General features: G+C 40.9%; 1 protein-coding gene across 1 annotated transcript; it reads left to right on the plus strand.

Annotated features, from left to right (window-relative positions):
• Positions 1-9,130: 9,130 nt before the first annotated feature.
• Positions 9,131-71,133, plus strand: vegfc (vascular endothelial growth factor c). Its single transcript, XM_053419460.1, has 7 exons — positions 9,131-9,516; positions 33,184-33,430; positions 48,090-48,280; positions 60,508-60,647; positions 65,847-65,989; positions 67,501-67,825; positions 70,499-71,133. Exons 1-7 carry the CDS (start codon positions 9,403-9,405, stop codon positions 70,605-70,607), a joined length of 1,269 nt encoding a protein of 422 aa, XP_053275435.1. The 5' UTR covers positions 9,131-9,402; the 3' UTR covers positions 70,608-71,133.
• Positions 71,134-144,179: the final 73,046 nt, after the last annotated feature.

The following is a 144,179-nucleotide window of genomic DNA, read 5'->3' on the forward strand; positions in this document are numbered from 1 at the left end:
TAATCTGGGCTTAATAATTATACATGCTAAGCAAGACTGTTTACTCAATTCTGTGTGTTTACAAGTTTGATATATGCTGTGATGTTGTAGGTATAAGGTAAATGAAGGTTAATGCTAGTTAGGCTCGCCACAGGCTTTGTCCCTGACTCTATCATTATCTGATTAACATCCACACAGACACGCATAGCATCTCACCTAGTTAAACCTTCCCCCTCAGCCGTAAAGCAACGGCCGTAAAGCAACCTCGGGGGGGGGGGGGGCTCTTATCTTAGGGACCATATTTTTTAAAGCATGCTAATTTACATTCACACACCTCCTTGTTAGTTAGTTTGATTGTTTAGTAATTTGTGTTTTTATACTTTATTATGTTAATAATAAATGTTCTTCTTTCACAAATGTTCTGTCATTAATATTGCATAAGTGAATTTTGCCAACCGTTACACTGTTAAGAACTCCATAACCTTCATTGTTCATTATATAATCTTTAATGGTAAAATATTGAGATTTCTAATTGAACTAGATCTAAATGAGACTGATCTTAATCAATAAATTGGCTCTCTTTTCCCTTCTATGAAGGGTGGTGCCCCGCGAGAACTTTAACCAATTAAAGTTATGATTTAATATTAATATTTTAAATATTAATGTTTTATATTTTATTTTGATAACCAGATTTGTTTAGTGCCTAAAGGCACACCATTATATGGTAACACTTTTTAAGCACTATTGCACAACAATGCACTGCTCCTATTCTCTGCTCCTATTCTCAACTTCTACCTCACATAAGTGAGGTAGAAGTTGATCTTACTTAAAGTTGATCTTACTTAAACAACTCTAGTGCTGTAACAAGATTGACACTTGAGATTTCCTTCATTCCCACCGCAGTGTATGAGGAGGTCATCCAGCACTGCTCTTCCTTGTAGGGAATGATTGAACGAGGGGAATAGCCCATACCAACTGAGACCGCCCCAGCTGAGTGGGTGGAGATAACAGCCACACCAAGGTTGTTTCCCATGGTCTCCAAAGCTCTCTGGGCCCCCAAGATGGACAGAGCTGTCACCAATGATCCAGACCTCAGTCGGATGGGAAAAAAACATAGTATTAGTAAGAAATGTATCATACTGAATCCTATAAAGAAACTATTTCGTTGGCAGTCATCAGAAAGACCATTGAAGTAATCTTAAAAAATACACACACATAAATTGAATTGTAAACTAGTTCACACACACACACACACACACACACACACACACCAGGAGAATGCATTTTACATAAATACAAGTTTGATAGAAATAATAACACGAAGTAGAACTTGTAGTGAGGAGGAGAAGGTGAGTGCATCTGGGGTAGGTTTGTTGGTGTATTTAATTTGGCAATGTGGGAACACATTAGTGGCGGATGTTGCGTGATTCCACATTTCTAAAAGATATTGGTATGCATTTTTCTTGGATATATATATAGTACACATAAGGGGATACACTGTTACACACTTATGAACCTTAACTACATTTAAAGGAGCATTTCAGCAGTTTATTTATATTTATTTATATTGCATTTCCATAACGAGAGGAGACTCCCAAGAGACAAGTTAACAAATGGTCAAATTACAAGCAACAATCACTTATTTTCCTCGAAATATAAGTGAAACAAGAAAAAAACATCAGGGCTATTATTACACCCACCAGCCTCCTGAATTTTCTCTTAACTCCAGTTCAATGTAAACACACAAGAGATTTACTATCAAAAATCTCACCTACTACTTCCACTATGCCTCATGATGAGTAAACTCTAGTTTGTGTATCTCAAATATGAAGAGTGCCCTTTCATGGATTACTGCATGATTTTAAAATGATTCCCAGTGAAAGCAGTCTAATTAGTGTAGATAAAGAGCACACACACACACAAATTGAATTGTAAACTACTTTATTTGTTTGATTTGGATGTAATGTTATCATAGTTTAATGTCCATCTGCTGATCTGCTGGCTATTAAGAGAATAGTAAGTTGAGACACCTGAATAAGCATGCACAACAAGACTGTACCTTATAATATGATACTGCTATGACCGTAACATCATGGCAGAGAGTGATATCTAACTGGGCATGCTCAGCATTTTGTAAGTAGATATTTACTAAATTAAATCTCAACCCTATTATGGGTGTTGCTAACCATACACATAGCTTCAATCATGGTAGTAACAGCAACTACACATATAATGATGAAAAAAACTGAAATTCTTCTGTCCCAATCAACATCTATAATGCCTTAAAAGACAACTGAATTCATGTGTACAACATTTTCTAAGAGAATGCTGGGAGGCTCCAATGATCTACTCCAACACACTCTCAACGCTGGATGGTTCTTATTGCTTTACTGCACATGTGGACTGCTGAACTCTAATTCACTCCAGGTCCAATTAAACCAAATCAACACACTTATATACCCCTTGTAGGCATACATGAGTTGAAACAACTCGATAGTGAGAAATGAGTAACGAATGTAATGTAAATAAGATTAGGTATAATCCACATACCCACAATGAAGTTTAGCATCAAATGATGTCTCAAGATTCAAAATAAATAATCGTTCCTAATGAAGGCTTCATTTCATTTGTGTGCTCAATGTGCAATGTTATTTACTTCAGTAATATAACTTTTTCTTTAGTAATATTTTGTTTTCAGCACATTTTTTCTTGTGCCATTGTCAGAAACATACATACTTCAGCATTAATCTCAGTCAACTCACTGGCAGTCTGAAATATAAATGACAATTTAATGTGAATAATTATAAGTTAGTAAAATCATGATGATGGTGGAGTTGGTTTAATTGGTTTCAGTGACATTTATTTCATTGCATTTTTACACACACACACACACACACACACACACAAACACACAACACACACACACACACACACACACACACACACACACACACACACACACACACACACACACACACACACACACACACACACACACACACACACACAACTAGACTGTTTCCCTGGGCCCTGTGTAATTAATAGTGTCTAGGAGTCAACTAGCTAACAAAGGAGCCTTATCTCCCCACTAACATGCTTTCCCTCCAGTCTCTGTATGTGTGTGTGTGTGTATGTGACAGTGAGCCAGAGTTTTTTTAGTTTTTCAATTAACTTTTTTCTATCTAGTATGAAGTGAAGCACCTTGGTTTACATGCAACTTTACTGTATCTGCTGAATCATGCTATATCTTTAGTACTTAATATAAGTAACACTGAGTCTTTCCATATTCAAACAACTGAGCTGTCTTACTCCCACAAACCTTTGAACCTGCTCTCCTCACCCCAACTCTATTCTTTTATCCGTATGCTCACTGGTGAAACATGTCCATGCCACAGGAAATAAGAGGAAATGAGGGAGACGAAACAGTGGCAGAGGGCTGTTTACAAATGTGCTGGGTCTGTTGGTCACTCACTGGTGCAAAGTGAGAGAGAGATGAGGCTGTGTAACCAGGGGCAGGTATTAATAGTGGCTTGTTTGGAATTGGGTCCAGGTAAGATGGAATTTTATTTCCCTTAAAATAAAAAAAAGGAGGTCTAGGTCATTTAGGTTTACAAGATGCAGATGTGTATTTCTTGCAGGCAAAGAGTCTATCTCTCTCTCTCACACACACATAAAAGACTCTATTGCCGTCCTCCTCATTGTTGTTAAGTTCCGGTGGACTAAAAATTCCCACAGTCGGAATGGGTGGCTGTGCTCCCTCAATCTCTCTCTCTCAAACACACACACACACACACACACACACACACACACACACACACACACACACACACACACACACACACACACACACACACACACACACACACACACACACACACACACACACACACGATGGACAATATTAATCACTGTACCATGTCATTAGATTGGAACAGTGGTCTCAGTCAGTTGTGGTGTTACTGGGATATCACTATTGTAGTTTTCTGTCTATGAAGGTGAAAAAGGTAAAAATAGCTTTAAGGGCCATCTCTGTTTTGTGTGTTCTGACCTGTTATGTGATGGAGACCATCTCATGTATCCATTTGGTGCCAAAGTCTTAAATTGAGGGATGGAATTTGGAGAGATGCATTACAGTTTTTTTCCATCGCTAATGAGCGCTTACCTATACTTAAAATACTTTTTCTAAACTCTTAACACAGACTTACACCTACAAAACACAATTGGCCAAATAGATCATTTTCTTCTCAAAAGCACATTTTGTTAACTATATACTAACTCTTCATTTCAAAATAGAAGACATCTTTCTCTGCACACACTAACTTTACCAAAACACTGGACATCTGACTCAAAATGAAATTATTCTTTCAAAGAATAACTCTTGTTTTCACTTCACAAGGAACATGCAGCCAATCAAAGTACACCAGGTTTCAAAATACTGGCTATTGTGGACATTACAAAAACTGCATAGACTTTTATGTTTCAGTTTTACAGGTATTTGCATGCAAAACATGCAATCCACTGTTTTTTACGCCCAATTTTTTGGTTGGGAACTGTACTGTATATCCACATGTAATGTTCACATTCAAAAGCATTCCAGTAAAAAGCGAATCAGTTTTTTTTTCTTTACTGTTTACTACAGGAGGTATAGTAGAAATACTGTTTACAGTATGATACAACAGAAAACGTTTTACAGTATTGTTTACTGTAAAGTTAACAAAATATCCATGAACAAAAAAGCAACAGCAAAAAGCCCAGTAAAAAGGGAGAACTAAAAAAAAGCACAAAATTCCTTTATCTAATCCCTGCGATCTTCAGGGTTAGGCCACAAGTTTTCATCCACATTGCATCTGATGTTATCCAAGGCGATACACCTTGGATAAAACCGCTTGGAATGCCTGATCCACCCTTGACAATCATCAACTGTGATGTCCCTGCAGCCAGCATCCATGGCTTCAAGGAGGGACAACTGGTAATGTGGCTGATGGTCATAGACTTTCCACCTCCATGTAGAAAAGAACTCCTCTATGGGGTTGAGGAAAGGTGAATAGGGTGGAAGAAATAGACGAATCAGTCTTGGGTGGACCTCAAACCATGCTGTAACTGCTTGTGAGTGATGGAAGGCCACGTTGTCCCAGGTGATAACGAAGGTCCTCCTGTTTTCACCCTCCTGATCCTGCTCTGGAACCAGGCGCTGGTGGAGATCATCGAGAAAAGCAAGGAGGCGCTCGGTGTTGTAAGGTCCAACCTGACATTTGTGGAGGAGTGATCCTGCATTTGAAATTGCCGCACACATAGTGATATTTGCCCCTCTCTGTCCAGGAACATCAACTGTGGCCCTTTTTCCAATGACATTTCTTCCACGTCGACGCCTTTTGGCCAGATTAAATCCTGCCTCATCCACATTTACGAATTCATGAGGGGCCTGGTTGGCCTCCAATTCCATAACTCTCTGAAACAAAATTTATGTAAATCATGCCATTATAGTACTATATACCATACAGTACTGTAACCTATTACTGAGTAGGTTACCTACTTGAAATGTGCAAAGCTTATAGAACTGTACATTGAATTGAATATACACACTATATCTGGACATATTGTTGTCGTAGCACCTTGACTCGCTCACTGTTCCTCTCAAAGGGAACAGTGTAGAGCTGTTTCATCCGCACTCTGTGTTTGGACAATGTCCGCGTAATGGTTGCGAGGCTGATGCTATTGATATTGTGAAATATCTCTTGGTCCTCCAAAATTCTGCTTTGAATCTCATGCAGTTTAATTGCGTTATTTGCAACAACCATATCTACTATGGCAAGCTCTTGTTGATGATTAAGGAGCTTGCCTCTTCCCCCAGAGGGAGGAAGACGTTGCATTCTTTTGAGGGACAAAAAAAATCAACATATGCATTACTGTATGGCCTCATTGACATGTCAAGTGAGAATAGAAACAATCCATGTTAAATGCAAACTTACCTGTTGGTTTGTTGAAAGATGCGTATAATTGACGCAACCGTTGACCGCCCCAAATTGGGCTGTACTCTTTCACCAGCCTCCCTTAGTGAAAGACCGTGGTTTATCAGGTGGTCAATGATAGTGGCACGAATTCCATCACTCACCACTGCCCTTATAGCCCTTAGAATGCCACCACCACGCATTCTTATACCTCTACCTTGCCCTCTCCTTAGGCCTGCTCTTCTCCCTGGACCTGCTCCTCTCACTACTCCTGCTCCTCTCACTACTCCTGCTCTTCTCACTACTCCTGCTCTTCTCACTACTCCTGCTCCTCTCACTACTCCTGCTCCTCTCACTACTCCTGCTCCTCTCACTTCTCCTGCTCCTCTCACTACTCCTGCTCCTCTCACTACTCCTGCTCCTCTCACTACTACACCTCTCACTGCTCCTCTCACTGGGCCTGCTCTTCTCCCTGGGCCCCTTGCTCTAACTCTTCCTCGTCCAGACATCTTTTTCGGTTTCTGTTTCCAAAAACATCACTCCTCAAAGTCCTCCTTTTAGTAATGCCATTGATTCTAAGCCAGAGTGGAATCAGCTGTGGTTGACCCAATATACCCAACATACATCAGCTGTGTGTCAATTATTCAATTGTTTGTTTATTATCAGCTGAGATATATTGTTTTAGAACTGATATTACTGTATTACAGAAGCAGAGGTTTTTATACTGTATCTAAGGTTTGGAATATTGTGTTTGCAATTGTGGGATGTTGTGTGTTAACATTTGTAAATAATACAAAAACAATCCATAATTTTGTTTGGAGGTATAGCTTGTCTGTTAAGAAAATGTAAGCATTATATAAATGTGTTCACTGACTGCATATTGTGTGAAAACAACATGAAATGTGTGAATGGTATGGCCACAAAGGACCGATGTTGTGCTAATCGTGTTTAGAGTTTTGAAAATGTGACTACTGTTTAGAAAAACGCTTGTTAGCGACTGAAAAAAACTGTATTAGTGGGGGTCAGAGGGTCCTCTCAAATACATTTCCTGCATTCTGACTTAGGTTTGGTTAATTAACAGCCACTTGTAATACATGTTATATACTGATATCAACAGTATATGAATGAAACATGGCAGGAATTAAATTAGATATGATATGAACAATTAAACCTGAGGCACAAGGTATCTTCAAAGTAACAATTTCAGCGAACAGATTGGATGAATGAAATGGTTTCACAGCAACTGTGTAATTCCAGTGTCACCTTACACATAAGTTCACCAATTCACGCCAAAGATATGAAATGGTGGTTCGATAGGACTGAGCTTTGGTCCCCATGAGGTCTACTAGTCCTGACAAGGTCAGTGTTTGTACTAAAAACATCCTAAAGAAGTAACACAAATGTTTGTGCGCTCGCAAACACACACACACACACACACACACCTATTATGTTAGGCAGCTATACAGTACAAATAAACAAGTATCCAATTGTTCTGTATCATTCTAATTATCTTACAATATAAATTCAGTTTATCTTAATGACCTCTGCTCACTGTTGTTTCTGTTCATTCCCTCAGGGCAATCTGAACTGAATATGCCTCAAGGAAAAGATCATTTAGGCTTTTGCTTTCAGTGTGTGTGTCTTGTAATACTTTGGAATGCCGGCCTTGCTGTTGGATTTCATATCCCCTAAATAGCTGCAGACTGGCCCCTCACACATACGCACTCATTGCTCAGTTTAACAGAATCTTGGCCAAACTGCCTACTACAAACTTTCCCTGTGTGTATGTGTGTGCTTGTACTGGTGTGAATTGTCTTCCATGTGGCACAAATAAAGTACTGGTAATGCTTTAGGTTAGGGTCAGGATGAAGTAGGTAGGGAGTCCAGTAAAATTCTGATTAGGTCCAGTTTATGCGAAAGCTGCTGTTATATTTGAAGTGACTTTTCTCATACAGTGAAAAGAAACAGAGGTATTTATGGTTAAAAATGGGCTTGAAAGTTATATGCAAAACAATAAAAATGGCACCGAATAAAAATGATAACTGATAACTACATACACATATACAAGTTATAAGTGTTGTCTGTAACAGCTGCACCAGGAGTGTAAACCTGTAGAACCTCTCATATAAAAGCTTACAGAGATGTAGGCTGCTGAGGTTTTGCTCCCAGCTGTACCAGCACTGAGGCATAACTCACATTACACTGACTCATAATTACATCCCTATAAGCACATGTCAGATCCTTATGGTGTATATATTTTGATGTAAAATACCCAAATAAACTAGAAAACCCAGAACATATTTTGTTCAGAAGTAATTAAGGAGTTAATTCATTAAAATACGCTGATTTCTACAAATAGGCTACTGATGAAAACATATTTGTGACTGTGTCAATTTGGAAGAAATGAAAGTATGGCTACTCTACTTAGCAAGATGGTGTTTGTTATGAGCACTGAGTTAGTTTAAGTCTTGGAGACCTTTGTTTGATGTCCAGACGTGACAGTCCACCAGTGTCAATGACCTGCTGGGCAGCTACACGTAACTGTCCCTTCAGGCCCCGACCTGCCTTAAAACCAAATTAAAAATACTTCTCTGATGGTAAATTTCAAACTTGTTGTCCTGAAACAATGACTGAAGGACCAATGGCATTAGGCCACTGGACCTTTGATGGAAAATGAGACATGTTCAGTAGAGACTGGGTTCACTGCTGCTCCTTTTCTCAACTTTATTCCCAGACTCACATGTCAAGTAGCATGGGAAGAGTCTAAAGCTACAATAGACAAATACCATTTGACTTCCTTCAAACTTTTCACAATAAAAACATGTTAAATATTTCAAAACATAACAACCAGGCTATAGTAAATCAGTGAGTTATAAACCTCATTAAGTATGGGTGCTTTGCTTTCTATTCTGCAGGAGATTTTACCATGGTTTTCTCTAAAAGATAATAACAAAGATGTGAAACGATGAGATCTACAAAATACACTTGTGATATTTCATTAATGGACAAACAAATATAAACAGCCCAAGGATACCCAATTGCAACATAGGTCTATGTATGTGAGTGAGCTATAGCCCTCATTCATTGCACCTTTAATAGTTGTCCCCTCACTGGCCAGTTATGCTTTTATTTTGAAATTATAAAATGACCGGATTTGTCTGCTTCCATATGACCGGGATTACTTTCACAGCGGTGTTCACACTGGAATACTGGACCTTGACAGAGAGACAAAGACACACACACACACACACACACACACACACACACAGACAGACATAGCCCCCCTCCACATACACGCACTCACACACACAAACACTCTCTCACACACACACACACACACACACACAGAGAGAGAGGTTCAATGAAACAGTGTTATCAGCAGCAGAAGCAAAGGGGAGCGCAGACCCTGGGGAGGCTTTTTAAAAAATCCATTTCTATGCTTCTTGGCTCATAAACACTTGATGACTTTATAAACATGCACCTACTGGGAATATCTCTTTTACTGGCTTATCTACTTTACACCAACCTCGCCAGCGACTTCTCTCACAGCGATCAGGATGACTACATGCAGGAGCAGGAGGACGAGCCGGTGAGTCTGATCAGAAGTTTTGTGAAGTCAAACTGGATGTCTTCGTGTGTGTGTGTGTGTGTGTGTGTGTGTGTGCTCACAGCACGAGCCCACATGTGCTATATTGTTTCACCTGATCCTGTCAGTGAGGGGTTCCAGGGACCATTACGTGCTTTGATACAGGGATATAAATGGAGACCATTTAAAGAGCTGCTCTTTATCTACACCAATTAGACTGCTTTCACTGGGAATCATTTTACAATTATGCAGTAATCCATGATAGGGCACTCTTCATATTTGAGATACACAAACTCGAGTTTACTCATCATGAGGCATAGTGGAAGTAGTAGGTGAGATTTTTGATAGTAAATCTCTTGTGTGTTTACATTGAACTGGAGTTAAGAGAAAATTCAGGAGGCTGGTGGGTGTAATAATAGCCCTGATGTTTTTTTCTTGCTTCTCTTATATTTGGAGGAAAATAAGTGATTGTTGCTTTGATTTTGACCATTTGTTAACTTGTATCTTGGGAGTCTCCTCTCGTTATGGAAATGCATTATAAATAAAAATAAATAAACTGCTGAAATGCTCCTTTAAATCTAGTTAAAGGTTCATAAGTGTGTCACTGTGTATCCCCTTATGTGTACTATATATATATCCAAGAAAAATGCATACCAATATCTTTTAGAAATGTGGAATAATGCAACATCTGCCACTAATGTGTTCCCACATGGCCAAATTAAATACACCAACAAACAATACCCCAGATGCACTCACCTTCTCCTCCTCACTACAAGTTCTACTTCGTGTTATTATTTCTATCAAACTTGTACTTATGTAAAATGCATTCTCCTGGTGTGTGTGTGTGTGTGTGTGTGTGTTTGTGTCTGCCTATGTGTGACTTTGGACAAGTGAAAGCAAGAGGTGCGTTCTTAACAGTCACTGCTCAGAATGAGAGGCCAGATATTTTCACAGTATATTTTCTGAGGTGATTGTGATAATCTTTTCTGTTGCTCAAGGCATCATTAAAGGTTTAGTAAAAGCTTTTTCTGCAGGGTCTCTCGATCAAATAGGTCAAACTTGGTTCCTGGTCACATTTTAACCTAGGTATTCATTGTTTCACACAATATTTTGTGATGATTATTAAATGGTCCTTGTCCACCTCTCAAGTGCTGCAATAATAGCACGATTTGTCTTGATACACAATTGAAACATACTTCTCTTTAGTGTAATGCCAGCACAGTAGATTTGAATTGAACTAAATTATCAGAGAATCTGAATGAGAGAGGAAAGGAAACTGGGAGAGCACACTGAGCATTTTCCAAGGGGGAGGATTAACCAGAGAAAAGAGCCAATGAAGGCAAGTGTCACACAGGTCAAATGTTTGTGTGTGTGTGGTGTGTGTTGCACAGATGTAGGGCTAGAGTAAGGGGGGATAAGTGTTTAGTAGTATCATGCAGCCATTTGATCATTGTAGCTGGGAGGATGAGCTGCTTTCAGCTGCTGTTTACAGCCCATTACACCCTCAGTTTAATTTAAATAACTACTGCTAATCTCTGCTGTCAGATGTATAAGGATTTAAAAAATACACCTTGGAATAAATACAATTGCAATTTGTTCCATGAGTCATTATTCCCATGGTAAAAATATGTTTTGGTTTATTAAAAATCCAAAGCTGAAATCTGAAAAGTTTTCAGACCCTTATTCCAGTCTTCTGTAGAAGCCTGTATGGCAGCAATTACAGCTTCACTTTGTCCTTGTTTTAGTCTCTTACAGTTGCACTCATGGATCATGGAAGTTTATCCCATTCCTCCTGGCAGATCCTCTCATGCTCCATCAGATTGGATTGGAGGCATGTGCACGACCTGTCTCTGCACAAATGAACTAAGGGGATTTAAGTCTAGGCTTCAGTTAGGTCACTCAGGGGCAGTGTTGTTCTGGAGCTATAGAGGTGTCTTGGCTGACTGCTCCCAGTCATTATCATGCTGAAAGGTGAACTGTAACACCAGTATTAGATTGTGCTCACTCTGGAATAGGTTTACTTCAATGACCTATCTGTATTTGGCCATATTCATCCTGGTCCAATCTCACTGTCCCTGCCATTAAAAAGCACCCCTGGGACACAATGCTACCACAGGGATTGTATTAGGCAGATGAAGAGCAGTCCCTAATGTTCACCGCATGGTGCATAGAGCTCTGCCAAAGGGTTACATTTTTGTCCCATTAGCCAAGTGGTGTTTTCACTCCTGCCTCCAGAATCTTTTATATGCCATTGATAAACATGCTTTTTATTTCAGGGAACTACTGGACTACTTTATGTGTTGCCATCACCATGACAACCATAATAAAAATATCAATATTTTACTTACTGGTTGTGCCAAGGCTAAGCCAAAACTATAGTTTGTAGTGTGACCCTTTACTACCAGGGAAAAATTTTGTACAGATTTTGGATGAGCAAAACACATGAATTTCTGAACAAAGGGCATGGTTTGTAATCCGTCTTAGCCTTTGAGTCACAATGGACCTTTTTAATATACTTCATCTTTGCTGTCGTTTCTGGCTGTGGATAATGAAAGCAAATAAAAAATGTTGGCAAAAAGTTATGTGTAGATAAATAAAACAAACATTTATGTTTCTAATATAAGTATTTTGGATTGTTTTATGTTATCCCGCGATAAATGTCCATAATTTACTCATGTGTCATGTTTCAGCATGTTCATGGATTTAGTTTTTTTCCTGCTTTATGGTATAAACACCGTCTGTAAACTTAAGCGGCTTTCAGACTTGCACTGAACTCCAGTTCAGTTACACACGGCGTCTATTGCCCTCTGTCCGTCCTGGGAGAGGGATCCCTCGCATGTGGTTTCTACGTTTTTCCCCCCTGTTAAAAGTTTTTCTGGGGGAGTTTTTCCTTACTCTTGTTGAGGGTTATGGGCAGAGGATGTCACATCTTGTTAAGCCTTGTGAGACAAATTGTGATATGTGAATATGGGCTATACAAATAAAATTTGATTGATTGATTGACAGATATCCTACGCAGTATGTGTGATCGCAAATGTGAGAGCCTCATGAGATTCTGCAGACTTTGTCCGTTTGGCCCCCTACTATTAAGTCCGCAAGAGTTGATGTGAGAACACAGCAGGAGACCCCCACTGGATTCACGATGTTTGCAACAGACGCAAAAATTCTACAAACATCTCAGGATGAAAAAAGCAATGAAGACACGGACAAAGAAGTCAAGATAGTTTGTCGTGATAAGAGCTGACGTTGTTGTTGATGTGCTGTAAACAAAATCTGGTGAACTCTGCCTGAACCACCCCTCACCTGAATCCTTGATTTGTTGCTGTTGTGAATGCGTCTGAGCAGAGAACCCCCGCTATGTTGTGCATGTGTGAACCGCAGAGAAAGTTGGGGCCCAATTGTCTGGCATTAATTGTCCCTAATGGAACAAAACTCAAACTTAACAGTCTCTAGAATAATGCGAGCCATACTCGTCAAACAAATTTTCAGACCCATGCCATTTATCTTGCAAATGGGTCACATATAATCTCCAAAAAATTGCAGATGACAACAAATATGACCAAATTAACATTAAAGCATTTTGTTATGTTTTTCTAGATCTATTGGCACTCATGGTATTGCCCTGGGTGGTCTTTCATCTGGTACTCCAAGCAGGGATTTCTGAAAAAAACTATTTTTTGCTATCTAACACTGTTATTTTGAAATACTAGGAATGATAGGTTAATTGGGCTCAAGCTCAAAAAAGCCCCTAAGCAATGAAGCCAAACATTTTCAGATCTCACAGGTCAAATGGAATACTAGACATAGAAAGCCAATGAAAACATGTAGGAGAGATAATAAAACAAAGAAGAACTGCTGGAAAGGTTGTTAAGACAAATGGCAGACAATCGGGTTCACTGGAAAGACTGACTGGGGATTTTTTCCTCCTCAACAAGCCAAATGTGTTAGGTCAAATGTGTCTTGGAGGATATAGGCTAAGCCATGTATAAGCTTTGTCGTGGATTCAATTTGTATCTAGATGTGTTACATAAAACACTGGAAATTCTTGTCAGCACTCAAATGTGGCCAGATCAGAAGCCATACTGATATTTCTACAACGAACTGTGAATACAATATTAACAACTTTTTATTGTTGTTTTACTTCAGTGACGGCGGAAAATCCAGGTGTGAGGCCAGTAGCATCCTGAAATTACACTGCCTTTTATATATTTACTATCCTTCACCTTTAAAGACCATATTGCTTATGATTACTTAACACAAGCCAAAATATCCCAAATCAATCAATCAAATTAGATTTTTGAAGCACATATGCACAATTTGTCTCATAGGGCAATAGTCCCTGCCATCTTGCACTTATTGTTTTATTTGGAGCCAGAGTTTAAGCATTAGTGATCTTTGGATGGAATTAAGGTCCTGCCAATACATACACTCGAACAATCACAATTCTGACTCATTTTAAATCTTAACATTTCACCCCTGTTTTTACAGCATCAAATAACTTACTTATAATTCAAAACAAACTTACTGAAAAAAGAAACAAGACTTGGACAACCATATGTCAAAAATATATATTTGATACACTTTTGATACCACATGCTTAAAATGGTACTATTATTTATTTTCCCTGTTGATAGTAGAGAATCCGATCTGTAATCAGATTTCCTTGCCTTCAACCCAAGGCTGCATTAAAGACCCAACCTGTTGCTATAATGACATTCCCCCAGAAGTGAACTCATCATATGACTGGAGGCTGAAGAACAAGGAGGCAGCAGCATGTCAACCTGTTATTGTAGTGAAGTAAAACAGAAATGACCACCAGGCCAAGGCCCAAAAAAGTACCAAACATTGTAGGAATGGAAAAGGGTCAGAGTGCTGTTTGGCTAGGTTTTTTCTATCAGACAGATAAGGAAAGTCTATGTTTTGAACAGAGGAGGAAATGCAACAAATTTGGTTTAACATTTTAAGAACGGGCACCCTGGCCTTTTCAAAGATTTGACAGGTTTTAGATTATTATAATGTAACAAGTGTCATTAAAGAGAGTCAAGTGTCCTATGATGCTGTGATGTGTAGCCGATGAGTTTAGAAAGTATCCCCCGAGCAAACAACTGTAACATTAGCATATATATTTTTCATTAACTATCATAAGCGTGACCTTTTCACCCCAGAGCACGACAAACGTTGGCTCAATCTAATCTCAGGGTTTCCGCTGATAACACTTATCCTTGGTCAGTGGCCTTTGCTGTTGTAAAAATTGCAGGATTCACTAGTAACATTACACAAACCTGTACATTTCAAATTCTCTTCTGTGACGGCAAACACAAAACACGTTACACAGCCTTGCAGTTATTATGCGAATGTAGTCACACATTAAGGCTGAGTAAAGTAGAGTAACTTATACCTTATACTATGAACATTTCTGTGACTGCAGCAACGTGATGGTATTTCCTGCAACATGAAACTAGTTTGGTGGGAGGGAGTCAGTAAAAGTACTTATACCACACCGCAAGAATACTGTTAAAATGCAACACTGGAAGTATAGTTGTTTGTAAAAGTACTGCATTCTGCAGTTAAATGCTCCCTTACAGTTACTTTACACTGTAATAAACTATTTTATCATAAAGTTATTATTAGTAATTTATTAAAAACCTTGTTGTGGTTAAGCTAATTTCTTTTACGATTTTGTATAGGACAGCAACATATGATTATTGTCATTATGAATTTTTCATGAGTTTCATCTTCTGATTAACAGTACACAGGACATCATTGTGTTCTCCTTTTAACTGACTGTTCAAGCCACTCTTGTTTGTGTATATCCATTCCTTGTATTAATTAATTGATGGAAAAAATATGTTCTGCTTTAAAGAAAAGAAGAAAAATATTGCTTAGCAAAAGGGGACAATTTTTTCTTGTATTGCTATAGTAGCTTTTGGGTCAAAGAAAAGTTAAGAGGTCATTCTGAAGAGCAAAAAAACCTTTTCAGGTATGTCCTAACTACAGAGACAACGACAGTCGCTGAGATGTGCAGTAAACATACACACTTGATCTCCAAAGCTGAATTATGTTATGTCCAGTCTCTGTCTGCTGCACCAACCCTCACTTGAATCCTGCGGAGGATTTGTTGCTGTTGAGAACGCGTCTGAGCAGAGAATCTCTTGCTGCGATCTGCATGTGTGAAAGGCAAACGGCGGAAAAAGTCTGGACCCAATTCTCTGGTGTTCCTCCACAGGTCATGTCGGAAAACAGCTTTACTGAAAACAGTTACTTGGAGTTGATACTGATTGAGCTCAGGATTGAAAAATACAGTCCTATGATAACTTTGAGGTAGATGTCGCAAGCAACACCTTATACATTACAGTCAGTCATTTATTCTATTGGTCAAATGAAAACAGAGAGATACATATATACATAATGTTCAGGTATGACCTTTCACTTCAGGTTTTCCCTCCAGGGATACTCGAAGAAAACAGCGACCAAACTGGGGTCAAAAAGCTTTATCCAAAACAAATGCTGCTGGTTCAATGATGGTTTAAAGTTATGGTGGTCTCTACCTGGGCACTGCAGCTTGCCACAGAGTTACAGTCTTCATTTAATCAGTAGGTGAACATAGGGGTATAACGGTACATGCATCGGAACTGAAAATTCCGGTACGGGCCTTTCGATTCCGTACGCACGTACACCATTCGACTCACTGCAACGAATGCAGTGACTCCATGTGCAAAACTTTTATTTTTGTACGTACGGGTCTCAAATTCTGAGGGACAACTTTTTCGAAGGACCGGATGTGCTGTAGCTTCCATAGCGACCGTGGGCAAACAGGAGTGTGAAGACCCTCCCTCATCATTAAAGTCCGCTGTGTGGGAACACTTCACTGTCACAGTCACTATAATGACGACAGACAAAGACAAGTGAATCGTACAAAATTGACATTGCGCAGCTGCTATCAAATATGTAGCTGGAAGCACATCGAAAATGCTGACTCGTTTGAAACGTCATCACCAGAGTGATGTGCACTAACATTGAAAATAACACTAACATTAGAAACACGAGTTCCGTGCAAACCCAGCTCACAGCGGCATTAAAGCTGCCCCTTGCAGATAATTCAGGCTGTGACAAAGCAATAACATAGGTGTTTTTATAGCAGCGGATATGCAACTTTTCTCTGTTACTGAGAATGGTTGCATATCCAGCCATAGTTAGCCAGGGTTGAATACAAATAAATCAGTTTAATATTCGATATTCCTTGTTTCAACTGTACCAAAAATGTACCGAAACATGATTTTGCGTACACTACACTGCTCTGTGACCTCTTAGCTCTGCATGGATTATATCAAACTGATTATATCAGACTGTATATAAAAAGCTCCAGCATGAAAACGATAAAAAAGTGACAGTATGTTGATATATATCAACAGCAGGATGTTCACAAAAACGGGTGTGTTCATGACAAGGGAACTAATCTTAGGGCTCTGCATTCTGAGTCCAGCAGCAGGTCTTGAATTGATGCAGATTTATTACTTCAGGTAACGTTTACAGTTTCACAGAGAAAGCTGCAACCAGCATGGTCAGGCAAACAACCCATTACAAATAGGCAGGTTTAGAAGGGTCACTTCACTAGTGATAATAATAATACCAATAGTTGAGAAATGTCAGATCTGGTTCCTTCAACCTTTGAGCCAGTGGTACCTACAAAGGTACCTCATCCAGCCCCCGTCTCTTTCTCCTTTGTCTGTCTGCATCTCTTGCCCCTATTTCATAACCCCCTGGAGTCTGCAGAAGAATGCATTGAGTACAAGCAATCACATCATAGGAATTTTCCATGATTTCTCAGTGCCGATTCCAGCTCAGTCTGATTGCACAGCCTGCATGCTGATATTTGTGTGTGTGTGTACGGGGGGGGGGGGGGGGGGGGGGACCAACCTCAGCCCAGAGCATGTTGACCAGCTCTTGCTTTTGCACAAGAATCTACACATATCCAAGCACTAGCTTTGCATAGCCTACTTGCAAACAACAGTGAAGCATAGCCTACTTTTTGTTTATTTCAAAGTTTATATTTTAAGTAAACTTTAATTCATTTTAGCTTTTATTTATTGTTTAAAAGTAGCCTAAGTGGCACATTTTTATTTATTTTCTCTATTGGCTGCCCGGCAGTCATTAAGTTAATGTTAATATTTGAAATAAAACTTGTAAAGCTCTAAGTGAATTTGACTGTGTTGTATTAAAAAGGTATGATTCAACTGTTTTCCATGGTCCAGTATCATGATGGTATCATATCAAGATACAAGATACATTTATTTATCCCAAACACATGCACAGAGATACTCATGCAAGTGAGGGAAATTTGTCCTCTGCTTTTAACCCATCTGGTGCAGGACACACAGAGCAGTGGGCAGCCATGTACGGCACCCGGGGAGCAGATGTTGGGGGAGTAAGGTCCTTTGCTCAGGGGCACTAGACAGTGGGGTAGGGAGAATCCTCTTGGATTTTGGACAGATTCAAGTGTTGACACTTTTTGTTGTTACTCCGTCCAGGTACATTTTTTTGTTGTTACTCCGTGGAGTTGAACCCGAGACCTTCCAGTCTGATGTCCTCCCAATTTTCTGCCCATAGTCCAAGTTTTTCTGCCACTACTCCACCGCCTCTCCGTTATCGGGAGGTCCCTGCCGATTCCCGTCCCTAGTGTGTGTGTGTATGTTTATGGGTCTCATGAACTCTGAAACAAACACAAAGTAAACTTCAGTACTGCTCACGATTTATTACTGTAACTTGTGAAAAGTATTGTTGTTGATAGTTAAAGTATGAAGTAAGCACAGGTCAGTAGGAGTGCGGAGGGAGGAGACTCAGAGACACAGGACAAACCAACCGCTCTTTCACGTTAACAAGTTTTCCTCCATCATCTCTACTTTACTTTCTGTTTCTTCTTGTGTGAGGGAGTGTGGGCAGGGCTGGTCCGTGGACTGTGTGAGTCTGCCTCGCTCCCAGAAGAGATGAGATGAGAGAGACAGGTTAAATATTAGTAAGTTCCTGCATTAGCTTTGCCTCCATCTTGGCATGTTAGGATTTGACGCTCGTAAACATTGGACTCCTCTGGAAGTCAGATCAGATGCAATCAGTTTGTTATGCCTCCACGCCGGCGAAAGCCAGTTGCATGAGTCAGAATTGTTTTTCGTCCGTCCGCATATTCTTCAAATTTGTGACAAACATTCACTTGGTCTTAAGATTTGATTTTTGTAGCCATAGGTCAAAAACACGGTGGCCTCACAATGCCTTTTTTTTTTATGTGATTGATTATGATCAGCTTGAGGGAATGTCTTTAAATTTGGTAAAAACATTTGGTTGGACTCAAAGATGAACTGATTAGATATTGCTGGTCGAAGGTCATAGCACGGCTCCAGAGTGCAACCAAAATGGTCTCACATGGTCTCACCAAAAAGCTTTTAAGTGCCACAACAAAATTTCCTTTGTCGCACCGCTGCACCTAACAATTAGCTAGTCTGTTTGTGTAACCTTGTGTTTTTTTCCCCACCAGGTGAGAGCGCAGAGGAATACCAGGGTCTGAGGCAATCTGAGGCAGAGTAGGCCTCTGATTGGCCTTTGTCTCTGATTTTCTCTGACCCTGCTATTCTTGTGTTGTTGGTGCGAAAGAGATAGATTGTTTTTGTAAATAAAGATGCTGTGCCCGTAAAAAACCTGTCCCTGTCCCTGAAACATCATCATCTACGGAGTTATCGCTTGAACACCTGTCTCCCCTCTCGCAGGTAAGATGCCGAGTCCCGTCCGAGTATCCAAGGTGTAGATGGCCCCCTTTACTCTGAGTCACAGTCACGTCCAAATTATGTGTTTCGGAAGGAATTGCTTGTCCAATTTCCGTGGCTCAGATATGCTTGAACAGCCAACATTATGCATCGCATTTATTGCAGTGCAGCCAAAGTATGCCTGGGAAAAGTGCTTTTGTGGACAGAGCATCGACGTTCTGAATCGAGACTTAACCTGTGCCGTGACAGATGCATGGCCCCCGAACAACCCCCATCCTAGAGTCTCAAGAAAAGATATACTGTAATAGTCAATTTAGATTCTGAAATGACTCCATCCCCACAAGTATCTCTGTATCCGTACAGTGCAAAATGTAGCCCCTTTTCAGACTTTACGAGTTAAGACATGTTAAACATCACCATAATCATAAGATTTTTTTGATGTAAAACAAATAATTGAAGATTTTGCATCCAAAATTGCCTAGGTTTCTTTCACTGTAAAATATATCCTGAGATTATTCAAAAGAAAGGACATTTTCAGTCACAGGACTGAAACACTGGGCAAACTTCATCCAAGCTAATGTATTCCTGTACCTTTTAATATAATAATACATTAGTGTATGGAGGTCAAAAGAGTGTCAATGAGGATAGAATGCAAAATGAAGTGAGGTTGTCACAGCTGAGATCCCATCCATTTGTTAAAAACCTGCATTTTAGCAGTTTGTTCAACTTAAAACAACACAACCCAGGATAATTTGTATCTTACATGTTTATATTAATCTTTCTTATACTTATCCAGGGTTATATCACAGGATGCAATATAATTTCACATCAATAGGCGTATTTCCTTGCCATACCCACTGCTGGCAATGGGGTCCATCCCTTAGATGCATTAATAATTGTATGTTAGGACACGTTGATCAAATTGGAATCCTTTTTTCACTCTATATACAGTGGGTACCGAAAGTATTCAGACCCTTTGCTCAGTATTGAGTAGAAGCACCCTTTTGAGCTAGTACAGCCATGAGTCTTCTTTGGAATGATGCAACAAGTTTTTTACAACTGGATTTGGGGATCCTCTGCCATTCTTCCTTGCAGATCCTCTCCAGTTCCGTCAGGTTGGATGGTAACCGTTGGTGGACAGCCATTTTCAGGTCTCTCCAGAGATAATCAATTGGGTTTAGGTCAGGGCTCTGGCTGGGCTAGTCAAGAATGGTCACAGAGTTGTTCCGAAGCCACTCCTTTGTTATTTTAGCTGTGTGTTTAGGGTCATTGTCTTGTTGGAAGGTGAACCTTCGGCCCAGTCTGAGGTCCAGAGCACTCTGGAAGAGGTTTTCTTCCAGGATATATCTGTACTTGGCTACATTCATATTTCCTTCAATTGCAACCAGTCATCCTGTCCCTGCAGCTGAAAAACACCCCCATAGCATGATGCTGCCACCACCATGTTTCACTGTTGGGATTGTATTGCGCAGGTGATGAGCAGTGCCTGGTTTTCTCCACACATACCGCTTAGAATTAACGCCAAAAAGTTAAACCTTGGTCTCATCATAACGAAGAATCTTATTTCTCATAGTCTGAGAGTCCTTCATGTGTTTTTTGGCAAACTCTATGCAGGCTTTCATATGTCTTGCACTGAGGAGAGGCTTCCGTCGGGCCACTCTGCCATAAAGCCCCGACTGGTGGAGGGCTGCAGTGATAGTTGACTTTGTGGAACTTTTTCCCATCTCCCTACTGCATCTCTGGAGCTCAGCCACAGTGATCTTTGGGTTCTTCTTTACCTCTCTCACCATGGCTCTTCTCCCAAGATTGCTCAGTTTGGCTGGACGGCCAGGTCTAGGAAGAGTTCTGGTTGTCCCAAACTTCTTCCCTTTAAGGATTATGGAGGCCACTGTGCTCTTAGGAACCTTGAGTGCTGCAGAAATTCTTTTGTAACCTTGGCCAGATCTGTGCCTTGCCACAATTCTGTCTCTGAGCTCCTTGGGCAGTTCCTTCGACCTCATGATTCTCATTTGGTCTGACATGTACTGTGAGCTGTAAGGTCTTATATAGACAGGTGTGTGCCTTTCCTAATCAAGTCCAATCAGTTTAATTAAACACAGCTGGACTCCAATGGAGGAGTAGAACCATCTCAAGGAGGATCAGAAGAAATGGACAGCATGTGAGTTCAATATGAGTGTCACAGCAAAAGGTCTGAATACTTATGACCATGTGATATTTCAGTTTTTCTTTTTTAATAAATTTGCAAAAATTTCTACATTTCAGTTTTTTCCCTGTCAATATGGGGTTCTGAGTGTACATTAATGAGAAATAAAATGAACTTTTTAGATTTTAGCAAATGGCTTCAATGAAACAAAGAGTGAAAAATGTAAAGGGGTCTGAATACTTTCCGTACCCACTGTATACAAGCTGGTTTTTATATAAAACTCCATACAAGCACAGATATTGACATCAGTTTTGTTCATTATGCTTTGTCATTGACAGAATATGGAGACAAAATTCTCCCCCACCACCTCCTTATGATAATAAGACCAACAGTCCTCAGTATTTAGCATCTTATAGAAGTTATGTTATGTGTATTTTACGATGAAGTTCAGGATTTTAGCGACTTGAATAAGTGTCTGCGTTAATTTCGAGAGTTAAGCTGCAGCGAGCCTGTAACTATCATGAATGAGATCGTATCCCATTTCTTTGTTTGTTTGTTTTTAGAATTTTTGTATTTAGTATTTTTTATCTATTAATAAATAAAATTACGCTATTTCACAGTAAGATTGGGTTGAACTCTATAGGTCCATGTACTCTAGTAAAATATTTCACATTATATCGTTTTCTTGTTATTCATCTTACATCCAGTTGCCAGGTTGCCAGTTTAATACAACATCTTGTCATTTCAGTGATGTTGAGGTTTTGGCCTGATGCTTTATTTGCAATGAGAGGTTCCTGTATTTAGCTCAACCTCCTTTATATAAAAGGTAAGGACAATAATGATAAAAAACTATTTTCATTGAACACAAAAAAAAATTAAAATGCAGCACAAACCACAACCTGACCAGATATATAGTCAAGGTTATATAGTCAATCATCACCTCTCTCAACTTCAATAGGACTAGTGGCAGAAAAGGTCTCTAAACCTAGATTGATCTGTCCAAAAATCCAAGTGGATTCTCCCTACCCTGTCTAGTGCCCCTGAGCAAGGCACCTTACTCCCCCAACATCTGCTCCTCGTGCGCCGTACATGGCTGCTCACTGCTCTGTGTGTCCTTCACCAGATGGGTTAAAAGCAGAGGTTAAATTTCCCTACCTGCATGAGTGTGCCTGTGCATGTTTTTGGGACAAATAAATCTTAATCTTAAAAATCTTAATAAAAGGCATTATAAACTCATCATGGATTTAATACAGGAGCGTTGGATTAAATGCATTAGTTTAAGATGGGTGTACATAAACTGGTACCTCAGTTTATCTACCACTGGTTTAGAATCAGTTATTATAAATTCATGTCTTATTTGTCTTAAGAGTATTGGAATTTACAGAATACAGATCACAGATTACGTCATACGACCGTTGTGCCTTGGTGGAGGCATACGCTTCACACTGTCATTCTAGTCGCCATTGCTCTTCAATATTAATCCCCTTGTTTATAACTAACACAACCCTTTGATTCAATTTACACCTGGTATTAATATGTCACAATAAATTGTGATCTGATCCAGCTAATGTTGGCTCCAAAAAGCAAAAAATTACAACAAAAAACAGAACTAGGTAGCCATCTGAGAAACTGCAATATCGAGTTTCCTTGCTTTTAGTCTTATCTCCATCCATTAGTGTCTTGTATAATGTGAGGACTGTTGTTTGTGGATTGACAATGCAACTGCAATTAAAGGTATGTCTAACGTGGCCGCAATGTGTTTCTGACCATTTCTTGAGGTCGTTTTTCAATTAGATCAAAATCCGTCCTTAATGTATCTTGGCTGCATTTACACAAGCGGTGTCCAATTTAACCGCCATTGTATTGGATGAGCATTATAGGAGCATTAGCAAGTAAAAGGTACCTCCCTATCTAAAAACCATTAGACCTAGTAGTGATATGCTATCAACTGAACCTTGAATGTGTAGGGACAAGAACAACTAGAGCCAACCAGTAGTCTCTGTCAATCCTATTAACTGCTACATTTAGCAGCTACACTGTTGTGGCTCTTTGCAGCACTTTAAGATACTTTGTTAAATGTTTTGTGCTATTGTTGTTCTTGAGGACCATTGCACAGTAATTACACATCAGAACAAATATAGCCTGGAAATGTCCAATTTATTCCTCCCAGAGTTGTGTCCTGCTTGGTCAACATTTATTTTGAATGGCAATATGCAATCAGAGGTAACCAGAGCCTCTTGATTTGTGCTTCACCAACCAAATTACATATTATCTTCCATGAAAATGTAGTTAGTGACCAGAGCACTTCTCTAAATTTCAGCCGTTGTAATACTCTTCTGCTTTCAAGTTCAGGACATCTAATTATTTTTTCCAAAAACCTTGTTTAATTTATGGTTGTTGGGCCTAAAGGCAAGGTAGGAGAATAAAGTAAAGGGGTTTAATAGAAATTTAATTAGTAATGTAGTAACTAAAATGCACCCCCCTACTAAAACTTATTATATACAACTGTATATGTCAGTTGACATGAGCAATCCGAATGAGCCAGCATTGGTGTCCTTGATGTTTGGAGTTCATCGACTACTCATGTTAGGATTTAAAGGTTTATGGACACTGAGAGGGTGAGATCTACAATGTGGAAAGTCTAGGATATGCTTTAAGCCATGAGAATATGTTACTGTCGTAGTTGCGCAAGCTATCAGGCAAGTAAAATGACCCTGGAAATACAAAGGCATAATTACAGTGGTAAGAGATGAGAATGTTGGAATATCAAAAATGTTGTGTTGTAAAATTACAAAGGAAAATTCTGTTTAGCTTAAATAACAATAAAGTAACTTCAGCCAATGAAACCAAAATTCATTACATACATAGCTGCTTTCGAAAATGTCTGAGGTATGAAGCTGTAAATACCACAAGGGGTGCTGGGGGGTTGTATGAACTCTTAGTGTGTTCATGGTAAACACAATCCGATTTGAAGGCTGCATGATGAGGCTGACCCCATACACACTGCATAGAAACAAGTTGTTACTGGTGAAGCAGGTCATTTGTTACAAGGGGTGATAAGGGCTTGAACCACAGCTGTGCAAAGCCAATATCACTCCCTTGTTCATTCATTCACTACAGCCTAAAGGAAACACACTGTCAGCCGCATATAAATATTTCAGACTCTAATAATAAATTGTTCTGCCAGTGTTGCACATGTTTTATGCAAATTCGTTTAGACGAAGTAGCAGTAGAAAATGTTTTCTCCATTTGCGGAATATTTTAGCATTTCAACTGATAATGGTGAAGGATACATTTGACTGCAGTTTTGTATGCTGTGAGGCACACACCATATCAGGATGATTGCAATTACAGCAGTAATTAGTAGATACAGCATGAAGTTCACCCAAAAAACCTTTCAAATCATTGTTTTGTCTGTAGATCTACATTGCACTGTCACACCTTGTTAAGTGCTTTTACTTTAAACCGGTTTGGGAAGTGTTGTAAATACGTTTGTGACATAGACAGATAAACATTGTGGTTCACTGCAGAATAAACAGAGAAAATGGTCTTTCGCCTGAGTTTTAATGTTCATCTGTTGAATGTATGTCACAAACATAAATGGTTGCAACACTTTTTGAATGCGTTTCAAAATAAAAGCACTCCAGCATTTCTGTTGACCGAAGTCATATTTATGGCCATATTCTAGGCAAAGCCTATAAGTAAATACATTGTGCTGCAGTAGGAACTCCTCTGCAGAATATATTGTTAAGCTGAGAAGCTAAATATTGTGGATTAAAAAGATAAAGTTGCAGTTTTTTCATAGTTAATGATGAAATGAAATGACTGCCGGAATAGCAACACTGATCACCACATAATAATCAATAATTGTAGTACTAGTAAAATCTAGCTTCATAGCTGCGCGCATTCATTCATTCATTCAGCCCGAACTGACTCCACTTGCTCTCTTCGTCGCTCTCTCGTACTGACACGCACACACTGACACACACATCACACACATCACACACATGTGTAAACCCAGACTGAATTATTTATTGAATTATTGAAAAAGCATTTGTATCAAATCTAAACAATAGTGTCTGGGTGTTTTCTTTGGCGTTGTCCAGGCAAACCAGATGTTTGAGGTACTGAGAATTTATTTCTATAGGCTTTTTCAACATTATTATGGACAAAGCCAGTTCAGATGATTTGAGAAACAATTTAAGATAAGGAAAAGGACGAACAAAGCAAGAGTTGGAAGGTCTTCGACGCTGCTGTGACACCTGAGAAGACATTATGAATTTGTGCAAGAAGTCAACACTGTGAGATTGTGGATGTTTTGGAGGAGAGATGGGGTTTCCCTCAGAGTGGGGTAGCAATAGATGGCTCTCGTACCCCCATCGCTGCCTTCTTCACATATGCAAAGGATTACTTCAATTGCAAAGGAAGCCATTTCATTATCATCTCACCTGTTTCGGTGAGTAACATACACACATAAACAGAAATGTCTGAAATTGCATGTGTATCTGTTATGTAGGACAGACAGTAGACTTCTTGCTGCAAAATTCTGCAATGTTTGATCCAGCTGTCTCTCAAAGATGAGTCATGGTATTGCACTACAGTTGGTCTGCTTAACTGCTTGTAAAAGTGCCAAGAAGTTTAATCCTTGTTTTGTGAAAGGATTTTTTTTTCTTTTTCTATTTAAGGTATATGTGAAATTGAAAGTTTGCCGGTGGCCATCTTGCTGTTGAAAATCCTGTGTATCCTTCCTTGAGTTGGCTAATGAAGGGATACCCCAACAGTTAACATCTTACAGGGAGAGAAGAAATATTTCAACTGCAAACTTAGTTGTACACATATGATTGGAATGTGCCTCTGGACAGCTCAAGCGGAGATGTTTCTACTGAAGAAGATGGATGTCAGCATCTCAAGGGTCCACACCATTGTCAGCAGCTGCTCCTTCCTACACAATCGAGTCACAAGGGGATGGGCTTTGAAGGACTGGAGGGAGTAAGTGGATGAGCCAGTGGAACTGAGGGAGCCAGATATTCCAGAGCCTCTAGAGAGAGCAACAGAGGCACAGAATGTTGGACACTTACTCATTGAATATTCAATTTCAACACATGTACATGAAAAAGTGTTAATTGTTATAAAAGTGCAACTTTTTACTTGCTGCCATTGCTAATAATACGATTGTGATGTAATTTTAAAACAAGTGATAATAGCAAGGAGATTTGCTGTTAATTGTTGGTATGTATATAATGTGTTTGTCTTATGCTGGTGAGAATCTCCAGAAAGTTGTAGAAATGGATGGTTTTTTATAAACTAGTGCAATGTCCATTCAAAACATGCCTTTTATGCCCCTTTTTTTCTTTGCTCATGCAAAAAATTCACAATTGACATTGCAAAAGCCTGCCGAGAAATGGTTGCATCTTTGAGCAATGTTAGTCTCTTTATTAAGGTTCAAAAGCTCACACAATCATTTTAGGACATCAGTGGTCTTGGATTTTAGCTCAATAGTGTGACTTGAGATGATGATTTTCTTTGCATATTCAGTGACACTGCATCTTGGTGTCTAATTGGGACCTGAGGCCACTTACGGTCAAAAACACTTGTGAAACACACTGTGGTTCATGGGAAAATGCACATCCAAGTTTCCAGCTACTTGCAGTCAGAAACACTGGTTAAAGGCACTAAGAGAAAAAGGCTAATTTTGTCATTAGGCAAGTTAGGAAAGATTTTGTAGACCAACCAAAGCCCAAAAAAGCGTATAAGTAGATTTCTTTGAAACAACACCCATGGTTACAGCATTGAAGTGGAGGCTGGTGGTATTAAGTTATTTTGGCAAACTTTAACAATTAGATTTTCTATTTTAGAATTACATTGTAACTTATCCAATTATGTGTTACTCATTGCAGGGAGGGAAAACATCATTTTTTTAAGTTATCTTAGGTGGTAGAAAAGTTTAGTGTGACGATGAATAGCTCTTGAGATATGCGAGCCACATACAGTCTTATTAAAGGATAGATCTGTCATTTCGGAAGCTGTACTCATTTGTGTGTCCCTAACATTACTTGACCAGTCAACTATCCCCATTGTTTATCATATTAAAAAAATACCTGCATTACTGCAAAGGACATTATCCTATTTTTCTTCTACCTCTTTTGTTGGTTTATTGGCGGAAGCAAACAACTTCAAGGTGCATTAGCGCCATCTTCTGATGTACTTCCTCTTCTTTGTTCCGCCCACTGGTGGGTGACAACCAACATGTATCAGGCCTTGATTCCCACCTGGGAGGGTTATAAGTTGGTGAGCTGGAATGTGAGAGGTCTAGGCCATATAATGTTTTTTCCCACTTGAAAGCAGGTACTGTTCCTGCAAGAAACACATGTAAAACATAAATTCAAAGATAAATTAAAGGTAAGCTGTAGAGAACAGATACACCAGTCAGACTTCAGTGCCAAAAATATCCCCTTTTTTCATTCATCTACAATTTTCGACCCTGAAGGTTGTTATGTGATTGCCCCTTTAAACAATAAACCAATTACAATTATGAATGTCTATGGCCCTAACTTTGACAACCCACTTTTCTTTCTAAAAGTCTTTCATTCAATCCCAAATCTTTCTAGCAATATTGTTATTGGCGGAGATTTCATTTGTATAATCGACTCTCTCCTGGATAAAAAAGGTCCTAGATTCAACAATCAAATTCTAGCTTCGCCTGAAAACTGTCTATATGGAGGCTTTTACCTTTGACAGATGTCGATTATTCCTTTTTCTCTCCAGTCCACAAATGTTATTCCTGTATAGAATGCTTTATACTAGATTCCAAACTGATATCAGTAGCCGAGAAAATAGTGTAGCACCGCATCCAAATATCAGACCATACCGTACTATCGATAATGCTAAACTTAGGCTAACGGACATTTAAGAATAAGGAATTCAATATAGTTAAATGACTAATATTGAGCCTCATTCAATAATGTGTGCGCAGAAATGTTCTTATTCTCCACACAAAATAAGTGGGCGCCAGATCATGACACATGCACACCAGCCAATTCTGCTCTCACCACCTTGCGTATGTTTGTAAATCATAATCATTTTGAATTGACAGGCATGTGTCTGCTATCTGCAATTCGCAAGTCATGCCAGTATTTCTCCATATAAGGACATCCGTATCACACTGTATCATAAAGTGAGTGGTATGCTGTTCAGAGAAGAACAGCAGAAATTGAAATAATAGTTTCTGAGGTTGAAGCCACAATGCCAAACTTTTCCGTACCGTGTCCTCCAGAATGACCATGTCTAAAAAGATTATGCCTTGGCTGCAATTACTGAGGCAGTGAATGCTGTGTCCCCTGAGGTTCGGACGGTGGCACAAGTAAAAAACTGGTGTGACTGTCAGCAAGGACAGATTGAAAAAACTTTACCCACGGTTTTGTACTGCAGTAAAGTCAGCCGTCATGTGTGATAGCATGGTGAAGCTAGCCACTCCCTGGGATTTTCGTTGCAGGTCTATTTCGGCTTTTAGCGGTACAATTAGTTGGAGCAGCAAAAAATTACGAAAAAGGCAATTTTATTTTAGTTGTAGTCTCTCATTTGACATATGTTTCTCTTCATGATGTCTCTGACTATACCCACATCAAATTCCCTGTCTCTTTACTGCACAGAGAAAATGAAATTAATATAATATAATATATTCATGATGGCATATATATAGATACATAGACTTTCCCTAATTCATTTTTTAACAGCTTACAAATCCGTGGGCACAGATTCATAATCCGAGGGCACAGTTTACTTTTTTTTTTTTCCAATGTGCTGTGCTCACATTCTGCATCAGCTACAGGGACTGACCGAGATGCCAGACAGGAATTACATTTGCTGGGAAAATTTGCTGATATGATGATATGCTATTTAAGGAGACATAACTCCAGTTGCTGGCCCAATGTAAGCCCTGAATGGGATTAATATTGATACAATTAGTTAGTAGTGCCCCCACCCCCTTAAAGTGATAGTTCACCTAAAAACTGTCAGTCACTATCTACCCACCACTAGATTGGTGAAGAAACAGCTATTAGTGCTAATTTTGGCTATATAGCATTAGCAAAATCGCCTTCCAAGAAGGAGGGAAATGAGATGGAAGAGTTTCCATAATACCCTTTGACTGATGGCTTAGTTCCTGTGAGTCCCTAACTGTTTACTGTTGTGAGATATTAAAAAAATGGAACTGTTTTGGATTGTAAACATGCAGCATGCTGCGGTAACATCTGACAGTATAAACTGTGTGTATTTGGGTGTCAGGGCAGACACTCAATCAAACACTTGACTCTTACACAAACACACAGATTTGATGAATTTTTCACTCACACACAGGGAGAGAGAGGTAGGGAGAGGCTGAACACAAACCACTTACTCTTGGTGAGACCACCAAACTTGTGGTTTGTATGACAAAGAAAAGCTGTGGTTACTGACTAAATACACACAACGCATGTTGAGTATTCATGTGTATCAAGCCTGTGTCCACAGGGCTTTGGATTATTCACAATCAACATGATCTGTTTCTACAATACTCATTCTCAAAATTATTATTTTTGGAGATGAAAATAAACACATGTAAACACATTTTAGACTGGATAAATGAGAAGTTGAGGGAACAATACTGTATGCTTTTTAGCTACAAAGCACTTGATACAGCTGGCTTGTCTTATTAACTCTTGTTCTATGTCCTACAACACAAGGCCCCAACACACTTGAGAATCTAGATGTTGGCATCTGGTAAAATTAGAAAAGTGAATCTCTCTCAATCTTTTTAAAGCAATATTTTAGCAATCTCTATATGCTTTTATTGACTTGATGTCTTATATGATCTGTCTTACTGTTTTTTTTCCGTGTAAAAGGAGGTTTTAAAAGAATGAATGAAAATGTTTGAACATTTAACAGATATTTTAGAATAGGGACGTACGATTCTGTACCTTTTCCCACAGATTTGCAGATAAACTATGCAGTTTAAAATGTTTATTGTCTCAGGCTCTTATGTAATTCATTCGGGGAGTCAAAGGAAAGTAGACTACACACAGGACTCTGTTATTGTAGATATTTTAGGATATTTTTATGCCTCTGCACCTTCAACAGTCAAGGTTAAAGCCAATATGTTAGTCTCATTCTTGTTATGTGTTATCTCATGAATATCATGAGGGACTTTATTCAAATCTGACACAAATATTTACTTGGACTCAGACTCATACATAGTCTTGACTTGACCTTGGACTGTAAGTGTACTTAAATTAATTACAGGAGTATCTAATATATAGGCATGTTTGCCAGTTGTGTTTTGTTACATCAAACAGACATCAGACATCACATTTGTATTTTATTGATTTTTCTTTGCGGTGATCTATTAAGATCCACTGATCTTGTGTTTTCATTGTGGTCCTGATCCCCCATTTGTGATACTTGTTTAATAATGGGTATCTGCTGATACTGAATGTGATTCGCCTCTTTCACAGTATTTACCTAAATGCTGACTCATTGAAATATCATCTACAGCCTCACTTATTTTGGCTCATCTAACTTTCACAAACTGATTTGTTGATGTCAGACTCTGTAACTGTATTTGATCAACATCAGTGTAAAAGCTTAGATGTGTCTAAACGTTTTTGCATACACACTCAATTTTCCCTTAGATATGCAGTGCAATGCTATATTTTATATCCCAGCTCTTATAAAGGAGTGAAGTGATAAGTAGTCGTCTCCAATACTGACTAAGTTTCAGTTTGGACATACACACATGCTTTAGAAAAGTAGTGTATAGCCCCTGCACGGCATGAACACATAAAACTACCTGAAGACTTAAGTTTGGCAACCATATTAAGATCTTTTGGTTTCTCTGCCAGTTTCACCAGTATTGACATTGAAAAATTTGAAAGAAAGGGCAAAATGGTGAATATGGTCACTCCAGTGATGAAGTGATGATCTCATGTGAGTCCATTGAGTCCACGGTCAGGTTTGTATTGCCTGGTTTGGTCATTAAAGCAGGAAGCTGTACTTCCTCTGTCAGGTGACAGTAGAGTCTTATTTAGACCTGTTGTTTGATTCAGCTTCTTTGAACTGATGTGATGGCAGAGGAAAGGCCCTTTCTCACATGAAGGGAAAGAGTGTGCATACGTGTGTATGTGTGTGTGTTTATGTGTGTGAAAACTAGCACACAAACTGTTAAAACAATAAATCAGAGACAAACATATTTTGGGTTATTTTGGAGTGATGTGTTTTGTGTTGTGTTTGTTCTCTATAGTGACTCTAAACAGTGACGGATTCCCATAAAACAAAATGAACTGCTTCAATCTGTCTGTTTGGCTCTAATACAAAGCTCTGTCAGTGTGTGTGTGTGTGTGTGTGTGTGTGTGTGTTTTGTGTGTGAGTGTGTGTGTGAGAAAGAGAGAGAAACGGCCTTGCTTGCACCTAACAGTCATTGTTTCAGTCAGACTGTGTGGACATTATTATAAATAGTACAATGTATATCTAATTGTATTGAAGGACAGGAAGTGAGATAACATTCACATACACTGACTATACATTTGTAAAAGCAGAAGAATGAGGTGAACTCTATGCTGATTAAAAACCTGAACAATAAAGCAGCTGTCCTCCTTCTGCAGAGGTAGTTATGACCACACTCATTTACTGAGTGAGAATGTACATTTTGGCCATCCTTGTTGCATGAAAAATGGAGGGGGGTCTACACTTATAGCAGCATAACTACAGAATGGTTCAGGACTCATCTGATCCACCCCTAACTGTAGACTTTATAAAAAAACTAAAATATTCGGGATCGCAATTGTCTCACAGCCCCACTCAGCCTGTACCAGTCCGGCCTCCCAGTGGAGTAAAGTCTACGTTACTCCATATTGATACTCCATATTGATACTCCGTATTGATGTGAAACTCTGTACTGTAACTCAGGACGTTACTCCTACATTGGTCGACTGTTCTGCTAAAACTTGAACAAACATGAGGATGGTGTAACTTACCGTTCAGCCAATCAGAGGAGGGGCTCAAGAGGCAGGTGAAAACAGCATGTTCTGTTTGCAGCTCCAGAGAGAGGCAGGACAGACGACATGGAAATACACATTGCATCAGTTTTTTTGACTTGTAACCACTGATATATCATCTTAGGGGGAACAATACCTCAAATTACATCCCAGAAAGGTTTAAAATATGGGCCCTTTAAGTTCATCCTTAAATGTAGAGATGATGTCTGCCTCCTGTCCCCAGAGTGGGAGCTGGTTTCACAGGAGAGGAGCCTGGTAGCTGAAGACTCTACCTACCATTCTACTCTTACAGACTTACTAATTGTAAGTCGCTTTGGACAAAAGCGTCAGCCAAATTATATGTAATGTAATGCTCTGTTATGCTGCTTTTCGAGCAGTGCTGGTTAATAATAAAATAATATAGGATGGTTTTTAAACGAAACAGGAAATTACCAGTGGGATCATGTAGCACAGGGCTTTCCCAGACAGTTCACTTGGTACACAGCTCCTTTTGACACTTCAGACTACAGAGCTTGTGTGAAAAAGAGAGGTAGGTCAGCTGAAAAATAATTGGCAGGCTATCTGATTCTTGGGATTCTTGAATCAATATAATACAGATATGTTATCCACTTGTTAAGAGGTAGGCAATGTCTGTGTGAATAGGTGAATGGAAACATTTCCTTGCCCAGTCAGAGTCTATTATTCAGATTGTATCGTAATTTGTATTAACAGCACTATTTTTAATGAGGTTGTGGCTTGTCTCTTCTAGGACTTTCCACCGAAGCCAGACATGGAGGAGATGCTGCGTTCAGCCTCCAATGTCGATGAGCTGATGAGTCTCATCTACCCTTCATACTGGGCGGCTCTGAAGTGCAGATCCAAGCTCTCTGCTGCTGCTGCTGCCTCTTCCACCTCCAAACTCTCTCAGCGGCCGCAGCCTCGCCAACTGAGGCCACCGGCTGATACAGAAGAGCCAACATTTGCTGCTGTCTACCTCAACTTGGATGTCTTGAAAAGTAGGTTTAAACTTTGTTTCATATTGTTTTTGAAATAATATGAAGAAAGACTTGATAGATATGGCAGACTTTGTGACTAATGAAGTGTTTTTTGAGATAGTACTGTTGGCTTTGTTGTCATAAAATGTCTGCACCAGTTACAGCCCTATAGAAACAAAAGCATTATATTTTCTTGTAAATTCACAGAGAAAATGGATGTTGTTATCAAAGATAAATCCTGTTGTTGTATTGCCTCTTAAAGGGTTAGTTCACCAAAAAAATTTAATTCACTCATCATCTACTCACCACTAGACCAATGGAGGGGTGGGGGAAGTGTTTAAGTCAACAAAACACTTCTGGAGTCTCATAAGTAAACTTTGTTGCAGCAAAATCCAATACAGTTTGTGAATCACAACCGCTTCTTCAGATGTAATAAAACAGAAAACACAGAAAATACCTCTGTAGTGCTCCATGGTGTCATCCAAGTGTCCCCAAGCCCTGACATTCATATTCGACTCGAAACATGGTAATTTAAACAGTGTTTTAAGCCTAGGAGTCTGGAAATGGCGATGCTAGTGGACTAAGAAATCCGATGGTGTGACAGAGGGTCTGTGAATGCACCTGGTAGGAAGATATCAGAGGACATTTAGGCTAAAAACACAGTGTAAATTACCTCTTTTCAAGTAGAATATGACACTTGGATGACACGACACAAGCAGTATGGAGGCATGTTAAGTTTTTCTGTACATCCACCTCTGAAGAGGACACCATTGAATTCAATTGTATTGGATTCTGCTGCTATACGGCGTGTCGTGCTCTAACACCGTAGTGCAGGTAGGCATATCTCCAAACAGACAGGGGAACTCGGAGATAAGGCAGAGTAGGTCAGCTTCCTGCTCCCTGCTTAAATGATGCATTAAGGATGGAAGTTTCACCAACATCTATGAATTGGACAACCGAGGGGTCTGTTACTGGCCATTGCACAAACTCAGGCCATCCTCATTACTCACTGCATTAGGGCTCACAGCTACTGACACCGCAGCCGCAACGGGGGCTACAAGAGGCGCACTGCGTGTCTCCGACTGGACGTCACCTCTAATGTAATAGTTTTTCAACATATTTATATGACACACTCTGGTTTTCCGTCTTCTATCAGGAGTCCGGACCACATAGTCAGTGGCACTCAACATCCTGTCAATAGTGTAAGGTCCTGAAAATCGAGCACTCATTGAATTACCTAGAATGGGCAGTAACACTAAAACCAAGTCACCTGGCTGTAGAGAACGTGGAAGTGCTTTTTTTATCAAACTGCCACATCATACCCTGTTGTGCAACAGAGAGACTCTTCCTAGCGATAGGGCACGCCTTGTGCAGTCGTTCTCGGAAGCAACTCACGTAGGTCAGCACGTTTTGATGGTTGGACGAACTCTCGCCAGTTAGCTGATCCTTTAACACTCTCAAAGGGCCTCTCACTGTGTGACCAAATACCAGCTCTGCTGGACTGAAACCTAGTGACTCTTGCACTATTTCCCTAACTTCAAATAGAGCCAAAGGAACACCTTCATCCCATTCCCTACCGCTCTCCATGATATATTTGCGCAACACTGACTTAAACGTCTGATGCCATCTTTCGAGTGCCCCCTGTGACTCCGGGTGATAAGCACTCGAGATCCTGTGTGATATCAACAGGGATGTTAGCACCTGTTTGAAAATACCCCAAAGGAAGTTGGTACCTTGATCGGTTTGCACGATCTAAGGGAGGCCGAAAGTAGAAAAGAACTTGATCAGGGCCCTTACTAGTGACTGAGCTGTTATACTCCTAAGAGGGATAGCTTCAGGTTACCGGGTAGCTACACACATAAATGTTAACAGGAACTGGTTATCGGATTTCGTTTTTGGCAGAAGGCCAACACAATCAACCAATACGTGCTCAAACGGTTCCTCTCTAGCCGGGACCGGTGAGGAGGCGCAGGCTTAATAACCTGATTAGGCTTCCCCGTGATCTGACATACATGGCAAGTACGGCAAAACAAAGACACATCTCTCTTCAAACCTGGCCAGAAGAACTGTCGCAACACTCGGTCATAGGTTTTCGTAATACCTAGATGACCAGACCAGAGATGTTCATGAGCCAGAGATAAAACGGACTGTCGGTACGGTGTAGGCACAACAATTTGAAAGACATTACTCCACTCATTATCAAAATCTGCGCGAGATTTCCATCTCCGCATCAGATCATTTTCCATAAAATAATCCATTTCTTTATTTTTAGCGCTCTCTGGAGCAAGAGCCGCAGCAAAACACTTTGATAAAGTAACGTCCTCCTTCTGAGCTGCAATAAGACTACTTTAAATCATAGGCCACCTATTTGTCTCTGTAGTGGGAGTATCGCCCTGAACCTTAAGATGGACACTCGGCTCAGCAGTAGACTGAATAATCACAGGTGGGGAAACAGTGTATGAAACAGGGTATCCGACAAATCAACTGCTTCACCCAAACTACGTGCTTGAGCACGGGTGACCACACACACAGGGAACACTTCAGGGAAGTCCTGAGCCAACCCATCAGGCTGCAAAATCTCAGTTCTTTCTAGGACTTCTAAAACTGGTGTAACTTTGCCACCAGCAATGTCATTCCCTAGCAGAAATGTGACGCCTCTAACGGGCAAAGACGGGCGCACGCGCACTTTAAACACTCCATTGGCTAGGTCACAGGATAAGTGTATCTGATGAAGAGGCACAAACACAAACCCCATTTCAATGCCTTTCACAAGCATACTGGAGCCACTTAAAGTGTCATTTCAAAATGGTAACACGTCTTACAATATAAAAGACTGTGCTGCGCCAGTATCTCTTAGAATGCGCACTGGACACTGATTCAAATCAAATCCAAATCAAATCAAAGTTTATTGTCACATGCACCAATGACAGCGTCAGCGGAGCAGTGAAATTCCTGTGACATGGCAGGCAACATCTATGCAGTATATGACTTTACAAAATAGAAAAATATCATACTATACAAAATGTAACATATAACAGCGTAACATATAACAGTCAAATGAAGCAGTTATTTAAAGGGGAAGGTTTGATTGGAGATCTGGACCAGGTGTGATGATTTTTTTATTGGAACCAGGTGAGATGAGCGGCCATGATGCTTCTTCCTCTGTTGCCACTTCACTGACGCGTCTTTCCCGAGAGCTCCCCCTTCCGGTCCCTGCAGGCATCACCAGTCAACCAGGAGAAGGAGACAAAAAAACATCAGAGGGGCGCTAGTGAACACCAGAAGGAGTAGACGTGTTTTTCTTGAGATCCTCTCCATGCTATAAAATAATTCTGTATTTAATTTAAAATTCACCAGCTTACCCGACCTGTTTTTGATTCAATCAACTACTAAAAGCGGGGAGATGCGAAAAGCGAAGACTGAACGTGGAAAACCTCATGATAAAAGCCCAATCAAGACTAAAACTCAGCCCTCGCCTGAGCTGGGGGTAGCACTAGCACCTGTCATGACGGACCATGAGGCTAGCAAGGACACTGATGATGGGTCGAGCAGCATTCTTCTGGCAATAGCATGAACAAAACAATGACTGATCGATTTGACACATTAGAAGCAACCCTGGCATCCACTCAAGCGTCTTTGGTGAGTCTTGGAAACCGTATGAATGAAATCGAGGAAGCTAATTCCAGCTACGACCTCCGCCTCTCACAAGTTGAACAAGCCTGTATTAAAATGCAAACGGAAAACCATGCACTCCACTCAAAAGTGATTGACCTGGAAGCTCACTCTAGGAGTCAGAATATTAAAATTGTTTGCCTACCTGAAAAGATCGAGAAAAATCGCTCTGTTGAGTTTCTGGAGAAGTTTATCCCTGAACTGCTGGGTGCTAGCAATTTTCCCGGCCGGGTTGTTGTGGATCGAGCACACCGTCTAGGGAAGCCGTCTGCGGTAGAGGATGCGAGACCGCGCGCAATGATAGCCAGGATTCACCACTTCCAAATCAAGGAGAAGATACTACAGCTTTCTCGCTGTATGGAAAGTTTTCTCACTTTATTTGGGAATGTGGGGCGGGGGGAGGGGGGGCAAGTTCTTAAGTGTGTTTTTTGTGTTGTTCTCTTTTATGCGGTTATCAGTGTGTTTCAAGGGCGTCATATGTTCACATCACTGTACTTAGATATGCATCCTAGTCTTTCTTTAAGAGGTGGTGGCATTACTTTAACTAATTGGAATGTCCGTGGATTAGGGCATGCAATTAAAAGGGCAAAAGTATTCTCTCATTTGAAGTCCTTAGCTGCAGACATTATATTCCTACAGGAAACTCATATTAAGCCCACTAGAGCAAAGTTGCTTAGATGCATCTGGGTCAATCAAATATTCCAGTCTACATTCTCCAGTATTTCGATTAGTAAAACTATCCCATTTAGACATGTTTCCACCACGTGTGACCCAAATGGCAGATATATTGTAGTGACGGGCCACATTTATTCACACCATGTCACAATTTTAAATGTGTATCATTATTTAGCAATGCAGTTAATTAAGACTATACATTCATTCATGTGATGCTTGATGTTATAAGTGAACATATTGTACAGGGAAGAAAAAACATGAACGAGGTATATGTTGAGTCAAAGGTTTATTTACATACAGCACACATATTGTACAAACACAACTAGCCTAGCCAGTGAAAAACTCAGGTGAAGCTTGAAATGTCTCTTTGCAGCCTCTGGGTCATATGTTCTTTGTGGGACTCTGTCCGAATCTGCCCCAGTGTGTAGACATCTGTGATGTGTAGACGTCTGTGGTGTGTAGCTGTGAGATCCAGTGTAGCCTCTAGTCTTATTTGAAGTGTGGCACACAGGTCGGTGAGCTCCTGGCTGAGGAAGGATGGATCCATGTCGTATGTCCCGCTTCAATCAGCTGTAAACACAATCAATGACAACATACACCTACACCTGTATCTGAAAAATGATTAAATGAATCTAACCTTACCCTCTTTCTTCTCTGCCGAATCGTGAACTCCTCAATGCTGATGCAAGGTCCGTATGGATGAACTGGAAGCTCCTTCATACTGGATCATAGTGGGTCTTAGTAAGTCATAGTACAGGCAGCTGGAAAACAACATGAGTAACATGAGTTTATTATTAATAAACGTAAATAGCCTCGCTGCATCATCGTTGGAAGATCCACAGCAAAATTTCTAAAAAAATCCTAAACAGATACTTTCGTACAATGGCGTCGTTTTCCCACACTGCAAATGCGGACTTTCAGCGAGTCTCGGCGTAATGTGCAGTGACTGTGTCATTGTGTGCCGGAATCAGGCTGTGAAAACACAACGATGAAAAAGATCAGATAAAGTAAAGCTGGAGGATGTATTTTAAACAGCACAGCTCTTCTTTAATCATACCCTCGCTCCGCCGGCCGTTTTCATCAGAGCTGTGAAGAGACAGAGAGCTTCCTACAAACATTAAACATTTAACATGTCAACACAACATTTAAGAAGTTTTGGGAGGACATGTCAAGACATGAACCACATGACGGCTAAAATAAAAAAGTTTAAATGCCGCTGTCCCACTGTATATTTAAACTTTTGATTAAACTTTGGTCCACCTTTAGAGCACTAGTCTACAAACTTTTGTTGAGTTTGAGCAGCAGTGAACAGCATCCAGCACAGCTGAAGAGTCGCTCGCAGGCGGCCGAGGCATGTAGGCCAGTAGGCTATTGAGTTTCAGGCAGTGTTGTGCATGAACGAACACGTTCATTTTTATGAGAACGTTGAACGCCAGGAGTGAAGCTTGCATAGAGCGCCCAATGTGCTAGGGCCGGCCCTGTGAAGCGCAGTGATTCTCAAACTGTGTGGTGCTTCTCACCGATGTGGCGCAGAGGCATAAAAGGTGGGGCGCGCGACCGGGAGGGGAAGATGCAAGGCGGAACTAATATTATAGCCTAACTAATGTGTTGACATCTCTTTAACGGTGGGGCAGTTAACAAATCGCTCTTTCGCCGTAGCCAGGGGTCGGCAACCCGTGGCTGGCTCTTCAGCCGCGGGTAGATCTTCAGCAGAGGTGTAAAGTAACGAATTACATTTACTCACGTTACTGTAATTGAGTAGTTTTTTTGTGTACTTTGTAATTTTTTGAGTAGTTCTTGAAATGGGTAATTTTACTTTTACTTAAGTAGATTTTGACAGAAGTATTGTACTTCGCTACATTGGAAATTACATCCGTTACTGAGTAAAAAAAAAACATAGTTCAAGGCGCAAGGCAATTCTCACTGCAGTGGTAGATGCTGCATAGAGTGGATGACGTTCCCTCACGTGCACGTTCAACATATGAAAACTGATCGTAAAGTTCACTGTTCGCGAAAAATAAGCGCGACATGCACAACACTGCACAGGGAGACATAACACTGTAACTCTTACAGTGGTTGAGTTTTAGTATTGTGTTTTGGATAATAATAAAATGCTGAAATAATTTGCATTTTCTCAATTTTGTTTTCATAGCATTGATTTTGCTCGTGGTAAACAATGTAATTAATTATAGCACACTTACTTACTTAAGATCAATTTACAATTTCAGGTTTTATATTTATTTTAAGCCTGGTGTACTTACTCCAGACAGTTTAGAAAAAGGTGTTATATGCTCCGAGGGAAACTATCCTGATTTGCATTTGTAAAGCGCAGAGCATTGGCATTTGCATGTGAAAGCCTCCCCTAGGCTTAGGAGAAGGGGGGTCACCTCCCAACATTCTCAGACTTGTAAAATGGCAAGACACTGGTAACAGAAATTTCTCCAAGAATTTCCTATGACATTTACTGGCACAAATTCTTCTTTTCATGCAGTGTTAGATACCTTCAGGTTATAAACTATGTCCGCCAAAGCCTGACTAAATTTCTCCCTGACGAAAGTAGGATTTATAGTTTCTGGCTTGGCCCGCCAGATTCAAAATGCTTGATTTCAAACTTTGTCAGGGTATTCTCTGAACAAGTGAACTATGCCACCCACTCTTTGAAAAAGGCTTTTGAGGAGGAACTGGGTCTCCAGATTGATGACATTGTTTGGCAGGAGGGTCTCAGCAGAATCCAATATTGTTCTATTAATGCCAGACATCACTTAATCCAGTTTAAGGTTATGCATAGACTCCATTATTCGAAAACCAAACTACAGAATATACCCTACTATCTCTCCTTTGTGTGATCGATGTAAATCTGCTGACGGATCCTTAACCCACCTTTTCTAGACGGGTTCAAAGCAGTACGACTTCTGGTGTAGAATATCTAAGTGGTTTTCTGAAATGTACAACTGTGTGTTCAAGCCTGAGTCAGAGGTGTCACTGTTTGGCTTCTCCCTGTCTGTTTTGCCTCGAAGTATCCCAGTACAGCACACCATCATGTATGGAATGTTAATTGCAAAGTGACTGATTCTAAGACTGTGGAAGTCAGAAACAGTGCCACTCTTCAAGACGTGGCTGTCAGATCTTACTTCTCTATTACATATGGAAAAAATCCGATACAGTTTGACAAACAATCTTAAACAATTCTACAAGATCTGGCAGCCATTCTTAGACCATCTGCTCAATTTGATGGAGATTTAGAGCAGCTATGAGACTCACAATACGTTTTACGCCCTGTTTGTTAGTTTTGTTTGTTTGTTTTTTGTTCTGTATTTATGCCTTTATTTTATTTCAATTGACTCTTTTTTCTTTCTCTTATCCTTTCATTTTGGCATAATTTCTTACTTACTCCTAGTATTTGTCTATTTGTACTTAACTACCTGAACAAAAACCTAATAAACATATTGAAAAAAAACAACAACCACACAAGACATACAGAACACTGTACGTAACACTGTGGCTCAGCAGGAGCAAATTAAAATTAAAACGTATTACTCATGAATACAAATTTGGGAGAAAAGGAAACATTCATGTTTGTAAATGACCTGTACAAGATTATCCACTTTTCTTTCATTGGTCAGAATTTCTTTTTCACTGTTACTTTTACCACTGATTTCCTCAGTTCCACTTTTAACACAAGGCTGTCTTGTGGCTGGGTGCTATAGAGATGCATCCTCATTGGTCAGTGGCTTTTTCAAGGACAATCAATGGACAGTAGACAATGTTACTTTCTTCATCCTCTGTCTGCTTTCTGTATCAATGCAATACCAGAAGATGTTTTCACACCCATTCAGCCCTAAAAATGAACTCGAAGTGATTAGTCAGCATTTTTTGCTCACCATAACTGCTGGTGGACAAGAAATAGTTTGTAAACATGTCATTGAAGGGGAAAGTGTGTATAACAATACATCTCTCTCTCTTTTTACTTATCAACAAGTACAATTGATCTTTCCAAAGGTTATTAGATAGATAGATAGATAGATAGATTACTTTATTCATCCCCGAAGGGAAATTAAGTCGTAATATCAGCAGGTATATTTGAATACAATAAAATACAATACAATAGAATAAAAAATATTGAGGTAGAAAGAATAAAAAAAATCAAAAAAAAAAAAATCAAAGATTATCTAAAAATACTGAATAAGTAAGAGTCAGCAGGCAATAAGGGTTGACTAATAATAATACCTAACAGTTATCTCATCCCACCCCTCTCTCATTCTCTCTCTCTCTCACACACACGCGCACACACAACCTTAATCCTAACCGAAACCTAATTTTAACTCACTTAATCCCGAAACCAGGTCCTAACCTCCAAACAGCCGTTTGTGAGGACCACACATGTACTAACACACACACACACATACTTTGTCATAAGGGTAGATATAAGTGATAATCCTATAATCAGCAATGATATTTGAAGCACTTCAAACACTTCAGATACTCCAGGTGAAGTCAGGAGTGTCAGGAAGTAGTAGCGTAATGTATCATCACCTGAAACAATTGGGAAACCAAGAAAGACAAACATATTTGCAGAGATGAAGCAGTTCACCCTGTATTGCTTCATTTCTGCAAGCTCAGGTGTAGGATGACCATGCTAAGCTGCATATGATCACCACCCTAACCATCTGTGTCAAGCTGCTCCTATTTGTCTAAAGTGAAAGCTCATTTGAGCAATAGAGACAAAACAGTATAAGCTCTACTCTTCTTTTGGTTTACTGGTGACTGGTGGGCATTTATGTAATAATTAATTAAACAGTAGATTTTATTCTTTTATAAATAATTAATTAAGAACTAATTTTTTTGCAACCTGTTGGCTGATGAGCAGAGATCAGTTCACTTTTTTATCAGGTAAAAATGTCACCTCTGTCAGACAAGTCTAAAATATTCTTACATCATAGCAGCTGTATTTTCCACATCTCATTAAATAATAATGAGGGACAGAGATACACAATTAAAGCTTTTCCTTAATTATCTTGAGTATAATGTTACAATATTAGATGTTCATATTAAATATTAATCATAATATATACAGAAATGGGGTAACCATAATTAAAGGCCTTCTGCAGACTTCTGAGTGTTCCGCCAGTTAGAAAAGGGTGGATCTGTTACAATGAGCTAAAAATGCATGTTTTGGTTAGTCTAAACTAAGGGTTGTATAACAAGGTAATTAAGATGAACAATTTTCTTTGGGAGCCAAACCCACAAATGGAAGTGAAGATATGGAACTGTAAATTAGCAACATCAATGCCCTTTAATGAAAAAAAAATTAAACAAATGCTGAGTAACTTCCATTTCTGAACGTATATTTTTTCTTTCCCTCTCTTTATTATAGAGCATGGTGATTCAGTTTGAGAGCAGGACTTAATGATTTCACATTCAGATTTCACTCAAAACCTGCGATCACATTCAAATAGCTGCTGGCTGTGCTCTATCTGTCCACTTGCACCTCGATATTTTGTTGTTTGGTCAGAATTAACTTGCTCCAGTTTTACCTCTTCTCCTTACGTTCATGCTGCTTCTGTGAGCAAGTCAGCTCTCAGATTTTTTCCTCTGCTCTTGGACGTTTTCTTCTCTCCGATTTGTCTGTGCAACTAGTCTGTGAGAAAAGTCCCCAACCTATAGAGGACCAGATGTAGTGTTTACAAATTAACTTGACTCTAACAATTAATATTTAGCTTTTAGCAATATTTTGCACATTTCATATTCATCGTACACAGTATTAAAATAATGTTTTTGGGTTGCCTGTCTGTTGATTCATCCACCAGTTTCCCCGTCCGTTCGTCTATCCCACATCTTGGAATCGTATTTCTCAAAAATGCCTTGAGGGAATTTTTCATCACATTAACATGGACTTAGAGAAATGTTGGTAGTCAAAGACCAATCGTCAAGGTCACTGTGACCTCAGAGAATATGTTTTGCCTTGTGAAGGAAATAGGTGATTGGAACGCCTTTAAGGAATCCTTTCAAATTTGGCACAAACATTTGATTGGACTCAAGGATTAACTCACTGTTGCCTCACAAATTATGTTTGACTTATAGCGTGAGGGAATGTCTTCATATTTGGAGCAAACATTCACTTGTATGCAAAAATCAACTAATCATGGTCAAAAGGTCAAGGTCACATGACCTCACAGTTTTGTTATTACGATATATCAGGAATGCCAGAAGAGGAACTTATTACATCTTGCCTAAACATTTACTTGGACTTAAGGAATACCTTAACAGAGTTTGGTGGTCAAAGGTGAATGCCACTTTGACCTCACAAACACATTTTGGTCTGAAGAGAATTCCTTTTTATGGCAGCAACATTAACTTGGACAAAAGGATTAACTATTACAAATTTGGTTAACAAGTGTCAAATGTAATTTTTAATGTAATATGTCAAGAATGCCTTGAATGAATTTTTTCTAATTAGATAACAGTGGTGAAAGCTAAAAGTCACAGTTAACTTATATGAACCCGGGGGAAATTATGAGAAGGGAACTACACTGGGTTTTGGAGGCATTCAACTGAAGTACAGTATTTATAGTTTATAATATAGACTAGTTACTTTTTTACTACAAGTCAGACCAGAGTTGTTTTTTAGCTTCAGAGCTGTTTCTTTTTTCCCCCTTTGACCCACCTCCCTCATCCCAGACAGAAAATCTGAGTTTCTGACAGGATGCAACACCTCTAGCAAATGTGGTGAGGAGACCAGAACCTAATTACCACTACTTGAACTATACGTTCCTATAATGTTTCTTTGTAAATGCAGGTCTGTAAAGCAGCAGAAGTTTGGATAGAATGTAAATAACATTCACAATGTTGATAAAATTTACATTTACTCACACTACTGGTGATTACTGGTGTAATCTCAATCTTTATTGACTCACTCTGTTCTGAAGGTTGGATGGATCCAGTGGCTCAAAGACCACACCCTGCTTAGCCGTTATCCTACTAGTGATGCCCTTTGATGACTAAACCTATACAAAATGGAACATTATAAACATACAACAAACAGTTCATGTGGCCCCTGAAAATGTTGTAAAATACATGTATTTTATTTTCATCATCAATATTCTACACCTAGTGGATGTCCAAGCATCTGTCAGGTAAAGCAGCGGGTTGCCTGGCAACTGGCATCTCATAGGTGTCTTTGGTGTCGTGGGAATGTCAACAACTCAGCGATGTTCTGCACTTTACTGTAGAGGGAAAAAGGAACCACCACGTAAACATTTTAGTTTGAGAAGAAAAGAAAGTTTCAAGAGAAATGGAACAACTCTTATGTCGTTAGAGTATGGGATGGATAAATTGATCTGCCTCAAGTGCAAATAGGTGAATTCAGTGTTAAATCAATAAACCTACGACAAGTTCATGGTTAAAGAACAACTAAAACCTAGGGTGTATTGAACAAAAAGTTTAAAGACTTGAGTTGGTCAAAGGACACTGCATATTGAGGATTCGAACAACAAACTTGAAGTGGAACATGTAATGACATTGTTGTAAATACTATTTTATTAAGGCAAGAGGTCTGAATCACTACCAGAAGAAAACATTTCTGAGCAATCCGCGGTTGAATTTGGTGACATCTTATATTTCACTGACAGGCTGAGCCAACATGCAACACAGCATTTTCTCTTAACCTGACGAAAGAAATTGCAGCGTTCGTTCAGTGAAATGGAAATGATCTGCAGCAGTTAAGTGACATCAAATGGTTCTGTGACCTAACCCCAATTGTTGACCTGACCTGACACTTCTCTCTTTGAGCTCAACTTAAAACTACAGCGCCAAGCAAAGCTCAGTACCACATTGTTTGACAGCTTCAAGGCTTTCCAAAGAAACCTGACACTGCTGCAGGGTGACTGAGTTGAAACATCCCCATTTAACCAGCTACAAGGCTCTCTTACACGAACATGAAGTTTTACATCACCTACCCTCAGACAAAAATCACAAAATGTTGGAGAATTTACAAGATGAGTTTTACTACAGATTGACATACCATAAGGAGTCTTTCTAACTCTTTCAAGATCCTTCCAATTATGTACCTGAATAACAAGCTACAGAAGTGCAGTTTGAGCTCATTAACCTGCATGACTTTCTACAAGAACTTTCTCCATGAGTTTAACGTGGACTAAGGCAACATGCTTGGCCTCTTTGTTTGAACACCTTCTCTGCCATGGCCATCAACAAATCCAAACTTATATCCAGGCTGGCAGATGCCCATTTGCAATCAGTCCTTCAAATAATGCTGTGTGAGCATGAGCAGGAATGAACACACTAGCGATAACCTAAGAGGTTAATAGTGTTCCACTTCCAACCTAATATGGTGAAGTGAATGAATGTCTTTTGATATATTTTGATAGATACTGAGTTCTTTTGAATATAATCTACCAAAAGAGACAATAAGAAAGTCAGGCTGGGAACGCATAGGTTGATGCATATTTCTACATCTTAACAGTAGCTAAGATGTTAACTTAAAAACCAGTGACAGATAATGTCTATTCAACAAACATGTATATTCTCTCGCTGACACTTTGTTGCTGACCAATGAGGATGAAGTCTTGTGACATCCAGACATCCTCATGAGAGCTTTATGTATGAGTTTCATCTGAAACTGCAGGGGAAAGTAAAGTACAGCAAAAAAGAAGAGGTGACCCTTGGCCTGAATTCTGATAGCTTCATTTTACTCTGCACAAGTGTGATTATATGTTCTGCACACAGTGTGTTGAGAAAATATGAGTTTACAATTTCCGTGCTTCCAAGAATAAATTGATATTACATTGAAATGTTTACATGTGGAAGATTCCATTATCCTAGTGCTGTCATAAATTGTAGTCTCTACATGATTGGGGTTAAACCTATACTTGGGCTGATGTCTAATGCACCCAGACTTCTATGCCTGTTGGAGGCAGGACTTCCTTCAACCAAAGCTTTATTGAGAGAAAAGCAAGCCAGGTCTCTGACCAAGATGAGGCTGCATCATGGCATGCTTGATGACCCCTTGTGGTATGTTCTGGAATTAATAAGAAACGGGAAACAAGTCGTAACCTCTAATGGAGAAACAAAATCACATTGAGAGTGACCTACCAAGCCATCAACCTAGATATATCTGTCCACCCAGTTCATACAAGCACCTCAGTGTACATTGAAAACTATTTAAGAGTGACTTTTACACGGCTCAGGTGGTCTTCTCAGTGGAAATGGGAAGGTAGAGCCGTACTCCGTCTGAACAACGTATGTGTTTCTGTATGACTGGCATACAGAATGAAGGACACATACTTATATGTTGGATCCTGATGGCGGCAGTGAACAATGACTGTGGACTATAGTGGCATCCGAATTTGATGGTGGATCCCTATCGTGGTGGCTGCTGACCATAGACTATGATTACAACAAGACTGCTTGATATATATTATTTCTCCTCAAATACTCGACCATTACTGACATAATCCATCAATTCATTGACCTTCAGTTATGCTACAAAATGTTTATTCTAATCAATGCTGCAAATACCCTTATCTTTCTGATGTTCTTCTTTACACTTGACAACTATTGTACTTCTGTCCGTCCTGGGTGAGGGATCCCTAACATGTGGCTCTCGCTGAGGTTTCTAAGTTCTTTTTACCCTGTTCAAAGTTTTCTTTTGTAGTTTTTCCTTACTTTTGTTGAGGGTTAAGGGCAGAGGATGTCACACCTTGTGTTAAAGCCCTATGAGACAAATTATGATTTGAGAATATGGGCTATACAAATACAATTTGATTGATTGATTATTATTCCCTCACATACAGGATATCTCTTAGTAATATGGACACTACTCTACAGACATGAGTTCACTCTGTGTCGACATGAATAAAAGAACCTCAGTTATGTTACATACTTTTCTTGCGACATCAAAGTGCCAGTAGGCTTTTTGATGAATGTTGATTCTGTATTACTTTATTACTTTTTGTATTTTACTACAATTGGGTTTGTATTGTATATGAATGGCTTTTACATTGTCTGGACCCAGTTTTTTGTATTAGTTTGTGTCAAGGAAAATACCTAATTAGCCTTGATTGGGCTTTAATATTATTTCTTACCCTGATTAGATCACAGGGTAAGAAATGACATTGAAGCACAATCTCTTAAATTCACTTATAGCAAACAATTTTAAATATTTCTTGACCACAGTTCTTTGTTTGCAACATTGACCTTTGTGTTTATTTATGCCTATTTTGTGTATTTCAGCTATTGTGCATTACTGTCCATGTGCATAGAAAAAAAATGACCTATTGCATTGCTGTAGAGGTGGTGACTCTGTATGTGTGTGCAGGTATAGAATCAGAGTGGAGGAAGACTCAATGCATGCCCAGGGAAGTGTGTATCGACGTGGGCAGGGAGTTTGGAGCTCCCACCAACATCTTCTATAAACCACCCTGTGTGTCCGTCTACAGATGTGGAGGATGCTGCCACTCTGAGGACAAACAATGCAGGAATATCTCCACTGGTCACCTCAGCAAAACTGTGAGCACAAACTCTTTAATATTCATCTGTATTTGGAGATTCTTCGATATGTTTTCGATCTGCAATGGTCTAATTCATGGCTCGTAAGTTTTTTGTATGTTTCATTTCTTTCATTTCCTCTTTTAAACTCTAATTTAGAATGCGGTGCCCCAGATAATTACATATTTACATTTGAATGAATGAGAGAGCCACTGTTCCCCAAATTAGTGGTGGTGTAATTTCTAACTGAAAGTGTTATTTTTACATACTTACTTCTATTGTTGCTGATATTGGTAGTAAAATAGGTAATTTGAACAGAGCTTAGTGATTACTCAGCGTATTAAAATGACCATGATTGTATTTAACCTAACCATCATCATCTCTAGTATATTTGTGACTGCTGCAATATGATCGAATCAACATGTTGATGTTCAAACTCATAAGAACTCAATAGACACATTATTAGGCAAAAGAGATTTGAATCGGAACCTATCATTATACAGATTCAGTATTAGTTTTGTTAACAATATTCCAATGGTAGTTTGAACAAAAAGAGACAGACCTATAACAGATTGGGAAGCAGTTTATTTATGAAATGAATGAATGAATTTAGTTGTGTTGATATTTCACACTAGACCAATTCAGGTCATTTGTTAAAAGACTTACACTATTGGTGCTAGTGTTTACATGGTCAAGTTACCAGGTCATAAGCTGCTTTCTCCAGTAAACCAACATCTTGAAGCTGATATTCAAACAAGAAAGCTGGAGGTGGTGTTTTGACTTGGGGGTCATTGACAATGAATTCCCCTGTTGCATTTCCTCTAAAGAATCAACATTTTTTGTCTAAGAATTATGAATAAATAACAGCTTTTTAGAAGTATGCGTTTTCCTGAAAAAAACAAAGCTGAAGTTGAAATGTGTTGAATTCACACAAATGTTCCTTTTGTCATTGCCCTCCCAGCCTGCTCCAATATACCCAACAAACACACAACAAAAACAGTCAGGACCTAAGGGATAACACACGGTACTGGTAAAATCATTAAGGTGTAGTTCTCTCCGTCCTGGGAGAGGGATCCCTCACATGTGGCTCTCTGAGGTTTCTACGTATTTTTACCCTGTTAAAAGTTTTTTTTGTAGTTTTTCCTTACTCTTGTTGAGGGTTAAGGACAGAGGATGTTAAATGCCCTATGAGACGAATTGTGATTTGTGAATATGGGCTATACAAATACAATTTAATTGATTGATTGATGATAGTTCGAGAAAAAATCGAAAAGGCTGAATTGCATATGTATACGCAGATTGTCAGTAACAAAGTTGCAAGAGTCCCTGTGAAAGCTTTCTGAGATGATCTGTTTCTTGGTGTCTGTCATTTGCCTTTTGACTTAAGTGATCCTGAGTGGAAATCTGTGATAAATCACCTCTGAGAAATGATTATGCCATGCTAGCTTTAATTGCTCTAAAAGATTCAAGATTCAAGAGTTTTATTATCAAATGCACAGAGATAACAATTAAGAAGTCGCTGGCAATGAAATGCTTGAGTCACAGGCTCTCTTCTAACAATAATCAAGAATTAAAAAAACAAAAACAAAATTTGAATAAAATAGTGTAAAATAGAATATCAAAACTTTAAAATATGAAATACAAAATATATATCTAAATATATATACAGCTGAAGAAAGAAAGAACAGTAGTGCAATTTTGTGCAATAGTGCAAATATGCCACGGTGCTTATTTAGTGGAGTTATTGCATCCTAAGATTAAAGTGTGAGATACTAAATCAAACACAGATTCCTTTTGAGACTTCAGAATGTAACATTGTTTCAGTGCAACAAAGAGACCACTGCTACACAGTTAAGCAGTGGAGTTTAATGAAAAAGTATATTCTGTTCTTTAAGCTCGTCTGATGCATTTCGTTTTGGCAGGTAGTGACAATGAGGAAGAAAAATGCATTAGAGCAATAGGCAAAGGAGACAAAGAAAGAGGAAAAAACTAAAACAATGTAACAATGACAATGATAAATCCTGAGAGCCCACTATGGTATGGTTGATGATCTCTTGAGACAAAAGAAAAGTGGTATATTCAGAAATGGAGACAAATAGGAAGATAAACTTTCAAGTCAATGTGTCAGAAGATGTTTGGCTTCTCATTCAAAGCTGGAAAACAGCTTTTTGTAGAAACTTTATGTGACGTTTGTAGGTGAGTATAGATGTCAGGTCCTTCATCTTGTGCGAACCTTTTAGGCTATACATCTAAACAAGCAGGATAGATATACATCCTGTGTAAGACTCATTAAAATCTTCAACAAATAATAACCCTTATTTTACTCATATAGCATGATATACATATATATATATATTTATACAGCACAATTTCACAACACAGTTACATGTTAAATTATAGCTGACACATAAACATGGTCTTTCGTGTTTTTTGTAAGAAGTGGATCAAATGGCTGACGACTGTTTGCAATGCCATGTCACATGCAATGCTCAGTCTGATGTTCTGAGATTTTGGCCGCAGGGAATGCAGATGCCCAACATACTCCCGAACCACATACCACCCAATGATGAGGTTACTCTGATCCCATGGTGTCTGGTAAAGACAGTGTGTGATTCAATACAGCTTATACATTACCTCAGGGAACTTTAAACTCTAAAGGTGGGAGGGGTCATACTAGGGTCATCTTGACCCTCTTGGAGATAATAAAGAGGAAACACTCTCACCATAGTACGATATAAGCAGAAAGGCCAATTCTCAGTGATTGTCTCTGAATCTAATCACAAGGATTTCTAAAAAACAACTTGGAACTTCACAGAAGGAAGCAATGGCAAGGGGCTCCGAAAAGCAGATGCCTTAAGCCTGAAACATGCCTGACATGAATGACAACGAGTCTTGCGCCGCTGTGGCGCAAGACTCGTTGTCATTCATGCTTCCCCAACCGTTGCGCGTCTTACAAAGCAATTCCGCGCCAGAACACTAGGCGGAGTAATGCTTTTTGTCGAAGACGACCTGAGAGACGCCTTCTTTCTTCTTCATCGATTGTTTATTTACATAGCTACTGCGGCTCCTTGTAGCCTTTTTCAGGCGGACAAATACGCCAGTCAGTGACGGGTTATACAAGTGGACATACTTTCGGATCTCTTCTGCCAAACGCTCTTCTATTTGGTCCATATTGATTCTTCTAAATCTCCTGTTGTTTCTGCCTGTATTATGGGGCATGAAACCGGAAATGCAGCTCCAGAAGGGATGTAGAGCAGACCAATCACAGCCTTGCGGGCTGAGTGAGCTTGCGGAGCTTTGCCGTAAATTTTAGAAAAGGGGGTCGACACCTGTCAGCATGTAAGGAGGGATACATAAGCACGTAAGGGACCCGGAAGGGCTCTTGCGCTTACGGGCCCGTGAAAACGCAGAAGCATGTTTCAGGCTTGAGTCTGACATGGAAGGGACATTCCTGATGCTACTCTTTATCAAGTCCTTATGGAACCAGCCCCACAGGAAAGACAATCCTAGGTGTCCCTCTCTCAGCAATTAAGGGACTGCATCGAGTGTTGAGAATCATATGTTAAAAAAACATCAAGGATGTCCAATATTGCCCATGCTATGTTCTACAAAACAGAATATAATATATTTAACCCCAAGTCTCTAGTTGACATTCACCAGTGGTCATTCATGACCAGGCTATATAGTGCAGGTGGTCTGCTACAGGTACCTGGGGCTTCACACAGGTCGCTATCTAGTCTAGACCATGTGTAGGATGTTTGCTCCCTCATTTGAATAATTGTTTTAGGAAACCTTTAGTGGTCATGATAAGTCCATGCTTTTTTGGGTTGATACTATTTTCGTTGCAGCCGTGCCCAACTCCAAGATTCAGCAGGGGTGGTCATAATGTTGTTGATTTGTTCAAACTTCTGTGTGTATCTATCACCAACTGTAGTAAAAAATATACTGATGCTAAATCACAGGATCACCAAAGTAATTACAATTCATCATGTGGAGACATGATTGTACCTTTCTCTGACAGCTGTTGAAATATTTCATTCTGGACCGGAGCGGCGGACTGAAAGCTTGTTATGTCTAGGGCTCCTTTGCTAGTATGGCTAAATAATTCAATGGCGTATACTGGATATGCAAAGTGATTGACTGTGGCTACTTTTAGAGCATTGACAGAAATTAAATATTTTAAATATGACATTTTATATTCCGTCAAATCTATTTTCTGTTCTCTATTATTTATTTGCAATGATTGAGCAATGAATGCACCTGGATTTGTTTCATCCTATCGAGAGGTCACATGGTGAATGTGTGGTAATGTTTTGAACAGCAGCAAACCAGAAAGTGATACCCATTTTATGCAAAGACATAATAATGCTGTCAACAGAATAAACTGCCAAATACACTGTACAGTTAATTGCAAACAGCAGCAAAGTGATACTTTGGCAGTACACCTTACACCGTTTTGAATGTTGTTGGCTTGATTCCCAGTATATCAGCCAGTAAAATTACTTTTTTAGTCAGGTCATCTTAATCATATATCAACACGAGGAATTTTCATTTAACATAATCCTAACAAAAACATACATTTATGGGTTTTTAAACATGCAGTGAAATGAGAAATTATGTTTAAAATAATGTGAATTACATTTAACCCTAAAAGTAAGCCTGCTCAGGGGACATTAAAAAACAACAATTTATATGAAACTTACATTGTAAATAATCAGCACAGTTTTATACTGTAAATCATCCAAAATGTTTTTATACACATGGTTTTCTTACAAGAAAAAAACCCTCATATGCAGCTGGGGATATAATGCTATAAAGATATCATCTTCTTTTGGGACTTATGAGCAGGCAGCCAAGAGACCTATCCCCCCCTCCCGACACACTCACTACCAACAATTAAGAAAAGTCACTCCGTAGATCATGAAATTGTCAAAAAACTAATGATATCTCACTCAAAAGAGCTGAAGCATGCAATCAGTGCGTTTTTGTTGTCTTGTTTGAGAGGCTCATGTTTACTTTGGTGCATAATAAGTCATGCCTTTTGCCATGAACCTGGAGCAGTGTTCGGCAAAACTGGATGGTGTAGATATTACAGCGCATGTAAAAATGTCCCAGATTACCCAAATTCACCCTACTAATTCAGCTCAGTCAGACAAAGAAAACCCAAAAGGTGTATCATAAATCCTTGGATTTGTAGTACTCACAGACGAACCATGATTGTTAGCTTGTGTTAGCATTGCCCTGACTCTCAGGATTGACAGAAGAGCAGTGATGTTCAGTTGATATTCTGAAGTGTACAGTCTGTTATAGACAGTTTAATGTAAATTACAATGTACAAAGAGCTGTCCTAGCCACACATACATACGGGAAGAGGGGGAAGAGTCATCAAGGTCAATCTTTAAAGAAAGGAAAAATTATCCTATTATGTTAACATTTATTTTACCTACTTCAACTAGTGTTAAATTGTAAATGGTCTGTATTTATATAGCATTATTCGAGTCTTGATTACCACCCTTTTAGCACTTTACAGTTTTTGCTAATCACCCATTCACATTCACACTGTTTATCTGTGTGCAGTACTTTCTCTACTTCACTTGCACGCTGTTGGCAGAAGCATCAGGGACAATTTGGGTTCAGTATCTTGCCCAAGGATACGTCAAAATGCAGAATGGGGGGGACTGGGATCGAACCTGTTTAGAGGAGAACAGCTCTACCTCCTGAGACACAACAACATGTAGAGAAATATCTACATAAAACCTCACTCAAATACTTGCTTTCCAGAAACATAAGTGTAAATCGTAGCCACATCACGTACGCCCACAACTGGCCTGGAACTGACAAACATGTGTTCCGTCCTCTTTCCTTCTCTGGGTTTGTGAGGTTTCTGAGCTGTGTTGAAGAGTGTGTAAATGCTCTGAGCTGGTTAGCTCATTTCCAGGTAGCTGATGTTAATGAACTAGCTCATACACTGTGCAATAGCTTATTGTTTCAGCTCAGCTGCTTTATTCATTTCCTCTAAGCATTCATTTAGTGTACTGGCAACGGTAGTCTGGTTTGATGGCTCTTTTGTTCTAGCTGATTTAATCAGAACAGGAAGTCATTATGTCCTGTAGCCAGAATGTGGCTGATCTTTAGAGACCTGCAGTACATGTGCAAATGCATTATATACTTCAATTCCTGTGTGTGTTTTATGTGTCAACAGTGTGTCATTCATTATTCAAAGCAAAGTTATGATAATATTTTTAATATTTTGACACTCTCGACATTAATGCACTCAACATGAAAAACTAGATACAGGCTCAAGCTAATACTTTGTATTAATTGGAATATCACAACAGGGAAAAAATATATTCTGTGGTTGCACATTTTTGTGTGTGTACACACTCCTTCTGGTAAACAGACTCAGATCAGTGACGAACTGTGGGCTGACAAATTGCAGATTCAAGGTGATCACTGGTACATGTTATTACTCACACAACTCTTGCATTACGACTGGTAAGACTTTCCAGCTTCAAGCAGATTGTTTTAGCAGGTTGTTGAGCAATGCGTTGAAACCCACATAATCAGAACCATGAATGATTTATAGAGATGCTGGCGCACGTACACGCACAAGCCCACACAGAAACACACCCACTCTCTATCTCTCTCACGCTCTCTGTAACGTTACTGAAGTAAGTACTTGTAGAAAGTGATACAATCATGCTGGGACTTTGCGTGTGTGTGTGTGTTTGTGTGTCTAAACACCAGGAATATGTAAGCATAAAGTCCAGTGCTACAATTGTATGTCTGGTCACTGCTTATTTGCTATTTGATATAACGTTCATATTAACACATGCTGTAGTGTAATGGTATAAATAAGTGTTGACTGCATTTGGAAAGTTTTTTAATTGAAATGAAAATGTATTGCTAAATGAATGTGAGTCAGATGTAGATGTTCAGGACTTTGACTGGTACACTGGGCTGTGAATGATGTTTTTTGTGGGGCTGGTTTCCTCTCCTATCATTGTTGTTAAAAATGTTCACTCATTTAAAAATATGACTATAAAGGCAGCTGCAGTGTGTACTTTGGGAATTGGACAAATGTGTTTGGTTCTTAGGCCACAAAATCAAAAGACTTCAAGCAGCAGGCCATGCTTTAGTTGAGGCAGGAGAAAAGGAGGCCAAGGTTGAAGCTGAGAGGCTTTCGCCTGGAAGTGGTGACACGGTTGTGGGTGCCCAGTCTTTTTAGGTTTCACAAGACATTCTTTCTCTCCACTAGTTTTTCCTAACTGCTGTTCTTGGCTCCAATCTCAGACTACTGGCCATGGTTTGGAGATTTACATAGGCAGTGGTAATACATCATTCAAATTACAGGCAAACTTAGATAGACAATTTGCACTTCAGCTGAATTCATATGACTCCCAGGATGTGTCAGAAAATAATTTGTCTTAAAATGGACATATGGAAAGGTGAGGAGTCTGAGGTGTCTTTTTTTTTTTTACCAGCACTCTGTGGTTGGTTTCGTCATTCTCAAAGCTTCATGCTGATTTGCTTTGACAGGGCCTTGAAACAGCTGGAAGGAGTTAAGAGATTTAAACACTTAGCAGGTAATAGAAGTTCTGCTAAACTGTATAATTTACTATTTGACAGACTTTAAGTATCTTTAAGCGACTAAGTCTGTCTGATGTTTCGCTGCATAAGGTTTTAATTCAATACCGTAAGTCAGGACTTTTCAGTCTGCAGATGTTTGAGTGGCACTGCCCTGCTCCTTCTTCCGCTCCTCTGTATTGTGTTGTTGGCTGTTTCACCTTTAATGCCTCACATATGCTAAACCTATTAGAGCTATTCTTGCAAAGGGGCCCAACTATATATAAAGTGACTGTGTCAATTGGTCTGTCCTTCTTACAGTGTAGTGATCCAGGATGAGATATCTTCGACAATTAATCATCAGATGCCCCCGAAGTTTGTTGTATATACTCATAGAATCTGCAGCGTTAATCCTATTTCTTTTATATATAAATATATTTCGGCATAGTACCGGTTTACAAAATGGTCGTAAACCTTTACACACTAGCTGTTGGACAAAAAAGGAGACTTAACAAAACTACCAAACAGAACAGAATCAATAGAATAAAAGCTAAACTGGCAGCCTATGGGGGTTTATCCGAATATAAAGTTTTCTGACTTTCATAGAATGACCCTTTCTTTTCCATTGCAAAGATGATGTGCAGAGAAAAAACGCACTGATTTTCTTTAGTTTATTGGGGTTTAGTTAAAACTTGAGCACTCTGAAAGGGTTCCATGCTCCGGTGGAAAGTGGTCTGTTTAAATCTTGGGGATGTCAGCAGCTGGAAGCTGTATGAAGAGTTTGGCCAATCTCGAGGCCAAAACATCACAAATTTTAGAAATGTTTGCAGGTGGAGTTTAATCTCAGTGGTAGTCTTTGAGAACTTTAAGAGCTGTGTGTGTGTGTGTGTGTGTGTGTGTGTGTGTGTGTGTGTGTGTGTGTGTGTGTGTGTGTGTGTGTAACCATGGCGAACACTCCACAAGGTCACAAACACTGAGGTCAGTTTTAATGATTTGTATCCTCATTAGAATGAGAGGGAGATGGACAGTTTAAGCGGTTTAAGGTTCTTGAATAGGTTCTTTAATAGGAGTCATTGAGACTCATTACGTAATTCAGACTGTTCAACCCTGTGATTGAGAGAATGAAGTGGCTCTCAAGGTTTCCATTCTCTTTTGTATAACAGTCTTGTGTAAACATCTTCATCAGTGCCACGTGAACATTCAAGCCCAGCTCTGAAACACTCATTTTATTCTTGGAGTGGTAATCCTTCACATTCCTTGTTATTGTTTTCAAGTCCTGATGAAGACAGTCAACACCACAATAACCAAACATTCAGATATGTTCTCAGGAGCTGCTGCAAGTGTAAACATAAATAGGGCCTCTCACCATTCGGTGCTCGGGCCCTAATAGTGATTGAATCATTTAATGTATTCATCATAAGGACAGACACACAATGGGTTTTAGGTGTTGCTCTGTATCTCCTGGATTTGCAAGTATGATATTTTATCAAATTTGACAAAATAAAATAAAATATGGCAGTCTATGTCAGCTTGCTGTTACACTGCTTTCCAAAAAATCAACAAACCTATCTTCACATAGACTTAATATTTCTGGAAAAACCATTGTAGATGATCCGTGTTGGCTTTCCTTGTGTATCCATTGTGATTAGCCTGTAAAGCTGTTAATAATCAAATTCAAAATCATCAAGCACTAGTTGGTCCTTAAGCATCATTAACTCTATCCGAATGCTAAAAATCAGGTCAACTGGACTTGGTTGAGTTTATTGGAGACGTTTCACCTCACATCCAAGAGGCTTCTTGAGTCCTCACTGACTGCTGGGAGTCCCAGGTTCTAGCTTGGATATGTAACCTGGATTTCCTGTTTTTTTAGGATCTCCTTCTTGCCAAGTGATATGATAAGATGTTACTTTGCCATCAGCAGGGTACCATAAGGTGGTGGGAAAGTGATGGAAGATTTCATCCACCCTAAATTTGGAAAGTTAAAATAGAGGTGAAGTGTGAACAAATTTATATATATAAAAAAAAAAAAGCTTTTTACACTGAGAATGGTTGTACACTACCTGTTTATTTAACCCTTTCAGCTATCAATACTGATTAAAAAGTAATTTTGTCTCTCGAAGTCTGTCTGTGCTAAAAATGGTAGTTATCCCGGCTCTAATTTCGTACTGTTGTTGTTCAGCTTCTGTTCAGATGTGTATAGAGTGAAGCAGAAGGGCTGCCACATGATTGCACTAAGCTGCAGCTGCCACACAGGTATGGTGGCAGATGTGTAGATGCACAGGATGATGCTCTGAGTGAAACAAAGGGTAGTTTACTTTGATAAAGTGAATTATAAAACTGGCATGAGGTAAAGTGTGATGATCTGAAAATAAAAGAATTGACAAAATATTGAATTTATAAATGTTTAAAATGTATCCAAATGATCACCTTACTCATTTTAAATAAAAAGGAACAGAAAAAATGATAGAGTTCCTAAATCAAGTTACAGACAAATTTCTGACAAAATTGTTATTAAGAATATGGTATTTATAATTGAACAGAAACAAGATTTGATGATCAGGGACCTGTCTTACTTACCTGAAGCTCAGGTTTTGAGGTTTCTCCACTCTTTTGATCCTTGTTACAAACTGAGGCTGACAATAATGTTAGACGATTTGTGACACATTCAACATCACGTGGGAGTCGGGTACAGTGCCAAAGGAATGGCAAACCGGGGTGGTGGTTCCCCTGTTCAAAAAGGGGGACCAGAGAGTGTGTGCCAATTACAGGGGTATCACACTTCTCAGCCTCCCTGGTAAAGTCTACTCCAAGGTGCTGGAAAGGAGGGTTCGGCCGATTGTCGAACCTCAGATTGAAGAGGAACAATGCGGTTTTCGCCCCGGACGTGGAACTACGGACCAGCTCTTCACTCTCGCAAGGATCCTGGAGGGGGCCTGGGAGTATGCCCATCCGGTCTACATGTGTTTTGTGGATCTGGAGAAGGCGTATGACCGGGTCCCCCGGGAGAAACTGTGGGAGGTGCTGCGGGAGTATGGGGTAAGGGGGTCTATCCTCAGGGCCATCCAATCCCTGTACTCCCAAAGCGAGAGCTGTGTTCGCGTCCTCGGCAGCCAGTCAGTTTCGTTCTCAGTGGGAGCTGGTCTCCGCCAGGGCTGCGCCTTGTCACCAATCCTGTTTGTGATATACATGGACAGGATATCGAGGCGAAGTCGTGGTGGGGAGGGGTTGCAGTTCGGTGGTCTGAGGATCTCGTCACTGCTTTTTGCAGATGACGTGGTCCTCATTGGATCATCGGCCTGTGACCTTCAGCACTCACTGGATCGGCTGGCGGCCGAGTGTGAAGCGGCTGGGATGAGGATTAGCACCGCTAAATCTGAGGCCATGACTCTTAGCAGGAAACCGATGGATTGCTTACTCCGGGTAGGAAATGAGTCCTTAGCCCAAGTGAAGGAGTTCAAGTACCTTGGGGTCTTGTTCGCGAGTGAGGTTACTATGGAGAGTGAGATTGGCCGGAGAATCGGAGCAGCGGGGGCGGTATTGCGTTCGCTTTACCGCACCGTTGTAACGAAAAGAGAGCTTAGTTGCAAGGCAAAGCTCTCGATCTACCGGTCGATCTTCGTTCCTATCCTCACCTATGGTCATGAGGGCTGGGTGATGACCGAAAGGACGAGATCGCGGGTACAAGCGGCCGAGATGAGTTTTCTCAGAAGGGTGGCTGGCGTCTCCCTTAGGGATAGGGTGAGAAGCTCAGCCATCCGTGAGGAACTCGGATTAGAGCCGCTGCTCCTTTACTTAGAAAGGAGTCAGCTGAGGTGGTTCGGGCATCTGGTAAGGATGCCCACTGGGCGCCTTCCTTGGGAGGTGTTTCAGGCGTGTCCAGTGGGGAAGAGACCTCGGGGAAGACCCAGGACTAGGTGGAGAGATTATATCTCAACACTGGCCTGGGAACGCCTCGGGATCCCCCCGTCAGAGTTGGTCAATGTGGCCCGGGAAAGGGAAGTCTGGGGCCCCCTGCTTGAGCTGCTCCCCCCGCGACCCGACCCCGGATAAGCGTACGAAAATGAGATGAATGAGATGAGATGAGATTTGTGACACTACTTAATCACATTAACACTCAGCAATGAAAGCTTGAACAAACGGGCTAATATCAAATTCCGAGATCATACCTTTGTAATTATGGATACAATTTAAAGTGCTTATAGTTAGGGGGATAATCTATAGTTTTTTCCATTGGTTCCGAGATAATCCCCCTCAGCTCCTCTTTAACCAATTATTTATTTTTAGTATTTAATTATAGAGAGCACATCTCTGCAGTCCTCAACAAAGAGCTGATCACCAATTGAGATTCTCTTCAGGTTGTTGGGCTGCCCTGGACCTGGAAGGTCATGGAGGCTATTGTGCTTCTTCCATTGGAGTATTTTGAATCCATAATCAGAGAAAGTTATATAGGTTTGTGATTATAGTGACTGTTAATTGTAACAATCATATTGATACCTTAGCCTTACTCACAATTAAATTGAATTTGAACTATCACTTATTAATAACTTGTCGTTAATACTGTCAACGGTGGTTATTTGCTTGTGAGCTGCCAATCTTCCCAGTGTATGACACTACGCTTGTTGCACCTTGTCTTGATTCACCTGGTAACTTTCTGACTCCTCACTATTTTGCTCTTTCCGCAGCTGTTTGAGATCACGGTGCCAATAACACAGGGCACAAGGCCAGTGACCATCAGTGTGGCCAACCACACCCAGTGCCGCTGCCTGTCCAAACTGGATGTCTACAAGCAAGTTCACAGCATCATCAGGAGAGCCCTGCCTGAGTTAGTATTCATACTCGTAATGTATTCATATTGCATCACTCTAACTTAGCTTATTACACCTGGCACAAAGGGAGGTTTGTGTACTAATTTCTCATTGCACATTGTTTCAATAGCAATTGAGCCCGTCTAAGCATCCAAGTGTACATTGGATTTAATATGAGGTGTGGCCAGACACATTGTTAACTTCATATAATCCAACAAGATGTAAACTCACCCGGCTTATAAAGAAAATGAGAGATATCACACCAAATGGTTTATGGTGTGTTATGATCAAAATACATCCATTATACACTAAGACACTAGCAGTGGGCCTCATTCAGCCATATCTTCTCAAGTTTTTTATAAAATTTGTTCTCAAGAAAGTGTTCTCATATCTTTGTAAATTGAACGTGTGTGCCAGTTATTCATAATTGGTGGAGTTCACTTCCAATGCCCATAAAAGGGCATAAGACTCCAGGCACACAGAACTCACAAAAAACATGAAAAGAAAATGTAAGAAGTTAATAATGTCAAAACGTGGATGGAACATTTTAATTAAAGCCTTAGCTATAATACCATGGAACATGTGACACATTAAATATGTAAACACTGTAAAACTAAAGGTGAGTACTTATTTTTTTGTGAATTTGCGCTTCTTTTTAAAGTCAGATCTAAGAAGAAATTTCTTCTAAAGAACATTTAGTGAATGAGACTCATTGTGCCTGACATGGAGACCTTTGGAAAACATTTTGAAACATTATGAGCTCAGATCATTGAAACACAGTGCTGTGTCTGTGGTTGTGTATTCAGGATAGGAACAGCCTTTTCCTTTTTCGGGCGTGCGCACAAAAACACATACATACTTTTGAGTGTATTGTTACAAAGGTTACTTCCTCTGCTGTGTGTGTATACATGGGTGCTACTTCAGGAAACACTTGATTCTCTCCTGATTAACTTCACACTTCTGTAAATGTTTGTGCACGTTCTTGTGTGTATATCCACAAACCAACTCGCTGTGATATCTGACCTCTCTGTGATGATCAGGATTCTAAGAGGAAATGCTTCATCATTTGTATTTTGGCTCATGTCCTTTGATAACAGAAGAATGTCAATTTTCACTGATTGTCGAGAAACTGGATTAAAGCAACTAAGACACTTAACAAGTCTACAGATCAATTATATTTGGGGTACGCATTGCTCAGTATTGAGTTTAACACAAACAGTGGATAATGCCTAATTACCAAAACTTTGAGTGAGTAGCAGGGATGTATTTCTGAACTTGTTGGTGCCTTACGTATGCACTTAGTTATGTAGTATATATTGGGAAACAGCTAATGCCGTGGTATTCTCCCAGAAAACAGTGGAGAACTATCCTTTAGGTCATTGCTGCTGGATGATGTCTTGAGTTAAGGTGTTCTTACATCTCATAGTGCTGGAAACACAATGGATTTTAATATTAAACCTCTTGCCCCCAAATAATTTTCCTCCTAAGCATCAGTTGTGAGCATCATATGCCTTGTGGACTAAAGTTTCTAAAGTGACCATCAGACTGTGTATTGGAAAGAGATACTGAACAGAAACAGGTTGAAAGAAGCAACTCGCAAGTCATCCAATAACAGTGACACGGATTTGGTAGAAGCAAACATATGAACACTAACATGTATTACCTGTTTAGGAAGCATTATGATGAGAGAAATCTTATGAAATGGAAATGCATTAAGAGTTTCCACACTGACAAATCATCCAAACACAAGCTGGATTACATTCGATTAACTGAGAGAATACACTCCTCACTCACCAGCCCTTTTAACAAAAATGTCTCCTTGTATTTTTCTCTCTCCATCCTTTCTTTCACTTTTCTCCTTTCTATCTCAGCCCCTTATCAGCGTGTATGTCTGCTACTGCAGCTCTGATTAAAACCACATTGTGTCTGCTTTCCTTGGCAGATTGTTTCACAGCTGTTAGTCAATCAGCAACTGTTTGGGGTTCAGTATCTTGCCAATGGACACTTTGGGACACGGAATCAAACCGCCAACCTTCTGTTTAGTGATCAGAGACTCATTGACTCCAGAGCTGCAGGATTGAAACTATTATTATTATTATGAAGTTTATGATTTGTTGCCGGTATAATTAATTACACCTTTAAAGTCTTTTTGTTTCCATTATAACTAGTCAGAGCTGAAACCTGATGGTACAAGTGTTCCTGGTCTCTCTCTCCTTTCTCCCCCTAATCTTCCCCCTCCCTACTATCCCTGTCTCTTCTCTCCACTCTTTTCCACCCACCACTTCTCTCGCCGCCCACATTGAGTCTGGTTCTGCTAGAGGTTCCTTCCAGTTAACAAGGACGTTTTTTCTCTCCACAGTCGCCAAAGTGCTTCTCGTTGTTGGAACTGTTGGGTTTCTCTATACATTTTCCCCATACATTTTCATAGAAGGTCAAGACACAGCTCTAGTACTTGCTAGTCTGCTGCCTTTATACTGTATACCTAATAAACACAAGTGACATAGCATGTGGAGAACTGCTTTGATCACCTCAGTTCAAGCTTTGAGTTGGCTGCATTCAACTTTGTTTTGGCACAGAATCAAATGATGCCTCCAGTCTGTCTTATTTTCCTCCTCATTCAACTTGATAGAAGATAAACAGTTCTGAAACTATTCAAAAAGAAGCTGACATTTGGTACGCACTGTTTGTTCTGAGTCAAGAGCTAACTCTAAAGAAAATATTAATAATGCTGGAGAGCACGTTGTTTGTTTATAAAATAAAAATGTATGAATAGAATTTAGCTCCCCCTTCCTGAGCCTGCAAAAACATTGTTATTTCACAACTTATTTGAACAAAGTTCTGACATCATCGACTTCACCAGTTCCTTTTCCAATAGTGTAGACTCTCATGTGAAACCTGGCTTTTCTTTTTCATGGAGCAACTCACTATCACATCAATCTGCTTAACAATGAAATGAATTATCATTATTACTTTATATTTAATACCTCTGTTCTGCATTCCTCTGTTCTCAACCTGATTTTTGTCGGATTAGTCCAAACCACTTTAAAGACTTCTACTGAAAGTAGGAAATTGATTTAGAAGTCCGAAATAATAATAATACATTCAGCAAAAATCCCCAAATCTATAGAAATATGGCAGATTGGCATAATGTATAGAACAGTAATAGCTTCCTTCATGCATCAGCAGGCACACATTTTGTGATCTGTGCAGAGACTTTTGGGGAGAAGATACACTTTAATGTGTAGCAAATGCATCATAAGTGGGAGACAGACCTGAGAATCTGTGTCCGAGGAGTATTAATATCCGAAGGACCTTTTAATCATTAGGATTCATTAGATAACAACTCATATCCACAATGTTTGTCGGCTGAAGAATGAAATGTTTATACAAGTACAAGGTGGAATGTTCAATATTGAATTAGTGTCCGAGCCCATCTGTATTGACCACTGAGCTGAAAAGCCAGCAGGTGCAGTCATTATGCAGTCACATAATGCACTCTTTCAAAAGTATGATTTTACATGGAGACGACTTAAAAAGACCTTCACCACAGTTTCCATTAACTATAGCAAACATTACAGCTACACAAAAGGATGCCCAGATAGTGTGTAGAGCAGTCAGTGAGGAACAAAGTAGATGGAAGAAAGACCAGAAGAAGACATGAAAGGATGAAAATGATTAAAAAGGCATGGGGCAAAGAAAACAGGAACAGTTTAACCAGAAAAAACAAATATAAAGGTCATGTGGTCTTAACACAGCAAACAGCAGAGCCACAGAGAGATATCAGTGTCTCTCCTCCTCCTCACTTATCTGAGGTTGACCCAAGAGGACTGTCTTTGATGATGTTTGCCTACAATCTGCTCCCTTCAAGTCTCTTAACCATCTAAATGATTTGAAACCATATTTGATCCATTTACCTTTAAACATTATGGAAATAGCTGGAAGTTTAGAATCTATGAAGGTTTTTCTGTTTTGAGCATAGACTTTATATACACACACACACACACACACACACACACACAGACACACATTCATTTTTGTGTCAGGCCTACCTTAATATTTTGAAGAATGCACCAAGTTAGAGGGTTCTTTTACCAGTTTACAGCTTTCTTTGAGAATTTCTTTCCTATCCAGGTAAAATGATTGTTCACTGAAATAGCCTGAACTAAATCGATTTATATCTGCTAAAAAAAGAACACCAGCTCAGTAAATAATTCAAACTTATATATGAACCAGAGGGTAAACCAGGTAGGATGAACTCAAAGTTTTCTAACTTCAATCTGCACATATATAAAAAGCCCAGCATGACACGTCCATCACTCCAATCCCAAAAAAGTGACAGTATATTATAGAAATGTTTGACAAGGAATAATTATGAAGTAGCTCCTGAGCTTTTACACAGGCCAAGAGAACAGAACATTACAAACAGGCAGGTTAAGAACAGACGCAGCACTAGTAAGGATTAAAGCTACAGAATGCAAGTTCTGAAAATCGGACTTGTCCTTGAGGTAACCACTTTGCTCCTCCCATCCTTCCCTCTCCATGCTCCCACATGCTCCGCCATGACAGTTCAAATCTGTCAATAGCCTAACTATGGTCCGTTCAGATCCATGAAAAACCAGAGTCATTGTTCCCACAGGATCATGATAGGGACAAGAGTTTCCAAAATAGTATGCTTAAAATGCAGCTTATCAAAAAGGGATCAGTGTTTAGCTGAGGTCAGTTGACTCAGACCCCAAACCTTGAAAGGAAATATCGATGCAATGCAGCTACTGCTGAGTCTGGACCACAGTGGAAGAAGATGTGGTGATGGAGAATGGGATACAGTGAAGCAGGTGGATCTGAAAACAGGAAGGAAAGTCCAAGAACATCTGGTGGGCAGATGGAGAGCTTCAATGACTAAAGGGCCTTAGATGCTTGGAAATGTCATCAAGTGCATCAAATTTTCCTGCAATTTCAATGCATAATGTCATTGTGAAATTTTCCATTCAAAATAATTTTCCATTATTTTGAATGGAAATAATTTTATAAAGTTATGTATTTTATACATTTTTGTTATTTATCAAATTAAAGTTACTTCCAGTAACTTTATAGGAGTTACTGGAAGTTTTTGAGCCTTTACAGTATCTACAATATCTGTAGTATGTGAGGTTAGGGTTAACTAAGCAACAAGATCTGAAGTGTATTTAAACTGTTCTCTCTGTCTGTCTCTGTTGAAGGTGTCCAATAGCCAATAGGACATGTCCTCCTGGTCAGGTTTGGAGCAGCAGGCTATGTTGGTGTGTCAGTATAGCTGCCAACATGCACCACAACACCCCTCCACCACCACTACCCCCTCCAAGGTTTGCCGAACAGCACCGAGGTGAGTGTCTACACTGCTGCACACAAAGGGCCTGATCTACTAAGATCCCAAATAAAGAGTGCTAATGTTTGTGTTAGGGAGAGCAGAGTAACCAAGAGCACAAAGCAAAATTGAATGCCATGGAGTTGGAGGTGTGAGTGGAAGAGGCAAAAAAACATGTTGTCGAGCTACAGCAAAGAAATATATCGGTCAAAGAAACTTGGCAGAAAATGGCAGGACGTAAAAAGAAGAACAAAAGAAAAACTAGCTCATAATAAAACCTGGGCAATAAAACAGGTGGGGGGCCAGTTGAAAAGATGCCTCTGATAGGTCTGGATTATTTTTGCTTCTGTCAATCCAAACATGCTAACCCGAGCAGAAAAATCCTGTTCTCTACCTCTTCTTCCTGCCGTCTCTTCCTCACCACAATAACTGCAGCTATGTGTGCATAATCTCCTCCTCACCACAATAACTGCAGCTATGTGTGCATAACACTGTGTCGATTAGCATCTACCTTTCAAATGCATTAAATATAGAGGCAGTCACTAACCACTACAATTATTTTCAGGCTTTGTAAATCACATTGCGTTGAAGTATTTGCATGTACTCCTCCCAATATTTTGCGCACTCGGGTAGAAACATCAGATAATGCATAATTATTAAGACAAACTTAATAAAGTGCGCACTGTTAGTAGATCAGCTTTCATGTTTTTTTGCGGGGGAAATCAAGTTTATACACGTTTTTACACGCACAAACCTTTAGTAGATCAGTCCCAAAGAGTCTTGTGTTGAAAACACTAACTCTTACCTAACCCTGCGGCAGCCTAGTAGAAAACAAAGAAAAAATATTAGAAGTAACAAGAGAATGTCAAGACTCCTGACCCAAGAATCTGAGTCTGGCAGCAGTTGTCAGATGAGGCATGTAGTGAGCATGCACATACCAACCAAAACATAGTTTTGTTCCGTTCTGCAATTGTTAACTTGAACGGGTTATAGCCAAATTTGCACTTTAGTCCCATCCAGTTTTCTATTGATAGCAATGCATTTAAGCACTTTTTGTTATGGTTTTTGTGGTCTCGTCTTCTGTCTGTCTGTTATAATGTTTTACTGTTTTGGATGGATGCCTTCTCTTTTTTTTGTTACAAAACAAATCTACCTACGGGTACAAATAAAGCAATCTTAACCTTAAACAAACACACATTGTCAGCAGAGCCCATCTTTCTCCAATTTGCTGTTTGTGAAAGGATAGTGTTTGATGTGTTCAACAAGAAATAATTATGTATTTGTTGAGAGTATGTGTTGTTTGCGTGGATATGCAGGTTTGTGAGTTTCTCTCTGTGTATTCGTGTTTAGCTATGATAAGTGCAAACAAATGAGAAACAGAAGAACCTTGAGACCCTGGAGTAACAGATTCCAAAGATACGTACACATGTAAATAAATTTACATACATAAAGTTGTAATAATACCATATAAAGTTATGCCTTATACGGTATAAAGCAACTAAATCCTGTCTCTTCTAACATCTCTGCAGATATATTTTCAGCAGATGTGTGTGGCCCAGATAAGGAGCTGGATGTGGAAACCTGTCAGTGCATATGTCGGCGTGAGGATCAAACTCAAGACTGTGGCCCTAACAGACATCTTGACCGCAGTACCTGCCAGTGTGTCTGCAACGTCCTGCCTCCTCCCTCCTGCCCACTTAACCAGGTCTTTAACAAAGAGACTTGTCAGTGCACTTGTACCAAGACATGTCCGAGGCACCAGCCCCTCAATAAAACAAAGTGTTCCTGTGAATGCAACGAGTCGCCCAATAAGTGTTTCTTAAAAGGACGGAGGTTCCATCAAGCTACATGCAGGTAAGAAGGGATGTATGGGTTACAGTGCCATCTGATGTTTTCTGATTAAAACAACATCTTTAGCAGGAGAGCTCTCAGTGCCTGAATTTAATCAGAAAATACTAAGAATGAGAGAGAGAGCCATGGTAAAAGAATCTTTCTTCCGATTCAATTCAGTTCAATTAAATACAATTTGTATGACCCCAAATCATAACATACTACATTCTCTCAAGGCACTTTACGTAGTAAGGTCAAGACCTCACGCAATCATAGAGAAACCCAATAGGTCCCACAATGAGCAGCACTGACAACTGTGGAGAGAAAAAGGTCCATTTCAACAGGAAAACACCTCTTCAATCAGACTCAATGAGAGAGAGAGAGAGAGAGAGAGAGAGAGAGAGAGAGAGAGAGAGAGAGAGAGAGAGAGAGAGAGAGAGAGAGAGAGAGAGAGAGAGAGAGAGAGAGAGAGAGAGAGAGAGAGAGAGAGAGAGAGAGAGAGAGAGAGAGAGAGAGAATTTTGACATGTGTCATGTGATAACACTACATGGGGGGCAGAGAAAGGGGGAGAGAGGGAGAGAGAGTAAAGTGCTCAGTGCATGAGTGGAGTAGTCCCAGCAGTCTAGGCCTATAGCAGCATAACTAAGAGTTCAGTGAAAGAACATTTTTAAATTTTAACCCCTAATACAGAGATTGTGTCTGCCTCCTGATCACAGAGTCGGAGCTGGTTCCACAGGAGAGGAGCCTGGTAGTTGTAGACTCTACCTCCCATTCTACTCTTACAGACTAGGAACCACAAGACAGCCTCTAGCGAAGTGATCTATTGGGACAATTCGCTGCTATGAGCTCTTTCAAACATGAAGGGGATTTGTTGTTAAGGGCTGTGAACATGAGGATTTTTAATTCTATAATGAACTTCACAGAGGGAATGCAAATAAGCTAAGAGTCAGCACTCGCGATGCATTTTCGATAAACTGGGAAATCCTGATAATAAAGAATTACAATAATCTAGTCTGGAGGAAACAAAAGAATGGACTAATTTCCCAGCGTCCTTTTGAGACAGGATGTGTCCAATCATCATAATATTGTGCAGGGGGAGGGAGGCTGTAGAGACTTGTTATATGTGTGAGTCAAATAATGTCCTGGTTAAACATAACTCCAAGGTTCCGGAATGAAGAGCCAAACTAATGCCATCCAATGTGAATATCTGGTGAGACAATGTTTCTCTGATGAAGAGGTGGAACATTTAGCTTAATGAATGCCATCCAGCACAGAAATGATTAACATAACTGTGATGATGTAGGAATTTGGCAGCTAACGTTCTTGGATTTCAGTGGTTCATTGGTTGCATCATCTTGGGGTAGTCACCCCCTGTGAACAAACACACACACACACACACATACACACACTCTCGTAATGCTAATGGCTGTGTGAGATGTAGATGGTCTGGCAGTGGTAGGTGGTTATCATAGGGAACCTGATGTGTAATACAAGACCTCAGAGTGCTAATGACTTCTCTTAGCTGTCACTTAACCATTTCCGTTCCCAGCACAAGAGGAAACACACTCACATACACACACATCCATCCATCCTGTCCAGTCTTGACCCTTTGTGACCCTGTTGGGGGGTGATTTATGAGTATAACAGAGCAGTAGGAATCTAGTGTCTGGGATCGGGCACTTGTGGTAGTATGTGTGTGAATGAGACTGTGTCTATCTATTTGACTCTTCTGTGTATTCAATCAGGGGTTCATAGGTCTCTTCAAGTATCCGTGTCTAAATACTCTGTCAACCCCATGTGACACCATGTGCAGCCACAAAAGCAGAGCCAATTATGCACTAGCCCCAGAACCTTTGTGGTGTTGATAAAGTGTGTAAGTGCTATGTAAAACTAGCCTCACTTCTGCCACTGCTTCATGTGCTCTTTGGAATTCTACTCCTTGTTTAATCAACTGAAGACTGGATAATCATGACCTGAATCAGACCTGCCGTTAATCAGATATGAGCTCTTTAAGGCTATTATATTTGTCTTGACGTAGTTTAGTAGCTTTTTGGTGGTTCACACATGGGCTGTAAATCACATAGCGGTTTAAGGTGGAGTTTTACTTGCTATGAAATCGAAACCTTAGTTCTTACCGTTGACCCTTAGAACACACAAGAAAGAAGTTACTGTTTGTCCGACAGCAAAGGTTCTCAATCATTTGCAGGAGTGTTTGTCTGTAATGAAAACATACAGACCACATCGGACAATCATGGATGACTTTAAGTAACCTAATTAGTTTCCATGCACACCATTGAGTTATGTTTTAGATATGTTAGCAGCATGGTTCTAGAGATTTGGGTTAATTCGTTAGTTCTCCTTGTTTGACTGAACAACCATGGGACTGAATACCAGGAAACCTTGTAAATACATTTAAAGTTTCCAGTGGATGAAGCTTTCTCAATTCCAGTTGCTCTCACTGTAGCACTATTCTTTGATCCACTTTACAATTTGGCATTAATTATTCTAGGGGAAAAACCTCAACTAGATGTTTTTCTTATTATTTCTTCTGCTTATATACAAGACCATTTCATATTCGTGAATGGGACCCAGGGGCCAGATCTTTACATTTTACCTTTTTTTCCAATCTAACCTGAAATATTGCTTGCTTATTAGTTATTAAGCTTAATACCGATTTTTTTCCATCTTTCATTGCAGTTGTCTCAGGCCTCCCTGTGAAGTTAGGAGGCGAAGGTGTGAACCAGGTTTCTCCTTCAGCGAGGAAGTGTGTCGCTGCATACCTAACCACTGGAGACGACTGGACTAACCGCTGGCTACTAAAATGCTAATGAGATTCTAATTAGCGGATAACAAACTTGAGTAGAATTCATCCCCAATCGCCTGTAAACTTGTGGATCATGAGTATCCCCATCAACTGTGAAGGCAGCTAAGTGTGTGGACCAGATGAACATGGAAAAACCTTGATATGGGAAACTGGTGATTTGATGGTGGGGAATACACTGACTTGGCTGTGAGGACATTTTAAAAAGAGAGCGACAGAAGAATTCCTGGAGTCCAGAAATGGAAGGAAGGACTGAAAGAGGCTCAACACTCGACCCGTTTTAAAATATTGTCTTAATAATTTGCTTTAAATATCATTATTTTTTAATTATTATTATGTCTCTGTATTCTTATGTCAGATATGAGTTATATAATTTATTAAATGTCATTTTCCAGCCTCTTTTTCAGTTTATTGAAGTTTCCATCTTTTTCCAGAAAAGTACACTGTGATCAGTATTTTTGTATATTATAAAGAAAATGTGTAAAATAAAATATACTGGCTGTTGACTATTGTTAACTTAGTGTGTTATCCAATCAATTCTAGTGTCTATTTTAATGAGGTTATCTTCATCTAAATTCGCCAAATCCATCAGAATCTGAAATAGACAGTTGAATAATCCAATGTGTCTGAAAGTAAAAAGCGTGAAAGTTGTGCTCATAGGGTGAACATTAGATTCTGTAGTTGTAGAAAAAAAAATGTTTAACCTTATTGATTATTACACCTTGTTAAGATTAAGAGTTGTGAGTAACAGTGGAATAAGTCCTGATATAAACTGAGGATTCAGTCACAGATGAAGGAGAAGCAATGACAATTGTAATGATAGAGGTTATGCCAATAATGGTTGTAAATGTGAGTAGGTTATATTGTTGATCAAAGCTATCTATTTGTAATCATCAACAATAAGCTGCCACCAGATTTGGTCTTCACCTTTTTTCAGGAAAATATTTCTTTTAAAAATGCATAGTGTTTGCTGCTGGACACAAGTGTCAGAGACTGAACAGAAACATTGAAGAGTCAGAACAATGAAGTGATAGACACGACAGCTTTGGTGAGCAGTGGAGCAATGCGTACAACCATATGGTGAATGATGTCCAACGGCGGTTCCACGCCTGTCAACCAAGAACATAAATCGGAGGCTGCAGTGTACACAGTGTAACCAACATTTAACAGTTGAAGAACATTTCAACAGCATGAATCCATGGACTCAACCTTCCTTGTGTCATGGCTTCTGTTTACCATCGTCTTATGGATAAACTTCCAGCAGGATAATAAATGCCCCATGTTACAAAGCAAATGTTGTTTCACACAGGTTTCCTGAAAATGTCAGTAGATTCAGCTTCAACTTCAGAGAAGCACTCCGTCAGATCTGAATCCAGTAGAACACCTTTGAGATGGGATGGAACAGGAGACTGGCAGTGTGTCAATTTAGGATGCAGTACTTGGAGAAGAATGTCAAAGGAGAGTTTACAACATATTGTTGAATCCAGAGTAAAAGGAAGAACTACTCAGTGTTATATAATGTTCCTAACAGTGATGGTGTGAGCAAATATAAGTAATGTAGGTTGTAAAGAAACCTCAAGCTGTCACCTGCACTCTCTCTCTCACACACTTTTGACCATCCTGTCAGAAAAAAAAAGTTGAGATTTTCGGCTTACCCATCTCCTCTTATTACACTATCTGTCTATGGTTCTCTCTCTCTCTCTCTCTCTCTCTCTCTCTCTCTCTCTCTCTCTCTCTCTCTCTCTCTCTCTCTCTCTCTCTCTCTCTCTCTCTCTCTCTCTCTCTCTCTCTCTCTCTCTCTCTCTCTCTCTCTCTCTCTCTCTCTCTCTCTCTCTCTCTCTCTCTCTCTCTCTCGACAGACTTCCCTCCAAGACAGATCGATCATGAATGCCATTCATTCAGGCACCATGCATATGTGTGTTAGCATTCTTCCTCTGGCAGCAGTAGTGCAGAGGTTATTGTGTGTGTGTGTGTGTGCATGTGGAGGACATGCTGCTTCAGATTGATATACTTAATAATACTCTCCAGATGTAGAATGTCAGTTGTATCACCTCTTGTGTGAGTGCATGTGTGGGTTGTGGGGGGTATTTGTACTTTTATCTTTGGGAGTTCTAGTTGAATTATAGACCTTATGGATGGAGTTCTGTCCTCACAATTTCAAAGGACTGTTTTAAGGCTTTTCTTAGAATTAGGTTAGGGGTAGGGTTAAGATCAGGCATTTAGTTGTAATGGTTAAGGTTAGGTTAAAGAGCATAGGAAAAGCATTATTTCGGTGTGTGTTACCACAAAAAATGCAAACACCTGTGTGTGCTTTTTTGTGTAAAAGTGAAAAACATCCTTTCTTTGACGTTTTTGACGAATGCACACTCACGCACTAGCACACACACATTAAAATGTTTTTTTCTCACATGGCTGACCTTAAGCTATTTTCAGCTTCAATTCACACTACACTGTATCCGCTGTTGTAGTATGTGACATTTAAACTTAATTTGTTTTACATTTGCTCTAGTCTTATATACCATTAATAGCACTTTACACTAAGTCAGATTAATCAAATTCACACACACATTATCACAACCTACTCCAAAGTGGCGTTTACGTTTCATGATTGCAAGATGCAGAGACAGACCATAACCAAATACACTTTCATTTTGTTGTGTTGTGTTGCCCCCCCCACACACACACACATGCACAGACATATATAGAAATATCATAGATATTAAATTTTTTAATTGAAAAAAAAACTGCACCTTAAGAGAATGTCATGCCATACGCATTCAAACAGCCAAAACCTATTTAAAAATGAAACAGAAAAAGACAAAAATCCCCTGTCCCCCCTCCATTTTGACAGATTACGTTTCTTTAACATCTTTGTTTGGTTTTGTTTGGTCTCCAGGAAGTAAAGGCGGGACAGCTGTAGAGACTAGAGGCTCGACCAAACAACCACAACACACACACACACACACACACAGACATACACACACACACACACACAAAGTCCTGCCATAATAGGGAAGGAAGCTAACAGAGCTACCCAGGTCTGCTGATGAGGAGATAAAATGTTTGCACACCCTGATTGTGTTGTATTTGTGAGTGACGGAGAGAGAGAGAGAGAGAGAGAGAGAGAGAGAGAGAGAGAGAGAGAGAGAGAGAGAGCGGGATGCAGTGGCAGAGAGTGTAGTTCACACCATATATTACAGTGAAGCCCAGTATTAACAAGCCCACTCCCTTCCTGTGATTCAAACCATTTTTGACTTATGACCTGTGTGTGTGTGTGTGTGTGTGTGTGTGTCCACGCAAGTATGGGTCTATGAGAGGGAGAGAGACTGAGAGCGAAAACTTAAGATGGAGGGACAAAGACAGGGGGTTACTGGGTCCATCAACTGCTCACAGAGGCACCATGGTCATAACAGAAGAGTCATGGCTGTGGGCAAGCCATGATGACGTGTTAAACACAGAGGGACTCTTAGAGATCAAGGGTCCTGTCTAGGGAAAATCCTTCTTGTTTCTGGAAAATCACTACAGCAGCAAGGTAACCTTTGGAAATCTTCTATATAGGGCTGACCACATCAAAGCTGCTAATCTGGACCCCATCCCAGTGAAACATTAACACTGTTGCACATGATGTAAATGTCTGTGCTGAATGTGTGGCAAAGACTTTCTATATACAATAAATGCTTTCTCAAGTTGCCAGTGAATCTGCCAGCTTTGTGAGAGCTGTACCTTTTTTAATTACTTTACCAGTGCCAGCTCCAAACCAATGAAATAAGATATAAGATATTTAAAAAATTTAATGAAGTTATTAATGATAGCAGCAACAGTTTAAGTTTAAAATGTGCTTCAGAGATCAGGTAGCACTCGCAGCATAATGGAAGCATATATGAAGTGAATATTATTGATCCAAGGACAGAACCTTGTGGACTAACTATTGTGTGTTGAGGAGTCATTGTTAACATTGATAATTTGAAATCAATCTGATAAGTACGACTTAAACCAGCCTAGAGCTGTTCCTTTCCCACATGTTATTCCAGTCTCCAGTCTTGTGATCTATGGTTCAGCACTCCAGCAAGATTTGTATAGTGACAAGTCCATTGTCGGAGCCATGAAAACATAGACAATTTAACCAAAGTTGACATCCTAAATCAATTATTATCTTCTCACACTCTTTATTTTTAATTCTTTCATTAATTTACCAAGGAACATATGTAAGTGTGTTACATTTTAATAGTAAGATCACATTTTGACACTACTAGAAATAACAGCGGTGGTGACTAACATTCCTCTTACAGATAGAACTTTACTTTATCTAGTTGCTTACAGTTTTTTTCTGGCAGGTAGAGGGTATTCAACAACTTCGACGAAACAGACGTTGACACTGAAATAACAACAGGCAGCTTTTTTCGAGTCAATTAACCGGATTTTGTCCTTCTAGCAGCAGAAATGACAACATTAGCTGGTGGGTTGCTCTGTTATTTGGTTCAAAGCCAAGTAAGAAAATAATCTGGTTCTGTGGTGGAGAGATGACTATTTCATTACAGTCAGTGTCTGTGGAGGAGTCCCACCTGGGCCCCACATTTTCCATGGGACCCATCAGCAGTCAAGTCAGTTAATCGACCTACGAATTCCACAGACGTCTGTCTGTCTGTGTGTCTGTATGTGGAATGCTTTTCTTGCAACCGGTCATTTAATCAACTTTACACTTGTATTCTTAGTGGTTGTGTGAAGTGCAGTGCAGAGTTTGGAGCGATTTGGAAACGCAATACATTCAACATTAACATAAATAGGAATAAACAGGCGACCAGTGCTTTGCAACGGTCAGTGTGTGTGTATTATGTATTATGTATTATGTATTATGTGTGTGTGTGAGTGAGAGGAGGCAGGGTGGGGAGGGGGGAAGGCAGCATTCCTTAAAGGTCAGTCCATGGACCCAACTGAATCTTCTTCTATGTCCTCGGTCAGTTACAAGTTCAACCTGCGGACCAAAACTTGCCGTCAGTTTGTTTTGATAGTTTGCTTATTTTAATTTCACCATATCAGACTGAGACACATACGGACTGACCCGCAATGGTTGCTGATCTCTAATATAGCAGCAACATCAATTCCTGGTTGGCCATTTGTCTTCAAAGTAAAAGCATAATGTTCAATATGTTGCTGCAAAGCTTTACACTGAGCGGAATTACAGAGCTTTTAAGCCCTGTACACACCTGGTATTACATTTGGCTACAGTGTAAATGACCTCAATTCGATATGAATTTGAATGTCGGGGCTCACGGACACTTGGATGACGCCAAAGGAGCATTGTTGAGGCAGCATGAGCTCAGTAAAAACCTGATGTGTAGCATGTGTGTCAGTGTACACACAGGTCCAGTGTGTCTTTCTAAAGTAGACATTTGTGTAGAATCTGTGACAATAAACCAGCTGGAACTATGGTAATGGGATATTCCAGGTCTACCAGCAGGTTGTCAATGCAGACAGGCAGGTTACTCTGTGGGTCTGCCTGGAAGGTGAGACATTTCCTCTGCAACAGATTAATTTAAGATTTTTTGAGGTTAGGCTGCTGAACAACCTGAACTGTGTTAACAGCTAACTTTAGCAGCAACTGCCTGGAAACATAAATAATAATCTAAAAAAATTAAAAAAGCTGGGGGTAAATGCATATCAGGTGATAATTATATGTAGGTTTATTTAACTGTACAAAATTTCACTTTAATGTGCGGTTATTGATAAACAATAAAACAACACTGTATTATAAGTGGGTAAGGAAAAGCAGAAATGTAATTTACCCGAAAGGAAGATGATGAGTCTGTTCAGCAAATCAAAAAGTACTTTAGTGACCATTGTAAACCTGCCTTTATGGAACGTGCTGTAAGCTTGTCCTTTGGTAATGCTTCGGAGCTACCTCTTAATTATGCCTTGTCATTAGGGTTAGGTTAGGGTCATACTCAAACAGATCTGCAATATATTGTCACTTTTTATTGTTTGTGTGCAGGACATTGTGCATAAAGCATTATATAGTGTCAATGGTGCAGAGTGAAGTTAGAAAATGTTATTTTCAATATTGAAATGAACTGAGCGCCACACTATTGCACTAAGAACAGAAAACACAAACTAAAACTAAAACTAAAACTTAACCTTTATGGCCTTCCTTGATGCAAAATCATCAATAATGTCATTATATGAAATCTGCTCCCCTATTGAGTGATTGATACTCATGACGGCAAGGCCAGTCAGCTGTTCCTGAGACATTGTTGACCTAAGGTACGTCTTGATTAACTTCAGTTTTGAAAAGCTCCTCTCTGCTTGAGCCACAGTGACTGGCACAGTAAGTGCAATCCTGAGAGCAGTCCAAAAGTTGGGGTAGATCTCCGATAGATCCTTATCATGCATAAAAGTGATAAGCTCAAGGATGCTCGTGGTTTTTGATGGCAGGTCAGGGAAGTTCTTAATTTGTTGGGTCTCATAGAGTTTTCCGACATAAATTACACACTTGTCTCTCCTCATGTCCTACCACATTGACTGTGAACCCAAGAGCAAGACATGCTTCATCGTACTTTCTTTTCAACTTGGTTTTTGAACACCGTCTCTTGTTTGTCCCTGACCGGCTGCTTCACGTGAACGAGCTCTGATCTCACTATGTGTGTTTCTGAGAGAGTGAGCGGGGCGGAGCCCCGGGGCCTGTCTGTGTGTACCCCAGAAAAAAGTGAAACCAGTTTTGTTGGACTGAAAAATTTGAGTTAAATCTGAATTTATCTCAATTCCCAGAAATCCTGCTTCATAGTACAGGCCCCAGGTTTTTAACCGCATTTGCAATGTTGTTGCTTTATGTAACAGGAAGCTGGTTGGTTAAGGAAGAGGCAGAGTTCATGTGGTTTGGTAAAACTTTGGTCATGAAAATTAACAATAAAAATAGGGTTCTATTTAAAGTGACACAAATAAAATGCATCATTATTAAATGTGACATTGTACAAATAAATCTGCAGAAAGAAAATTAAAACCACCGGAGAAAGCATTTGGAAATGAAAAATACGAAAATGAAATCAAGTTCAAATATATTCAATCTCTGTTATTATGAAAATGTATTTATTCTATAATAATAACCTGACAGCAATAATGAATGATTTATATTTTCTCACAATAATAGGTTCATTTATGCTTTGCAATGTATATATGAGTATTTATATAGTGACATTTCATAGAAGACAACTTGCATTATAAAGATCTAAGTCATTGCTTTGACTTTATCAAAAACCGACAGCTGATGTTTAATTGAAACACAATGAGCTGTATGTCTGTGTGAATGTCATTCAGGGTGCACTTAACTGCACTCACTAGCCAATCACAACCAAGTTTCAAACCATACGGACCTGACACAAATACGCCCTGAGCTGGTCCCAATGGACAAATCAGGGGCTGAATATCTTTTCAGTCTGACCGTGACTGAGGCCTTGAAATACATTTTAGGTTGCAGATACAGAGGAACAGTTAAGTGACGTGTGAGCCAGAGAACAAAAAAAAGGACCTGAAACATGTTGGTTCAAACAGGAAATTGTTCACAACCAGGAGACAATCACTGACTAATTTTAGCCCTAAAACAAGGATTGATTAAACATACTTTTGATGAAGGGGTACACACAGAAATGTATGTTCAAGTTTGTTTTTATATGTATGTATGTAATGCAGTGGATTCATGATGCTATAACCTGCAACTATAACTTGAATATAAGGATGGATTGAATAGGTCCTTTGTGTAGATTGTGGACCAAAACAATCTTTAAGTAAACCATTTGATTTTCCAGCTGCATCAACATAGATTGTGGACAAAATTAAAGAGGGCTCAATGATTGTGTTTGGTTAATGTGAGTTTGAATAAAGGTCAGTATGTGATGTATTTCCCCCTTTCACAATATACCCTAAGCGTCTCCACCGTCTGACCCCCCACTAACCCTGAACATGATGGGACGCCTCTCAACCAAAATATGTATTATATGAAGCATCTCTGCGGCTCTCACTAGCTGCAGTGATGTGAGTGTGCACGTGTGTGTATTATAGACAGAAACAGAGTTACTACTCCTCTTCTCTGGTTATGAAAACACAGTGACTGCCAGTGCTGGCCGACACTTGGTCTAGCAAATATTAAATCTCTGACAAACACAAATTATTCTATATAAGGTCATTTATATAGACTTCTAAACATGGGAATTAGATAATCAATCACATAGGACAGAAATACATTGAAGGAACATGAGCCTTTATTTATGGCAGATCACCTCTTACATTTTTTAGAGAATGTCTTCAATGGGGTCTGCCTGCAGGGCTTCTAGGGGGATGTCCAGGTTCAGGGAGGTTGTCATATCAAATATTTGACATCTTAATTCAATATAACAAAATGATGTGTGCTTAGTGAGGCATTTCAGCGTAAATAAAGTTAGGAAAAGATATATATGAACACATGAAGAGCAATGACTATGTATGCATTACAACTCGCTGAATTATAGATCCAAAAATGTGGTCCTGACCTGAATAGACCTGAAGAAGGAATTTTGCATTTGGTGCCAAACTCATGTTGTCTATCATGAAGCGGTGAAAAATGCTTATGTTCTTCCAGTCTTCAACTGTCCAGTGTTGGTTAGTCTGTGTCTGTTGCCAGTCTCAGATTTCTGTTCTAGGCTGACGGGAAATAACCTGACATTTTTCTGTCTTCTCCACCTTTATCATCAAAACTTTGTTTCTGTTCACAAAACTTCTTCTCAATGGATATTTTATCCAAAGCGACTTACAATTAGTGCAACATCTATGAGGGGCCATTTTAAGGGTTCGGTATCTTGCCCAAGGACACTTCGGCATGCAGATGGGGAAGAGTGAGGATTGAACCGCCAACCTTCTTGTAGGAGGACGACCACTCTACACCCTAGGCCAAACTGCGCATTCACAAAGCAAATTTTTTACTTTGTGAGTGACATTGACCTTCGACCTTTGACCAGCAAAATCTTATCACGTCATTCTTCAGTCTAAGTGAATGTTAGTCTCAGATGTAATGAAATTCCCTTTGGGCATTTTGGATACATTGCATACATAAAAAACCTGAGGTCATTTGACCACCACCTTCGACCACTAAAAGTTAATCAGTTCATCTTTGACTCGAGGTGAATGGTTTACAGATTTGAAGATATTCTCTCAATCTGATTTTAAGACATCATGTTCAAGAAAAACATCAGTTCCTTTTTTGAGTCCAATCGAATGTTTGTGCAGAAAGTGAAACAATTCCCTCAAGGTGTTCTGGAGATATTGCATTCACAAGGCAAAAAATGTGCTCTGTGAGATCACTCCGACATTGACCTTTGTTTGCATCACAACATATAGGCGGACCTAAAACTGGTAACATAATGCCTCCTGCCACTGGCTGTCACCAGCCTAGAGGCTTAAAAATCCCTCTCTAGTCTTGAAATACTGATTGTTTACGAGTTGAATATCTGGAACAGCCTTCAAGAAAACTTCATGTCTATTTCACACTGCTTAAATCGAGGATTGAGAATTTAAAACTGTTATACATTATGATCAAAACAATAGTCCTAAACTAGACCTAACACACCTCATTTTGCCCTTTAGCGTCAGCTCACTGAAGAGACTTGAAGTGGCTAAAACTCACTGGAATGCCAAACATTATCAGGAAGTCTGATGAGTCACCCTGTTAGCATTGGTCATCTAGACTCTTCATTCTTAGGAAGGCTCTCTGACTACGTGTTTTGCTTCTAGAAAGAATGTTGTTTTGAGAAAGAAAACTGCGGTCATTTCGTAAAAAAAACATTATTGACCAATGTTCACTTTGACTGTGTTATGTAAATAGCTCCCAGGCTCTTACATCTCCTAAGGGGTTGTTTAATCACTTGATGGTTCCTGAACCAGCCAGCAACCGAGACTGTAGCTCAAAATGCTAAGCAACAAGACATGAAACAAAGACCGAACCGCTCAAATCCTAAAGTGTTTCCAGGCACCCAAGTGTCACAACTCTGACTCTCAAAACTGTGGCCAACAGAATTTGACTGGTCTTCCAAAGGAATGTAAACTTACTTAGACCCAAAGATTGAATCTAAAGTTAAATAAACATATTTTGTTTGTGTGCCATGGATTTTTTATCAGCTTTGATTCTTTCTGCCAAATGTGCCTGGATACTTCTACTATGATCTACAATAAGGAATGTAAAGGTCCATCCAAACATGTTTTCAAAGACAATGATGTTGGATCAAATTATAAACCCTTTACAAAGCTCAAGTGGCCTTGTGCTGCATTGCATCCAGAAAATACAGCAAAACATCTTTCTAATAAAAACAGCTAAATGCTGCCATCTTATGGAATCTTTGAAAAATTACTAACTGACAGGATACAAAAAATGGTCTAAAGTGGATGTTATCTTCAATTGACATGTTTTATGAAAGGTTAACTACAATTTATAAGACTTGTTTGAACAATAATTAAATTAAAATTCCTTTATCATCAGAAATAACTCCAGACCTCACCCAAAAACCAAGTGAATCAGACTTAATGTATTTCCCTTTAAAATCTGCAGCGATTACTGAGGTCTCACTTAAAACTATTTCCCTATGAAAAGTATAATGGTATTTAGTCGAGGTTTATGTACATGTCAATATTATTAAGGTCTTATTTTGGAATCTCTGCAAAAGATCCCAGGCACTTGGACTCAAAAATGGCATTGAGTTTTTCCTTTTATGTATTACAAATTTTGAAACAGTCCACTGACATAATGTATGCTGTGCCATAATAACAATTATGACTTACTATATGTCCACCATCTCACCTGGTTCTTGCTCTCTTTCTCTCTGTCCATTCTGTTCATTCTCCATCTCTGACTCTCTATAATCAACCAGATGGCAAACATTACAGCAAAAGAAGTTATAATATGATGAGAGCTAGGAAGATGAGGCAAATCTCTGTTTTAGTTAAATAGATGGTTGCTGTGGTCAGTGTCAGGTAACATAATTTAGACCAGAATCTCTCACCTTAACACCTTAGCAGTTTTCTTGAAAGAAATATTCGGATATCCATCTATAGAAAAAATTTAAATTGGTTTCGAGTTGTACAAATAAAAAAAATTAAAAAAAATAATTTTTTAAAAATAAAGTCTTCTCACCAAATGTAACATATTTACTGCCTTAGCAAGTTAATGTTGCATTTTAAACAAAACAGACAGATGTGTAGAGTTGTAATGCTTCTGTTTACTGTCCTTAAATGTAATTCAAATATATTATAGAAATCTTGTCATAACAAGACACATCGTGATTACTTCAACTAAAAATAATTATGTGCATCACTTAAATTGTAAGCAGCTAACATTAGCCCCTAATCTCAACATCAGCTAATGTTCCTTGACACTGCTAAAAATGTATAAATGTAGATTCAAACGATGCAGCCATAACTAGACTTTATAAGTTTATACCATCTGATTGTACTCCTGTCATTTCTTGTTGTCATTTAGATACCATTAGCTTCTGTCTCTCTCTCTATTCACCAAGAATAGAGGAAGCAGGGCTTGCAAACACACACACACACACACACACACACACACACACACACTCAAATCAAAGCATCTTAACCCAAAGATGAACTAACATTAACCACAAACCTCTGAAATACAGGCCAAAATATACATATATATCTTCTAATATCTGATGACATTGTTATAATTTTAGGGGTGCTGAGAGTATTTTTAGGGGTGCTCGAGTTACCTCCATTGTGTGTTACTTGTCACATTCTGCCTGCGCCTATAGGATAATCACCTGCCTCGCTCAGCCAATCCCCGTCTCTTTGCTCTGTCTGTCAGATTTGGATTCTAGACAGCCGACCTTTGGACTGATTACCCAAACTTTTGGATTCAGTCATCTGTCCATCAGCTCAGATTCACAAACCTTGTGTCTTGTTTACATTGATTCTTTTGACCTTTGCCAAACTCTATCTATGTTGAGTCACAGCCACTGCGGCTACAGAGCGCTGATTGCCTGTTGAAGTTGTCACGTGTCCTAATCACACCAAATGCGACCCTGCATTTTGTTGGGCCCTTAACAATCCACTTGCCAAGTGAGAGACTGATGATGGATGGTTCTCGAGATATGCATTTCACATATCTGTGGCTGAGGGGTAGAGCGGTAACCCTCAAACCAGAAAGTCGGTAGTTCGATCCTGGTCTTCCCCATAAACATGCCGAAGTGTCCTAGGGCAAGATGCTGAACCCTGAATGGCCCCTCATAGAATGCACTATATGAATGTGTGTGTGAATGGGTGAATGGCAAAAAAAAGGTGCTTGAGTGGTTATCAAGACTAGAAAAGTGCTTAATAAATCCAGACCATAGTCCATTTACATACAGAGAGACAGACAGTTACACAGAGAGAGATTGTCATAACCAATGTTGTTTTACTAGAGTTCTAATGTAGACACTCCTCAGTTGGTCGCTGTGGTTTTTCCGACACAGCAGATTGTTATTGTGTGCTAGTTACCAGCCAGATTGCACTAACTGGCCAGTAGAGCCAGGGGCGGTTCTGGCTAATTGGAGGCCCTGGGCAAAGAACAATTTTGAGGCCCCCCCCCCAAAAAAAAAATCGTATGTGTGTGAGAGAGAGAGAGAAAGAGAAAGAGAGAGAAAGTGATTAAATAAGTGTGTGTGAAATGGAGACTTGTCTGTGTGAGTGTGTGTGAGAAAGGGAGACATGTGAGTGAGTGAGTTAGTGTTTGTGTCATACTAACCCAGGGGTAGTCAACCTTTACTATCGAAAGAGCCATTTTGCCCCCTCTTCCCCCAAATTAAATCTGCCTGGAGCCAAACAAATATTTGATAACACAGGTTATAAAGTTATATATATAGTTATACAATATATATAAAAACTATAGTTTGTTGCATTTATTAAATTATAGAACAACAATAAAAAAAACTGTTTAACTGGTATTTTAACCTGTTACAAAAAAGGAAAACACCAAACTCTTATGAAGAGGAGAACATAATACATGTGTAGGCCTACTTTGAATTAACTGAAACACAGAACTCTGCTTTTTTTGCTCATCTCCAGCTTGGTACTTTTCAGCAGATGCTGTGTGCTCGCTCTGGAAATGTCTTTCAACATGACATTTCTTATTGTTTGCTAATTCCTCGCCACATATCAAGCATACAGGTGTATGACAATGTATGGTGAATTGTCATACACCTGCATCGTTGCATCGTTGGCAGTGAAAGCAAATTAATCTGTCCACGCAGAATTAAACTCTCTATTTACCTCATCTTCCATCCAGTCTGCATCTGAGAGCTCTGGGCTGTCCTTGCCTTTCTTTTCACAAAACTCTTGAATCTCTGCTCTCAGGTCCCATACTGTTTTAAGCACTTTGTCCAGACTGAGCCATCTGACAGCTGTGTGGTAGCCTATGTCCCCATGTTCAGTCTCATGCTCCTCCAAAAGTGCAACAAACTGTCTATGATTCAGCTCCTGCCCTGATAAAGTTAACTAATTTAGTTACAACATCAGTAACATGATTCATTTTTAGCACTGACTTACACAACACCTCCTGATGTATAATCCACAGGGTTCATACACATTCTTTCCATGACTTTCAATATCTTTAAACCAACTTTCCATTACCAAACATTTTGTGAGATCTCAGTGTATACAGGCAAAAGAGACTAAATTTAGTATTTAAGATAACAATGAGAATTTCAAAGCATACAGTAAACCTTGAATTACACAAATGAGTGAGACAATAGTTTGATTGACGTCTGTTGTAACACATGGCATGTACTTTTCCATTTGTAGCCAAGCATGGTTAAATCTACACTTCCCTGGCGTAGTGCATTATCTCACCTGCTTCCCCACCGAACATTTCAATTAGTATGAGATAGTATGCCTACTTATATTTTGAGCGTATTTCTTTTAAAAGCATTTTAATTAATTAAAACTCAGCGTAAATGAACGACATGAAAATATGAATATAACAAATCTCCATGACTTCTCCAAAACTTTTGGGATTTTTTTCAAGCACTTTTCCAGGACTGGAAAATAAACATTTAACAATTCCACGACTCTTCCAGGTTTTTCATGACCGATGTCCTCGATCCTTCTCTCTCTCCGTGCTTTGTCTCGTAGTGGCGGTTCAAATTGCAATCCTTAAAAACAGCGATCTTTTCTCCACAAACTAAGCACACGGCTTTCCCATTGACTTCAGTAAATAAATACTTAGCAGTCCATGTCTAACTCACATCTCTTCTTAACTCCGTTCGCCAACACATCATCCGCTCGCGGCATTCAGGATGTACGTCAGGTAAATGTTAAAAAAAGGCACCTTCAAAATAAAAGAAATGTTGTTGTATTCTCTGCCTGAATTTCACTTATTTACATGTGATTCCTAATATTCCGTTGACCTAACGCGGGCCGGTCACAGACAGCCAAAGGGCCGGATGCGGCCCGGGGGCCGTACAATGCCCAGGTCTGCTGTACAGTGTTGTGCGGGCGAGTGTGTGCGTCTGTGTCCCCAGTCATCACACACACACAGGCCCTGGGGCTCCGCCCTCTCACATTCGCTCAGAGACACACAGTGAGATCAGAGCTCGTTCCTGTTAAGCAGCCAGTCAGTGACAAACAAGACACAGTGTTCAAAAACCAAGTTGAAAAGAAAGTACGATGAAGCCTGTCTTGCTATTGGGTTCATATTGAATGAAGGAGGACATGAGGAGTGATTTATTTGAAAAATAAAGAAAAAATCATAAATACGACGAGGCCCCCTGGTGGCCGAGGCCCTGGGCAACTGCCCGACTTGCCCAATGGGACGCGCCGCGCCTGAGTAGAGCTGCATACGTGTAGAAAAGTTACCAATGAACTGTAGTAGTCTGAAGGTAAAGAGGTTCCTTAAAAAACTGTGATACAAAAATGAAAGTCAAAGGAAAAAGTAAAAGACAAGTGAGGAATGAAAACATGAAAACAAAAATGATCTCCATTGAGCTGCAGCATGCGCCTGTGAGCCTGATAGAGGCCCATAATGGTTACATATTTTGATACCAGAACGAAATTCTATAGACAAGACAGTTGCGGCACAGCAAGCCTCATCACCTCTTTTGCTTCAAGGGGAGCTTGGGATGAGATTTTACAGCGTCCCATGATGGACAGGCTTGCATCCAAGCTTGAAGTTACAGCTTCAGTCTCTTGAGAGACACCAATAAAACTAGGGCATTGTGCCCACTTAGCAGCTGAACTGGATGTCATCAATCAGCCGTCCCTGAACTCTCGACTCATTAGAAGGAGCAACAATCCTGAGCCTCATAGCAGAAGGAGAGACACTCAAGACATGTAACCTAACGCCTGGTCTCCTACCCTGCGACTGAATAACTTTGGCCAAATCAGTCATCATATATGTTGTATGGAGCAGATAAATAAGATAGATGTAAACTGGCGGCATTTGACAGAAATAATGACTGGGACTCTTTATTGATGCCCTTTGAGTGCCAGGACAGATAATCTGGGTAGAGTGCGGCAGATGAGTGGACAGGCTGCACGAATGCTTAAGAGGAACTGTCATATGGTATCTGTGCTCACTGCCTGAAGATACATGGCAGGATCACGTTCTCCTGGTAAAACAGCTAACTCAAAGGATTGGAAATAGGCCGTAAGGTGAACCCTGTTATCGTTTCATCGCGCTCCACAGTCTGGCATCTACACAATCTTTAGCTCATAAAAAAGAACGAGTCGTGCTTAGTTACCAAAAAAAAAGTTTTTTTGCTGAAATTCCAGTCGATTGTCGATGCGTCTATGTTTTATGCAGAACTAGTCTATTCAGAGCGTTAAAGGATTTTGGTCGCGAGTGGTGGCACGGTTCGACACGTGATCGTTCGACACCAAAGAGGTAGCTGCTTTTTGTCAACAGAATGGCAAGATGGCGGCTTCCATGGTTAGATTCAACGTGACAGAGAGGAAACCACCCAAACATCCTCGAAAGTGGGCCAAATCGATTCTAAACAGTGCTGTATACATAGCCGCGTCCAAGAAGAACAATGAGGCAAATATATGATAATGTTATGTTTATGATAAGTCATTTAGATCAAGTTTGAAATACCTTGGAATACACCTTACTGACGATCTAACATGGACTGTGAACACCCAGCACACACTGAAGAAATCAAGGCAAATACTGTACTTCCTACGTCAGCTGAGGAAGTTCAAAGTAACAGCACCCATCAGCTGTGGATAGTGTCCTGACATGACCATGGACTTTTCTAAACACTGAGGTCAGGCAAACGTCTCTGCTGCTACAAGACCAGAACAGAGAGACTGAGGAGGAGCTTCTTATACCAATGACCAAACCTCACGGCGGTGTGACAGTACCCCCCCCTCTAGGGCCGACTCCTGACGGCCCAGGCTGGTCAGGGTGGTCCCTGTGAAAGTCTGCAATGAGTGTAGAGTCGACAATGTGACGAGACGGAACCCACTGCCTCTCCTCAGGACCATATCCTACCCAGTCCACCAGATACTGTTTGCCTCGGCCCCTGTTGCGAACCGCCAGCAACCGCTTGACCTTGTATACCGGACCGCATTCAATCACTTCTGGGGGTGGCGGAGGGGTAGCGGCTGGAACCATCGGACTCTCCTTGGCGGGCTTGACCCGGCTTACATGGAAGGTCGGGTGAACACGGAGGGATCGGGGCAGGTGAAGGAGAACTGCTGCAGGGCCGATGAGCTTGATGATGGGAAACGGACCCACGAACCATGGCGCCAGCTTCTTGGAAGGGACTTTAAGGTGTAGATCCCTTGCGGAGAGCCACACTCTCTGTCCTGGCTGGTCTCTTGCGGTCCTCAGTTTTCTTGACTCTGTCCCCTTGGCGAATCAATACCTGCGTGGCGGCTGCCCAGATGCGGTGGCAGCGGCGAACCATGGCATGGGCGGAGGGCACAGACACCTCCAACTCGTTGTCTGCGAAAACAGGGGGCTGGTAACCAAATGCACACTTGAACGCTGTTATACCTGTGGCAGAGGTGGGCAGTAGGTTGTGGGCATACTCGACCCAGACCAGGTGTTTGCTCCATGTCGAGGGATTCTGAGAGACCAGACACTGGAGGCCGGTTTCTAGTTGCTGGTTTAGGCGTTCGGTCTGGCCGTTGGCCTCCAGGTGGTAACCCGAGGTCAGGCTCGCCTTAGCTCCGATGAGCCGGCAGAACTCCCTCCAGAACCGGGAGACGAACTGGGGACCCCGGTCTGAGACAATGTCTTTGGGAAATCCGTGAACCTTGTTCATCATGATCTCCTCCGTTTCTTTGGCGGAGGGCAGTTTTGGCAGAGCAATGAATCTAGCCATCTTGGAAAATCTGTCCACCACTGTGAGGACAGTGGTGTTACCTTGAGAGACCGGAAGCCCCGTGACAAAGTCTACCGAGATGTCGGACCACGGTCTGGAGGGGATGGGAAGTGGCTGCAAGAGACCCATGCGTGACCCGGAGGACGTCTTGTTTTGGGCGCAGACCGAACAAGCCTCTACGTACTCCCGGACCTCCGGTTCCATGGAGGGCCACCAGAACCTCCGGGAGATAGCGAACATCGTTCTTCGAACTCCCGGATGGCAGGAAAGCAGCGAGGTGTGGGCCTAGTGGATCACCTGTGGGCGTAATTCAACTGGGACAAACAAACGATTCTCTGGGCACCCACTAGGTGATCGGACCTCACCATTAGCCTGCTTAACCTCATTTTCTATCTGCCAAGTCAGTGCACCAACCACACAGGTAAGTGGGAGGATCTTTTCTGGGTCCTTGGCAACAGGTTCGGGGTCAAAGAGACGAGACAGGGCGTCTGGCTTGAAATTTCTGGACCCCGGCATGTATGAGAGAGAAAAAGAGAATCGATTAAAAAATAGCGCCCACCTGGCCTGGCGAGAATTGAGTCTTTTGGCTTTCTTGATGTATTCTAGATTTTTATGATCAGTCCAGACAATGAATGGATGTTCAGCCCCCTCGAGTCAGTGTCTCCACTCCTCCAGCGCGAGTTTGACCGCCAGCAACACCCGGTTACCAACGTCGTAGTTCCGCTCCACTTTGGATAGCCGCCATGACAGGAAGGCACAAGGATGACCCCTACCATCCTGCTCTGACTGCTGGGAGAGGATGGCCCCGACCCCTTCGTTGGAGGCGTCCACCTCTACCACAAACTGTCGTTGAGGGTCTGGCAGGGTGAGGATGGGAGCCGAGGTAAAGCTGTGCTTGAGGATCCGAAAGGCAGCATCAGCTTCAGGAGACCAGTGGAACTGCACCTGTGTGGAGTTCAGAGCATGGAGAGGGGCAGCTATTGCGCTGAAGCCTCTGATGAACCGCCTGTAAAAGTTAGCAAACCCAAGGAACTGCTGAACCCTTTTGCGGCTATCAGGTGTAGGCCACTCGACCACAGCGCTAATTTTAGCCGGGTCCATCTGCACTCTTCCAGGGGCAACGATGAAGCCCAGGAAGGAGACCGTGTCGGCATGGAATTCACTTTTTTCTGCTTTGACATATACTTTATTTTCTAGCAGTCTTTTCAGTACCTGAGTTACATGGTCTTGGTGTTTTTTCAGGTCAGAGGAGTAGATAAGTATGTCATCCAAATAAAAATACACGAAAAGGTCAAGAAAGTCTCTTAGCACGTCATCTATCATTGCCTGGAAAACGGCAGGAGCATTTGTGAGACCAAAAGGCATGACTTTATACTCATAGTGTCCACTCGGTGTATTAAACCCAGTCTTCCACTCTTCACCTTCTCTGATCCGAACCAAGTGATAGGCGTTGCGCAGATCTTGGCCTGTTGGAGCTGGTCGAACACGGATGACATAAGAGGAAGTGGATAGCGATTCTTTATAGTGATGTCATTGAGTGGGCTGTAGTCAATGCACGGTCTTAGGGAGCCATCCTTCTTCCCCACAAAGAAGAACCCGGCTCCGGCTGGTGATGATGAGGGGCGAATCAGCCCCGCTTTCAGGGAGGTTTCGATGTACTCCCGCATTGCTCCCCTCTCTGGCCCAGAAACCGCGTACAGGCGGCCTTTGAGAATGGTTGAGCCCGGAATCAGCTCAATGGCACAATCATAGGGTCGGTAAGGAGGAAGTGAGAGGGCTTTAGTTTTGTTAAAAACCTCTTTGAGGTGGTGGTAGCAGGAAGGCACGGAGCTCAGGTCCGGGTAATTAGGATCTGCGGCGGGATTGACAGAGATCAATTTAATGTTCTTGACTTCCTCCTCCCAAACCGAGAGGTTCAAACAGTTGCTCACAAAGTCCCTTCCCCAGCCCAGGATCTCTCCTGTTCTCCAGTTTATATGGGGATTGTGATGAAATAACCATGGCTGTCCCAAATTTAGAGTCTGTGACGGTGACTTGAATACATAGAAACGAATGTTTTCCCGGTGATGGTTAATGCACAGTTTGAGAGGTGCTGTGATATGTGTGATAGTAAAAAGTTCCTGTCCATTAAGTACAAAGACAAAGACGAGCTGATGCTTCTAACATCTAAAAATCTGAAACTGGCTTTGGAGCTAAAGACGCTCCGAGGTGAACTTAAGGATGACCACAAGAGACAGCGTGCTCAAGATAACCAGTGGACCTTGAAATTCAAACAGGAGCAAGGCAAATACAATAAACTCCAGAACGATTTGGAAGTTGCACTCTCCCAGCAGCAGAAGGACAGAGAAAAGCTGATGCTTATGCCTTATAAAAATCTGAATATGCAGTAATTGGAGCAAAAGAGGCTCCGAGTAGAACTTAAGGATGACCCCAAGAGAGCTGGCTCAAGATAATCAGTGGACCTTGAAATTCAAACAGGAGCAAGGCAAAAACAATAAACTCCAGAAGGAATTGGAAGTTGCCCTCTCACAGCAGCACAAGGACAAAGAAAAGCTGATGCTTCTGACTTGTACAAATCTGAAACTGGCTTTGGAGCTAAAGAGGCTCAGAGGTGAACTTGAGGAGGAGCCCAAGAGAGAGCTTGCTCTAGATAACCAGTGGGCCTTGAAACTCACACAGGAGCAAGGCAAATACAATAAACTCCAGAAGGATTATGATGCTGCCCTCTCCCAGCAACAGAAGGACAAAGAGGAGCTGATGCTTCTGACTTCTAAAAATCACCAACTGGCTTTGGAAAAAAATAGGCTGCAAGGTGAACTTGAAGATGTCCAACTCAAGAGAGAGCTTTCTCTAATCCAGCTCAAGAAGGACCAAGACACTTGCAAAATGCTTGAAGAGAAACTCCAGAAGTACAAAATCCGCTTATTGAGAGAAATAAAACAAAACGAGCAGCAAAAGAAAGCCTCAACAGCCACAGAGAGTAAGATGAACGACATGCAAACACCAAGGATGGAGAACGAGGACATCATGGCTAAATTTGAGGCTAAGGATCGGTCAGAGAGCACAACAACACTGGCCCAACTTGAAGATGCCCTGCATAAGGAAACAGTACAAAGGTCAATCTTGGAGGAGAGAACCATTCAGATTGCATCTGCTCTTGAAAGAGAACGGGAGAGAGACAATAAACTGTTCTCTGCTCTTGAAAGAGAACAGGAGAGAGCCAATCAATCTTCCTCTGCTCTTGAAAGAGAACGGGAGAAAGCCTATCACTCTTCCTCTGCTCCTGAAAAAGAACGGGAGAACGCCTGTCAATCTTCCTCTGCTCTTGAAAAAGAGAGGGCCACACGCGATAAGTACTGTGTTGAGCTCAAGGAAGGTTTGACGAAGCAGAAAAAAGAACAGACAAAAGTTCAGCTCCGACAGCCCAATGAGCTCAGGCTGAATGAGCAGCAACGTGCACAACACAACCCGCAGAGGCAACACACAGATCCTGGGAGGAAGCATAAACAAATTAATTCTAATTTCCATTAGCTGCGTATACCCCCATCAACCTCCAGAACAACCAAGAGCCGCTCAGCTCTGCAAAAGGGAAGCCCTGCCCACCTCTCAGTCGGTCTCAGCCGAACCCAGAAAGGACAGCACTCATTTTAACCCTCCCCAACCCCTATCCCTACGCTAAACGTAAACCTTGCCCTAAAAGCCCCACCCCGACTCCAACCCGTCAACATATCATATCACATCATTAACTAAAGAAGGCCTGCAACTGTTTAGAACTGGCTCATGGATAATAGATTTAATTTCAATAGTCATTATGGTTGGTTAAAAAAATTGACACTTATTAGAACAATGTTTATCTATTGCTTTCTGATTTGATACACTTTAGTTAAGAGCCCAGTGTTTTATTTTAATTTTTTGCCATAAGACACAGAACATGGTCATCACAGCTGTGTCCTTTAGGCTCGTTCATTCCTAATAAAATGATAGGAAACATAAAAGTATGGCATTATTGTAGAGGAAGTGTTACTTATTAGCAAAGTGTGTATCCTTATTTTCTGTGGATGTTCAACTATGTATTTGAATATGCTTTTGGATTAAACTGTGCACTACCAAGACAATGAATGTACAGTATGGAGTTCTATCACATTAAAAGTATTGCATATATTATTTAATACATTATGTATTATGTGCAATACTTTGCTTTGATTGTTTGTAAGTAATGAAAACAGGTCTGTACCTGGAGTCAGTGTTGAAGTGATGACTCAGTGTTCAGTCGTGTTGGATTCCAGTTGTCACTCATGTTGGACATCCCAGAGGAACATTCAACACAAATACACAGATATATCACATCATACATGTGCCAGGTTAATTTCTTAACAGACATTTACATGGTAAAAATTAGGGATGCACCGATTTATCGGCCGAACATCGGTAGCGGACGATATTCGCCTCGTTTACTGATATCGGCTTATCGGTAATAAACTTGACTTTCACCGATATCATTGGCCGATGTTCATATTTGTGGTACAGCCGCTGGGCACGTGCCGCGGCTGGGGGAGCAGTCGCTCCGTCGTCCTCCTCTCCGCGCCGCCGGAGGCTCAGTGTGCGGCACCGGGAGGTCCTCATCCGGTGGCACCTCACGGCGTCGCTTGTGCGGGGGCTTTCTTTCTCTTGGGCCGCGGGTCCATCGCCGGCACGGAAGGCGGGCCGTTGGAGGGGACCGGGTACGGCGGTCGGCGGCGGCGACTCTGGACGCGTGTCGGGCCCTTCTCGCGGATCACCTCAGCTACGGCGACCGCTGGGGGAACCCTCTGTTCGCGCGGGGGGGGGGGGGGGGCACCCTGCGGTGAGCCTCGGCTGGCGCCTAGCCGCTGACTGAGAACTGGTGCGGACCAGGGGAATCCGACTATTTAATTAAAACAAGCATCGCGAAGGGCCACGGTGGGTGTTGACGCGATGTGATTTCTGCCCGACACTAAAAACAGGTCAAACTGAGGAGGGCTTGTTAAGTTATCTTGACTCACGCAGTGTAACTTGGCGTAAAAAGTATGAGCGTAGCGTCTGTTTAAGTACTTTATTCTCATGTGCACCGGCTCTATTCATCCGTCTCACGCACAGGTAACAAGGGAACTGACAACATACAGTGCCTTGCATAAGTATTCACCCCCCTTGGACTTTTTCCCATTATGTACTGTTACTAACTGGAATTCAAATAGACTTAAATAAACTTTTTCCCGTTTGATCAACAAAACATGCATAGTACTTTGGAGGTGCAAAATAAATGTTATTGTGACACAAACAATAATGAGAACAAAAAAGTTGACATCTGTTGGTTGCATAAGTATTCACCCCCCTGTGTCAATACTTGGTAGAACCCCCTTTCGCTGCAATTACAGCTGCAAGTCTTTTGGGGTATGTCTCTACCAGATTTGCACATCTAGAGATGGAAAGGTTTGTCCATTCTTCTTGGCAAAAAAGATGAAGCTCAGTCAGATTGGATGGAGACCGTCTGTGAACCGCAATCTTCAAGTCTTGCCATAGATTCTCTATTGGATTGAGGTCTGGGCTTTGACTGGACCATTTTAAGACATTAACATTCTTTAATCCAAACCATTCCTTTGTAGCTCTGGCTGTATGTTTAGGGTCATTGTCCTGCTGGAAGATGAACCTCCGCCCCAGTCTCAAGTCTTTTGCAGACTGCATCAGATTTTCTTCAAGGATTTCCCTGTATTTGGCTCCATCCATCTTTCCCTCTATTCTGACCAGTTTCCCTGTACCTGCTGAAGAGAAGCATCCCCACAGCATGATGCTACCACCACCATGTTTCACTGTTGGGATGGTGTGCTCAGGGTGATGGGCAGTGTTGGGTTTTCGCCACACATAGCGTTTTGCATTGAGGCCAAAAAGTTCAATTTTGGTCTCATCTGACCAGAGCACCTTCTTCCACATGTTTGCTGTGTCTCCCACATGGCTTCTGGCAAACTCCAAACGGGATTTTTTATGGATCCCTTTCAACAATGGCTTTCTTCTTGCCACTCTTCCATAAAGGCGAGATTGGTGGAGTAGACGACTAATAGTTGTCCTGTGGACAGATTCTCCCACCTCAGCTGTGGATCTCTGCAACTCCTCCAGAGTAACCATGGGCCTCCTGGTTGCTTCTCTGATTAATTTTCTCCTTGTCCGACTCTTCAGTTTGGGTGGACGGCCTCCTCTTGGTAGGTTTGCGGTTGTGCCATATTCTTTCCATTTTCTTATGATGGATTTTATGGTGCTCAGAGAGATGTTCAAAGCTCTGGATATTTTTTTATAACCTAACCCTGCTTCATATTTCTCCACAACTTTATCCCTGACCTGTTTGGTGAGCTCCTTGGTCTTCATGATGCTGTTTGTTCAGTAATGATCTCCAACAAACTCTGAGTCCGTCACAGAACAGGTGTATTTATACTGAGATTAAATTGCAGACAGGTGGACCCTATTTACTAATTATGTGACTTGCAAATGTGACTTGTGAATGCAATTGGTCGCACCAGATCTTTACTAGGGGTTTCACAGTAAAGGGGGTGAATACATATGCACTCAACACTTTTCAGATTTTTATTTGTAAATAATTGTGAAATACATGTAATATTTCCCCCCACTTCCAAATGATGCACTATTTTGTGTTGGTCCATTACATAAACTCACAATGAAATAAATTTCAATCTGTGGTTATACCATGACAAAATGTAGAAAAGTCCAAAGGGGGTGAATACTTATGCAAGGCACTGTACGTCATACACACAGAAGCCGTAACACATCTGATAAACAGGCAATACTGCTACCGTAAATCAATGAGAAGAGCGTTCTCTATAATGATACTTTAACAGGGCTGTTTTAGACAGGGTAAAAGGGTTCTGTTTTAAATTATCCTTGTGGTATTTTGACCAAAATATGTTACAGTCATTTCATTAAGATCCCAAGGAACCATTTCAACTTGCGGTAAAATGGGCATAATATGTCTCTGTTTAATAAAGTTTAGTTAAATCAAAGATTGTTTCATAAATCTGATTCAATTTGTGCTCATTAAAAGATAAGAGTGATGAAGGGCTGAACATTTTTTAAATAGTTTTTTTTAAATAATGATTTAATTATTTTTCTGGCACAAAAGGGTGAATGAATAACAACAAATAGAAAATAAACTAATATCGGTATCGGTATCGGCTATCGGCCAGATTGTTATTTTAAATATCAGTATCGGCCAAGAATTTCCATATCGGTGCATCCCTAGTAAAAATAAAAGTGTATTACTTCAAAGTTCATCCGATCATAATCATTTAGCTTAAGAAATATTTGGGGGACATCAGCTTCAGGTTCTCTGAGACTGTCTATTCTAGTAAAGTTACACTTTCTATAATTTATTTATATTTCACACAATAATTCAGGGAAGTCTGCCTGAGATTAACGATGTAAACACTGAAGGTAGCAGACAAGTTTAGTTTTTACTGTAACACGTTACAACACTTCACAACAATACTCTGAATAAAGAGCGTTAGGAGACGTAATGCTACTTTAAACAGCTGCTCTTACAATGCAGATATGACTTTAAATACTCAGGTTTAAGTTGATCACAGTAAATCTGTTTCCGCAGAATAAGAATCTGTGTAACGTTGTCAAGTCAAATGGTTTGCCCAGTGAAACAACTTTACATAACATAAGATATCTTACATGCTAGAGCTTATGCTCCGGACACACACAGTCGCCTGACTCAGTTTAAAAGATTCATCATCAAACTCTAACGCTTCTCTCTCCTGGGCGACCGGCTCATGTCGGTGTGTGTCGGTAATAACTCCAGTTCGCATCACCATTACTGATGGTATCTTGCCTCCGGGCTAGCGGAGCTAAGCTAATAAGCCGACAGTCTGGAGAGACACCGATACCTGCGAATCACTTCTAACACATCTAAATAAAATACTAGACCTGACTTACCACAGAAGCGGGAGCGCAGACATCTTTAACTTGTCCGTCAGGAGAACAAGCAGAACATCAAACCGTGTTATTCATCCGATATGTGAGTGGAAGTCTTTCCGAGGTCTCGGGTGGTGTTAACTGACCGAGGAGTAGCCTGTTAGCTCCGGTAGAGCCGAGCAGGCAGCAGGCTAGGAGTTGCAGTCGTCGCACTGACTGTGACGTCACGTGAATTTCAAACCTATATATCGCTTAAACGAGGTAGTTAGAAAAAAATTCACCCCCCTCAGAGTTGTCATGAAGGAAGAACCTTGTGATTGAGACTAAAACCAAGTTTTGAACCATGCTCTAAACAGGTTTAATTCTGCTCTAAAGTCGGCCTTTCTAACATGGGAGTCAATGGGACTTTCTGTTTCTTGGAGCCGGCCCTCTGTGGCCAACCAGTGAACTGCAGCTTTTTACACTTCCGTATCGGCCTCATCGCTCAGCCCAGGTTGTTGCCCCTTGGTTAGTACCTAAACTTTTAAAAGCCTTAAGGTACTCATCTTTCTCACATGCAACAGAAAATGTCTTTCTTTTTCCTTTGTCATAAAAGGCACTTGTGGAGTCACACCTAGAGAATGTGGGCTGCCTTGCTAAATCCACTGCCTGTGTGTATGTACTTGTTGAGCTGTTTGCCCGCTCGTAATAGTGAACCTTTTGTTATTCTCTAACTGCTACTGTTAGTTCTGGGATGCTGGACGCTTCCCTGAAGCTATACGTCTTTGTAGGATAACGTCTCCTCTCATTGTTAAAGCTTTAACAAAGTTTTTCACCACGTTTGGTATCTACCTACGGTAATCCAAACTGACCAAGGTACTAACTTTCTGTCCAAACAATTCAAACATGTGATGCAAACTCTGGGGGTTAAACATGTGTCCAGCGCAAACCACCTTGAATGGCACGGTTCACGTAAACACTGGCACTAGACCCTCAAGTCCATGCCTCAAAATGAGATTATTCTTTCAGTTATGAACTTGGCAAAGGGACAAGGACAGGTACGCCCTTTTGATACAAAAGTGACCGCAATCCTTGCCAATCCTTTACCTACTACAGGGCGTGAGTAAAGGCCAATGTATGCTTCTCCGTTTTGACGGACACGGACATCTAAACACAAGCCTCTCCGAGGCTCCTCGGAGAGCTTTTCGTGCAGCTCTCATTTTTCTAACTACACGTCGAAATGACGGACAGCCCACGGATAGCACTTGGCTGTGATTGGTCCGCTAACGCCAGCATTTCGGAATGGAAACTTCCTGTTCCATTCCCTACATCACAATAAACCAAAATCACAACTACGACTCTATGATTAATGTGACACGTGTGTTAAGCCAGCAGCGTTGTCCGGCTGACGGTGGCTGGTTAGAGCACTTACAGCATGTGTGTACGGTCACATACGGTTATAACGAACTTTCATAACGGGGCTAGCGGACTAGCCACCATGCTAACTGCGGTGGGAACAGCGCAAAAACCCGCTGACTTTAATCCCACGGCTGTCATGACACTGTTTCTAACCGTCAGGTTAGAAGCAAACACTTGGTAGTAGTTAGTATCGGGTGTCCCTGCTGACTGTGTGTGGAAGCTGGGGGGAAGCTAGCTGCCTCTGTGTAGCTTCAAGCGGTTGCAGCTGTTGAATTAGCAACGCAGTTTGGAAACAAGACCGGGGAACCGCTGCGTTAAGACACGATAACACAAGCATTTTGACCCGCTGGGTGTCACTTTATTCAGCAAAAACTGTCGCGTCATCAACATCCTTTTTCTGTTAGTTGCCATCGTTCACTGTGTGTGAGGAGCCGGGAGGACGTAAATAAACCAGCGTGGACTTCTTCTATATACCTCATGAGGTAGGCTTCTCTATGCTCGACTTCAGTTGCGCCATCTACTGTTCTGGCGGTGAATTGTTTTCACAACAAAAAGGCTCGTAGAACTATAAATCAAAAAGGGTCCGTCCGCTCTGTCCGTCCGTCAGTCCGCAACGGACTCGGAGAAGCATACTGAGGCCTTTACTCCGGTTCTGGGTTTAATTTTTGCAGAACCGAAGAAGCAGGTGAGGGGCAAGTCAGGTATGTGAACTCTAGAAAGCAAAGGAACAAGTTAGGAAACATCAGGGAGCAGAGCTGAAGCGCAAATAAATCCAGGAATGTAGACAGACAAACTGAAGTGACAAAGGGAAACACAGAGGTTGAGACTAAAATCACCCACTCAGTCACTCCTCACTACATAAAGAGTTATATATATATATATATATAGAGGAAATTACTTACTAAATTCAAAATGTTTATTTTACACTAAGTGTGGCCAGATGCGGGTGCCCTCCTTGCCACTTGGAGCGCTGTACCTGCGTGCGCCCTCCCCGCCAAGTGGAGCGCTGTCGACACCTATTTACGGGGGCAGCGGACTTTTACTCGCCCTCTCCCTGGCGCCTTTGCCTCGTTTCTGGACTTTGGTTGGAGAGCAGGGTAGTGTGGTCGGGTGTGCACATCGGCTTGGACATCTTATCCACTGCATTTACCGAACTGGCGTACGGCACAGAATCGCTCCACCGGGAGAGACGAGTACGGTAGCGCGCCAGCAGGCTAAAGCTACAAGACTCGGCTAAGGCTGACAACGTTCCCTCCCTCCGGGTTACGGAGACGCTGCCTTGGTCTGACACGGTGGGTGAGGCCCTGCCCCCTCATCGGCTACCAGCAGCCCCGTGTCTCAGGACGTTGAACCTGCTGTTCTGGCACCCCTGTTTTGGGGCCTCTCTTCTGAAACTCTGGTTTTATACTATTTTTAATATCACAAGAATACTGCATGAACTCAGCTGCAGTGCAAGCATCTTAGTAGCTGATAGGAAGACCAGGAGTGAGACAGACACTACCCGGCTCTGTCGACGGACCTACTCCTTGTTAACAAATACCTTGGTTCTATACTCCATGCTACACCTTCACGGCGCATGGAGAGAACACATCCAGGGGGATGCCAGTATTTAATAGTTACCTTTTAAACCAGTTATATTGTGTTTAGATAGGTTTGTATGTGTTATTTTGTTGTTTTGTTTGTTTGTTTAACTTGTTTTAAACCTTATCTTGTTTTAATCGTCTTTTTGTTGTGGTCAGGTGCTGTGGCCAGGAGGCGGCGACCCAATTCCTGATGGAGGGAGTTTTTCACGACCCGTTTTGTTTGGTGTGCTGTGTCACGGGTGGTTTGTTTTTTAATCCCTTTCCCGCTTTTGTTTGGTTCTCGTCGCCGCGGTAAGTCACAGCCCTGTCCAGTAGTTATGTATTTTACCTCAAGTGTTTGGTTTGTTTTGTGTGTTTATTGTGTCCTGATAATATGTATTTTTGTTTATTAAAGAAGTTCCTTATTGATTTAAACACATCTCTTGCCCCAGTGATTCAAAAGAACCAGTGCTGTCGCACACATTATACATAGTAATATTCCTGAGGTGAAACTCCTCAGGTGGCGTTGTGAGTTACCGCCTCGCTACATAAGCATTAATAATACCTTGATTGACCGTGTTTGAATATAGGAATTATCTTGTTTGTGCTGTTATGCGCTGGTCTGCTATTTTACACATTTTACCGCCCGACTACACCTTCTACTGGAGAAAGAGAAGTTGCACGATTTTATTTTCAGTACTATATCAAGAGTGATTCAATGAGCTTCATATAGTGTCTTATATGATAATATAGGATGGGCACTGCACAAGTTAATAAATATTGAATAAACAGACAAACGATGCATTGCAGTCAGGTAAAGCAGCATGCAGGCTGCCTGCAGAGTAAAATATTTCCCACCAGCAATAATGTACCATCAGATCATTTTGTAGTTTGATTATTTTAATCTCCCCATATTGGACTGACTGCAATGCTTTACATGGAGCAGACGTACAGAGCTATTGTTGAAAAGTTGTGAATTTGAGGCTGAAGATTGTGTCAATTGCTTAACAGATCTATGAAAAAGTTGACATGTAATGTATGAAAAAATAACGCAAGTTCAGTAAATCGTCGCAATTCCAAAGCACTGACTGTCAAATGACCACCCCTATGAGACATTTGGTTCAACACAGCCATGAGATGCGCAAACACATGATTGCTTAATTGTAGACACACCAATCAGGTTTAAGCACTATAAAAATGCAGCAGGTGAGTTCACCTGTCTTCAACCAAAATGGAAGGAGTCAGAAGAAGAAGAGTGAGGATGAGAGGGGGAATCCATGGAGGAGGAGAGGGAGGAAGAGGAGGAGGCTGTGCTAGAGGTAGAGGCCAAGGTGGAGGTAGAGGATGACCTGAAGCAGGAGGAGAACGTGCTCAAAGAAGAAGAGAACCAAATTTATCAAATGAAATTCGCGCAACACTAGTTGATCATGTTGTGAACCACGGATTGAGGCTGAGGGAGGCTTGACCAAGAGTTTGAAATCTTAGTAGATATACAATGAAATCTGTCATTAAGACATTTCGACAAGAGAACAAGTAAATCACAGTGACAGTAATCAGCTTCTTATTGTTTGCACCATATCTGCACCTTTGATACCCCTTCCTCTGACATTTTACAGTAAGTTACATGTATTTTGTTCAACATAGTGTAAGGGTCGATAAAGACAAGGAGGAAGGGGGCTCATATTGATGCAAGAACAAGAGAGAGAGACTATGAACATGATTTTTGCCAATAATGCTATCAGGCTCAGAGTAATTCAAGCCAATATTATCAGTGACCATACCATTTTCAATAACGTCCATGAGGTCTTTCAGTCAACACTGCCGTGCAGCCTGAAAAGACATCAGGTTCAAATTAAACAACTTTATCGAGTGCCTTTTGAGCGGAATTCAGAGAGGTTCAAACGACTGCGGCATGAGTGTGTGGAGGTATTGTCTCAACTTCAGTCAGCTCATAAGTATTTTTATTTTCTGCTATCCTGTTTTCCATATACTAACTCTCATGTTGTTTCAGAACTCAGCCACTCCCCCTGCTCTGCATCATCTCTTCCCATGGATCTCATTACCTGACCTGCCCCACCCTCAGTCATCAGTCATCCAGTATTTATACTGGCCCATTTCCTCTGTTCTTTGCCAGATTGTGGTGTTAGTTTTTCCTAGCTTTCCAGCGTTATCCCTTGTTTCACTGCTCTGTCTGATCCCTGCTCTGACCTGCCTTCTAGGACCCTGGATTCTCTTTTTGCCTGCTCCCTATTGGATTTCTTTGCTATCTCTGACTGTCTGCTTGGTTTTTGCCCCCTGCTCGTCCATTAAAACTGAACTCTTGCTACTCCTACTACTGCTCAAGTCTCGTGCTGTTGGGTTCTAGTTTGCCATTTTGCGCATCCTGACAGTTATGTACTGTTCACTTTAGCATTGTGATGTTGCATACTTTACACGTAACCTTTTTTTATGTGTAAATGTACTCTATACTAGATCTATGCTGAACTATACAATCTTGTCTTTCACTGTATTTCAGAGAGTTTTACAGAGGGATGAAGCAGGGTTTGACCTCACAAAAGCAAAAGCAAGAGGCAGGAATATAATTTGCCACAGGGCTATAATCAATGTCCAAGGGCATGGGAGGGCAACATCACCCTTTGTGCTGCCATTACACAGAATGGGGTCCTCCTCCGTCACGCCAATATGGGCCCTTACAACACACCTCACATTCTTACATTTTTGGACCGATTGCACAACATATTGTCACAGCAGTAAACCGCATACACCAGATGCAATACATTGTCATCTGGGACAATGTGTCATTCCACCGCTCTGCTCTGGTCCAGAACTGGTTTCAACACCATCCACAGTTTACAGTAATGTACCATCCACCATACTCTGCTCTTCTAACCCAATCGAAGAGTTTTTCTTGGCATGGCGTAGGAAGATTTACGATCCCCGGCCTCAGTCTCAGGTACCCCTCATTCAGGCCATGGAGGAGGCCTGTGACCAAATCGATGCCACAGCTGTACAAGTATGGATTCAACATTCAGGACGTTTCTTCCCACATTGTCTTGCCAATGAGGTTATCACTTGTGATGTTGATGTTATTCTCTGGCCAGATCCAGCTAGGCGAAGAGATAATGTCTAGTATTTTCTCTGCTGTATTTTCAGTTTGTTTCAGATCTTTTTTTTTACTGTAATTGTAACCTGTACTGGATACGGAATTTTTTGTCTGTTTGTCTGATATTTGCTGAGTTCACCGTTTTATGCACACTATTTGTTACGGTTTGAGTGAGGAGATGGACCCAGGATGCAGAGGTTATCAAACAAAAGGTATTTAATATAATAAAAAGGTTTAAACAAGACAAAAACAAAACAGGAACACTAACATAAGTAACTGGCGACAAGGCGCACAGAGAACAAGGAACGAGGAAGCTGGTCGAGACAGCTGGAAGAAACAAACCTATTCTCACGACGTGGGGAGAAAACAACTAGTACAACCCGACCCCAGACAAAGGGAAACAGAGGCTTAAATACCAAGCAGGAAGGCCGGGGCAATTACACCAGGTGAAACACATGAGGATTGAGAAGACAATTAACGACAGGAAGTGAGAAGCTGAAACAAGACAGTGACAGCGGGGCTACAAAATAAAACAGGAAATAGAAAACCATAAACATAAATGACTGAGCGTAACACTATTGTGGTAACATGAAAACTGGGACATGTTTTGTTGTGATTCTCCATGTTGACTGATTTGGGTATATGGAGAGAAATAAATTGTATTTTCACCAGTCTGCATCATTGGTCTTGTGTAGTGTTTGGTGAATTTATTGTATATTTCCCCATCTTTTGGTTTAATTCAGATTACATATAATCATGGGCGAGGCGGTGGACTTGTGGCAGAAACTTGGACTATGGGCAGAAAAGGTCTCTGGTTCGACTCCAACAAAAAGACGAAACTGGATTGATTTGTCCAAAATTCCAAGAGGATTCTCCCTACCCTGTCTAGTGCCCCCGAGCAAGGCACCTTACTCCCCCAACATCTGTACAGCGCTCCCCGTGTGCCGTACATGGCTGCTCACTGCTCTGTGTGTCCTGCATCTGATTGGTTAAAAGCAGAGGTTAAATTTCCCTACATGTGCATGTCTGTGCATGTGTTTGGGACAAATGTATCTTATCGTATCTTATATAGAAAATAAATATAAATTCAATACTTATATGCAGTATACACAGTGTACAGAATATAGCGTGTTATTTACAGTGAAATGGAATGCACACAAGCCATTTAATTGCACAGTTAAGAGACTTAATCTGAGTTTAAGAGCGGCCCCTAATAGTGAGGTTGACTGGGAGCAGTTCTGGTTGTACAATCTTACTGCTGCAGGACGAAACAACCTGCGATAGCTTCAGACAGTGCTATGATAGTGTCCTGCAGAAGGTTGGACTGGTTCTCCATCAGAGAAGACAGCTTCCCCACCATCCCCCTCTGTCCCAGCACCTCCACTGGGTCAAGTGGTATCCCAGGACCGAGCTGGCCCTCCTAATCAGTTTATCAAGTCTGTTTCTGTGAGCAGTTAAAATTGCTGCTGTCTCAACAAACCATTCAGAAAAGATGGCTGGTGCCACCACAGAGTCATAAAATATCTTCAGGAGCGCCCCTGCACTCCAAAAGACCTCAGTCTTCCTCAGGTACAATCTGCCCTGCCCCTTCTTTTAAAGTGCTGTGGCATGATAAGTCCAGTCCAGTTTACTGAGGACAGTCAAGTTAAAGTCAAGTTAAGTTATAGCAGAGTTACAGTACATTTGGAGAGTGTTTGAGATTCAGCACCCACTGAGCAGTTGTCTGGTGTCACTTTAATGCAGCAGAGGAGATGAGGCCGTGGATCGATCTCGCTGTCTGTCTGAGTTTGTGTAAAACCAGGGAAGCGAGTCATGTTTTCCTGCTTCCTCAACATTCCCATCCCGGAAGTTTCTGATTGATCGGATCGGAAGTTCAGCGTGCAGATGGGAATGAGAGGCACCTCGTCACGGCCTGTCAATCACACACACACACACACACACACACACATTCTGAGCAGCTTACACACTTCATAGACTTGTCTTCCCTACGGGAGAATAACCACAGGAATATTTAGTTCCTCCACATTACCATCCACCCACAGACACTTGTGTGTACAGACAGACACTTACTCACAGAAGGTTCAGTCATCTGCCTGCCCCACACGCTCGCTGTTTTATTTTTGCTTTCTAGTTACATCACGGCCCTCCTGATCACACTTTGAAAACATGGCGGCATGTTGATGTAAAATGTCTCCAGCTAACCAAACAGCAAGGGAAAAGCTACGACTGTATAAGAAACTTTAAAAAAAAGATCATTTATTTTTAATATAGCACCAAATCATTACATAGTTTATCTCAAGGCACTTTACATACTAAGGTCAAGACCTTAACATAACAGTTACCACAACAAGCAAACACATTTTGGTGATTGTGTAGAGAAAAAAATGGGTTTAGGGAGTGAAATCATCTATTGTGACAACACGGTGCAATGAGCTCTTTTATATATGATTGGGCTTGATCATTAACCGATTTGTATGTAAGGAGCAGGATTGAATTATATTCTGAAGTTTAAAGGGAGCCAATGAAGAGAAACTAAGACAAAAATAAAAATGATCGGGATCAGTGATAGCTATCTTTGTAGATTCAATATTTAACCCATTGACAATATTGATGAGGTTTCTAAGCTAAACTGTATTTGTTAAGCAAATCTAATTTTACGTCAATCTCAATATTTTAACCACAGATACAATAATAAATCATGCAGTCTTTTTATGAAGAGCCATGCAATATTTTAATAATAACATTTGTGTGTTTTTTTCCTTTAATTTTAAAATGTATTGAAGAGGAAAGGTTCTAACTCTGATTATAAATGAATTGTTATCTCGTCTTATCAAACATATACTTCAGGGATTTCTAGTGTCATGAGAGTTCCAATATGAGCTTAAAATGAGCTTTTTGTTGTTGTTGTAGTTGTAAAAAGTGTGACAATTTACCATGCCACAGGGCTGCCCTACACACAGCCAGAGACACAACTGTTGTTTTGCATCATCTATATTGGTTACTTAAAACACTTGAGGAAACATAAAGTCCAAACTTAAAGAGTCTGTTGGATGACTAGCTCTGCAGCTCAGTCCCAGTCTTTCCTCGTGTTTCAGTCCCGAGTGTCTCAGATCTCTCAACCTGTTCCAGTGAGCTGCTGCCTTTTAAACCTCAGTATCAAATAGCTAACAGCTCTCACCTGCGCTGATTGATCCTCTGGTACAGGTGAAGGTGGTCCCAGCCACCCCACCTCCACAAAAAGCTTCCAACAGAACGGAATAGATCCTTTCTATAGATAGTTTCTACTGGCTTAATAACAAATCACCCAGAGCCTACATCCTATTGTTTTTCATCATCTCCATCCATCATCATTCTCAAACCATACAGGTGGACATACACTGTGTGATTTAGATCAGATTTGACCTGATTTCTGAGTCACATGACTCATTTTAGATTTGGACCAAATTTCTGCTTCATCACGCATTGTTTGTTGGATAGTATGCAGAAGGATGTGAGGAGCAATCAGTTTCTTCTGACTGCTCATTGGACAAGAATTTCTGACATGTCTGAAACCTTGGTCGGCTGCCTTTAGGCTCTTGGTCAGTGTTTTTCTCACTGTGCAAAATGTAAACTACTATAGCAAGTCATTTATGGCTGGAGGCTAGTGCACAGCAAGAAATAAAAAGGTGATAAAGGGCTCATATTGCACCATAATCAGAGTGTAACTATTGGTCAATTAACAATATAGCATCCTCAAACAAAGTTTGCTTTCCTTCTGCAAACACAACCAAATGTGACAGAATGACACATATGATCATGGCAGCATGTTTTTCCTTGTTAGGACTAAACTTCACCTTATTGTTTCGGACAAAAACACCAGTCCAGAGCTGGTCTGGAGGAGGAATATGAGCAGTCATGTCAGATCAGAAAATCGGGCCGTACTGTACATAAATCATGACTTTGGGCTTCACAACCCAGACAATTTACTTGTACAGTGTTTGGTGGGATTTTAAGGTTGCACAGTAGGCTGCCAGAAAAACACACAAACTATTGAGGACTTAGAGGCAAAGAGGCAACATATATAGGCCAAGAATTCTACATATAAAGGTATTGCTCTTCTTGACAACCTTTTCTAGGCTAGAGGTCACGGAATGAACGTTTATCTAATAAATCTTCTACATTTGAATCTGTGCCATTATATTAATCTCTGATAACAAAGCTGCTGTAATTGCAAACCAAGGATCCTCCAGCAATCTAGTCATTCTTTCTCTGCATCCTCTGGGTCTTCATTACTCACTTTTCATTTCCTCTCTTCCTCCTCCTCCCTGTCATTTCCTTTCCTTCTGCTCATCTGCTCTCACAATGAAAACTCCCCCACACCTCCTCCCTTGTTTCTCAATTTGTTCCTACAGTATAGCAGTCTCAGTAGGCTAAATACAGTTAAAGCATACAAAAACAAAAACAAGCAGGGGATTAATTCAAATTACCTTGATAGATTTATTGATTATGGATGTATAATGATGAATGGCAGGTGCAAAATGGGTTACTTAAATTCTTTAGCCCATGAGCATTACCTCCCTTTGTGTTTTCCTCTCCTTCGATTTATATTCTCGCACTAAACACACACACACACACACATACACACACACACACACACAAACACACACATCCAGATATAATTGCTTCTTTAATTATATGGCATTGAAATGCAACAGCTAAAATAAAGGATTTCAGCTGAGACGTGTGTGTGTGTAATTTTGTTTCAAAATATTTCTGAAAAGCAGAAGCCCAATACACAGAGCAGCTTTGACCAAATGCTTCACTCCACATGTTTAAATGTGTTGAGGGTTAGTGCTTGGCTTGATAAGGTTTGGAGGTTGATATTATCTTGTGATGGAAAATTAGCACCGGTTCCCCTCAAGGCTGTGTTCTTTCACCTCTTCTCTTCTCTTCTGCCTGTATACCAACAGCTGCACCTCCAGTCACCAGTCCGTCAAACTCCTTAAGTTCGCGGATGACACCACCCTCATTGGGCTCATCTCTGATGGGGATGAGTCCGCCTACAGGTGGGAGATTGACCATCTGGTGACCTGGTGTGATCAGAACAACCTGGAGGTCAACGCTCTGAAAACAGTGGAGATGGTTGTGGACTTCAGAAAGAACCCAGCCCCCCATCACCCTGAGAGACGCCCCAGTCGTCACCGCGGAGTCCTTCCGCTTCCTGGGCACCATCATCTCCCAGGACCTCAAATGGGAGCTGAACATCACCAAAAGAGCTCAACAGAGGATGTACTTCCTGCGGCAGCTGAAGAAGTTCAACCTGCCAAAGACAATGATGGTGCACTTCTACACCTGCATCATCGAGTCCATCCTCACCTCCTCCATCACCATCTGGTTCGCTGCTGCCACCGCAAACGACAAAAGGAGGCTGCAGCGTTCCGTTCTGCTGAGAAGGTGATCGGCTGCATTCTGCCATCTCTTCAGGACCTGTTTGCTTTTCCTATGTATGTTGTATGTTATATTTATTGCGTTTTTATGTTATTGCGTTTTTATGTTTCTATGTTAATTGTATGCACCAATTACCAGAGCAAATTCCTTGTAGGTGTAAACCTACTTGGCAATAAAATACTTCTGATTCTGATAAGGTTATGGTCAGGGGCCCGAGACTAACGACAAGACCCAAGAAAAGGATGTGTGTGTGTGTGTGTATGTATTTGTTATAGTTAAAACATTTTTTGTTGAAATAGAAGTATCTGAGTGAGTGGTAAGATGAAAGGTTAGGGGCTCATTTGCAGAGTATCGACAGAAATATTTTAGAAATGCAGGCACTTTGGCCATTTATTTTAATCTGTCAATCTATCAGTCAAAGAAAACATTTAGACCTCTTACTCTGTAAAATTTTGGACTGACATAAACTTTGTTGGAATTGTCAAAATCAGTGGTTGTTAAATCTGTTGTGAAAAGTTGACCCTCTGTAAAGTCCTGATAAACTTATAAAGCCGTATTATACTATTGGTCACCTTGTCAAAATCAGTGCCAAGAATGATGGAAGTGTCTTTACTAGTTTCAGTGTGACTAATTGTCATTGTTCGGTCCAGCACCCTCAAACACTACTCCATAAAAAAGTTGACGGCATTTGTCAGGTCTAACAAACATTTGGTACCTCAGCTCCACAGTGGTGCTTTGGTTATGATTATGTTCTATTGGTGTTCCAAGTGTTCCATATGTTGTTTATAGTAGATAAGGACAGCATGACAGCTGCCCAAAAGGTAAGTTAGAACAGTGCTATCGCACTTAAACCCTAACCCATGATTTTGGATTGGACAATGTCAAAGATATTTTTTTCAGCAGATGGGTTCTGCTATTTTAAGTAGTTTTTATCACACTGATGTAGTTTGGTTTCACTTACCTCCACCGATCAGGTTATGTTGTCTTGCCTGGCAAGCAAGATTACAAAAAAACTACTGTACAGTTCACAATGCAACGGGGCTCTTACTACAGCAGCCAGAGAAAAACCATTCGGGTTTCAACATATTTTATTGTCTTTTACACACACCTCAGCAAACATAAATTAAACTAAACTTAAAGGGATCCAGCAGTTGCTGCTGGACGTCTAAGCTTTGGAGCTCAGTGTCTCTCCCACGTGTCTCTGTCCGTGTGTTTCAGTCCTCTGTGCCTGTCCCTGAGACAGCTCTACTGCTGCCTCTTGTACCAGAAAATCAATCAGCCAACAGCTCTCACCTGCACTGACTGCTCCTCTGGTTCAGGTGAAGGTGCTCTCCCAGCCCCCTCACCTCCATATACAGTTTTCCACCAAACTTGGAAGGATAAGACACTGACAAACATTGATTTCTCAAAAGATATTAAGGGGACATATTATGACCATTTTACCACAGTTGATATGGCTCCTTGGGGTCTTACTGAAATGTCTGTAACATTTTTTTGTCAAAATACCACAAGGATCTTTTAAAACAGCACCCTTTTTACCCTGTCTATAACAGCCCTCCTCAGATTGACCTGTTTTGAGTGTTCTGGTGACCGGCACCGGTTCGTGCAGCTTGGGGTGCGTGGAGCAAATCTGTACGGGCCACAAAAGTTATAAGGCGCATCTCTCTCTCCCCCCCTCCTCCTCCTCCTCGTCGCCGCCCGGGCATTGCAGGAGAGGCTGTCCGCTGAGCGAGCGCACAAGCACGGGTACAATGCAGCCGGAGACCGGGGGGGGGGGGGGGTCCTGGAACACATTCCGGTGCTATTTTCTAACAAAGCTCCACAAAAACAGCTGTTTTCTATTTATACCTGCAGCTTCTACTTGGGCGACACAAACACAAAGAAGCTACGACTTGGGTTAGCCTCCGAGAGCATTGTTTCTCCACACCGGACCCGAAATGGGATTTCCCCCCCCACCTCCCAGTCCGATGCTTCCCGGGTGGGGTGCCACATATCCCTGCATTACTGCTGTAAATACGTGCACAAGCAACCATTCCAGAAAGTGCTGCAACTTTAAACACAAACTACCAGCAAGCTAGCGTTAGCCCCCCAAAAAACAGCTGTTTTCTATTTATACCTGCAGCTTCTACCGGGGCGACACACAAACACAGAAGCTAGCGTTAGCTCGCTGCTGCTACCCGTAAACAAACACCGACACTTCCCCGGAACAAACGCTCGTAACTTACCCCGGCCACAGGCTCTGCTTCTTGGCCAGACCTCCGCCTATGCCATGTAGACTGACTGTGACGTCAATTCTGGTCATAATCCCATTCGATGCACTCTAGCGTATAGTTTCTGACATAGAGGAACCACAAAAAATCGCGGTAGTTATTTTTTTCCAGAGTTTTGGGGACGGTAGACATGCCAGATACCCAAATTAACGTGTAGAAGCACTACAAAAGTGGAATTTTCATAATATGTCCCCTTTAATGACTGTGTGTTAACCAAACTCCTTTGTAGCCAGAAAAACATTTTCTGTGTAACTACTATCGAATAATTGATCTTAAATACAATGAATGCCTTATGAATTGCATTATCTACAAAGTTTTCTGTAATGTCACATAAAGTTAAGAGTTAAACCTCACTTCAAGTTTTTTGAAAACATTCCAGCAAACAAACACAGAATTGTAGCACTTTGAGTAAAATGTGCACTGACGGAGTTAAAACTCCCTTGATACACAGGACACATTTGAAGTTTGTAGAGGATTAAAGTCACAGACATTTTCTTTGTGGTCCAGCAGGCTGCTCAGCCATCCAACCGAACATGCAGACAGCCGTCCAAACAGCTTTGGCAGGCAAAAATCCAACCAGCCAGAGGGAATTGTTTCTTACAAGAGACACACAATCCCAGAAAGCAGAGGTATGATCTGCTCTACTGCCCACAATTGTAGTTTTTGATATGATATACCAATACTGGACTTCTAGTAAGAATGAATAAATGTTTTCCAGTAAGTAAAACATGAAGTGTTTTAAAAATTAATTTAGACTACTGTTCTATACAGCCCACAAGGGAGCATTAGTGAGTATGATTGATTTAGTAAACACACATACAGGTCTATGTGTCAGTATCCTCTTTACAGTAGTTGATTTCTGAAGGCTATCTGGACTAAAGCATAAAAGAGTGATCGAAAGGAGAACAGAGAATCTCTAAGACATGATACCTGTGTTAAAGGGTCATTAAATATGATCCCATCATATGAGTAACAAGCACAGTCAAACACAATGTTAATAACAAACAAATAATTATGACATCTGATGGCGACAGCTTAGTATATATAGTACATCAAATGTTAACTGCTGAAATCTTGCCACTGAATACAAAATCTTTTGTCTGAATGATAAACAGTGCTGTATGCCACTAGAAACTGTACGTACCTGATGGGTTTGACGACATCTGATTATTTATACGAGCTCGTTTATATGGCTCGCAGTCAACATTGGATGGGTTGGACATCACCCAAATATGTTTTGTAGTCTACAGTCTTTGTAGTCCAATATGTTTACTGGGGGATATAGAATATGTGTAATATGATGATATGACTCTGAAGGAGACAGAGCACAGCTCCAGCCAAATGTAACCTCTATATGTGTGTCTGTATGTGTGCTTGTCATTTTCAAGTACTATTCCCCATTGTAAAATCATGGAAACCAGAAAGTCTGTATTTTTCTGTCTTGTAGGAAATAAACCAAAGTTAACTTATTATCATAGATGTTACAAATAACTGTCTTGTATTTACTATTATCATGCAAATGCTTAATATTCATATTGTGTAATACATACCAATTTAGAGATTGTAATTTTTCATCTATCTTTAATCAGAATCAGTGCTGGGCTGAGGGGACAGTCACACAGATACTCTAATGTATGGTCAGTGTGGCTGTACATGAGCATTAAATCGTGTTGAAGCTCACTCTAGGCATTTGGTGGTTTGGTCTGTATGTTACTTTTCTGTCATCTTTGGGACGTAGAGTTAATTTTAGAAAAATCTGACTATAAATTGCAACCTAACTGAGCAATCGTGTAAAAAGTGAATTTACCCAGTCTGTGTCCCCCAGCCAAGACCGGATGTCTTGGTAAAATGACAGGGATATTTCAGCTGAGACCCTGAATGGTGCACTCTACTGTAGTGTTGCTATGTTTTCATGTGTTTCAAGTTCAGAACAGTGATTGATTCTCTGTCATTGCAGAAAACTTCCAAAAGAGCCTCAAATGACTTGCAGTTAACTAGCTTTCCACTCCCACACTGCTCCTTTTTCACTCCTTTAAAATCTTATTAGACATCACATCAGTGACTCCGGACTTATTCAGCTGTGTCGCTCCTGCTAGGATAGCCACTTATCCTGTCAACCCCCCCTACTCACTGGACATGGCAGGACCCTTATTAACAGGCAAAGCTCCAGTGGGTCATACCAAAGCCCCCATGGGTGGGGGTGGTGGTGGTCATCAACACTGTGCCGCTGCGCTGCTGAGTGACAGCTAAACGGCTTAAAATGTCACTTTGAATAAGAAGTAGACCACACACAAGGACACACACACACACACACACACACACACACACACACACACACACACACACACACACACACACACAATTTAGTTTGTTTGAATTTTGTATGTGTAGGGATTGCTACTTTCTATGTTCTCAGAGCTATTTGTTTCTGCATTGGATATGTTTTTTTTCTTAATCACAAATCAATCTGTGAAATAATTTTATCAAAATACATATTGGATTGTATGGCACTAAGTTTGTGGAGATGCTATAGTTTTTTTTCTTAATTTGGCAGCAGGGAAAACACTAATCAATCAATCAATCAATCAATCAAATTTTATTTGTATAGCCCGTATTCACAAATTACAATTCATCTCATAGGGCTTTAACAGGGTGTGACATCCGCTGTCCTTAACCCTCAGCAAGAGTAAGGAAAAACTACTAAAAACCCTTTTAACAGGGTAAAAATACGTAGAAACCTCAGAGAGAGCCACATGTGAGGGATCCCTCTCCCAGGACGGACAGAAGTGCAATAGATGCCACGTGCAGGAAAACATCATCAAGATTAAAGTCTTCAAGATTAAAGATTAAAGTCTCTAGCAGCATTTGATGAGGGTAGACATCCCGAAGGACAACCCCAACATGACATGCCAAGCAGTCCCGCTGCAATCACAGTCCATGGTCAGCAACCATCCAGACCATGATCCACCATCCAGACCAGACGCCACTCCAGTCCTCAGTCACCGTCCAACGCCGCCCACCAGGACCCATCACGAGCCACCACCGCGGTCCTGGTCCACCGCCCGTGCCCAATGCCAACGCGACACAGGGTCCGCCACCAGCACCACGATCAGCCCACATAACTCAGAATCCGCCACACTGGATCCAATACTGCGACCCCCGGTGCGCGATCCACAAACCGCAATCCATGGTGCGGCCACAGAGGCCCTGGATCTGCGGGTGATAAAGCAAAGGGATTCCGGGGAAGGGGGATAGGGATGGAGAAGAGGAAGGAAAAGCTGGAAAGAGAAGCTCCGTGTGTCATGTGTCATAAAATAGAAAAAGTTACGTTCTTCCGCACTAATTAGCTCTAAGAAGGTTTTGAGCCTACTCTTAAATGAAAAGATGGTGTCTGCCTCCCGAACTGAAAGTGGTAGATGATTCCACAGCCGAGGGGCTTGATGGCTGAAAGCTCTGACTCCTACTCTACTTTTAGAGACTTTAGGGACGACTTATAGGCTTGAATTCTGGGAGCGGAGTGCTCTAGTGGGTTTATAAGGTACTAACAGCTCTTTAAGGTAAAAAGGCGCTATATTATTAAGGGCCTTGAAGGTGAGGAGAAGAATTTTAAATTCTATTCTAGATTTAACTGGAAGCCAGTGTAGCGATGCTAATGCATTATACACTTACTCAAACACTACTATACTCTCATACATGCACCAATATACTCTCTAACACTCACTGCTATAAGATAATTCATACTTGCTCTTAACTGTAACATCATAATCTCACACATACACCACTATACTCTTATATGCACAATCATACCCTATGCACACAACACTGCTCTCTCTTGCACAGATATCATATTTGAAACATAATGATAGCATATGTTACAGTAGTACTTTTGAATACCAATAATCATTAACAAAAGGACAGTGAATGTATTAAAAAATGATATGATATGTGAATGAGAATAGCAGTTTGTGTGAGAATTTGATTGAAACTGAAAAGGAGTTTGATAGAAGAGGAAATAATATTCAAATGTGGCCGAGGAGGAAATGCGGCAGTAATTCCGATCTGGTCCATCAGGTGTAACGTTATCAGCGGGAACAAGTGGCACTTCCTCTACAGCAAGCCTCACTCTGTGAGGTCAACCTCTATTTAAGACTCAGCAATATTTTTGATGGATGGGCTTCAAGCAAGTCAAAAAGAGGTAAGTTCATTGAAATAAGGTTGAATCAAATGTATTTAGCCGCAGAATTGGTTTTTATTCAAGAATTCCTTGTTAACATTACATTAGCTGCTTCTAAGCAAACATGTTAGCATTATCAGTTTCCTGCTGGTTGTATCAAAGATTTCAGAGAATCGGGTAGGAAAGCTACTTACTGAATATCGATATAAAAAGGCTACACCCCTCTGTATCCTATGCAATTTGGCCATTCTACAGAATATGCAAATTGTCTTTTTGGAAAAAGTTAATGGCCTTTGGTACAAATGTGCCTGGGGAGAGCTTTTTTTTTTTTACATGTGCAAACAACATCCAAGAAGCATCCTCACTTCTTACATCTGCAAATCAAATGTTAAGGACTGGCTTACTGTATCTATCTCTTATTGAACGTCAAAAAATGGTCTATATGATGTTTAGAAAACGACAAGTAAAGCAAACTCGTCCTGAAATGTTTCTGAGAGATAGAGATTGATTTTGTAGATGAGTTCAAGTATCTTTGAGTCACATTGGACGCTAAATTGAGAATATAGGACAAGATGTTGAATATCCCTTGTATGTTTGAAGGCCTTCTTCACAATTTAGGTAACCAACTACTAGTAGATGTTAGTAGGTGTTAATGGCCACAAGCAGATGCTAGGGACATAACTGTGCACCTTTGCACCATCAAGAGTTTTGTAATCAATGATAAAGGCAGAATTTGAGGGTAAGCTGAGGCTCAAGGTAAATCTGACTGGCTACTGGCTGTATGTCCTTACTATGAAAGCCATGTGGCCCCGCTCAGTAGATCAGGCATCATTACCTCTATGCCTTTTTAAACTAAACACTTTCCCTTTTTTAACATAGTGTAACAGGCCATAGTATACCCCCTTTCCGGACTATACCTGAGCAAGGCCGGCCCTAGCACATTTGGCGCTCTAGGCAAGCTCCCCCCCCCCGAAAAAAATGTATATAAAAAAAAAATTCTAAACGATTTTCCACGAAAACGGAAATTTGCAACTTTCAGACGGTATTTTGCCCTGTCAGACGATGAACAAACTCTAATTAAAGAACAAAATCACTGAGAAAATGTCATGTCAATGTCACATTGCAAGAACAAGTGTGCAAAGTGCACACTATAGAATTAAAACAAACAATAATAATAACAAACAATACAATAATATATGTAAATGTAAGAGTGTTAAATAATCAAAATATAATATTAAAAATAAACAAATAAATTGTATAATATAAAAAGTGCAAATGAACGTTGTCTAAAGAACTATATACATTTCACTCCACACTTCAAAGTCATCAATGACATCATTGTATCAAATCTGACCACCAACTTCATGGTTAATGCTGATGACAGCCAGACCACTGAGACGTTCTTGAGCCATGGTTGACCTCAGGTATGTCTTCAAAAGTTTTAATTTTGAAAAACTCCTCTCGGCTGAAGCTTTTTTTGCTGGGCGCAATTTTTGGCGCCCCCCTCTGAGGGGTGCCCTAGGCAACCGCCTATGTCACCTGTATGAAAGACCTGTATCTGGGGTTAAAGGGGCCTAGGCTAGATTATACCCCGGGTATATTATGGCCTAGGCTAATTCATACCCCTCAGGATAGATTACACCCCCATGATATCAGTAGTGTTGAGTGATATACACAAAAATTAGGTAAGTTAAGTGAGAAAGCTAACTGACTTAAATCTTAAAACTCTAAAACATAGACTTTTATTACTTCAACCAGAAAAAATCTTAAATTTCCACAAAGATCAAAGATTACTATGTCCTGAAACTTCAACTTCTTAGACTAGCAAGTCCTCACTACAATATAAATGTTCAAAGTTAAACACTGTTAACAACATCGAAACATCCACAAAGATCAAAGAGGTTTGTTGTGTTCTTCGAACCTATTTTGAAGCTACAGGGTTTCTCTCCCGTTAATGCAGTGCGTTGTTTTATTTTCTGTCAATTTATAATAAAAGAGTGTCCAGATATTCGTAATTTTTCAGTGCTTGAACTTCAGCCATCATCTAACGTTTGTTTGGACGTCTCTTGCATGTCTGGGCTTCTCAGGGAGTGGAGGAGGGATAAAGAGCTGGGCAAGATTCAACTAATGATATTAAGAATGTACTGCACTAGGTGCATGCAAGTTTTGGAAAAATAACTAATACAAATTTGTATTGTCCGTTCGACCCACACTCGACCCATACCCATCAATGCGCTAGCATGTTCTGACAACACCCCTACCTCTTTAGATTTTTGGCAAATTTTTCCCTTATGTTAAATATGTTTTTTAATGTCAAAATATTGGTTGAAGAAACAGAAGGGGCGCAAAAAACTCTGCCTAGAGGAGTTTAGTCTGGCCTGGGCTATTTTACACCCCTGGGTATAGTTTGGCCTAGGACAGTTTATCCCCTGGGGTATACTCTGGCCTGGAGGGGTATCGTATGGCCTAGGTTATTTTACACCCCCGGGTATAGTTTGGCCTAGGACAGTTTATCACAATTGTACAAGATGGACTAATGATTGCCTACTGCCAGTGTGTGTAATCTGATGATAGTGAGCACCAGTGGATGCTTAGGACATATCTTCAGTTGGGTACCTAAGTGTCATAAGGTGTTTCAGCTTTTAATCACAAAACACCCTCTTCTAAGACAGGCCCACCGCAGGTGCATGTGCCACGCATCTTGGGTCCCATTTGTTATTTTCTTCCTGAATCCAGAGCCATTGGCTGCAGCATTCTGCAGTGTATGATGTTTCTGTTATGGTCTGGCAAAGGACCTATCCATGGATCCTCAGATCTTGGACCAACATCTTCAAGACTCAGGCTTTCTCCACCATTCCTGGTCAATGGAGGAGGCCCTTTCTGTCCCTGATCCCCGTCAGGGACAAAAGTTGTCCTTTGACTGCGTTTGGTGTTTTCGATGTCAAGGTATTGGTAGCAGTTGATTTTGTATCTATTCTTGCTGCAAGGCATTCGAGTACCCAGTTATGTAGTTGCCATCCACTGCCCCCTCTGGTTTGAATGACAGCCTTTGCACATCGTGCTGCCTCTTCCTGACACCGGATTGCCAGGACTACCAATTTCCGCTGCTCTGAAGGAGTTGCATTGTTCCATAGGGGTCTGCTCTGACCTAGGCCCAAACCTCCTCTTCCTTGTTGAACGTGGCCCACAATTTCATAGTGTTTCGAGTGCTGCTTTTGCTTGTTCAGTTGCATATTTTGGTGTCTATTTCCATCCTGTTGTGAATGATGGTCCAACCGCCCTTTAGATTTGTCCTGCGAACTTTGGGTTGAGTCCGGTCACTGGACTTCACTCGATTGATTAACTTCTTAGAAAGTACTGATCAATGCGAGATCCTTTCTATCGATCAAGCACATCTCGAATTGTACTTGTCTTCCTCTTTGTCCTTTCCATTCAGGGTCATTGGCCGTTTGGTCTGCTAGTGAGTCATCTTCCACTCATGCTGACTATGGGGGGGATTTTTTGTTTAGTTTCTTTCATAGACATTAGTGGGTGTCTCCGAATACCCATGCCACTGCTGGTGGGGTCTACTCCCTCCAGCCAGCTGTTTTTTCCTCGCTATCACAAGGTTTTTGCAATTCGGAAACTGCCCTTGGAACTTTTGGCCAGTCAGTGTAGTGTAGACAAAACATATAGAATTTATCTGTAGAATATAGTATGCCCTCATTTTCCAGTAAGGTGAAGCGGTTACTGAAGTGGAATGAGACAGCTCTATTTAGCACTGCCCTCAGACGTTTCACTGTGGACAGTGCATCCAGTAATGACACTGCCTCTATTTAACCCCCTTCTCTTTAGCACATACTGGGAAATCCCTGTGTTCTTCATGCCATGATAGCAGTGTACTCAGAGGGATTTTCAACTTTAGTTTATTTAATTAAATTAAATGCAGAAGCACAGAACCTGAAAAACTAAATAATGTGAAATTGTCCAAATATCTTTGATTGAGACTGTATCAAGCATTTTTCTGAAATGGGCCATTCTGCATAGGTAGTGAGTGTAGCAGCATTTACAGACTTTACTACTACTGGTGGCTGAGCTCGGTTTAGGTTCTGACGCGTGTAGAAAAGATGAGAAGTAGAGGTGAGTCCAGTTGGTCCCTTTGACCGTTTATTGCAGGAAGGTGGATTACATCTTGGTTGAAACAAACTAAAAGACATTAAACTAAAGAGTCTCTTGTAGATCACAGTTCCCTTGTTGAACGTCACAGCACACGGTCAAAAAACTGTTGCCTTCCTCAGCCACCCCAGGTGTTCTGGCTGCTGGCTCCTTATGCCTTTCCCCCTTGGGCCCCACCTTCAGCCTCTCAGGTCCCCTCTCAGGTCCTGTTCAGATGTCCTCTAGGTGGGGGCAAAAACACCTATGGGCATAGTGTCACTCATTCATTCCTACATACACACACATGCACATACTAATAAAGAAAGATAACATAAGAGTCAACGTAAAGGTTAATTTGGCTCCTACATACCGGCCCCTAATTGTTTTTCTAGAGGCAAAGACAATTATTTAAATTACAAATGAGCCATTTCTATTTGCAGTTCATGTATCTTCACTAGTATGGCAATCTTAAAATAATCTCAAAATATGAACTCAAAATAAATAAATTCACTTATCTTGAACTCTTTCATTGTTCAGGATTTCCTTAAAGGAACTGTCATCACCCTCGAGCAGTAAGCAGGTTTTGAAGACTGGCCTCTCCAGTACACTCGTTCTTGTTTGCAGCTTCACCAGACGGACATGGCCTCTGGCATCAGGCTTGGCCTCCCTTTCTCACCTCAAAAGGGCCGAAGTAGTCAAGACCAACGTTCGTGAATGGTGGCAAGACTGTGACAAGTCTTTCACCTGGCAGATCAGCCATCTTTTGTTCACCAGGTTTTCCTCTGTTCCTTCTGGGATAGCATATGGTTCCTTCCTCCATGTCCCGTTTGAGCTTGGATGTGGCGCAGGATCAGAGTGGACACGTGGTGGTCTTTGGCCAGAATGGCAGGGTGTTTCCTTTCCTCTGGCATTGCTGATCTCCTCAGACGTCCACCTACTCTGAGGATGCCACCATCCAGCACCGGATCCAGTCTGTAGATGCTGCTGCCTTTTCTCACACAGGATGCTCCTTCTAGCAGCATGCTGATTTCCTGTGGGAAACTTTGTCTCTGCACATAGGTAAGTATTGTATTTTCTGCTCTTTTTAGATCTTCAACTGTTATTGATTCTTTCATGTTAAACTTAACGGACCTTGTGTTTATTCTGGTTGCCATTTGATACTGACAGTTTTCCTTTGAGTCCTTTCTTTTCTGCACCAAGTGCCTCAATGCATTCTTCACTTTCATTATCCATGCAACAGCTACTCTCAACTTCAGCCAATCTGAAAAGTAATTGAGTAACTTGTCTGTGGGCTTTTCTTCACATGTCTACATGATGGAATTAACTGTTACAGATTTCCTGACCTCTGGGTCATCCGTACAAAGCTGACTCCTGTCTATTGGTTCATTTGGCCAATCCTCCTCTGATGACCAGAGGAACTCTGGTCCACAGATCCATCTTTGATTCCTCATGAACCTCTCTGCGCTCATCCCTCTAGAGCAGTCGTCGGCAGGGTTTTGTTTTGTGTTAATATTGTGTGGCTTCCCTAATCCTAGATGTCCTATTCGCCACATAGGTGTGGAAGCGAGTGTGGTCATTTGAAATGTACTTTAACACAGCTGTACTGTCAGACCAAAACACTGACTTATCTCTTGTTGATGGTAGTTCTGCTTTGAGCATTCTGTCCACTTTGACTGATAAAGCTGCTGCGGCTAGCTCCAGCCTCGGGATGGTCTGTCTTTTTAATGGAGCTAGTCTCGCTTTGCCCATCAAGAATGCTACATGGACTTTTCCTTTTGCGTTAGTCATTCTGAGATAGCTGGCTGTTCCATAGCCTAGTTCACTGGCATCAGAGAAATGGTGGATCTGGCTGTGCACTGACTCACCAAAATTATCCGGCTTGAAACAGCGTGGTACCTCAAAGCCTTCAAGCAGTGTCAGCCTACTGTTCCAATTTGTCCACTGCTCAGATAGAGTGTGGGGAATGGTCACGTCCCATCCAAAGTTCTGTCGGCAAAGTTCCTGCAACAACAGTTTAGCTGGCAATATAAATGGACACAGAAAGCCTAAGGGGTCGTATATTGAGCTTACCATAGATAGGATGCCCCTTCTGGTAAGTGCACGTTCACTGATTGTGCTGTTGAACTTAAAGGAGTCCCTTTGCACGCACCATTGAACTTCTAAGGCTCTCTCCATGGGCAATTGATCTTTGCTCAAGTCCAATTCCTTTACCTCTTTGGCTCTGTCCTCTTGTGGAACAGTAGCAAGGACGGCTCTGCTGTTGCTTATCCACTTTGATAAATGAAATCCTCCTTGGTGGCAGACTGTTGTGAGGTTTGAGATCAGCTCTACTGCTTCCTTTTCTGTGGGCACAGATTTTAAACAATCATTCACATAAAAGTTCTGCATTATTGTCTTTGTTACCTCAGGAGGGAAGTTGCCTGCATTGTCCTGTGCAGTCTTTCTGAGTGCAAAGTTTGCAACGCTGGGTGAAGAGACCGCTCCAAATAAATAAACAGTCATTCGGAATTCTGTAGGAGCATCATCCACATTTCCTTTTGGCCACGAAAAGAAGTGCAAGAAGTCTGTATCACCTTCTGTGACCTTGACCTGATGGAACATGGCCTGTATGTCTGCCATCAGTGCTACTGGCTCTTTCCTGAAACGTGAGAGCACTCCTATCAGTGTGCTTGTCAGATTTGGGCCTTGGAGTAGTTCAGAGTTGAGGGATGTTCCCTGAAATGTTGCACCGCAATCGAACACTACTCTGATGGTCTTTTTCTTTGGGTGATATACCCCATGATGAGGGATATACCAAACTTTCCCATCATTTCTGTTCACCTGTGCTGGGGGGACCATTTCAGCATAACCGTTATGAATGACATCACTCAGGAACTCTCCGTACTCCTTTTGATAGTTCAGATCTCTTTTGAACCTCCTTTTCAGATTCAAAAGGCGTTGCTCTGCAATCACACGGTTGTTAGGCATCGTAACTTTATCAGCTTTAAAAGGTAAGTTAATGCAGTAGTGACCAGTGTTGCCATAGTTACTTTGAAAAAGTAACTTAGTTACTTTACAAGTTACTTGATTTTAAAAGTAACTAAGTTAGATTACAAGTTACTTGATTTTAAAAGTAACTAAGTGAGATTACAAGTTACTTTATTAGTTACATTCAGCAGCTGCCGACAACACCCCCGCCGCCTCAACATAAAAATGACAACCGGTTTTGCCAACACTAACTTTATTAGACACCGCCGGAGGTCCCCCCCCCGCGCGAACGGAGGGTTCCCCCAACGGGCGCTGTAGCTGAGGTGATCTGACGGGACCGACACGCGTCCAGAGTCGCTGCCGCCGACCGCCGTACCCGGTCCCCTCCAACCGGTCCCCGCCTTCCGCAGCGCCGACGGACACTGCCCCGCGGCATACTAGAAGGAAAGCCCCCGCACCGCGGATGAGCACCTCCCCCCCTAAAAAAACGTCGAGGCGTGCCGCACACCGAGCCTCCGGCGGCGTGGTGAGGAGGGCGACGGGGCGACTGCTCCCCCAGCCGCAGGACGTGCCCAGCGGGTTAACCACAAATACCGAAATAGTAACGCAAGGTGACTTGGACAAGTAATTTTAATCTGATTACTGGTTTGGAAATAGTAACGCGTTAGATTACTCGTTACTGAAAAAAGTGGTCAGATTAGAGTAACGCGTTACTAAGTAGCGCGTTACCGGCATCACTGGTAGTGACCCTCTATCACTTTAACAGTTTCATTGGCAATGTTCAAGAACTTCTTGTCATCTACTGACATTTCAGTCTTTTCGTCATAGACTCTCTCATTGAAATCAGTGTTGTATTGACTCACCAGAAGTTCTTGCAGGTTAACCAGGGAGATCCTATTAGCAGTCACTGTGGCCTTGTCCACACCTTTACTGCATCCTCCCAATGGACCATTGACTACCCATCCTAGTAGGGTTCTTACAGCATAGGGCCCATCTTCTTGTGAGTTGATCACCTGCCAGGGTTCCATCAAATTTGCTACATTCATGCCAATGAGTAAATCAATGTCAGAGTCTATCCGCCTGTGTTGCTATGTCGTCCTTTGTCACCGGCATAGATCTTTGAGTGAAGACTTCAGGTAAAGGAAGGAAATTGTTGCTTTTGAGTTCGCTCACTTCTAAACCTGACACCAACATACTTCTGACAGGCCTTTCTTGTGCCATTGTTTTTAGCAAAACAGTTGTTGCTTTCCCTTCCAGGCTCAATTTCTGCGCCAGCCTCTCCGTACAGAATGTTGCTGAACTGCCCGGATCAAGAAAAGCATAAGTTTGAATGATCCTGTTGCCTTTCACAGACTTCACTTGAACAGGTAAGATTGAAAGTGCACATTTAGAGTTCCCGGCCCCATTATGCCGACAAACATTGGACCTCACCTCTTTGATGCTCTTTGGGGGCTCTGCTGACTTTGAGGTCTCACCTTTGACCTGGAAGTTGATGTGAAGCACACTGGGATGGCTTCGGTTGCAGATGTTGCATGACAGACGCGCATGACAGTCTTTGCGTCTGTGTCCTGTAAGCAAGCATCCAAAACAGAGGGCCTTTTCCTTTAAAAGATTCAACCTTTCCCTGTGTGTTTTCTTCTTGAAGTCAGAGCAGTGCTCCAGACTGTGAGCACCATCACAGCAGAGGCATGGGGATTTGATATCACTGTCCATGTTTGAAGTCACTGGAGTGGTTACTGCCGCCACATTAGCTGCATAATTAACCTTGGGCCTAAACATGGGCCTTTTACTCCTACTTGCAACTGAATCTTGGATTTCTCCAAATACTGGGTTGGAACATATCTTTGCCTGTTTCTCAATGAACTGTACAAGATCTGCAAATGTAATCCTGCTGTTGCCATCCAGTTTCTCCTGAGCTTTAGTCCTCCATCTATCCCGTAACTTGAAGGGTAATTTCATGACTAAGGCTTTTAAGGTAGAGGCAAGATTCAGTTCACTCATGTAATCCAGTTTTGTCATGGCATTACAGCATCCTTTCAGAAACAGAGCATAATCATTCAAGGCCTTTGGGTCTTCAGGCTTCAGGATAGGCCAATTAAGAGCTTTCTCAATGTAAGAGGTGGAAATTTTTAAACTCATTGCCGAAATGTTCCTGCAACAAGCGTTTGGCTCTGAGATAACCCTGATCTCCATCCATGTGCTGACAGCTCTTTACTAAGCTTGGCCCTTTGTATATTGTTCAAGGTAAAACAATCTGTCTTGTCCATTGTCTGTTTTACTCTAAATGTTATGTTCAAAAGAGTTCATAAATGACCTAAACTCTAAGATATCTCCATCAAAGACAGTAACACTTTTAGGTGGCAATGTAGATAATTGCTGCTGTCTGAGAAGCATAGACGTGATTTCATTTTGTCTATTCAAGATCGCAATTAGATTAATGGGATCTACATTGTCCTGTAATGACCTGTACTGCTCTTGTTCAGGCAGCATAGGACCTGCCATGTCTGCCCGGGAGTTTACAAGATCAACCAGCGGTCTGTATTCTGTTCTGAGCTAAGACAATAAACAAGATTCTTTACCGATTGTTGTGGATTCACTCCATAGTGGCACATGCACTTGAATTCACACCTGAACTTCCTTTGTTCCAGTATCCAGTTCCATCCAATGTTCCTCTTTTCCAAGTACATCCATCCAAGGCAGTTTTTTGACTAAATTGTAGCAGCATTTACAGACTTTACTACTACTGGTGGCTGAGCTCGGTTTAGGTTCTGACGCGTGTAGAAAAGATGAGGAGTAGAGGTGAGTCCAGTTGGTCCCTTTGAATGTTTATTGCAGGAAGGTGGATTACAACTTGGTTGAAACAAACTAAAAGACATTAAACTAAAGAGTATCTTGTAGATCACAGTTCCCTTGTTGAACGTCACAGCACACAGTCAAAAAAACTGTTGCCTTCCTCAGCCACCCCAGATGCTCTGGCTGCTGGCTCCTTATGCCTTTCCCCCTTGGGCCCCACTTTCAGCCTCTCAGGTCCCCTCTCAGGTCCTGTTCAGATGTCCTCTAGGTGGGGGCAAAAACACCTATGGGCATAGTGTCCCTCATCCATTCCTACATACACACACATGCACGTACTAATAAAGAAAGATAACATAAGAGTCAACATAAAGGTTAATTTGGCTCCTACAGTGAGAGATAGGTAGTTTTACATTTTTAATACAGGATTCATTATTGAGTATGTATTCATTGGTAAATGTTTTATTTAAGTAAAATTAAATTACAGAAGGCCCGTCCAATTGGGTCAAGGTGTTGCAAGCAATGTCTCACGCGGCAACGCTGTTTTCTGATGTTGCCTGTGGTTAAGGTCTCTTAGCACATACCTTTCTCCTGCAGTTTGGTTCTGATGTATCAAACTAACAAGATTAGTCAAGGCCTCATCAGAAATAGCTGTATATGTTAGGGCTTTAGATGGAAGATACTGCTATTCTTTGCCGACTCACTCCAAGGGACATAGAGTAATGATTTCTTCATCTAGTATATTGTACTGAGGGAGCAAGGATGATCAGTTCTGTTTGTTGGTGGTACTCTTGAAATAAACACACGTCCTTGTCTCATTTCCACTGAGTTTCCATATGAATTTATCTGTGCATTGAACCTATCTATCCTAGCAGTTCAGTTTCACATTGCATGGATCCTGCACTTGAAAAACCTTAAATAAAAAATATTAAGTCTTGTCCTCCATTTTGAATTCTGTATTTCCCTCTTTTTCAAGCCAGAATGTGATCATTGGCATTGATATAGTAAAAATGTATACTGTATATCATCATTTTTATGATGTGAGTATTTGGGACATAACATTACATTTCATTTAGCTGACGCTTTTATCCCAAAGCAATTTACAGCTTAGGGACAGCTTAAACACAATTATTGTGAGAAGAGTGTGAAGAATTAGTAAATGAGTACCTAACTGAACTATATCATGACAGATAAGCATGACTATGTATGCAGGTTATAGTTTTACTGTGTTAGGTTGGTTGAGTTCATGTGCTGTTTTATGTTCATGTCATGTTTGTTCTTCTTATGTCTTTTAATTATACTAATTGAGAAGATAATAAGGCCAACATTAACTACATTCTCTTTTCTCAATATCTTGGAGGTACCTGTCCCTCTCTCTACCTGTGTGTGTGTGTGTATGTAGATGCATCCTCTGTCTATGCATGTCCCTTTAGGGTTTTTATAATAATGTGTCTGTAGGGCAGACATGTGCTGATACAGCCTTGCCTGCAGTAAGCTCTAGGGCTGTGTAGACCTTGTAAAAGCCTTTAAAGAGTAACAGCACAGGAAATTTTGGACATTGAAATATGACCTATTGCCAGTTTCTACCACTCAACCAATGAAGGAAAAGCCAAAAAATCCTTAACATCTTTTTTAAATTTTTTTTATTTTGACAGCTTTTTGACACATTGAATGAAGGGAGGTTGTGGATTGTTGACAATCACTCAATCTTCAAATAATTCACCATGGGAACAACATTTGTCACATTTTCCAGTTCTTGATGGTGCTAGGTCAAGTTTCCTATGTAAACTATTATTATGTGAGTGAGCCTGTGTGTACATCTATCGGCAGCAAACATTAATACAAAGCCTGCATATGTGTACATCCACAACAGTTCAGAATTTTAGCCTTTATTGAAATAATCACATTCACATCCTATTTTCTTAGACAAACTCCCCCCAACACAGAATTATCACTCAGTTGGCTTCACTCACCCACCCACCCACCTACCCCCACACACACACACACACACAACACAAACACACACACACACACACACACACACACACACACACACACACACACACACACACACACACACACACACACACACACACACACACACACTTGGAGGCAATAGGAAGCCAGATGTTACAACAATGCCAGTGCCCCTCAGAGGCAGGATGTGAAGGTATATGATGGGGATTTTACTACACTGACAAAACTATTCTGTTGCTTGGTTTGCTGCAACACAAGTACAGATATGAGCCCAGCAATTAGTGTAACAATGCTGTATACACACAAACACACACACACACATTTGTATGACTTAGCTTTAAAGAAATGTGTAGGAAGCGGAGAAGCAGTGACTGGCAAAAATGGATATCAATTAAACCCAGATGTTTTGACAAAGAGAATGGCAGCCACAGGGGTTTTTACATTGTTAAACAGATGGCAATTACACAGTGTAATACATTACAATATAAGTGCTGCCATTTCACACTGGAGGAGGAGGTGCTGGCTCATGCATCCTGCAACATACAGCTGAGTACTCGGGGTAAAAAAGTTGATTTGGAATCTATTGATATTCCAATATAGTGACTGTGTTTGTTTTAAGATCCATGAGGCGTCGTAGATCTCCACACTTATTAATTAGAGTCATAGTTTACTACTTTTTGTCATTATGAAGTTGACAATTTCACAATTCACTTCATTTCAGTAGCGCGGTTGTTAAATACTCTCTGGACCAATGCTGTTGTCGCTCTGTCTTTTTTTACAGCTTCGTATAGAGTTTGCCTGTTTAGGGACATATTTGCACAGGCCATGAGCTGAGTGGTTAATGCATGTGACAACTCTCGTCTTGTCATGAAGTACCCATCTAAAGTCATGTAACATCTTCTTTTTAATTCCACTTATAACTTCATTGCTTTATTTGAGCATAGAGTCTACGTGTGTGTCCGCGAGGTCTAAGCATTATCTGTTTGCACAGTCAAATTATGGGATGCCTTCCTTATAGGGACAAAAAGCAAGTCCCCAGCATTCAAATCATTTAATTCTAATGTGAAGACATGTTTTCTGGTTAGGTTAAATTAGGTGTACATTAGGATTAGTGTTAAAGCAGGAGCTATGCAAGTATTAACTATGGTAAAGGTTAGTGTAAGTCTGGGTGTGTTTTCCTATATATGGCTCTGTGCAGCATTGACCTAATGTGTTAAATGCTGATCTTAGCAGAATGCATGCTGATTTTTCAAGCACTGCAGAACGTCATCACGTGACCTTAAGATATCTCGGGAGCGTGATGGCTACAGTCATACAGATTCACTGACAAGCATAATCTTTCCGATATTTTCATTCAAGGGGGCTCAGATACATTCTGTTAATTTGATCTCCTTATGAGAGTTAGTTACTTATTTACACATCGCCACTTTACATTATAATTATAATGTTCAGCTGTAAAAACTGTTTAGTTCAGGTGTTTGTTGGTGTAAAATTAGTAATGCTCTAGAACAGTGATTTTCAACCTTTTTTGAGTGGCGGCACATTTTTTACATTTACAGAATCCTGGGGCACACCACAGACCAAAATGACATTCTATAGCCTAACACAGTACATCTAATACATATAGTTATAGTTATAAATATAGTTTCTAAATGTATTAAAAAGCACTCTTTTAAATTATTTCAGCCCTTTATTACTCTTATCTTTTAATGAGCACATCTACTGTTGTGACTGCAGTAGGGATGCACCGATATGGAAATTCTTGGCCGATACCGATACCGATATTTAAAATAACAATCTGGCCGATACCGATATTTGTTTATTTTCTTTTTGTTGTTATTCATTCACCCTTTTGTGCCAGAAAAAAATTAAATCATTATTTAAAAGCACTATTTAAAAAAATGTCAGCCCTTCATCACTCTTATCTTTTAATGAGCACAGATTGAATCAGATTTATGAAACAATCTTTGATTTAACTAAACTTTATTTAACAGAGACATATTATACCCATTTTACCGCAAGTTGAAATGGTTCCTTGGGATCTTAATGAAATGACTAACATATTTTGGTCAAAATACCACAAGGATAATTTAAAACAGCACCTTTTTACCCTGTCTAAAACAGCCCTGTTAAAGTATCATTATAGAGAACGCTCTTCTCATTGATTTACGGTAGCAGTATTGCCCGTTTATTAGATGTGTTACGGCTTCTGTGTGTATGACGTATGTTGTCAATTCCCTTGTTACCTGTGCATGAGACGGATGAATAGAGCCGGTGCACATGAGAATAAAGTACTTTAACAGACGCTACGCTCATACTTTTTACGCCAAGTTACACTGCGTGAGTCAAGATAACTTAACAAGCCCTCCTCAGTTTTACCTGTTTTTAGTGTCAGGCAGAAATCACATCACGTCAACACCCACCGTGGCCCTTCGCGATGCTTGTTTTAATTAAACAGTCGGATTCCCCTGGTCCGCACCAGTTCTCAGTCAGCTGCTAGGCGCCAGCCGAGGCGCACCGCAGGGAGCCCCCCCGCGCGAACAGAGGGTTCCCCCAGCGATCGCCGTAGCTGAGGTGATCCGCGAGAAGGGCCCGACACGTGTCCAGAGTGGCCGCTGCTGACAGCGTACCCGGTACCCTCCAACGGCCCGCTTTCCGCGCCGGCGATGGATACCGCCCCGCGGAAAAGCCCCCGCACCAGTGACGGCGTGAGGTGCCACCGGATGAGGACCTCCCGGTGCCGCACACTGAGCCTCCGGCGGCGCGGAGAGGAGGGCGACGGAGCGACTGCTCCCCCAGCCGCGGCACGTGCCCAGCGGTTTTACCACAAACATGAACATCGGCCAATGATATCAGTGAAAGTCAAGTTTATTACCGATAAGCCGATATCAGTAAACGAGGCGAATATCGGCCGCTACCGATGTTCGGCCGATAAATCGGTGCATCCCTAGACTGCAGCCTATATCCCCCCTGATGCTAATGCTAAGCTGGCAATGAAAGAACTGCATGCTGCCATTAGCAAAAGTCAGACATCACACCCGGAGGCAGCCTTTATTGTTGCGGGTGACTTCAACCACTCCAGCCTGAAGACGTACTCCAAATTCCACCAACATGTCTCCTGCGCCACGAGAGGAGTCAAGACTTTGGACCATTATTACACCAGCATGGCTGGTGCATACAAAGCCGCCCCCCTCCCACACCTAGGACAGTCTGATCACCTCTCTTTGTTCCTTTTCCCCAAATACACACCACTCATCGAACGTGTGAAACCCACAGTGAGGACAGTTAAAGTGTGGCCAGAGGGAGCAGACACTGCACTCCAGCTCCGGTTTGAACACACGGACTGGAGGTTGTTTAACATTCAGGCCACACTGGACTCCCACACAGACATCGACTCATAAGCCTTTTCCGTTCTGGACTACATCAACACCAACATCAAGAGTGTCACCACCCTCAAACAAATCACTACATCCCCTAACCAGAAGCCATGGATGAATAGAGAGGTCCGCCTTCTGCTGAAGGCAGGAGACACCGCTTTCAGATCAGGTGATGCTCAGGCCTACAGTTCATCCAGGGCTGACCTGAAGAGGGGCATCAAGAAGGCCAAGCACTGCCACACGCTAAGGATTGAGGCCCTTCAAGAACAACTAAGACCCCAGACGCATGTGGCAAGGAATCGAGGCTATAGCGGACTACAAACCCACCAACACCCCCCCCGCCAAAAAAACAGCGATGCCTCCTTCCCTGACGGCCTTAACAGCTTTTATGCTCGCTTCGACAGGGACAACCGTGAGGCGGCTGTCAAGGCTGTGCTAAATATAGACGACCAGCCCCTGACACTCTCCTCCATCGACGTGTACTGCACTGAGCAGGATCAGCGCACGTAAGGCTGCTGGCCCTGATGACATCCTCAGGGCCTGTGCTGGGCAGCTAGCTGCAGTTTTGACTGAAATTTTCAACCTGTCACTGGCCCAAGCAGCTATCCCCACGTGCTTTAAAACCAACTCCATCGTACCGGTGCCAAAACACTCCACTGCAGCGAGCCCTGTTTCACTCACCCCCACCATTATGAAGTGCTTCGAGAGGATAATAATAATACATTTTATTTGTAAGGCACTCATCATCCGAGAATCTCAGAGTGCCACGATGGTCCTGGCTCACCTCAAAACCTGTTTACCACCCACCCTGGACCCCTTCCAATTCGCCTACCGCCAGAACAGGAGTACGGAGGATGCCATCTCCACGGCACTACACTCCGCACTTTCTCACCTGGACAATAACAACTCCTATGTAAGAATGCTGTTCATAGACTTCAGTTCAGCTTTCAACACCATCATCCCCTCCAAACTGATCACGAAACTCAGTGACCTTGGCATCAACACTTCCCTCTGCAACTGGATACTGGACTTCCTATCCAATAGACGCCAGTCTGTTAGGTTAGAGAACCACACCTCCTCAGCCTGAACACTGGCGTGCCACAGGGCTGTGTGCTGAGTCCTCTCCTATACTCCCTCTTCACCTATGACTGCACACCTGTACATGGTTCTAATACCTTTGTCAAGTTTGCAGACGATACAACGGTGATTGGCCTCATCAGCAACAACGATGAGTCGGCCTACAGAGAACAGGTCAAGCATCTGGCGGAGTGGTGTGCCGACAACAACCTGGCTCTCAACACCAGGAAGACCAAAGAGCTCATTGTGGACTACAGGAAGAAAGGTGTCACACACACCCCCATCCATATCAACAGGGCGGAGGTTGAGCGTGTTACCAGCTTCAAGTTCCTGGGTGTCCACATCTCTGAGGACTTCTCTTAGACCCTCAACACATCAACCCTGGTCAAGAAAGCTCACCAGCGTCTCTTCTTCCTTAGGAGACTGAGGAGAGGAGAACTCTGCACCACAGGGATAGCAGCCGCCCACCCACACCCACACACCCCTTCTCCAGTGACTATACTTCCCCCCTCCACCCTTGCTTGGATTGCCACACACCCTCCGCCAACCGCTAAACATTTGCACATTTGAACATTTGCACATTTGAACATTTGATCACTTGCACTATGTTATTTTTTTTACTACTGTATTATCCCACCTATAGTATTTTCATATTTATATATATTTATCTTTCTCGTAGTGTATTCATTGTTCTTATATCATACCATACCTCTTAATACTGTTCATATTCCATTCATATTTCTTACTGTACTTCTTATTTATTTACATATTCCACTATGCACAATACTCTCCACTTTTACTGCCTTTTTTTTGCACTTCTTGCTAGCTGCTAAACTGCATTTCGTATACTGCACACTCACACTGACACACGTGAAGCTGACGTCATTACGCACTATGGATAAAATCACCGGCCTGTAGTTAAACACCCACACATAACAACCCATACTCTATCGTGCTTAGTGATTCTGTGTTCTGTTTGAGCTCACCCTCGTAGCTCTATAGCAGCGATGTCTTCTCTCTCTCCCTGTTGCTCCACTGCTCTCTCTTGCTCCGAGTGTCTTATGTTCACCTACCAGTGTTGCCAACTCCTCAGTAAGGAAAGTAGCTGTTGGCTGTCCTAAAAGTCGCTAGATGTCGCTAAATGACGTCATCGCCTAATTTGCATAAAGTAATGGTCGCTATAGGACGTACAGAAAGTGAGAAAAAAACACCCTAAATATGTTTAGAACTTAAAATAAGCTGTCTTCTACAGAAGCGTATTACATTCACTTCACACACAAAAAAATTCTGTTTTTCTGGGATAATTATCTCGGAAATTCCAAGACAAATGCCCAAAAAAATAAAAAATAAAAGTGAATGCAATAAGCTTCCGTATTCTTCTGTTGATTCTTTTTTTTTTTTTTATCTTGCCATTGAAATACGCCATTACTTCTCAAAATAACTTCATGACTTTGATGCTGTATCTAGACCCACATACATAAATCGATTTTGTCCTGTATTTGTAACGGGTCAATTCTTAATAAAGTTTTATTATTTTAGCAGTGTCATTTTCCCCGTTCTGAGGTGTTAATGAATCTGACAGGACGGCAACTCTTATAGGCTGCGGGGAGGCGGAGGAGTTTATTTAGGGACACCTTAGCGCTCCCCCTCTTCCTCCCCACTGCCGGTCCTGTGGGTGTGTGAGGACGGTTAGCGTGGGCGCAGCACGTGTGGTCGAAATAGTTTGTCGCGGTAAGTTGCTGGAAGTTATGTAATGTTAACGGAGATCACAAAGAAAGCGTCCGCAAATATTAACTGAAGTTTGTCCTTAGAGCCCAGCGTGAAGCTGTGTCTGTGTGTGTGCGACGGTGTCGGCGTCGCCGTGGATGCACACTGTACCTGCTTTATTTTAATGAATTAAAGGTATGAGATAAGGATGTGTTTTATATTTGTAAATGTTTTTAAATATTATGATAAACGTGTTTAAATTGTGTGACCTAACGATAACATTGTGGGAATTGCATTTGAACGCAGAAAAACAATTCCTGAAGCTGGAAACACAAGTCTGTGTTCTGTTTATTTAGTAGCTCAAAACAGATAACAAAAATGGCGCTAAATTACCCAGCAAACCTTGGGCGGAACGTCATCACGTTACCCAGCAAACCTTGGGCTCGACGTCATCGCGCATATAAATATTTAAAGGGACACGATCCCGGCACAGTCATTCTTAACATATTAATTAAATAACAGTATGAAAGAACAGTGTATATTACAACACTAAGAACAAGGGTGAATTATGTTTGTCACATTCACTACAACATGTTTGTTTTATAGGACTGCCTCCAGCAAAATAGTTATGGTGACTGTTTTTTTTTCCCACTTTAGATTTATATTTAGATTATTTGGTTTGATTATTTGTTTCTTTGTTTTATTTTATTTTGTTTTGTTCCATGGCAAGGTGCAATATATATGGTTGACTGGGACTGTGCAATTCGGTGGTAGTGACTTGAATGTTGGTGAATTATTGGCTCCATAAAGTAGAGGCCCTCTTTTGTCATTTTGCTGTATATCGCTTGCAGTGATTTTCTTAAAGTGTGTTGTGTTTGGTTTTTAATGCATTATATTTTAGCATTGTACAATTGGGTCTGGAGCCTCTAATTTCTCTCTTTTTAAGCTGTCATTTATATCAAGTCCAGGCCAGCCTTTCTAACCTTTGCACATGTCACTTTACTGTTTGAGCAGTCTGTTTTAAATCATTTGCATCTATTAAATAAATTGCCGAGAGCTCCCCTATCCGGCCTCTGCAGGTATGACTAATCAATCACCTCTCAAACGACAGTAGATCACAGATTAGCTCATCTGGCAGGTAGTAATCCTTACAAAAAGGTTTTTAACTTTGTTAACCCTTTTCGTTTAAAACTTTGACCTTTTTCACAGGACTATACATTTATTCCATTTGTTTTTATGTCCTAATAAAATCAATCACACCAGCACGTTACATAAAAGGGGGCATAACAGTATCTTTGAAGGGACAAACGTAGGCTGTCAATACACAACATGTCCCTCCCCCTTTACCTCTGATGCTCCTTTAACAAAAATAAACATTTTACCATCTCAGTATCTTCTCTGAAATGTCTCTACATCAATCACAACTTTTTTCTTTTTTTTTATATATCACAATGTTATTTAATGTATTTATTATTTCTATAATGAACTTTTAACAAACTTGATTTGGCTATATAACTTTGCATAAACTAGGGAAAGAGGGTAGACTACCTCAATTCCCGGACTAAACTCTGGGGATTATTCTGCCCCAATGTCAAGGGTTAGTCTCTACTCTACAAATTCAGTCTATCAGGAGGCAGTCTGTCTCTTCTTGGTAAGGTACGACCTGTAGGCAAATCAGTCACATTGTCTCTTGTGGAGGACTGTATGACTCCTGGTATGAGAGAAGTGATGCCTCGGGTATGCACATGATCAGGGCTAAGTGTGCCCGGAACAGTGTCCAGCTCTGAAGGTTGCGTCAGGGCTTCTTCTGGGGATATATGCTGTTCCTGGTAGGCCACCTGCTCTGGAACAAGGGATGGTGGCTCAGGTGAGTCATCATGGGAAGTATGGAGCTGTTGATCGATGTGTCTTCTCCACATGAAGTGATTATGTGTTTCAACTGTGTATGACACAGGGCCTGTTTTTGCAACAACCATAGCAGTCATCCACTTTATCCCTTTGTTATAGTTCCGGGCAAGAACATGTCTCCAGCTGCGAAGCTTCAGAACTTTGCTTTCGCTCATATCTCGACTTGAGCTCTCTGTTGTTTCATTGCCAGCGACTGCTTAATGTAATTGTTGTGCATTTGACAATTAACTCTTGAAACTTGATGGAATTTCATCACTCCAGACACTATAGACCAGGGGTGTCAAACTCATTTGAGTTATGGGGCCACATACTGCCCAATTTGATCTCAAGTGGGCCAGACCAGTAATATCATAGCATAATAGCACCCCCCCTTTTTTTTTCAGCGCCGCCGCCACGTGACGAAACTGAGAGCTACTTCAAAGGTACTGAGTAGTACGAAGGGCTACTTGTTTGATACAAACTTCCTGAATAACAAAGTTGCAAAGATCACCTTTTAATAATAATAATAATATATATGAAGAGACGGTCTGATCATGTCAATGTTAATTATTTCTTACAATAATTATTAACAATGATGGTAGGAAACAGATATATTAAAACATGCAACATTCATTTCTGTTAATATGTTTACATTTTGCTTATATTCAACTTAATTCAAGTACTTTTGGTGACATTTATCACTAAATTCCTCCATCAGTCTGTACTTTTTCAAAAATAGAGAAAAATTTATTAAATTATAATCACTTTGGTACAACGATGATAAAGCTCAACCAAAAAGAACACATGCATATGACTGGGGTGTAATGTTTCTAAGTGTCTTCTTAATTTGTTGGGTCTCATACTGTCAGCTGCCAGAGTTTTTTCAGACCTATAATCCACTCTGGTCTCTCCTCATGTCCTCCTTCATTCACTGTGAACCCAAGAGCAAGACAGGCTTCATCGTAGTTTCTTTTCAACTTGGTTTTTGAACACCATGTCTTGTTTGTCCCTGACCGGCTGCTTCAGGGGAACGAGCTCTGATCTCATGTATGTGTCTCTGAACGAGCGAGCAGGGGCAGAGCCACGGGGCCTGTGTTTGTGTGCTGTCTGGAGACACACACACAGATTTTCCGCACCTGATATTTCATGCTGGCCTGATACGACGATGATGATTTAAAAATTTACGTTTTTTTTTTTTTTTATTTCATTTTTAAATTTTTTTTTATTTAGAGCATGCCTTGCATCCGGTAGGCCGAGCTGGACCCCCTGACAGGCCGTATCTGGCCCGCGGGCCGTATGTTTGACACCCCTGCTATAGATAGTGCTTCACGCTCAATCTGTGAGCGTAATTGCCTTCTGCTTTGTTCAAATTTGTCTTCTGGGACTCTCAGACCATACTCCAGTCTTTGTAGTGTTGCATCCAGGTTCTTTAAGTGTGAGTGCTCATCTGGTCCCATTATAAGCAGATCATCCAGGTAACACTGGACCCCTGGTAGCCCACTCAGAATCTAGTCCATTACTCTTTGGAAAAGAGCTGGAGCAGAGGTAATCCCAAAAGTGAGCCTCCGGTATCTGAAAGACCTTTTTGTGACACTATTGTCAACAGTTCCTGTGACTCTGGATCAGCATGCATCTGGAGATGTGCCTGATATAAATCTATTTTACTAATCTTCTGTCCTCCAGCCAAGCCTGCAAAGAGTTCATCGATGAGGGGTAATGGATACTGCTCTACAAGACAGGGTTCACAGTGACTTTAAAATCACCACAGATCCTTAGAGCCCCATCTTTTTTTATGACTGGATCAATCGGTGTAGCTCATTGAATTGCGCTCACGGGTTCCAATACACCACACTGCACTAATCTGTTTAATTCTGCCTTAGGTTTGAGAGCATATTGGATAGGTCTAGCTTTAATACATTTTGGTGCACTTCCCTATTTACCAGTCAGTTTAACTGTAATGTCATTCATGCTGCAAAGTTCTCCGTCAAAAACTTTTGACAGAGAACTGCTCTGCTCTGTTTTCCTGATAAATTAGCAGTTGGGCGCCGGTGTTACAGATAGCTCTGTTGCCTTGCGTATCGTCAGGAAAGCGCTGCATAGCAAGTATGACTTTTAATGCTCGCTATATTTTCTGTATTTGCAGTCAGATAACTACACATATGCACAAGCTGGCTCTCTTACCAGTCGTCATTTACTCCTTCTCTGGAGCAACCTGTGTCCCATGGAACAACTGTGCACAATCATACTCTCCCTGGTACCGATCCCTGAACCCATCGCCACTGTCTTTGAGAGATTTTAGGCGAGAGTCAATGTTCTGCATGTTCTGGATTTGGTGCATTAGAGCTTAGGATGGTTTTGAGTCATATTTGGAATACCAGTGAGAATGTCGTAACAGTAGTCAAAGTAAGTGACCGAGGCATGAATTATTCACTTAGAGGAACCAAGTCACATAGGTGAAATAAGCCAGAATGTGAAATGATATGATCATCATACATCATGTAAACTGTATTTATTCCACCACAGCTCATAATACACTCATAATTTTTATACAACATTAAATATATCTTTAACTGTTGTTTCATTTTGAGATGCTTTGCCCAACTGGCACTTGCTCTCTTTTTTATTGCTATCACTCAAGCAAGCTCCCCATTGGCAGCGCACGTCTGCGGGCTGTTAAATATTCATAGTTTCTACCACCCTGTGCAAGCAGGCAGGCATAAGCAGGCATAACCTTGTTAAATACCACTGTGCATGTTCAAGTACACGTCAGCAGCAGGCAGACCCAAGCTGTACAATCCTACCATGTGCTTGTGTTGCTCTCCTCCTCATCAAGACTCATAAGTTTTAAAATTAATAATCTGGAAAAATACTCTCATGAGTGACATTTCCACTACATTTGATGAAAATCTGTTCTTGTCAGATTCATGACAAACTAACAATCACTCAGACTACAGACACAGCATCTCTGTAACATCTGGCTGTTACCTTAACTAGCGCACTGTGTTCATGTTAAACTTGTAACCTGCAGACTAAGTTTTTTGAACAGGTGGTTTGATAGTTCAGGCTGTTCGCATGTTCTAAAAGTATATCTTTCAAACAGTACATCTTTCATTACAATTCACTTTTAGTAGATAATAGTTCCATCAGAGTACACAGCTTTCTAATCTCGGAGTGAGACATTTAATCAAACTATTTGGATTTGCTCAAAAATAACATGTCTCCTATTTTGTCATAACAATAAAACATTTACACACATACAACACACAAACAGAGAGAGCCAGAGAGTGAAAAAAAAGAGTGTCTCTCCCCTATCACTACCATTATTTCCCCTAACCCGGCTGTCCCCTTTGGGGAATGGACCAGTCCCTTGTCAGTGACTGACACTCCTCCCATGGGTCTCTAATGGTATATACACACTCCAGGATTGCTAAAGTCAATTCCCAGGGAGCTGTCAGACTATCCCCCCCAAAGACCAGTGGACTTCGTGGCAATATGTCTGCACATTTATAAGTTTGTGTCTTAATATGGTCTAAATGTGAAACGGTGTCAGTTTTGACATTTGTTGTTCCATTTGACACATTCTTAGGTGCAGTGGACAGTTATTTTTTGGTAACAATGAAAAACAATAAAAATAAAACACCTTTTCTCTTGCATTTTGGTGTGGGGCTTGCATGATTGGCAGAAATCCTCAGGGGCACAGAACCTTGACAACAGTTTTTTTTTTTTTTTTTGGAGTTAGTAGGTGACTTTTAACTTTTCCTTTAATTAAACAATCACAAGTATTATTATTATTAACAGTAGTAGTAATTGTAGTACTTAACATTATTAATATTCTAGATTACAGGATAATGATTTCCTAATAACAATATACAACTATCATTTAAAGATATGGTTTTCATATCACATACAATTCTTAAGTATATGACAGATGTTATACTTATTAGACAATATCTGATAATTAAAAGAAATACATCTGAAAATCTTAAGATAATTACAGAGATAGATTGTATAATTGATACATACAAATATCTTTGCCAGATCTTAAAGTTACACATCTTTTGAATTTAATCATTAATGTCTGAAATCTATGATATGATCCTTGAACTAACACATAAGTTGCTTGCAGACAGGCACTGAACTCCAGAGATCTTCTAGACATGTGACCATAGGTCATGTCTGAAAATTGCCATACAGATAGAAATCTCTTACTAGATAAAACTAGATATACCTGCCTATACCTATGGTACTAATTATCATCCTGTTTAGAGAACTCTAATTGCTACTATTAGTATCAGTCAGTATTTTGATCTTTGCTGGTTAATTTATTTAATATAATTAATGTGTCTTCAATAAAAGTAGCATCGTAAAGAATCAAACAAAGAATAACTTTGTCACACTGTTCTAAATCACTTTACAAACAGCTGTTAAGTAAACAGTTTTTTTTTCTCACAGAGATAAAGTGACTTGGGTCAAGCAGAAACTGGAATCAGTCTGAACTAGTCAACACATAGCAATCAAGGTTCCATAAGGTTAAAACACGCACGCACGTACACACACACACACGCAACACCAGCGAACACCTGATGGATATATGATCTTGTTGTTTCCCTGTTTCCCTGTATCTAATCAACATTTCAGACAGGATGTGTTTTCTAGGACAAAGCAGTCTGTTGGCTGGCCTGTGGGATATTGGTACTGACCAAAATCATGTCCTACACTTCCAACTCTTTTCTGTCCATCTATTTTTTCTCTCTTTGTCTCAGTTGTTCCTTTTCTTGGTTGAAAATTATGCTTTATGCTGGCACAGGTAAAGTGGTCTGTTGGTCAGGTCTAGTGTGTTTGAGCCTGGAGGTACCTGGTGTTTTAACACAGATGTCTTTCTTTTCCTCACCGATAGACAAGTGCCCCAAGCTAATGCCTAAATGAGGCAAAGTAAGGTTTACTTTATTTGCTACATAATCATTCACATTCATCCAAACCCAACTCCCTTTCTGAAACCTGAGAAGCAACAGCGGTGGTTTATTTATTTTCTTATGTTACTGTATGTATCTTATGAGGAGATGTCCAGGGTACTGTTTTGTTTGATACGCTTAGATCACTGTGCATAATTTCTCCATTTAGGAAAAGCTTATAAATTCGACCTGAACAACACATTGTGATGTAATGCACGTTTATATATGAACTATATCTGACATAGTAATTTTAACATTTTTAAATGAGCATGTCATTTCAGGGAACTGGTCAAATCAAATTTTTTCATTTAACATACAAATAAAAAAAAAACTAAATTTGATAAAAACAATTCTGTCATAATTCTCTGATGTGCTGTGTGTTTACAACACAGAGCAAATTGCTCACTTACTGATAGCACAAAACTTGATCCTTATCCTTGCAATACATTTGTCTATTTAAAATTCACATATTACACATTATTTATATTTTGTGAACTTTGTTAAATTCGTACATAAAACATTGTTTGATATAAAAAAACGTTAGGCCCATTTTGCTTTCCTCTGTTAAATTGGAATGGTCAGAATAACGAAATCGGAATTAAGGGTTATCTATCCATCCATTCATCCATCCTTCTTCCTAACAATTTCCGAGGGTCGTGGGAGTGGAGTGGAGCCAATCACCTGGACAGATTGCCAGGAGATTGCAGCTATGCTCAATTTAGAGTCTCTGACCTAACCCCAATCTGCATCACTCTAAACTGTGGGAGGAAACATTTGTTCCCTGATAAAATCTTCACAGACACGGGGAATACATGTAAACTCTCTACAGAGAGACCCTGGCCAAAGTGGGATTCGAGCCAGGAACCTTATTTACACTATTCCTTGATGACTGTGATGAGCATGCACACACAAACACGTGCATAAACAGACAACTTAAAGTATTCAGAACCTATCAATCAATCAAACTAATTGTATTTGTATAGCCCATATTCACAAATCACAATTCGTCTCATATGGCTTTAACATGGTGTGACATCCTCTGTCCTTAACCCTCAGCAAGAGTAAGGAAAAACTACTAAAAACCCTTTTAACAGGGTAAAAATACGTAGAAACCTCAGAGAGAGCCACATGTGAGGGATCCCTCTCCCAGGACGGACAGAAGTGCAATAGATGCCATGTGCAGGAAAACATCATCAAGATTAAAGTTTTTAGCAGCATTGATGATGGTAAACATTTTGAAGGATAACTTCAATACTATATGTCAAGCAGTCCTGCTGCAATCATAGTCTATGGTCAGCAGCCAGCAAGATCATGATCCGCCATCCAGATCGGATGCCACTATAGTCCACAGTCATTGTCCAATGCCACTTATTAGGATCCATCATCAGCCGCCGACCTCGGTCGTGGTCCACCACCATTATATGATGCCAACGCGACACAGGATCCGCCATTACCACTACGATCAGCCGCCAAGATATAGAATCCGCCATACTGGATCCACCATTGCGACCTCTGATGCGCGATCCACAAATCGTAATCCATGGTGCGGCCACAGCGGGCCCGGATCTGCGGGCGATAAAGCAAAGGGACTCGGGGAAGGGGTCAAGTCAGTAACATGTACTGATGAAATATGACTTACTTCGATGTGATAGGGGTGAAGAAGAGGAAGGAGAAGCTGGAAAGAGAAGCTCTGTGTGTCATGTGTGATAAATTCCCTTCGCGTCTTAGCGTCAGCAGGGTTTTTTGCCTTGTAATCAATGATACAATGATACAGGTCGAACTTGGGAGTACACTGAGGCTCAAGGTAAATCTGACTGGCTACTGGTTTGTATGGTAGTACGATAAAAACCATGTGGCCCACTCAGTAGATCAACCATCAATACATCTATGCCTTTTTAAACTAAACGCTTCCTATTTTCCTAGTCTTAACAAAATGAGTTGTGTGACTTTTCATTATCAAGTCGTGATACAAGCAGGCAGTAAATGTACAGCAGGACATGTAGGATGATGCATATTAAATTAAAACATTTGAAAACATATTATTTTTAACAGCCTTTTGACTTATGATGTGTTCACTAGACATCTGTGTGTTTAAATGGCTTTTTTATGACTGATGTATATTGCAGGGAGGCTGATGACTTTGTATAAAATCAAACAATATTTTTTTAAAGCAATGAAAACTAAGCTCCGGTGAAAAAGGAGAAAGTGGGGAAGCACTGGAAAAAATGAGAAGTCTACCAAACGGGGCGAAAAAACAGGGGCGAAGTTTCAAACACTGGCTGATGACTGAATGTGAAACAATTATAGTAGAGATTTGGGTTGAGTGGGGGAGAGGCGATCCTATTAGGGCTTTCAGGAGAAACATGTCATTTTATCGACAGTGACAGTGACACCAGATGTCATTTTAATTGACACTATGCCATAGGAGAGGAGGGAATGAGAGAAGGCGTGCAAGAGAGAGAGAGAGAGATGGAGCCTGAGCCAGAGTCTTACTTCCCCCAGGGCGATCTTAATTGGTAAAGTTAGGAATATAAGCTATGAAATATTAAATATATAAAAGTAAAATGTATTCACTCTATGCTTGAAGCACTTTCACTCAACAGGGGCTTTTTCACGGAGCAAAGGAAAGTTGGTAAACATTAGCTTTTTTCTAAATGCCATTCTGTGAAAGAAATGACATCCCTCAACGTTAAATACACATAAACATGCTGGATGCAATTTAATATACCTCGACCAAGCATACTTTAAATCCATCGAGAAGAAAATGCACTTACATTTTCAGAAGACAAACAAACTGTTGCTTTAATTGAAATGTACTTCTAATTTTTAGAGATGAGTTTGCATGGTTTGTTTCCTTAAATGGCAATGAGTGGTATTCATCCTAGTGACCTTTTCATGTTGTTTTCATTTGTTGATAGGTAGTGTAGGGAATCTGTAAGTAGGATGGCAACACTTTATATTAGGGAAATCATATTAACCATTAACTAGTTGCTTATTAGCCTGCTTATTTTGCTTTTTATTAGTCATTATAAAGGGTAACATGTTCTGAATAAGAAATATTTCATTTAGAGTTATTTAGACAATTTTAACACTTGAAGTTTTGTATTTCTTACATGTAAAGATAACACATTTATTAAGTGTTATGAAGGGAGAATTACTATTCTTTTGGTATAAGGCCCATACTGAGCAAAGCATATTAAGATTGTAAGTGGGCGGCTGTGGCTGAAAGGTAGAGTGGTCGTTCACCATCCTGAAGGTCAGTAGTTCGATTCCCAGTCTTCCCCATCTGCATGCTGAAGTGTCCTTGGGCAAGATGCTTAACCCCAAATTGCCCCTCATAGAACAAGAAAGTGCTCCTAATAGATGCACTGTATGAATGTTTGTGTGAATGGGTGACTGTAAAACTGTACTTGAGTGGTCATCAAGACTAAAAAAGCGCTATATGAATACAACCATTAAGTCATGTACAACAACTTCCATACTTACTATCAATAGACAATAATAAGGAAGCTATTGAGGGAAAACTCTTAGTTAATGGCCTAGTAGTAGAATTGAGGTCATGCAGAATAAGGCATTAATAAGTGCTTTATAATAAACCCACCATAGCGAAAGTGAGAGAGCGAATTGAACGGGAAGCAGCAACAACTGTATTTTGCATACTTGTACAGCTTTAAATAAACAATAAATCTCCAACTCACCTCCAGCTACAAAATGTATAAGCAGAGGGCGGTGGTAATGTTCCTAAGAGTTGTTTACCAACCGCCATAAAAAAACTGAAGAAGATATTGCAAGATTCTGTGAGATTTCAAGTGTCTGGAATCGCCACTGTGGAATCATTTCCTTACAAATGGCAAGTTACTGGTCTTATAAAATACAAGGATTATAAAATAAGAAAAATGGGTTAAAACTGACATTATGTTGGTGTTCTCACTTGTTTTTATAATCGGTCAACAGTTTGTTTATAAATGTGGAAGTGTAAATGAATGGAACAAAAACGTTTGGAATCAGTAGCATACTATGCTATCTTAGGGGTCAAGAATGAAAGACCAAGAAACGTCCACCAATAGTTCATCACATTTGTTTTATTTTTTGGTGACATTTTTACTCATTTCACAGTTATGATAGAGTTCAATCTCCTTTAAGGCTTGTTTGAGGCTTTTTTGGGAGAAACAACCACTTGACCAAAACAACCAAGATGTTTTTTTTATAATAACACGTATAATAACATGTCTTGGCTTGTCCTAGATGTCCTGCCCATGGAATGATGTGTCCTAGATTTAAGATCACCTTGTGGCAGTCAACAGAGTGATAACACATGCAGCCTATTCTTCTTGCCTCAAACCCCAGGTTCTGGCAATCCTCTCAAATTAGACAATCAGAAGGCTCTGCATTGACACCTTCTTTGAATTCAGGAATTCTTGGCTCTGAAACCCTGGAGGGTGGAGCTTTGTTAGGTGGATGACTGGTCAGCTTCGTTGCTAGAGGATTAGGTGAATTACTTAGCTGATCATGGGGAAGGGTTTGTGGTGAGCAGGTTTGTGTGGAATGTGTTAGGATCCATGTGTCTTGCGATGCTCCTTTTCCTTACAAACATTTAATTTGAGTTTGCTGAAACTTCTGGCCTCGGCTGCCCTTAGACTTTTCCAAAACTACTCATAGCAAGCAGTAGACCATTACCTTAATTTGTTAGCTGTTAGTTGTCTTTCAGATCGGGGGCTCACCCTTTCCACCTTTCAGGCATCCCTGGGGGTATTTTTTCCATGAGTTGATCCGCTCTCTCAACACAGAGCATGCGGATTGGACTGTTTTCCTGTCACACAGTTATCTCAAAGCTGTTCACTGCCTCAGTTTCTTAAATTTTTTCACATTTTAATGGATCATATGTATGATTTTTTTTTACACATGCTTTAATCTTAAAAGTTACCTAGTATGACCTGCAGCTTTAGGCAGTAATTTGATCATACTATTATTTATTCTGTTTGGTTTTGCAGTTTCTATTTGTGTTTAGCATTTTCGAGAAAAAAAAAATTCATGGAATTTTAAGAAAGTGGGTCTGTCAGCTTCAAATTAGGGGTGGATTTATTTGTTACGATAATTACTTTAAGCCAATTAGGGCTCTCACCCTATTTTTCTCTCTGGCTTTGTAAATAAATAAGTGTAGTCACTGAAGCGCTCTACAGCAGCTGTCAGCCAACAATTATACTGAAAATGTGTTTCAGCTTTACTACCTCTAAATGTTGGTTTTAGTAATGTGACATTTGTTACGGTTTGAAGGGGGAGATGGACCCAGGATGCAGAGGTTACAAACAAAAGGTATTTAATATAATAAAAGGGTTTAAACAAGACAAAAACAAAACAAGAACACTAACAAAAGTAACACTGGCGACAAGGTGCACTGAGAACAAGGAACGAGGAAGCAGGAGAAGCTGGACGAAACAGCAGGACCAAACAAACCATTTCTCACGACGTGGGGAGAAA

Source organism: Pleuronectes platessa, chromosome 3 (genome assembly GCF_947347685.1).
Source record: "Pleuronectes platessa chromosome 3, fPlePla1.1, whole genome shotgun sequence".
NCBI classification, from domain to species: domain Eukaryota; kingdom Metazoa; phylum Chordata; class Actinopteri; order Pleuronectiformes; family Pleuronectidae; genus Pleuronectes; species Pleuronectes platessa.

Coding starts and splice junctions, on each gene's coding strand:
- vegfc (XM_053419460.1), top strand. CDS start 9,403: ATGCACCTACTGGGAATATCTCTTTTACTGGCTTATCTACTTTACACC. Junction 9,517..33,183: donor AGGAGCAGGAGGACGAGCCG/GTGAGTCTGATC, acceptor TGTCTCTTCTAG/GACTTTCCACCGAAGCCAGA. Junction 33,431..48,089: donor CAACTTGGATGTCTTGAAAA/GTAGGTTTAAAC, acceptor ATGTGTGTGCAG/GTATAGAATCAGAGTGGAGG.